At 53.4% G+C, this 109,043-nt stretch overlaps 7 protein-coding genes across 10 annotated transcripts; 3 read left to right on the plus strand and 4 right to left on the minus strand.

Annotated features, from left to right (window-relative positions):
* Positions 1–12,179: 12,179 nt before the first annotated feature.
* On the minus strand, positions 12,180–22,228 carry TTC31 (tetratricopeptide repeat domain 31). Of its 2 annotated transcripts, none has more exons than XM_082236686.1 (11): positions 22,061–22,228; positions 20,550–20,604; positions 20,312–20,402; positions 18,776–18,917; positions 18,578–18,682; positions 16,581–16,650; positions 16,230–16,353; positions 13,481–13,555; positions 13,243–13,345; positions 13,027–13,145; positions 12,180–12,744 (listed from the first exon to the last, which is right to left on the minus strand). In XM_082236686.1, the coding sequence occupies exons 2-11, from the start codon at positions 20,581–20,583 to the stop codon at positions 12,714–12,716; spliced, it is 894 nt and encodes a 297-aa protein (XP_082092812.1). In that variant the 5' UTR covers positions 20,584–20,604; positions 22,061–22,228; the 3' UTR covers positions 12,180–12,713. The 2 variants fall into 2 exon arrangements, with proteins under 2 accessions (XP_082092812.1, XP_082092813.1); XM_082236687.1 differs by having other exon boundaries at positions 13,016–13,145; positions 22,061–22,225.
* Positions 22,229–22,649: 421 nt separating this feature from the next.
* Positions 22,650–51,804, minus strand: LOC309540071 (uncharacterized protein). 3 transcript variants are annotated; one of them, XM_082236722.1, is made up of 7 exons: positions 51,801–51,804; positions 26,961–26,986; positions 26,786–26,864; positions 24,378–24,619; positions 23,807–23,890; positions 23,623–23,691; positions 22,650–23,193 (listed from the first exon to the last, which is right to left on the minus strand). In XM_082236722.1, the coding sequence occupies exons 3-7, from the start codon at positions 26,859–26,861 to the stop codon at positions 22,822–22,824; spliced, it is 843 nt and encodes a 280-aa protein (XP_082092848.1). In that variant the 5' UTR covers positions 26,862–26,864; positions 26,961–26,986; positions 51,801–51,804; the 3' UTR covers positions 22,650–22,821. The 3 variants fall into 3 exon arrangements, with proteins under 3 accessions (XP_082092848.1, XP_082092849.1, XP_082092850.1); XM_082236723.1 differs by having other exon boundaries at positions 26,786–26,867; XM_082236724.1 differs by lacking the exons at positions 26,961–26,986; positions 51,801–51,804 and adding an exon at positions 27,036–27,116 and having other exon boundaries at positions 26,786–26,867.
* CCDC142 (coiled-coil domain containing 142) lies at positions 33,646–45,708 on the plus strand. The gene is made up of 11 exons (XM_082236371.1): positions 33,646–33,730; positions 38,403–38,565; positions 39,070–40,485; positions 41,398–41,484; positions 42,326–42,490; positions 42,578–42,735; positions 42,911–43,051; positions 43,537–43,651; positions 43,774–43,951; positions 44,071–44,279; positions 45,042–45,708. Exons 2-11 carry the CDS (start codon positions 38,451–38,453, stop codon positions 45,302–45,304), a joined length of 2,847 nt encoding a protein of 948 aa, XP_082092497.1. The 5' UTR covers positions 33,646–33,730; positions 38,403–38,450; the 3' UTR covers positions 45,305–45,708.
* LOC309541064 (programmed cell death protein 4-like) lies at positions 48,188–58,592 on the plus strand (the record flags this gene model as incomplete). The annotated part of the gene is made up of 11 exons (XM_082238473.1): positions 48,188–48,740; positions 49,121–49,438; positions 49,576–49,673; positions 50,404–50,517; positions 52,350–52,571; positions 52,675–52,772; positions 54,610–54,724; positions 56,433–56,540; positions 56,700–56,810; positions 57,509–57,648; positions 58,266–58,592. 11 exons carry the CDS (start codon positions 48,188–48,190, stop codon positions 58,315–58,317), a joined length of 1,929 nt encoding a protein of 642 aa, XP_082094599.1. The 3' UTR covers positions 58,318–58,592.
* A 3,055-nt stretch (positions 58,593–61,647) lies between these two features.
* Positions 61,648–70,717, plus strand: MOGS (mannosyl-oligosaccharide glucosidase). The gene is made up of 4 exons (XM_082236396.1): positions 61,648–62,235; positions 63,463–63,683; positions 66,931–67,127; positions 68,836–70,717. Exons 1-4 carry the CDS (start codon positions 61,851–61,853, stop codon positions 70,556–70,558), a joined length of 2,526 nt encoding a protein of 841 aa, XP_082092522.1. The 5' UTR covers positions 61,648–61,850; the 3' UTR covers positions 70,559–70,717.
* A 2,873-nt stretch (positions 70,718–73,590) lies between these two features.
* On the minus strand, positions 73,591–80,450 carry WBP1 (WW domain binding protein 1). Its single transcript, XM_082236628.1, has 4 exons — positions 80,302–80,450; positions 77,975–78,077; positions 76,989–77,150; positions 73,591–75,006 (listed from the first exon to the last, which is right to left on the minus strand). Exons 1-4 carry the CDS (start codon positions 80,374–80,376, stop codon positions 74,360–74,362), a joined length of 987 nt encoding a protein of 328 aa, XP_082092754.1. The 5' UTR covers positions 80,377–80,450; the 3' UTR covers positions 73,591–74,359.
* A 3,731-nt stretch (positions 80,451–84,181) lies between these two features.
* INO80B (INO80 complex subunit B) lies at positions 84,182–91,700 on the minus strand. The gene is made up of 5 exons (XM_082236640.1): positions 91,618–91,700; positions 90,214–90,400; positions 89,022–89,140; positions 87,951–88,096; positions 84,182–85,267 (listed from the first exon to the last, which is right to left on the minus strand). The coding sequence occupies exons 1-5, from the start codon at positions 91,673–91,675 to the stop codon at positions 84,803–84,805; spliced, it is 975 nt and encodes a 324-aa protein (XP_082092766.1). The 5' UTR covers positions 91,676–91,700; the 3' UTR covers positions 84,182–84,802.
* Positions 91,701–109,043: the final 17,343 nt, after the last annotated feature.

Below are 109,043 nucleotides of genomic sequence, written 5' to 3' on the forward strand. Positions count from 1 at the left end.
TCCAATATCATTACTAGACATTCATTTTTCGATTTCCCCCCTCCCTATTGACTTCCCCCAACTTCCATTTCTGCTTTATTGCATCAAATGTTACATTCTGCTGTTTATATATAATAATGTGTTATCACATTGTTATACTTTGTTTTCTGTAAATAAAATTGTAAATGTTTTTTTAAATCCTGCCAGTGAGTCCCTTTTTTTTTTTTGTTTCTGCAAATATATTGTAAAAGGTTCCCATTCTTTTTCAAAATCACTGTTATCCTTTTCACGCAATTTGTCCATTAACTTTGCTAACTCTGCATAGTTCATCACTTTTAGTGACTTTTTTGTGGGCTGATTCATTTTCCACATTAAACCATGTTTTATGACCAACCAATTTGCTAGACAGAGATTTTTTAAAAAACATAAAAAATGAGCCTTTTTAAAGCAGTTTTACAAGCTTCCCGAACATTAATTTGGGCTTGATGTAGTGGATTTCAAATTTTAATTATTTTAAAATATGTTCGCATGTTGTTTTAAGGTCTCCCGTATTAAAGCAAAGGATTAAGGTGTTAGGAGAACCTTAGAATTTGAGGAAAACCAATACCATACAATGTACTGTATCAAACTATTTTACATGACTAATGTGGGTATTCTGAATTTAAAAAGAAATCAACATTGTTAAAAACAAGGTATTACATAATAAGATAATTTGTCTTCAATCTGCAAAAAACAAAACAAAAAAACCCAACAATGTGGTGTTGTATACTTAATAATAATAAGTGTGGATACCTGATTCTCGTCTTCCAAAGCAGCTACTCTATTCCAAACTTTAAAATGGAAAGCGTAATGCTGGTGGTCAACAAAAGAGGTTTAAAGACTCTTTCAAGGCAAATCTAAAAAACACCGACAACTGGGAAACACTGGCCTGCGAGCGCTCCAGTTGGAGAACAGCCTTTACCAAAGGTGTCATGGGCTTTGAAGACACTCAAACTCAGGACGAAAGGGAGAAATGCGCTAAGAGAAAGCCACGTATGGCAAACCCTCACCGTGATCAACTCCCGCCTGGAAACCAATGTCCCCACTGTGGAAGGACTTGTGGATCCAGAATTGGCCTCCACAGTCACTTATGGACTCATTGTTAAGAAGACCATGTTTTTATTTTATTTATTTATTTACGGCTATTAGCCCATAAAATATGTACAAACATAAAAGCACAGAGGCATAAGGACCGATATATTTGACACCAAAGGGTGAACATCACGGTACTAGGGTGGGTCAATGAGCAGAGCCAAATAACAGCTTGGGGCCCAGAGAGCTCCAAGGGATGGATCACAGAAAAAGAAAAACTGAAGACGAGGTCCGACGTGCACTCTCATCGTGACTGTCCGATTAGTTTTGGTGTTGTTGTTGTTTTTTGGTTGTTTTTGTGTGTGAGATAACCGCGTTCAGGAATCTCGCCACCTGCAGAGTTACAGAAGGATCTGTATCCTGCAAAAGTAGTGCGGCGTGTGACTCAACAGGCCAGCCCACCAAGCGCAGTAAAGCAGGACCTAGGAATTTAGTCCTGGCTATGCTATGTAGGGGGCAGTTGAACATTATGTGTGGAAGAGATTCAACAGTTTTCCCGTCACACACGCATAGCGGAGACACCAAACCCTTAGAAAATCTGTGGCTCAGCAGGTTCGATGGAAGGACATTGAACCTTGCACGAATAAATGCAAGTCGGTGTGGTACAGATGAAAGAGACGACATGTATGATGGAAGGCCGAGTGATGGGGTTATTCCATGATACCTGGTGGAGCAAACACCCCCACCCCAGGCGAGGTTGTGTTGATTTTCAATGTCTGCTAATCTTTGCTCTATAAGGCTTTTGGCTGAGCATAAGTTCATCTTTAGGGAGTCCGCTGGGGAAATTCCGATGCTCAGAAGTTTGGCTTGGATTTTTCCTACCCACGGATTGACAAAGTCGTCTCGCCAGAGGCACTGAAAAAGGTAATGGTTGGGAAGCCTATGCCAGCTGGACAGCCAGTAGCCAAAGACTCGCTTCCAGATGACGGTCTCCAATGATGCAATCCTTAACTCCAGACGTATGGCTGCGTTGCTCACACACATGGGGAGTTTCAGGAGGCGACGGAGAAACTGATTCTGCAATGTCCCAAGCGATGTTAAATTGGACCCTGGGGCCCAGAGCGGGGCAGCATAGCAGAGGGTGGAAACCACTTTTGCATGGTATACCTTCAAAGCAGAAGGGATGTGGGAGGCTCCGTCGGCCGCAAAAAATTGGAGCAGAGAATAGAGTATTGTTTTCCCTTTGTTTAGTACGGGGGTCGGCAACCTGCGGCTCCAGAGCCGCATGCGGCTCTTTAAAGCCTTTGCTGCGGCTCCGGGGCAGTGGCGAGGGGAGGAGGCGAGGGGAGGAGGCGAGGGGCGGAGGCGAGGGGCGGAGGTGAGCAGCCTGCCGCCCGGCGGGCGAGGCGCCCTAAAGCAGAGCACCCCCCTCGCCAGGCAGACATCCGCAGCGTCGGGAGCCTTGCCGGACTTCCCGGCAAGGCTCCCGACGCTGCGGATAGCAGCCTGCCGCCCCGCAGGGGGGGCGCCCTGATGCAGAGCGCCCCTCGCACGGGGCAGACATCGGCCAGCCCCACAAGCTCGGGGGACAGCAGGGAGGCGCAGCGCCGCCATCCCACTGTTCCTCGACCTGGTTCGGTTTCCCCGACCTGGTCGCGTGGAATTCCACGTGGAGTTAGTTGCCTGAAGCCCCTTTTTAGTTGCTTGAAGCCCCTTTTTAAACTTAAGCAGGGGAAAGTTTGGTGAAAGTTTGGTGAATTGCTGCCCAGGAGTGTGGTGGAGTCTCCTTCTTTGGAGGTCTTTAAGCAGAGGCTTGACAACCATATCTCAGGAGTGCTCTGATGGTGTTTCCTGCTTGGCAGGGGGTTGGACTCGATGGCCCTTGTGGTCTCTTCCACATATGTATGTGAGCAGGTCTTCTCAAACATGAACTATATTAAAAACAAACACCGATCACGCCTCACAGATGACAGCATGCAAGCCTGTGTGAAAATGAAGGTGACGTCTTACAGCCCTGATGTGCAGACACTGAGCACTGAGGTTCAGGAGCAAAAGTCCCATTAACCTGGTTACCTGGTTGTAAATTAAATATTTTAATTAGCTATTAATTTGTCCTTTTTTCTTGAGATTGACAGCTGACTGCACGATCCTGTATATATAGCATTAAGGCCAGAAACAATATATGCAGTGTTATATTTGTTTTAAATGTTGCAATGTTTTTGCGGCTCCCAGTTGTTGTTGTTTTTTCGGAAACGGGTCCAAGTGGCTCTTTTTGTCTTAAAGGTTGCAGACCCCTGGTTTAGTAGATACTGAATCTGTGGCTTCCAGCTTAGGTTGTAGTGAAAAAAGACGCCTAGGTATTTAAATTTGAAAACCTGTTCTAGTTGGACTCCATCTAACTTCCAGCTGTAAGTTTTCCGGGACCTGGTAAAGACCAGGACTTTAGATTTCCCATGATTAATAGTCAGATGGTTAAGTTTGCAGGAAGCCGCAAAAATCTTTAGAGCTCTGCATAAACCGACTCTAGAGTAGGAAAGGAGCGCTGCATCGTCGGCATATAGAAGCAGAGGGCAGCGAAAATCAGCTAGGCGGGGGGCATGGATGTTGGCTTGAGACTCATTCAGAAAGAGCCTCATATCGCTAATAAACAAGTTAAAGAGGAGTGGGGCCAAAATGCAGCCTTGGCGCACACCTCTATTTATTGGGACCTCGTTGGATAGGTTTCCCGCCGGTGTGAGTCTCACTCTATAACAAGCCATAACAGCCTTCTATCTATGCCCCGTCTCTCTAATTTCTTCCATAGACAGTTTCTTGGGATACTGTCGAAGGCGGCCTTTAGGTCTATGAAAGCGACACCTAGGCGCCCCCGACTCGGGGCAGAATATTTTCTGGCAAGATGATACATAATTGCCATATGGTCAGTGGTCGAATAATTGTTCCTAAAGCCCGCTTGCTCATGGCCAATCAAATTTGAGTCGTTTGCCCAATGGGACAGCTTAGACAGCAAAAATTTTGCATAGATTTTCCCGATGATAGACAAAAGGCTGATGTTCCGGTAGTTCTCCGGGTCAGCAGGGGGACCTTTTTTATGGACTGGCACGATCACAGCCTTCTTCCATGACCTAGGGATAAGCCCCGTAGAATTAATTGCATCAAAGACTTTGGCCAAGATTTCAGCCCACCACCTCGGTTGCGCAACAATAGCCTCAGCAAGGACTAGATCCGGCCCGGGGGCTTTGCCCGTTTTCAGATCTAATATCAAGTTCATTATCAGGTCTGGGTCGGTAGAGGGCCACAAAGGTAGATGGTCGGCTCAGAATTCCGTGGATGAGTTGGATTCCTCTGCCAAGGAGAAATATTTACTCAAGAATTGTTCCCATGTGGGCGCAGGGATAATCGTCAGTGGGTACTTCCTTCCTCTTTTGTTTATCAAGGCCCAAAATTCCTGTGGTCTGCGGGATCTAGAGGCCGCAATCAAGGCTCGCCAGCCAAGGTGTGAATCATCCCTGATAATTTTCCTCACTCTCCTGAGGCAACCTTCTTCCACGGATTCACCCGACAGCCCATAGCGTACCACACCATGAGGCAGTATGAAAGGACACTTTCTACTGTGGACCAGTAGAAGGAGATCATCAAATGTTGATTGACATCATATGCTTGTTACATATGCATATGCTTCCTACAGAAATTACCGGAGGGGGGGGCACATCCTTAAAGTTGTTGCAATGTTACAAATATTATGCCTGAAAGTATCCTTTTGACTTGACAGCTCAGGGAAGATACCTAGCTTTATAAATTCATATAAAATCAATAGTTTGACCAATTCTTTCGTTCCAACGCCATTTTTGCCCTTCAGGAAAGGACTTTCTTCCCTTCTACCTCCCGCCATAATCCCTCAAGCATGAGGAAACACACACACACCACCCAGGGAAGGGCCCAGGGGTGACAATTGCTGAGCAGTTAGTTTCCAAAGGCCCATCACTGGACTTGGCCCAGGCTATGGATGTGCAAAGGGAGCTCTATTGTCCTTTGTTGGTGGGTACTTGGGAGTTGGGATATGGGTGGCGCTGTGGGTTAAACCACAGAGCCTAGGACTTGCCGATCAGAAGGTCAGTGGTTCGAATCCCCGCATTGCTCAGTCCCACCACCTGCCAACCTAGCAGTTCAAAAGCACGTCAAAGTGCAAGTAGATAAATAGGTACCACTCTGGCGGGAAGGTAAATGGCGTTTCCGTGCGCTGCTCTGGTTCGCCAGAAGCGGCTTAGTCCTGCTGGCCACATGACCCGGAAGCTGTATGCCGGCTCCCTCGGCCAGTAAAGCGAGATGAGCGCCGGAACCCCAGAGTCGTCCGCGACTGGACCTAATGGTCAGGGGTCCCTTTACTTTTACCTACTTGGGAGTTGGCCGGACATGTTTTGCCTATGCTAATCTTGTACCAAGGACTTGTCTGGACATGTTTGCCAAGGTTAAACTAGTGTAACCCCTGTCTACCCCTCCCCTTTTGTGACATGTCAGTGATGTAAAGATGAGGTATCAATGATGCTGTATGACGTGTATTCTGGGATGCGGTGGGAAGTTTTAAAAGTCAGCGTTGCCCCATGCTCTGGGTTCTTACTGCTGTTGGAACCTGTTGCACAACAATAAAATATCTAAGTCTACTGACCGCTGTTTTGCTCCAAATTGCTTGGCTGGAATTTCCTTCTTTTACTGACCGCATGGACCCGCGGGGGAATGGTACCCCAACGAGCTGTGCTGTTGAGTAGTCTCTCAACCCAGAATTTTCCTTGACATGCTTAAGACGGCCCTGGGCGAGAGACCCAGGTAATAATAATAATAATAATAATAATAATAATAATAATAATAATTTATTTATACCCCAGCCACTCTGGGCAGCTTCCAACCAGATATTAAAATACAGTAATACATCAAACATTAAAAGCTTTCCTAAACAGGGCTGCCTTCAGGTGTCTTCTAAAAGTCTGGTAGTTGTTGTTCTCTTTGACATCTGGGGGGAGGGTGTTCCACAGGGTGGGTGCCACCACCAAGAAGGCCTTCTGCCCCGTTCCCTGTAATTTGGCTTCTCACAGTGAGGGAACCGCCAAAAGGCCTCAGCACTGGACCTGGTAGAACAGTGGGGATGGAGTCAGGGAGCGTTTCTCCCCGCTCCTTGTCCTGACCCGGCAACACGTGTCCCGCCCCCCTTCCTCCTTCCTAATCAGAGTCAGGCAGAAGCCACCCCCGCAGCCTCACATCTGCCGCCAGGCTCTTGTTTCTGTCCGGCTAATGCAAGGCAACAGCTGGAAGGGGCTGCACGGAGATGGACAGCGCCCCCGCCGAGTCGGATGCCTGGGTCCCTTTCCAGCTCTAGGGAAGGAGGCCTCCCAGGAGATTTGCTCCTCGGTGTAACTCGGCTCTTCCTCCGCTTTCCTCTGATCTTTTCTGCTGCGGCCCCCGGGAGTTCCTAATCGGCCGTTGGAAGGGGGCCAAAGCCCTGGTCACCATCTGGTTGGCAGCCCCAGAGGCAGCACTAGGTGGGCATCGGGCCAGGCGGGCAGGCGGTGGGACCAAAAGTAACAGCGCATCGGTGTGTGTGTTGGTGTGTTTTTCTGTGTGTGGACTCCAGGATCCCTTCCCAAGCACAGCTCTCTCCACTCCTGCACACACACACTCCCAATAACCAGGTCTCGCTGTTGCTGGGCTTTGCCGGGACGCCCCCATGGGGCGAAAAGACAGCTCCTCCAGCGATTTGGGCTTCTGTTGAGACAGCCCCACCTGCAGTCCATAGAATCGTGGAATTGTAGAAGGCGGCCCACCCCCTGGAATGCAGGAATCCTGACCACAGTCATTCTTGGGGAGCCTCAAACCACCAACCCATCTGAATAATAATAATAATAATAATAATAATAATTTATTATTTGTACCCCCGCCCATCTGGCCGGGTTTCCCCAGCCACTCTGGGCGGCTTCCAACAAAGATGAAAAATACATTAAAATGTCACACATTAAAAACTTCCCTGAACAGGGCTGCCTTCAGATGTCTTCTAAATGTCAGATAGTTGTTTATTTCCTTGACATCTGATGGGAGGGCTTTCCACAGGGCGGGTGCCACTGTTGAGAAGGCCCTCTGCCTGGTTTCCTGTAACCTCACTTCTCGCAATGAGGGAACCGCCAGAAGGCCCTCGGTGCTGGACCTCAGTGTCTGGGCAGAATGATGGGGGTATGCATGATACATGTAAGTCAGCCTCACGCGACGTTTAACAGTCCTGACTCCCCCTCCCTCTCCCAAGAATCCTGGGAAATGTAGTTCGCTTGGGGTGCCCTTCCACTCACATACCGTAATTACAATTCCCAGAGTTTCCTGGAAACGGATTGTTTCACTGCTCTGGGAATTGCGGCACTTGGAGAACGGACGACTCTCAGCACCTTGAGAAAACGACACATCACAGGCTCTCTGGGGGGAGTTTCAATACTGTGTTAAATGCGTAGGGCAGGTGGGGCCTTAGGCAGCTAACCATACAGGGAGCCCCGCCTGCCCTCAAAGACCCTTAAGCAGGGTCCATGGCTTAGGATGGGGTGGAGAGGGGGACAGGCTGTTGGCTGCTTCTCCAAAATCAAGGCCATAATCTCCATAGCCTAAAGCAGCTCAGGACCGCAATACCTCAAGGCCTGCCTTTCCCCACGTGAACCTGCCCAGAGATCATCCTCCGAGGCCCTTCTTCGTGTGCCTCTTCCACGAGGTCCAGAGGGTGGCCACACGAGAACAGGGCCTTTTCTGCAATGGCCCCCTGTTTGTGGAATGCTCTCCCCAGGGAGATTTGCCCTGCGCCCTCATTATATATTTTAATATTATATATATTCAACATCCTTTTAAATGTGTCTCTGGGAAGCAGCGTGTGTTCGTGTTTTGATGTTTTGTTTTAGTTGTTTGCTCTGTGCCTTCATAATATATTTTAATATTATATATATATTCTACGAAGGGACGCGGGTGGCGCTGTGGGTTAAACCACAGAGCCTAGGGCTTGCCGATCAGAAGGTCGGGGGTTCGAATCCCCATGGCGGGGTGAGCGCCCGTTGCTCAGTCCCTGCTCCTGCCAACCTAGCAGTTCGAAAGCACCTCAAAGTGCAAGTAGATAAATAGGTACCGCTCCGGCAGGAAGGTAAACGGTGTTTCCATGCACTGCTCTGGTTCGCCAGAAGCGGCTTAGTCATGCTGGCCACATGACCCGGAAGCTGTGCGCCGGCTCCCTCGGCCAGTAAACTGAGATGAGCGCAACAACCCCAAAGTCGGCCACGACTGGACCTAACGGTCAGGGGTCCCTTTACCTTTACCTATATATTCTACATCCTTTTAAATGTGTCTCTGGGAAGAAGCGTGTGCTCGTGTTTTGATGTTTCGTATTAGTTTGCTCTGTGCCCTCATAATATATTTTAATATTATATATATATATTCTACGTCCTTTTAAATGTGTCTATGCGAAGGAGTGGGTCTTTGTGTTTTGCTGTTTCGTTTTTGTTGTTTTCGTGTTTTTATCCTGTATTTTACTTTGTGAACAGCCCTGAGATCTCATGACGAAGGGCGGCATATAAAACTGGCTGGCCCCAGAGCGGAGCCCGTGGATGAGCAGGGGGCCACGCTGCCGCCTCCGTGGGGCAGCTCCTCCTGCTCCCTTCCCCACACCGCTCTCCCCCTTCCCCAAATGCAAGCGCACCTTGTGGAAACCAACCAGCCGCCAGCAGCGCGTGCGATGGCAAGAGTGCCTCTGGGTGTGTGCAGAGAGCCACATCGCCACCAGGCAGGAAGGAGGAACCGCGACCGGGCCGGGATCTCCGGCTTCCTATCCCACCAGGTTGCAGAGGAGGAAGAGGAGGAGAAGCTGGTCAAGGAATCCTAGAACCGCAGAGCTGGAAGGGAGCCCAAAGGTCATCTAGTCGCCTTTGGCGGAGCCCCCCCTCCCCGTGACGGGGATCCCGCGGCGAAGGGCGACCCGCCCCGTCCACGACCCGCCGCCCCCCCCTTCCCTTGTCCAATTTGCCGCTTGATTAGCTCCGCGCCTGTTTCCTGACACTCGCCGCTGTTGGTCTTAATTTCCTTTAAGTAGTGATTAATTACTCTTCCTCTCCCGCGTCCATCTCCTCCCCTCCTGCCACCAAGCATTTGCATATTAATCAAATCTGCCTTTGATGGCCTGACAGGCGAGGAGGAGGGGGTTTAGCGGGAGGCAAAGGCGGCCCCTCCCCGCCCCGTCCAAGCGCCAGTCCCCGGGACCGGGACGGACGACGCCGTCGGGGAGGAACCTGGCGGAGGAAAAAGAAGAACCCCGAGGAGAAGGACGACAGAGAGTTTGGGGCTCCTTCTGTGCTGAGTCCAAAGCTATGGATTTTAGGGACCCCCCCCCGAAACGGAGCCCCTGGAGGAGGGGGACCGAAGAGGCTCCCCTTGCTCTTTGCAGGGCAACTCGACGGGGCGCACGGAGAGCCGGGCCAAATGCTTCTCCCCGGGCGCCTGGCTGCAACCCATGCCGGCAATTTGGTCCTCTCGCCCCGAGACTCCGGGCCGCCCCTTCGGGGGAGCCGCCGTCGGAACCGGGAGCGGGTCCCGAGGGGTGTACGAGGCCGACTTCGACGGGGCGGGGGCCCTTTCTTCGCTTCCCCGCCCGGCGCCTCCAGGGGGAGGAGTGGAGGCGGCAAGGCGCGCATTCCCAGAGGCAGGCGCTGCGGGGCCTCTGAGCGCATGCAGAGTGCGCTGCCCGCGGGAAGAAAGCGCGCTCCGCAGGGCGAACTGGCCCGAGAGGAGCGCGCCCCCGGCTGCCCCAGGGAGGAAGCGCCGCCTTCCCAGCGCACGGAGCCCCGTTGGCCGAGGCTGATGGGAGATGTCGTCTGATTGATTGATTGATGGCATTTGTCGCCCCCCTATTCCTCCGAGGAGCTTAAGGCGGAGGAGGTAGCTCCAAATAGCCGGAAGGCACCGATCTGGGGAAGGCGAGGAGGAAGAGGCAGCTCAGAGGCGCAGCTTCGAGGAATGGAGGGCTGTCCAAATTCTGCCGGCAAAATCAGCTCACCCCGCCCCCCTAGAAGACACCCCCTCGAGCGCTTCCATCAGAGGATCCAGCGCTGTCCCAGGTGACACAGAACAGCTGCTCCAATTTTGCAAGAACCTGCACTTCGGAACTCCCCGCCTCTTGAAACAGGCAGGCGCCTCTTTCCCGCTCCTGCTTCATTCTTCGTGTTCAGACAAGCCTACCCAAGTGTTTGAATGTTTTCAGACTATTTAAACTTTTTGAAAGCTTTAAATGACTTCCTAATTTTTCTTTTTGATAATTTTATCGTTTTTCATAGAATCATAGAGTTGGAATAGACCACAAGGGCCATCGAGTTCAACCCCCTGCCAAGCACTTTTTGTAAAGTGCTTTTTTTAAAAAAAAAAAAAACAACAACAAACCAATTTATGCAATGCATAAATTTCATGGAATAATAATTTTAAAATTTAAGGTGAGCGGCATACGCTCCCCAAGACAGCAGCATGCCTTGGTCTCAGCTGATGGAAGCAGGGAGAAGTCTGTCCCCTGAGAGCACCCAAGAGTTCCTGTGAGCTCCTGCCCTCTTGGGCAGCTCCGTGACTGGTGTGTGAGCCAGGATCCCTGCCCTACCCAGGAGCAAACATGCTCCCCGGCTGCCCCTCTGTTGCCATGCCCCTGGGCACAGGGCACCGCCTCGGGCACCCTCTCCGCCTGCGCCTTGGGGCTAGCCAGGAGGCCGCCCTGCACCACCAGCTGTGCCAGCCTCTCCAAAGCATGCCAGGAATCCAGACGCTCCAAGGGGGGGAAGAGAGCGGCCCGGGGGGCTTCAAAGGGCGCTGGGCTGTTCATGTTTCTGCAGCTGCCGGGGATTCCTGCCCTGGGAACGGAAACCCACAAGCACCTGAAATGGAGCCCCATGAAATTGGGGGTGGGAAAAGCAGGAAGAGGCGGAAGTGGCCGCAGCTGCCGGACTCAAAGAGAGAGAACTCCCAACTGTGGCAGTGCCCAGCCGGGGGGCAGCCAGCGGCTCCCTAAAACGGGGCAGCTGCGTCGGCTGCTCTTTCAGCACAAGGCTGGCAAGACTCACACTTATGGGTCCCAAAGGGGGAGCGGTGTCTGTCGAGCCAGAGGGGTCCAAAGCAAACCAGTGGCAGCAGGACGGGGTGGGGACCCTACAGCCGTGGGCAGTTGCCCCCGAGCAAAATACTTCTAAAGATGACCCACAAGGGAGGGAGAGCAAAGGGGCCCAGCACCCTCCTCAGGACCCAGGTGCGTGGCAGGTGCTGCAGGTGAGCCCAGGAAGGCCTTAGGCCAAGTCTGAGCATCTCACTCGGTCTTGTTTGAGTGGCAGAAGACTTCCAGGGTTTCAGGCAAGGAGTCTCTGCCAAGTCCACCTGGAGATGTCAAGGGATGAACCAGCAACCTATGGTCCTTGCCCTGTGGCACAGGAGTTGGGGCAATGGACGAGGACATGGGAAACATGGGTTCAGTTCCCCCTGCCTTTGGCCTTGAAGCTGCTCACCATGAGCTGCCCTACCTTGCAGGGGGGTTGTGAGAGCAAAATAGGGAGGTCGGGATAGCAGTGGAAAGCAGCAGGGAACGGCGCTGGAATAAGGGAATTTCCCGCAAAGAAAGGGAAGGTTGACAGCTATGGTCTCTCCAGGAGACCATGGAGACGAGGGCGTGAGTGGGCCTCCACTGACGGGGAGCAGCCCAGAGAGAGGAGAAAGGTGTGCCAGGGGGGGGGCAGGGTTGGCCTCACACCCCCAGTCGCTCGTGCTCCCTTTGTGGCAAAGCCCCGAATTCATCGGGCTCAGATTCTGGCAGCATGAGCAGCCCTCTCTCGCAAGTGCGCCTCTTACGAAAGGAACCGGCCGGCTTTTAATGAGTTTATTGTGAACAGTGTAAAAACCACGTGGCAGGCACAAATCCCTGAACACACTGAGCAGAACCAAAAGGGCAGGGGGAGAACGCTCCTGCCTTCTGGGCCCCACAAACGAGGGGGCACCCCAAGGCCACCCACCAGCAACACCAGCCCCACACCCTCAGGCAGGGGGGCCCACACACAGAGAGCTTCCTGCCCTCCCCATTCTCCCCAGGACCGAGTGCACGGCTCAAAGGAACCGTAGCAGAAGAGGACTTGAGCCCCACAGAGGCAGTAGAGTCTGGGGGGGGGGCAAAGAGGCAGCTGCCTGCCCCACTGCAGGTGCATCATTCCACACCCGGTGGGGGCAGATACCTGCTTTGGAGAAGGGAGGGCTCCCAGGAGCAACAGGAGGGCAGAGCCCCCCCCCCCAACCGCCCCAGTCCTCGGCCTCAGTTTCCCTGATCTGCATCCGGTCTCATCAGAAGCCAGAGGGAGAACAAATGGCCAGGGGCAGCCTTGGAGAAGGCAGAGGCCACAGCCCCCCCCCCAGCAGTCCCACATGCCTGGGGGGCTCCCACAGGCAACTGCGCTTGTGTCCTCCACCACCAGTCCCCCCCCCCCCGACCCGCAGGAAGGGTGCAGCCCACAGGCCTGTCCCCACATCTTCCGCCTCTTCAGCCGCGAGGGGCCCAGCCGGGATGTGGGCTTGCAAGCACAGCAACTTCTCCGCCGAGGTGTTTCACTGAGGGAGGTGGCCGAGGCGGCGGAGCCAGGAGGAGCTCAGGAAGGCGGGGGGCCCAGAGGAATCTCCCTGGAGGAAGAGGAGCCGGGAGAGGGGTTGCTGCTTCCTGGAGTGACACTGCTCCCACCGGCACCCCTCTTTGCCCTCGCAAGCCCTATCAGGGGACGGCAGGGCATCTTGCCCATGGTGCCAGCTCCCTTTTTGCACCCCTCCTTCCGCGCCCAAAGCCCCGCAGAGGGAGAGGGGCCCTGGGGGAGAGGCAGCAGGAAGGCCTCAACATCCCTCACGGCAGCCTGAAACGGCCGCCTGCTCTTCATGCCCGCAACAGGCCCATGCCCACCTGCTGCCTACCGCTTCGGAGGCGCCGCCTGCTGCTGCCCGCTGCTTCCGGGTGCCTTGGCGAGGGGAGGAGTGGCATGCACCGGGTGCTTCAGCTGCAGGACGAGGTGGCAGCCTCTGACTTCCACGCCCTGGGAGGGAAACACAGAAGACCCTTTGAGGCCACAGCTGGGGGGGGGCAGGAGAAAGCAATGCTCCCCCCCTTAAGGATGGGGGGAACCTCCTCACCTGCAACGCCACATAGGCTTCCTCGGCCGCTTCCCGGCAGGTGTAGTTGACAAAGGCGCAGAACCTTCGCGGGAGGCAGCGGATGGAGTCAATGGGCCCAAACCTGCGGCCCAAGGAGAGTCGGTGTCAGCCAAGGCGGCCGGACTCCAGGCGATGGAGGATTGGGGGCTCCCTTCCCGGTTTGGGTCAGCTGAGGCTCCGAGGAGCCAGGGGAGGGCGGAAGGAGGGGCATACTCACGGCTGGAAGTAGCACTGCAGGACCTCCTGGGTGATGGCGGGCGTCAGGTTCCCCACCCACACGGGAAACCTCTCCCTGGGAGAAGAGCACATCGTCACCCACAGCCGCCGGGGGGGGGGGGGCAGGGGACGCTCAGCCCCACGGCTCGCCCTGCTCCCTCCGTCCTGACCCACAGCTCGCTTGGACCTCGCAAATTCAAGGCTTCCGCCCCACCCAAGCCCATCGGGGGCAACTCCCTGCGGAGCCCCCAGGCTCCTCCCCACCTGCTCACTGGCCCCTGTGGCAACGGACGTGGCAGCCAGGAGGAGGCAAGCCCAAAGGCCGCCCAGGCAGGAGGCAGCTGGGACCCGGCCCCTGCCCACCTTCTTGGGCAGCCTGAGCCAGCGGCCAAGGCTGAAGCAGGGAGGGAACTCCTTCCAGCTCAGGTCAGGACAGAAAGTACTGGTTTAAAGTGTCAAGGTCTTCTCTATTCTATTTGATTCAAGAAGGTTCTGGAACTTTCTCTGTGTGATACAAGCTGGAAGTTTCCATTCTGCCCGGAAACAAGCAGAAGGTTCCTGATGTTTGGGGTCAGGCCTTCAGAGAAGCTGAGTTAAGCTCATCGCTTTCTCCCAAGGTCCCACTTCCTAGAAGAACAGCCCAGGTTTCACTTTCTCTTTCCTTCCTGCTTCTCTCTCCTTTGTTTCCTCTGTGGTGATCTGTTCGTGATACAGCATGTTTAAGTGCTGTAAGTTTAAGTTAAGGTTTTTGCTGCAACTATCCTAACCCAGAAGAGTAGGATTCGTGAGCTGTTATGCTCATTTGCCTTTAGCAAACAATACTGGATGAAGCTGGCTGAGTCTGCTCTATTTTGGGAACCCAGCATTAATAACAGTAATAATAATAATAATTTATACCCCGCCCATCTGGCTGGGTTTCCCCAGCCACTCTGGGCGGCTCTCAACAGAATTAATGATAATAATAATAATAATAATAATAATAATAATAATAATAATAAAGCGATAAAACATCAGACATTAAAAGCTTCCCTGAACAGGGCTGCCTTCAGATTTCTTCTAAAAGTCAGATAGTGGTTTATTTCCTTGACATCTGATGGGAGGGCGTTCCACAGGGCGGGTGCCACCACCGAGAAGGCCCTCTGCCTGGTTTCCTGCAACCTCACTTCTCGCAGTGAGGGAACCGTCAGAAGGCCCTTGGAGCTGGACCTCAGTGTCCGGGCAGAACGAGGTGGGTGGAGACGCTCCTTCAGGTATATAGGGTCAAAGCTGCATTGAGTTTAAGTTTTGTTTACTCTGCTTACTAAGTGTTGTGACTTGCTCTGGATCATTATGGAGCAAAACCACAACAGGGCCGCACTGCTTTCGAGGCAACCTTCTGAGGGCCACAAGGTGGTTATGGATGGGGCCACAGGCAAAGCTGAGCAGAGTGCCAAAGGATTTTTTGGGGGTAAAGTTCTTTTGATTTCATTTTATAATGCATACAAAAACATCTAGTTTTTAACCTTTGCACACTAGGCTGATTTTGTACGCGCTCAGTTCTTGAAAGGGCCTGGAATGCAGGAGAGGCCTCAAAGGAGCCTGGGCTCACAGTGTCCATGTGGTCAGAGTGCTGGACTGGGAGCAGGGAGAGCGCAGGGTTCAAATCCCACTCAGCCATTGAGCTCCCTGGGGGACCTTGGGGGCCAGACGTTCGCTCTCAGCCTCACCTGCCTCACAGGGCTGTGGGGAGGATAAAATGGGGACGAGAACCAACACCCCCTTGGAGGAAAGAAGGTGGGGTATGTGAGGATATAGTTCCATTACGCCTTAAAAGGGTCAGGCATGGCTGTTGGGTATCACATGCCTGCTTACTTCCAGCACTGTCTGCTGGGAACGTCCGTTCTATGTTGCTTTTGCTATACAGTGGTACCTCAGGTTAAGTACTTAATTCATTCCGGAGGTCTGTTCTTAACCTGAAACTGTTCTTAACCTGAAGCACCACTTTAGCTAATGGGGCCTCCTGCTGCTGCCGGAGCACAATTTCTGTACTCATCCTGAAGCAAAGTTCTTAACCTGAAGCACTATTTCTGGGTTAGCGGAGTCTGTAACCTGAAGCGTATGTAACCTGAGGCACCACTGTATAGTGGTACCTCTACATGCAAACAGGATCCGTTCCGGAGCCCCGTTCACATCTAGAAACAAACGTAACTAGCGATGGCACGTCTGTGCACACACTTGTCGCTTTTCGCTGCTTCTGCACATGGCGTCATTTTGAGCGTCTGCGCATGCACAAGTGGCGAAACCCGGAAGTAACATGTTCCGGGTTGCTGCGGAGCGCGACTCAAACGCGCTCATCCCGAAGCACATTCAACCTGAGGTATGACTGTACTGCTGTTTTGCTGGACACAAAGGCAAGCAGACATGTTTTCCTTTGTTCCTGAGCTATGCTGAATAAAATGCTGTTCATTTTGCTTGCACATCTCTCTGCCCGCCTCTTCTACTGTGAGGTGATTTACACACTCTGCTGACAGGTCTCCAAATGTATCTGAGGCTCGTGTTGCTGACTGACTGATGCCGTTCCACGGGAGACCAGTGATTGTCCAGAGCCAGCTGGGGGCCTGCCTGATGCCCCCGTCTCCCCGGCAGTATCCCAACAGGGTACAAATGTTCTGGGGAACGCAGCGTGCCCTCAGGTTCGGTGAAAGCCCAGCCTCTCCCCACAGCCACAGCCAGGAGACCTCCCCCACCCCACCCCACTCCCGTGGCCTTACCTGACTGGGGCCTGCGCAGCCAATGGCAGCAGCCCTTTGCCCTGAGAGCTGGTGATGGTGAGAGGTGCCAGGTGCCCTCTGGCCTGGGAGATGCTTCTGGCGGGTTGCCCACCTGGCTGCTCACCTTGCCAAGAAGGAAGCGGGAGGAGAGGAGGGGGGAGGAAGAGAGGAGGAGGAGGAGGCAGGAGCAATGAATTAGGACCAGCAGGCTCAACGTCCCACCCCTCACGTGCCGGGGGCTGCCAGCCCATGGGCTGCTTGCAATCCCTGCCACTGGCGGCTCCCCACAATCGCCGCCGGGCTTCTGCCACGTGTGGACTGAAGGAGCTGCCCCACTGAGAGCCCTCTTACCAGCCGGGGGCAAGGAGGATTCTCTGGCACGGACGTTCCACTCGGGAGGGTAGGAGCCAAAACCGTTTTCCTGTCCGAAGAAAAATATCGTTTGCTTTATTTGTAAGCTACAGTGTTTGTATTTAAAATGTATTTTTATTAAGGGTATCTGAGTTTACAAAAATACATGCGTTGTCTCTTTTTTCAAGTTGTCTTTTCTACAGATCATTTGTTGTGAGGCATCAGCGTTACACATGCTACCGTGTTTTGATATTTTGGTGGTTAACAAAATTGTAATTGAAATACTTTATTGTCACTTGTATACAGTTGTCACTTGTATACAGTGAGATTACACAAGCACCCCCACTCAGCTCTCTTAGTCTTAATACCCCTCGTTTACTGACGCACACCCACCAAACCTGAAAGTCCGTTGCCCTGTTGTTATCTTTTCATTTAGCAGCCCAACAGCTCACGGATAGAAGCTGTTCTTTACCCTCTTGGTGTGACTAATCCTGCTTCTATATCTTCTGCCCCAGGGCAGGAGATCAAGAAAGTGCCGGCCAGGGTGTGAATCATCCCTGAGAATTTTCCTCACTCTCCTGAGATAACATTCTTCCGCTATTTCATCCAGCAGATTCACGGGACAGCCCATAGAATCATAGAATCATAGAGTTGGAAGAGACCACAAGGGCCATCGAGTCCAACCCCCTGCCAAGCAGGAAACACCATCAGAGCACTCCTGACATATGGTTGTCAAGCCTCTGCTTAAAGACCTCCAAAGTAGGAGACTCCACCACACTCCTTGGCAGCAAATTCCACTGTCAAACAGCTCTTACTGTAAGGAAGTTCTTCCTAATGTTTAGGTGGAATCTTCTTTCTTGTAGTTTGGATCCATTGCTCCGTGTCCGCTTCTCTGGAGCAGCAGAAAACAACCTTTCTCCCTCCTCTATGTGACATCCTTTTATATATTTGAACATGGCTATCATATCACCCCTTAACCTCCTCTTCTCCAGGCTAAACATGCCCAGCTCCCTTAGCCGTTCCTCATAAGGCATCGTTTCCAGGCCCTTGACCATTTTGGTTGCCCTCCTCTGGACACGTTCCAGTTTGTCAGTGTCCTTCTTGAATTGTGGTGCCCAGAACTGGACACAGTACTCCAGGTGTGGTCTGACCAGAGCAGAATACAGTGGCACTATTACTTCCCTTGATCTAGGAAGTAATATTCACCACCCTCTGTAGGCACTTCCTATCAGTTGATGTCAAACCAGCGTCCCACACCGTGATGCAGTAGGAAAGGACACTTTCTATTGTGGACCGGGAGAAGGAGATCATCAAATGTTGATTGACATCGTTCTTCCGCAATACTCTGAGGAGACGGAGTCTCTGTTGGGCTTTCTTAACCACCTGGGTTGTATTGATTTTCCAAGTAAGGTCTTCACTGAGATACTCCTAGGAATTCAAAGGAAGAGACCCTCTCCACATAGCCCTCCCCGATGTACAGCGGGGCTAGTTCTCCTCTCTTCCTCCTAAAGCCCATCACCATCTCCTTTGTCTTGCTGATATTAAGGTGCAAGTTGTTCCCTAGGCACCATGTAGATAAAATCATAGCATGGCAAAGCTGGAAGGGACCCTGAGTCATCTCGTTCTATCCCCTCCAATGTAGCTGAGATCTCTAGCTGAGATTCCTCCAAGAAAGGGGAGTCCACAACTTCCGAGGGAGACCCTTCCACTGTCAAACAGCTCTTACCCTCAGAAAGTTCTTTCCGGTGCCCAGAAATCTCCAGTGTAGCAATGGGATCCACGCAAGTGGCAGAACGTGCCTAGCGCTGCTCTCCACCCCACTGAGACCCCCTTCTTTCTCAGGTGGCTTCCTTCGCCCAATCCCAACAGATGCCCTGACCCATGCAAACTATCCCTGCCGAGCTGTCCTCCTGGATCCTGGCGGCCCCAAGCCAGGCTGCAGCCCTGTGCGCCCCCTCCTTAAGGGCACGGAGGACTTGGCCTCCAGCTCAGCTCACCAGCAGAAGCTGAACCCGGCACTTCTCCAGCTGGACGGCGGCGTCTCCACGGAAGCCGTCAAAGTGCAGGAGCTCCTCAAAGGTCCTCACGGCCTCTGCGTAACGCTGGGGGGAGGGAAGAAGAACGGTCGCTATCCAGCCTCACTGGGGACGCAGGAGGCCACCCTCCCAGCCTCGCCCCACCCGTTTCGCCCCTACCTTGAGGCCCATGAGGGCCTTGCCCTTGCGGAACAGGCCTTTGGGCCAGCCGGGGTGCAGGCTGAGGGCCACCTGGGCGTCGCGCAGAGCCTCCGCGTAGCACCGCAGCCTCTCGTAGCAGAAGGAGCGATTCCCAAAGAACCTGGCGGAAGGGCGAGGGAGAGGGTGAATTCGTGGGCATCCCAGGAAGCCAAAAGCTGGAGAAAAGGAAGTCTAAGCAGCACAGAAACTACAGAACTGGCTCCTGCAGGAGGCAGGCAAAGCCTCCAACTTGGGTTGCTTTAAGAAGACAAAAGGTTGGAGAAGAGCGACCGAGGGCCAGTGGCAAGGACAGCTAGGCTCCTCATCCGCAGGCAGAGGCTGCAACGCCTCTGAAAATCAGCTGCTGGAAACCGAAGGAAGGAAGAGTTGCTCTTGGGTGCTGTCAGAGTTGCTCCCCGATCCTAGCTCACAGAGGATCACGCTAGCCAGCGATCATTAAGTAAAAGTCTTTATTGAGTTACAGTTTCCATTCTCAAGCTGCTGCGTGCAACTCTACGTCTTATGGTTAGATCGGCGAAGCTCCGTCTGAGTCTCCGCCCCTTGCGCACCAACTTAATATCCTAGCCCTGCTCCACCTTTTCCGCCTGACTGTTCTCCTCTGGGTCCCTCTGCCCCCCGGGGTCTCCTCCCTCCGGGACTCCTCCGACGCCGACCCCCCGGACCCTTCTGTCTCCTTGCGCCGGGCTTTAGGACCTGGCTCCCTTTCCGGGCTGCCTACTGCGCCACCTTCCTGTGCATTTGAACTTGGCGCGCGCGCCCAACCTTCCACTTTCCGTCTGACCGTTTCTTCGCTCCCCGATGAAGGTGTGGCCACTCCTGACTCGTGCCCTCCCTCCTGTTGCGAGCTGCCAGCGCTTGATCCCTGGCGCCCTTCCTCTTCCCTGCTCTCTGGCGGTGACGCTGGTCCCGATTTCCAACTGCTCCCCTCTGAGTCCCCTCTGGCTCTATCTTCCTGGGGTGTCCCCCTAGGCTCCCCCCTTGCCCTGGCCACTGGTGCTCCTTTCTGTGAATCTTCTGATTCACTGGAAAGACTCGGTGATCTTGGGTGCGAATCCTGCTTTCAACAGGCATCTGGATGGCCAGGGGCCAGACGAAACAGCGGCTTGATCCTTATTCAGGGCCTGCTGACTGTTCCATCTGTCTCAATCCACCATAGCTCTCCAGGGATTCAGAGAAGGGCCTCCCGCAAGCCCTGCTTTGAGACGCCGCAGTTTGAACCCGGAAACTTCTGCACACAGAACACCTGTCCTACCACGGAGCTGCAGCCTTACCTGGAGTCAGGTAGTGGGCGGTCCCAGGGCTCAGGGGCAGCTTTCTACTCAGCCAGCTTAATGGTCCTGGGGAGACTCCAGGGAAGTGGTTCTCCTGATCCTGCCAGATCCCCAGAGGCTCCCCCAGACACCCCCCTCCCGCTGTACAGAAGGGCAGGGGACTCTGGCACAGCTCCCCCAGCCATGCTGAAGGGAGGGGACCTTACCCCGCCCCGGGGCTCACCTGTACTCCCGCGGGTTGAGCTTGACGGCTTCTGTGAACAGGAGCACGGCCTCCTGGTAGCCCCCCTGCTTTGCAGTCTCGTTGCCGCAATCTTTTAGGGTCATGCAAGAAGCAAGAAGAAAAGGCCATCAGGACCCGGGTCCAAGGCTTTGCCCCCTGAAGGCTAAGTGCTCCTGCTCAGCACCTCTGAAAAGGGAGGCAGGGGGCAGACTGACAGCATTCCCAGGCAAACACACACCTGCCAGCACCATGCTCTGCTCCACTGGAGTCATCTGGAGCCCAGCCTTCGGAACCTGGAAGAAGCAGCAAGGAACGGGGTCAGGGGCTCCTGTAATTCTGCATGAGAGGAAGACCGTGACCAGTGGCCAAAAAACCAAGGCCACGATTCCCCCACCTGCCCTGTTCTGAATCTTCTACAGAACCAGAATTCTAATCAGAAGTGCCCACGAGTGACGAGGATTCCTAATTTGCACAGCTTAGGGGACAGAGAACAATGGGCCGTGTTCAACTTAAGTTAGAGCAGATCTAATAAATAATAATAATAATAATATTTTTTAATGATACCCCGCCCTTCCCGGTTTAAAAACCTGGCTCAGGGCGGCTAACAACCAATTTAAAACACTTAGTTGTAAAAGCAGCATAAAATACAGTATAAAAACATGAATAACAATAAAATTCAAAGTTCAGAAATCAATTTAGGGGAAATTCATCTAATAAGCATTAGATAATCCCCCCCAGGGCTAGCTGGCTGAACTGGTCCTTCCTGGGCCAGAGAGGAGGCCAGGGAAGAATTGGCTGTGGGGTCTCAGAGCAGGTGATCTTCATAAAAGGGGAGGGAGGGAAGAGAAGGGAAATAAAAGATCAGGCTGAATTCAAATTAAAGGCCAGGCGGAATAGTTCTGTCTTACAGGCCCAGCAGAAGAAGAAGAAGAAGAGTTTGGATTTGATATCCCGCTTTATCACTGCCCTAAGAAGTCTCCAAGCGGCTAACATTCTCCTTTCCCTTCCTCCCCCACAACAAACACTCTGTGAGGTGAGTGGGGCTGAGAGACGTCAGAGAAGTGTGACTGGCCCAAGGTCACCCAGCAGCTGCATGTGGAGGAGCGGGGAATCAAACCCGGTTCCCCAAATTACGAGTCCACCGCTCTTAACCACTACACCACACTGGCTCTCAGCGGAAGGAAGTTAAATCCTGAAGGGCCCTGGTCTCATGGGACAGAGGCATTCCACCAGGTCAGAGCCATCACTAAGAAGGCCCTGGTGGAGGATAGTCTGACTTCCTTAGGGACCTCTAAACTATGGTTATTCATGGACCTTAGGGTCTTCTGCGGAGCAGACCAGAAAAGGAGGTCCCGTAAATACGAGGGCCCTAAGCCACAAAGGGTTTTAAAGGTCAAGACTAGCACCTTGAACCTGACCTCTTCGGGAGCCAGTGCAATTAATCAACCCAAGTAAGTCACGTCCATTAGCTTCAATGGGGCAAGCTTGCTTTCTGCTGCTCCAAGAGGGCAGGACCCAAACCAATGGATTCAAATGACAATAAAGGAGAAATAACTGCATTGCAGGGCTTTGGACTAGATGACCCGCAGAAGGTGGTGGACTCTCGTTTGCTGGAGGTTTTCAAACTGCAGTTAGATGGTCACCTGTCAGGGATTCTGGCCCTGCAGGGGGTTGGGCTAGATGACCCTTGGGGATCCCTTCCAAGTCTATGATTCTACGAAAAACAACCACTCTCAAACCTGTCCTCACCTGCTCCTGCTCTTTCACCTCTGGCTCCTTTCTGTCCGGCTGGGCCGCCTTCTCCTTTCTCGGCAGCGGCAGTGGGGGGGGCTTGGAGCCCACCTTGAGACGAGCTTTCGATACAAAAGTGCTGGTCAGATCAAGCTCCTCCTGCAGGCGAGAGACAGGAAAGAGCAACTCTGGGCCACGTCCTGAATCTCTCAAGCACCTTCCCTATAAAAGAGCACTTCTCCAAAGAGAAGCCAGGTGACAAATGCCTCCTCCCCGCACCAAAGAGGACCCACGTGGAAAGGCTGCTTCCTGTTCCATGGGGCTGGGATGGGCAGAGCCACAAATGAAAGCAGCCTCTCTCTGCCCCCTGGCCCTCCATGCGCAGCCTGCGTCAAGCCAAGGCGCAGAACAGGGAGGTGACAGGGAATCGGGCAGAACGCCTTCCCATCAGGTGTCAAAGAAATACAGAACTCTTTGACTTCTAGAAGAGATCTGAAGGCAGCCCTGTATTTTAACGTTTGGTGTTTTATTGTGTTTTAATTATTTTGTTGGGAGCCACTCAGAGTGGCCGGAGCAACCCACTCAAATAGGCAGCCTATAAATAATAAGATTGTTGTTGTTATGAGAAAACAAGTTCTGCCCGGTTTCTTCTTTCCAAAGAAAGTAGAAAGAAAACAGCTGCTGTTAGAGGTTGGTCCATACTGGGACCACTGCACAAAAGGGAAGAAATATTATTCCACCCCCACCATACACATTTTTTTCTCACAGGGAATTTCCCCCTAAATTGCCTGTCCTGCTGCGCAACTAGAAGCGCAGACAAGCCCCAGCTGTGCTGAAGAGAACTTCAGGGACGGCACCAGGTTGCCTGCCCAACTTGTGGGGCTGGGTTGTTCTCCCTCTTCCCCTCCCCCCCCTTGCTGAGCCTGTCTCCCTCCCAGGCCTCCCAGGGGCCAGAGGAGGGTATGGGTCCCACTTGCCTCCATTTCCTCCTCTGTGCTCCTGCTGGGACTCCGGCCGGGGGAAGCCATGTTCTCACTGAGGTCCTGGGTGGAGCTCTCCTCTGAATCGGGACGGGGCGGTCCCAAGGCCCTCGGAATGGCAGCCAGGCAGGCAGAACCTTGCACACCGCTGCTGCTGTTCAAATACTCGTCCTGCACAAGGAGAGACGCAGCCTGGGAGGGCAGCAAGGAGCCCCCTGCCTCTGGGGCAAACCAAGGGGGTTTCTGCCGCAGGCCCTACCTGCAGGAGAGCTGGGGGCTCAGTACAACCCACCTCTGCCCAGGCCAACCCTCTGGACTTTGGAGCTCTGTGCTAAAGACAAGGCCCTCGCTTGCCAATGAGCTTCGCTAACTGTGGCCCATTTTGCCAGCCTGGAAGCAGCACAAAGGTTCAAGGTGAGGAGAAGGGTTTTTCCTGAGCCCTCATTGCAGTTGGCCTGCAGGGCGGCTGTGTGACGCTGCAAACCCACTTTATCTGAGCAACCTGCACCTGCCGGCAAGCGACACAGCAAGGCTCTGAAAGGGCTGTACATCCCCTGTGTCAGATGGGCAAACGTGCAGACTCCCCCAGTGGCCACTCACTGCCTCAGCTATGCTCTTGGCCATCAGCTCCTGGTCTCGCTTCTCCTGCTTCTTCCGGTCCTTCTGCCTCTGGAAAGAGAAAGCAGCACGCGCAATGGGGCCAAGGGACGGACATCGAGGCGCAAGGACAGCCTCTCCCCCAGCGGAGGCCCCCCCACCACGCGGATCGCCCAGAGGCAAGCACCTTCTTCTTCATCCTCTTCTTCTCAGCCTTCTTCTTGATGCGCTCCTCTTCGGCAAGCAACTCTGCTGCATTCCTCGCCGCTTCCTGAGAAAGATCGGGACAGCGAGACCTTTCAGCATAGTCAAGCAGGTGTGCACAGACGCACATCGCTGTCCTTACCTGTCCCAGCATGCGCTGAGGCAGGGCAGAATTCAAGCACGGGCTTCATGGCAGCAGCCCTCTTTAGGGAAGTTTTTAATGTTTAATACTGTTTTAATATTCGGTTGGGAGCCACCCAGAGTGGCTGAGGAAACCCAGCCAGATGGGAAGGGTATAAATAATAATAATAATAATAATAATAATATTTTCAGAAAGTGCTGTTTGGTCTGGCAGGCAGCAAAGATGGAAAGGACAGAAAAGGAAAGGGGATGGAACGCCCCTGCCCCAATTCCTTTCAGAGAAGTAAGTCGGCAGCTAAGGGGAAATCCAGAGAATGAGGCAAGAGCCATGGGGTTGCAGGAAGTCAAGAAGCAGCTGCCCTGAAGCAGGCAAGGCTGGAGGAGAGTGACCAGGCCCTGGCTGCATGCCTCACCTCAGCTGTGAGCTGCTGCTTCTGGGGCAGAGAAATGCCCAGCAGAGGGCTGTCTTTACTGCTGCTGCTTGCTGGCAGGGCAAAGGCAGGCGGCTTGCAAAGGAAGGATTTCTTAAAGCCACAGAATGTGGCTGGGCTGGCATTCTGGGCCCTCTCTTCCTCCAGTTCCTCCTCGTCGCTCCCCCAATCATCGTCACTGTAGTCATCATTGGCGCAAAACCAGCAAGGCCTGTTGTCCACGTCTGAGGAGAGACCACACAGTGAGCGTGAGCTCTTTTGGGGAGCAGGCAGTGGGGAACAGGAACCCAGCTGACACACCCTGGCTGTGGCCTGGGGGAAATGCCCAGCAGAGAAAGGAAAGGGGCACCGTTGCCGAGAAAGAAGCGGGCAGGGCAGGCACACAAAGACATGCCCTCTTTGCCCTGGCCCAGCCTAGAGCGGCAAGAGCTAGCCCTGACTTGGTCTCTGCTGTTATGGCCAGGTCTGAAGCAAGGACTTCTGAAATAGGCTTCGCCTTGGCCTCTGGTGAGCTTCTGGGACAAAATGTGGCAGCTGTGGGGCAGTCCCCAAGCACCCGTCTCAGCAGAGCAGACCCATCCTGATGCGGAAACCTGTAGCAACAGAAGCGAAGCCTGCGGGGTCAGACCAATGGGCTCTCTAGTCCAGCATCCCGCTCTCAGAGGGGCTAAGCAGGTGCCCCACTGGGGAGCACACCAGCAGGAACCTGAGCGCAACGCTTAAGATTCCCAGAAACTGGTGTTCAGGGGCATGGAGCTTCCATGGGCAAACCCACCCTAGGAGCCGTCAAGAGAGCTCCCATGGTTTGCAAGGGGCGTTTGTCATTTGTTTTGATGTGCTCCCTTGACAATGCCTTCAGGACTCAGAAACTCACACCATCTTCCTCTCCCCCCCCCCCGTTGCAATATCTGTGTGTATATCCTAGAATCCGAGAACTGTAGAGTTGGAAGGGACTTCCAGGGGTCATCTAGCCCAACCCCCTGCAGTGCAGGAACCCCTGTATACACATCTAGGGGTATTGTTTTCAGGGGGCTGGGAGAGGCTGTTGCTGTTATTGTTGCATCTTTGGTTTCGGATCTTATGATCTATGTGTAAATTGTTTCCATATAATAATGTATTTTTTGATGTGTTTTATTTATTGTTTGCGACTTTTGTTACGTTTGTGATTGTGTAAACCTTGTCATGTTGTAAGCCGCTTTGAGCATGGTTTCAACTGGCACGTGCGTCGGCAGGAACCGGCCCAGTAGACCTGAAGGAGCGTCTCCACCCCCATCATTCAGCCCGGACACTGAGGTTCAGTGCTGAGGGCCTTCTGGCGGTTCCCTCACTGTGAGAAGCCAAGTTACAGGGAACCAGGCAGAGGGCCTTCTTGGTGGTGGCGCCCGCCCTGTGGAACACCCTTCCAGCAGATGTCAAGGAAATAAACAACCACCTGACGTTTAGAAGACACCTGAAGGCAGCCCTGTTTAGGGAAGTTTTTAATGACTGGTGTGTTAATGTATTTTTAATCTTTTGTTGGAAGCCGCCCAGAGTGGCTGGGGAAACCCAGGCAGAAAGGCAGGGTGTAAGTAAAGGTAAAGGGACCCCTGACCATTAGGTCCAGCCGTGGCCGACTCTGGGGTTGCGGCGCTCATCTCGCTGTATTGGCCGAGAGAGCTGGCGTACAGCTTCCGGGTCATGTGGCCAGCAGGACTAAGTCGCTTCTGGCGAACCAGAGCAGCGCACGGAAACGCCGTTTACCTTCCCGCCGGAGCAGTACCTATTTATCTACTTGCACTTTTTTTGGCGTGCTTTCAAACTGCTAGGTTGGCAGGAGCTGGGACAGAGCAACGGGAGCTCATCCCGTCGCGGGGATTCGAACTGCCAACCTTGGCAAGCCGAAGAGGCTGAGTGGTTTAGACCACAGCGTATAAGTACTACAGTGGTACCTCGGGTCAAGTAGTATAATTTGTCCCGGAGGTCTGTTCTTAATCTGAAACCACTCTTAACCTGAAGCACCACTTTAGCTAATGGGGCCTCCCACTGCCGACGCTGTTCAATTTCTGTTCTCATCCTGGAGCAAAGTTCTTAACCCGAGTTACTATTTCTGGGTTAGCGGAGTCTGGAACCTGAAGCGTCTGTAACCCGAGGTACCACTGTACTACTAATAATAAGAATTACAGTGGTGCCTCGGGTTACATACGCTCCAGGTTACAGACTCTGCTAACCCAGAAATAGTGCTTAATAATACGAATTCAGTACTTAACCCGAGATACCGCTGTATGCAACTATGGGAAGGCAGCATACAAATGCTGCTGCTGCTGCTGCTGCAACACGTTTGCATGTGCGCGCCCCCCCCCGCCCCCTCCCAGCAGGCCCAGTGCACCTGCACGCCCCCCCCCCCGCCTCACCTGCGCAAAGCAGTCCCGCCTCCGCGTTGGCTTCGTGGAGGAAGAAGGGCATGTGCTCCGCCACCCGCTGCGCCATCACCTGCTGGGGGGAGAAGGGGGGAGTGAGCAGGACGGGGGTCTCCTCCCTCCCTCCCTCCCCCTTGCCCCCCCCGCCCTCCCCTTCCCGGCCCCGCACCTGCCAGTCCTCCTCGAGGGGGTCCCTGCGGGGAAGGGGGAAGTCAGAGCCTGGCCCGCCCTCCCCGCCCCGTACCAGCCTCCCTCGGGCAGCCCGGGCGGGGCGCAGCCTCTTCCGGACGCGCGTGGGGCATCTCGCCGCTCCTCCCGCCCGCCGCCGCCCGCTTCCGCCCGGAAACGGAAGCGCGCCCCTAGGAAGTGACGCCTTTCTTTCGGAAGCGGAGAGGCGGGCGCCATCTTGGTTGAGGGAAAGTCACCCCGGGCGCCATCTTGGCTGAGGGCAAGCTCCCCCGGCTCTTTTCCTTACGCGGAAGCGAGAGTCTCTGGTTAGAGAAATTCCGACGTCTCATATAGATACGGAAATCACGGGAGGGGGCACGTCTTGAAAGTTAAATATTACAAATATTATGCCTGAACGTATCCTTCCAACTTGACAGCTCAGGGAAGTTACCTAGCTTTAAAAAGAATATAAAATCATCTCCTTTCCCAGTTCCCTCCATTCCAAAGCTATTTTCCCCTTGCAAAGGACTCCCGGAAGTTCCCAGAGGTGACAATTGCTGGGCTCCTTGTTGGCCAAAGGAAGCCAAATCTCATCCCCTGACTCGCCTCAGGCTCCAGACATGCAAAGGAACTTCTATTGTACTTTTGGGTGGTGGGCACTTAAGACATATTTCTCTATGCTCATCTTATACCTGAGTCTTGCCCCGCCATGTCTGCTTATGCTAATCTTGTACCAAGGACTTGTCTGGACCGGTTTGCCAAGGTTAAACTAGTGTAAACACTGTCTACCCCTCCCCTTTTGTGACATGTCAGTGATGTAGCAATGATGCTGTATGAACTGTATTCTGGGATATGGTGGGAAAGTTAAAAGTCCTTGCCACCCCATCCTCGGGGTTCAAAATTCTTCTTTGAACTTGTTGCTCACTTTGACATGCTTTCGAACTGCTAGGTTGGCAGGAGCTGGGACCAAGCAACAGGCGCTCACCCCGCTGCGGGGATTCGGCAAGCCCTAGGCTATGTGGTTTAGACCACAGCTCCACCCACGTCCTGTAAAGCCTTAAAGGTAAAGGTAAAGGGACCCCTGGCCATTAGGTCCAGTCGTGACCGACTCTGGGGTTGCGGCGCTCATCTCGCTTTATTGGCCGAGGGAGCCGGCATACAGCTTCCGGGTCATGTGGCCAGCAGGACTAAGCCGCTTCTGGCGAACCAGAGCAGCGCACAGAAACGCCGTTTACCTTCCCGCTGGAGTGGTACATATTTATCACCTTGCACTGATGTGCTTTCGAACTGCTAGGTTGGGAGGAGCAGGGACCGAGCAACAGGAGTTCACCCCGTCGCGGGGATTCGAACTGCCAACCTTCTGATCGGCAAGCCCTAGGCTCTGTGGTTTAACTCACAGCGCTACCCGCGTTGACTGCATTTTCTGGGTAGCCTGGCCATTCCTTGGAGATGGTCAATACTTAGTTCCTGAATCTCTTACGCATAACAAATACCTGCCAGACTGTGTTTGCAGAGAGGTGCAAGCCCCTACAATCCAAAGACAGTTGGAAAGCTTTTCCCATGTCCTTCCTCCTTGCAGAGAAATATTTGAGGTCAATTTGGGAGGGTCAAAATGGCTTCAGGATTGCTCTCCTGTACTGTTTCAGACACTATAATTATGTATGTGTGTTTGCCTTGTATGCATGTGTGTTTGACCTTAGAATTCCTATAACAATCGCCCCTCTGGGGCTATAATTTTAATTCAATTGTTTGCCCCACAGATAATAACCTGGTATGTTGTAAATGGACGCCTTTGTGTAAATTTGAAGAGACTTGCATGTCAGGCCTCTTAAGGCTATTCGCAAGTATAGCTGTGCACATAGCTGGACATAGACTATCACATAAAAATATCACCTGTTGCATTCTCTTACGAAATTACTTGTGGCATTCTAGCACTTTGGGAGAAACATTTTCGCAATAGTGCTCTATGCTTTTCACTCAGCAGGAAGGTCCAAAAATGATTGTAAAAATGCAGTTTGGTTTGTTTGCCTTTTTTGTATTTTCAGCTGTCAACGTTTGCCTCCTGGCCCTTGCAAGTTCAGCAGAATTGAGGGGGGAAACAGTGGTCAAAAAGTTTTGGGAAGTCTAAGGACACACCATGTTAACCAGATCACCTCTATCTTTATGCTTTCTGACACTCTCAACGAAAGGTTCATAAGACAGGACTTGCCTTTGCAGAAGCCATGCTTGCTCTGCTTCACAGTAGGGCTTGTTCTTCTATATGCTTGCTTATTTTATCTTCAACAATACTTTCAGCCTGTTTTTCCAAGACTGAAATTAAGCTAAGCAGCCTGCAATTTCCCAGGTTCCGCCCCCCCCCATCCCATTTTAAAAACTGGTGTTACATTGGCTACTTTCCAGCCCTTTCATTAGATGATCAGCTATTTCACCTTCAAGATGTTTGGGAACTTTACGGTGGATTCCATCCAGACCTGGCGATTTGCCAGTTTTTATTTTGTCTAGGAGACTTTGAGCTTCACCTCTTATCAGTGCTCTCTGCCTCCGTTGTTCAAAGGCGGTTCAGGCACTGGGATCTGCCGCACGATGCCTGTGAACACCAGCTACTGTGGGGAGAGTTGCTGCTGCACCCAGGTCCTGTTTGTGGGCTCCCTTGCGGGGCATCTGTTCTGCCACTTTGAGAAAAGGGTGCTGGACCCTTTGGCTTGATCCAGCAGCAGCCCGGCTCTGAAACCTGCTTTGGGAAGAGCCGAAAAGAAAGCCTTGCAGTTAGCCAGAACAGAAATGCAAAACGAAAACCACGAAAACCGGGGGGGTTGGACTAGATGACCCACTGGGTCCCTTCCAATCCTCCCATTCTGTGGTTCTCAGTGGCATTCCAGGGCGGCTGTCCTGGGAAAGGGCCGGGTGGTGGACCTCCTCTCCCCCCTTCCTCCAGGAGTGGACTGAAATCCCTAAGCCAATGAGTGTTGTCCATCCCGGATTAAGGCCACCACCAGCCGGGAAGTCCATAAGCTCATTTCCTTCTTGTCACACTTGTCCCGGCCACCATGGAGGATGAGGAAGAGGATGCCTTGGCCAGGAGCCGCCAGGAGCCCGTCATGGAGGTAAGGCCTGCAGTGGTCCCTGGGAAGCTGAAGGTGAGGGATGCAGAGTTCAGGGGGAACTCTCTCCCTTCAGGGTGGCGGTCCCAGGTGAGAAAGGTGTGGCTGGCAGACTGGGAGGACAAGTAGGACTCTGCTCTGGCTGCGGGAAGCTGTGATCGCACAGACGGAAGGGAACGTGTTGCAGTAAAGAGAAGGGCGGGATCAGGTCCCAAGTGCGTTTGCGCTCAGAGGCTAGCCTCTGTGCCTAGTGATGGCAATCTGGGCTGCGCATAAACAGAAACCCCGGCAACACATGCAGCTCAGATGTCAAACGGATAAAACAACCGCACAACTTCCCAAAGGCATTTGACGGCAGCCCCGCGTAGGGAAGTTTTTAACGTTTGACGTTTGCTGTGTTTTTACCATGTTGGAAGCTGCACAGAGCGGCTGGGGCACCCCAGTCAGATGGGCAGGGTGTCAATAATAAAATTATTGTTATGATTAGTTATGGTGGGCTGCGGTTCCTGCCTTGCAGGGGGTTGGTCTAGATGACCCTTTGGGTCTCTTCCTGCACTATGGTTCTAAGGACAGAGAGAAAGGCTGGCAGAGGCAGGTGAGCCAGAGAGGCACAGGGCAGGAGGGGGGGGAATCAGGCTCTGCAAGGGGCTCTCTTGTACCTTTAAGCATTATTGAAGGTGGGGTGCTGGTGCTGCTCTTGCTGGGATTTGCACCCCAAGTGCAGAATCACGGACCCCCAGCAAAGCAGAGGGGGTGGCAGAGCCCCTCTGGGCACAAAGGGTGCCAAGGCTGGTTGGAAGGAACTGGCCGGTTTTGGGGGGAACCCTGGGCTTTTCTGTGGGAGCTCACGTCCCCGGGTGGAGCAATGTGCTTCAGTCCCGGCTGGGGCCTGCCTTTCTGGGGATTTGGTGGTTAATGAGGATTATGCAGTTCGTGAAGGAAAGAGGCGTAAAACTAGAGGGTTAGAAGCAGAGACACGCAAGGCGGACAGGGCAGGTCGGGTCCTGACTTAACCCTGTTATAAGATAAAACTGCTCCTTTTCCCTTATGGGGTACCCAAGAGCCCATATAGAGTCCTTTTGCAGGTTCTCCATCGGCAGGAGAAAAGAACAGAGGCCAACCAGAGAATATTGAGAAGCAAAGCAACTCGTAAGCCTGATCTTTATTAAACTGTTGCAACAGGGTCCTCACAGCCACACACAGGAGGGACCCAGAACAATGGTGTGCAAGACCTTATACAGACTTTTTAAATTGCCACCCTGCAGCCCAAGACCCCCCCCCCATACATCATACGTAGATCACAGAAGAGGCAGTCTGCAGCAGAAAACCTGCCTGCCAGGACCTGAGAATGATCACTGATTATTTGGGCAGCCTGGCAATTCCTTTGTGATGGTAAATACTCAGCTCCTGAACCCAGGTCACAGGCTCACACAGACACCCCTTAAGACAGGGGTCAGCAACCTTTTTCAGCCATGGGCCAGTCCACCATCTCTCAGATCATGTGGGGGGCAAGACTATATATTTTTAAAAAATGTCTTTTTATTAAAGATTTTCTTGATTTACAAGGCCAGACTATATTTTGAAGGAAAAAGAAAAAGAAAAAAAGAATGAATTCCTATGCCCCACAAATAACCCAGAGATGCATTTTAAAGAAAAGCACACATTCTACTCATGTAAAAACATGCTGATTTCCAGACCGTCTGCGGGCCGGATTGAGAAGGCAGTCGGCACTATGGCTCTCCATAGTGAGGGTGTCAGGATCAGCGCCCAGGTCCCAAAGCCCTGGCTGTGCCATTCCTGGCCACTCTCCTTGGGCCCAGTCCTGGTCTGCCCTTGCAGCCTGTGGGGGCTTCGAAGCAGCTCAAGGGGGGGCACCTGGTTCATCCCTCTCTTGTGCTCACAACCAGTGCTGGAATTATATATAAGCTAAACAAGCTCTAGCTTAGGGCCCCACTCTCCTGGGGCTCCTGTGATGTGAGTCCTGGGCCCCACCTGCTCGCCTGCTCCCTCAAATATCCCTGGTTTGCTCCTTTCTATATATAGGGTGCCGACATTCTGCATAATGTCCATATAGTTCAAGCTATGGTTTTCCCAGTAGTGATGTATGGAAGTGAGAGCTGGACCATAAAGAAGGCTGGTCGCCGAAGAATGGATGCTTTTGAATTCTGGTGCTGGAGGAGACTCTTGAGAGTCCCATGGACTGCAAGAAGATCCAACCTCTCCATTCTGAAGGAAATCAGCCCTGAGTGCTCACTGGAAGGACAGATCGTGAAGCTGAGGCTCCAAGACTTTGGCCACCTCATGAGAAGAGAAGACTCCCTGGAAAAGACCCTGGTGTTGGGAAAGATGGAGGGCAGAAGGAGAAGGGGGCGACAGAGGACGAGATGGTGGGACAGTGTTCTCCAAGCTACAAACATGAGGGAGGCAGTGGGAGACAGGAGGGCCTGGTGTGCTCTGGTCCAGGGGGTCACGAAGAGGCGGACACGACTAAAAGATAACAACATTCTGCCTGGACTGGTTGCAGGGCAACATGGGCAAATGGCTTGAGATACCTATGAGGTCCATCAATGACCATAGAGCATCTATTCAACACAAAAAACAGCAACAATTTGTTGTTGATGAAAGACAGCTGGACCTAGAAAGGGCCCCGTTACCTTCAGGAGCTGTCCACAGCTGTCAACGTTTCCCTTTTTTAAAGGGAAATTCCTTTACAGTATTCTGAATAGGATTCCTTGCAAGAAAAGGGAAAAGTTGACAGCTATGCCTAAATCCCACCCTGCTCACAACAACCCTGTGAGGGAGGCAAGCCTAAGGGAGGCTCAGGGTTTTTTGAACCCGGGCCTCTTCGCTGCTGCTCCACACTCTGCTGCCTCTACATGCTCCCCCCCCCCCCGGGAAAGCATGGGAAAAAAGAAGCATCTTCTTAGGACCTGCAGCATCCTAGGACCCTACGGGACCGCCTCTCCCGGTCTGCCCCACGGAGGACCTTAAGGTCCATAAATAGCAACACCCTAGTGGTCCGGGCCCTAAGGAAGTTAGATGAGCCACAACCAGAGGCAGGGCCTTCTCAGTGGTGGCTCCAGCCTGGTGGAACGCTCTGCCACAAGAGACCAGGATCTGATTTCTTTCCGCAGGGCCTGTAAGACAGAGTGGTTCCACCTGGCCTTTGGCTTGGAAGCGGTTTGATTCCCTCCCCCTCTTTCCTTTTTCCTTTCTCCTCCTGTGATGAGGCTGCATTTTAATGTTTTAATGTTGTATTTTAATCTGGTTTTTAAATTGTATTCACTCAACTTGGTTTTATCATTGCTTGTTAGCCGCCCTGAGCCCGGCCTTGGCTGGGGAGGGCGGGGTATAAAGAAAAATTATTATAATTGTTATCTTTTTGGCATCCCTCCGCCCCCCCCCGCCTTCCATGGTACAGTCCGTTCCTTCTCGCCCCCCCCCCCCGCCTGCCTGGGTGGACCAGGCCTCCCTTTCGCGCTGCGCCACCTGCAGGCGCCTCGGAGAATGGCAGGGCTCGGGGGCGAACTTTCCCCCTTCCACGTGACTCCTGCGCGCGCTCCCATTGGCCCGCCGCGGGTTCCCTCAGGGGCGCTCGGTTGCCCGGCGCCGAGGCAGCGGCTCCAACGGCGGCGGCGAGCGAGGCGGCTTCTCGGAGGGAGGCAGGCCGGTAGGGAGCGGAGGGGGCCGTGGGGGCGGGCAGGGGGCCGCTCCGGGGCCGCGGCGACGATGAGCTGGCTTGCACGTGTGAACGCACACAAACTTGCGTGTCACGGGTCGCGCGCTCTTCTGGGCCTTCGGGGCCCTGGCGCGGGGCGGAGCCTCCTCTGGAGGAGAGAAAGGGGGGCGGTGGGGGCAGTTAACCTGCGGAACTCCCCACCACAGGAGGCAGCAAGAGCCGCCAAGCGAGATGGCTTGGGAAGAGGGCAGGACAAGGTGTCATTGGCTGTATATATATTGCAGTTAAAGAACCTTTTAATGAGGGTGAAAGAGGAGAGCGCAAAATATGGTCTGAAGCTCAACATCAAAAAAACGAAGATCATGGCCACTGGGCCCATCACCTCCTGGCAAATAGAAGGGAAAGAAATGGAGGCAGGGAGAGATTTGACTTTCTTGGGCTCCATGATCAGTGCAGATGGTGACAGCAGTCACGAAATTAAAAGACGCCTGCTTCTTGGGAGAAAGGCGATGGCAAACCTAGACAGCGTCTTAAAAAGCAGAGACATCACCTTGCCAAGAAAGGTCCGTATAGTAAAAGCCATGGTTTTCCCAGTAGTGATGTATGGAAGTGAGAGCTGGACCATCAAGAAGGCTGATCGCCAAAGAATGGATGCTTTTGAATTATGGTGCTGGAGGAGACTCTTGAGAGTCCCATGGACTGCAAGAAGATCCAACCTCTCCATTCTGAAGGAAATCAGCCCTGAGTGCTCACTGGAAGGACAGATCGTGAAGCTGAGGCTCCAAGACTTTGGCCACCTCAGGAGAAGAGAAGACTCCCTGGAAAAGACCCTGATGTTGGGAAAGATGGAGGGCACAAGGAGAAGGGGAGGAAGGAGGACGAGATGGTGGGACAGTGTTCTTGAAGCTACCAGCATGAGGGAGGCAGCGGAAGACAGGAGTGCCTGGCATGCTCTGGTCCAGGGGGTCACGGAGAGGCGGACACAACTAAACAACTCAACAACGACAACATATTGCAACATATTGACAAAATGTGGATTTAAAAATTAAGGGAAAACAGAAAGAGGACAGGACAAGTACAGTGGAGGCAGCGAGGCTTCTGGATCTCAGTGGCAGGGAGGCGCAGGAGAGGAGAGGGCTGCTCTTTCTTGGGCTCGGATCCTGCGCGCAGGTTTCCCCAAAGGGGCACCTGGAACCCAGAAGAGGAGGCTGGACCCCTTTGGCCTCATCCTGCAGGCTCTGCTGGGGTCCTTCTCTGCTGGGCATGGAGCAGAGGGAAGCCTGGGCAGCCACTTGCGGGGGCCCAAGCAGGCAGTCTTGGGGACAAAGCGGGGATTTCTACCCACCCCCAAGGCCACTATTCCAGGAGACTCAGCGTCAAGGTGTCTTTAAAAAATAGACCTGGTTTTGTCATTTATTTCAAGTTCAAGTAGACTGCTTAAAGAAATGAAAGCGGCGTACAACAAACCAGCAATGTAAACTATCAGTGAAATTGCACGGGCTCTAATGTTTCACTTCTGTTTCCATGTATCTGAAGAAGTGTACATGCGCACGAAATCTTATACCAAGAACAAACTTAGTTGGTCTCTAAGGTGCTACTGGACTATTTATAATCTTTTTATATATATTTCACAGGCAGATTGAGACAGCTACAGTGGTCCCTTGGTCCTCAAACGTCTTGGTTCCCAAACACTGAGAATTGTTCCGGTCTTCGAACGTTTTTCAGAAGCCGAACGTCCAATGTGGCTGTCGGCTCCTGTTTCCGGATGCCTGCACCAATCAGAAGCCGTGCCTTGGTTTCCGAACATTTTGGAAGTCAAATGGACTTTTGGAACGGATTAAGTTTGGGAACCAAGGTACCACTGTATTTGGCGCTTTTGTTTTTGCTATTCATTTTGCGTTTTTGTTTTTGAGGCTTTTTCGGTTAATTTGTTTTTGTGACTATGTGGAACCCAGTTCAGCTACTGATTGATTGATTGATTGATTGATTGATTGTGTGATGGTGGAAATGGATAAAAGCCTCCATCCAAACAATGACTCATCAGTGCAAGTAAGAAAAAAAATAATTTTAATTTTTATCATCTGCAATACTGTCTTATTCTGACAAGACAGAAGTACTGTTTCTGGGGGACAGGAGGCGGGCAGGTGTGGAGGATTCCCTGGTCCTGAATGGGGTAACTGTGCCCCTGAAGGACCAGGTGCGCAGCCTGGGAGTCATTTTGGACTCACAGCTGTCCATGGAGGCACAGGTTAAATCCGTGTCCAGGGCAGCTGTGTACCAGCTCCATCTGGTACGTAGGCTGAGACTCTATCTGCCCATGGACTGCCTCGCCGGAGTGGTGCATGCTCTGGTTATTTCCCGCTTGGACTACTGCAATGCGCTCTAGTGGGGCTACCTTTGAAGGTGACCCGGAAACTACAACTAATCCAGAATGCGGCAGCCAGACTGGTGACTGGGAGCGGCCGCCGAGACCATATAACACCGGTCTTGAAAGACCTACATTGGCTCCCAGTACGTTTCCGAGCACAATTCAAAGTGTTGGTGCTGACCTTTCAAGCCCTAAACGGCCTCGGTCCAGTATACCTGAAGGAGCGTCTCCACCTCCATCGTTCTGCCCGGACACTGAGGTCCAGTACCAAGGGCCTTCTGGCAGTTCCCTCATTGCGAGAAGCCAAGTTACAGGGAACCAGGCAGAGGGCCTTCTCGGTAGTGGCGCCCGCCCTGTGGAACACCCTCCCACCAGATGTCAAAGAGAACAACAACTACCAGACTTTTAGAAGACATCTGAAGGCAGCCCTGTTTAGGGAAGCTTTTAATGTTTGATGTATCACAGTATTTTAATATTCTTTTGGAAGCCGCCCAGATTGGCTGGGGAAACCCAGCCAGATGGGCGGGGTATAAATAATAAATTATTATTATTTATTATTATTATTATTATTATTATTATTATTATTCATTTTATAGTATAGTACATTGATTATTGCCCTCATTTTATGGATCAATGGTCTTGTTAGAGAGTAAAATTCATATTACATTGCTGTTTTAGGGGTTGTTTTTAAAAGTCTGGAACGGAGTAATCCGTTTTGCATTACCTTCTATGGGAAAGTGTGCCTTGGTTTTGAAACGCTTTGGTTTTGGAACAGACCTCTGGAACGGATTAAGTTTGAGAACCAAGGTACCGCTGTGTGGGAAGAGAGCAAATGATAAAATAGCAAGGACTACGGCCAGGTTACTAATCCAGTGAGGCTTTAACATCCCAGTTTGACAGATGTGCTTGTGGGGTCTGAAGTGGGGGTGACTGGCCACGACCTTGAGGTTACAGTGGGCAGCGCAGGGAAGATGGTGAGCCAGCGGGTGGCAACTGTACAAAGGGCAAATTCCATGCTAGGCATCATTAGGAAAGGGATTGCAAATAAAGTTGCCACTACTGTAACGTCATTTATACAAATCAGTTGTGCGACCTGTGGACTGTTCTGGTCGCCAAAAGGCTGTTCTCGAGCTGGGAAAGTTTCAGAAAAGGGCAAATGATCAAGGGGGTGGAGCGATTTCACTGTGAATAAAGGTTGCGGCATTTTGTAAACAAATACGTGATAAAGGTGTATAAAATTATACTAGAAAGAGGGCCAGCCAAAGAAACTGAATGTTGGAAGGTTCAAGACAGGCTTCTCCACACTGTCCAGAGTTAAAACAACAACAACTTCTTCTTCTTCTTCTTCTTCTTCTTCTTCTTCTTCTTCTTCTTCTTCTTCTTTGGTGATCCCTCGCAGCTGAGTAAGATTGTCTTCCATGAACAGGGTCTTAACAGTGAGTCCCTAAGTGACTGTGGCCAATTCTGGATCCATTTCCTTCCACAGTGGGGACATTAGTTTCTGGGCAGGAGTTGATCACAGTGTGGATTTGCCAAGTGTGCCTTCCTCTTAGCTCGTTTCTCCCTTGCGTCCTGCGTTCGAGTGTCTTCAAAGCCCGCGACACCTTTGGTAAAGGCTGTTCTTCAGTTGGAGTGCTTGTAGGCAAGTGACGGTGGCTATCAAGATTATACCTCAACGAAGGCTTCAAGGAAGGAAACCAAGGCGCAAAATGAACACTCGAGCTCTTCAAGATCCCATTAAGCGGAATTGCTTCCAAATGACTCTTAAGGACCATCTGCCTTCAGTTAAAACTATGGAATTTGCAACAGCAAGATTTCGTGCCAGCTACCCATTTTGGTAGCCGAGGATTAAGCTGTCAGGGGCCACCAGCTCTGCCTATGCTGTGGGAGGCAGGATGCCTCTGAACGCCCGTTGCTGGGACTGGCAGGAAGGAGCCTCCGTCTTGCCACTTTGAGAGCAGCTTGCTGCACGAGACGAGCACCCTTTGGCCTGATCCTGTGGCTGAGCTCTTAAGGGCTGCACACACTCTGGAAGATTCCCAGAGCCAAAGTCTGGAAGCAAATGGCAGCCAGTGAAACGCCTCTGTTCTGAAAAGGCCCCTCTAGCTGCTCCTGGCCACTGGTGCACAGACTCACCCAGCGTGGCTGGTCCCGGATTCCGGTCCTAGGAAGCATGCAAGGTTTCCAGAGACATTGCCCAAAGTTGGGGGGGGGGGTCAGGGTGCAGTGAGGCTGCCTCTCTGAAGAGGCTGGGGTGGGTGCAGTTTCAGTGCTGACCCTTCTGTCTTTCCACAGGTGATTGAGGCCGAGGCTGTGGGCTTGAACGCCATCTTCCTGCTCCTCATGTCCCGTGTATCGCAGGCCTCGGGGGGCATCTTGCCACCGCTCAGCTCCCTGGTGGGGCCCAGGAAGGTCTTGCCAGCTGATGGAGGGGAACACCTGGAGGCAGCTGACATAGGTAGGCAGGGGGCTGTGCCAAAACTGGCTTCCATTTGTTTCTTGCTGTGCCCACTGCACATAGCAGAGATGGTCCCCAAAGGAAGCTCTGTTCAGGAGGACTGGAGCGCTCCCAGTCGCGCTTCCACCTTTGCTTGACTGTAAGGAAAGTGACTGGTGGTTTTGCACTGGAATGTCCTTGTCACAGAAGCCCTTCTGGAAAGCGGGGGGTGGGTGGGGTGGGGAGGAACCAGCTGCCCCCCCTCCTGCCTCTGGGAGATCCCTTAATTGCATTTGTCCTTTCTTCCTGCTGCTCGGCTGCTCCAGGCAGGCCAACTTAATCCTGGGAATTAGCAGCCTGCCTCAGGCAGACCAGGTCCCAGCAGGGGCAGCAGAGGTGACTGACCTCCTGGCAGACCTTGGCAGGACGGAGGGGAAGGGCATGGCTGTGGCTGCCCAGGTGATGCCAGCCTGCTGAGGCAGCCCCGCTGCAAAGGTTTGGCATCAGACTCCTGTCTCTTTGCAGGCTCCAGATCGCTGACGCCGCTGGCCAAGTCCTTCCAGAAGGCGGAGGCTCTCCTGCGCCACTGCGTCAACCCCAGCCTGTGGCGCCTGCTGCCCCCGCGCCCCAGCGAGAGCGCTTACGACAGTGAGGAGGAGGACTCTCCCGGAGGCTTGGCCCGCCTGGCCCAGGTGGAGCGCAGTTTCCTGGGGCTCAGCCGCTGCCTGTGCGTGATGGAGAACCCCCGCACGGAGACCTTCCAGGCCCACGTGCGGCCAGCCCTCCCGGACACGGCCCGGGGCGCCTTCACTTACCACGCGGCCCGGAGCAGCGTGGCTCGCCACTGCGCCACTCTCCACGCTCTGCTGCAGCACCGCCACCACCTCCGCCTCTCCCGCCACTTCAGCCGCCGCCTCAAGGCGGCTTCGGCCTTCGTGCAGCACCTGATGGCCGCCGAGCGCTGCCTGCCGCCCCTGGCCGGCCAGCCGGACGCCACCTGGGGCCGCCAGCTGCGGGGGCTGTGCGAGGAGATGCGCACCCACGCCACGCACTGGGAGGGGCTGCAGCGGCGCATCCGCAGCGACCCCTGGCTGCGGCACATGCTGCTGCAGCGCCACGAGGTGGTCCTGCACATGAGGCGGACCCTCTGCTTGCTGGCCCTGCACGCCGCCTGCCTCCTGGAGCGCCACATCGAGGCCTTGCTGCACAGCTTGGCCCACGCCCTTCCCGTGCCCGCTGCCCCGCTGTCCGACTTGTTCCAGGGGCTGGAGATCTACAACCAGGTGGTGAACGACCAGGCGCTGCAGCAGGCCTTCCTGGAGCAGCAGGCGAGGAAGCCAGGCCTGCAGAGAACAGCAAGCAGTTCCCCAGCCTTCCCCCTGGAGAGGGTCTTGGGCATCTTGGCAGCGGAGAGGGGCAAGCGGGCCGCCCAGAGGCTGCACCCGCTGCTCCTCCGAGGGGGGGGTCTGGAGCCTGCGCCTTGGGGTGGGGACGCCAAGCCTGGGCTCCTGGAAGGGCCCCCCCAGGCCTCTCCGGCAGGCGAGGGTCTTCCCAGCCTCTCGGTGGAGCTGCAGGCCTTGTGCCACGAGGAGGAAGAGGGCCTTCTTGTTGTCCTGGGGGAGCTGGTGGCTTCCACGGACAGCCTGTGGCATCACGTCCTGAACCAGCCCAAGCAGGAGAAGCCCCTCGAACGCTTGGAGCCGACTGACCTGCCTCAGGGGCCGGACTCTGGCTCGCTGCCCAGCTGGAAGTCTGTGCGTTGGCTGGACACCTCCTTCACAGAGGCGTCTGCAGCGCTCTATGCCCAGTACTGCCCGCTGATGTGGAGAGCGGCTGCCTCTTCCTTGGCCCACCAGCTGGAGCTCCACCCGCCCCTGGCGCACTTCCAGCCGGGGGCAGCGGCTGCTTTGGCCCGGCGGCTGAGCCGTGGTCTGGCACAGGGTAAGTCAAACTGCGGAACTCCCTGCCACAGCAGGCAGGGCGGGCCGCTGACTTGGATGTCTTTAGAAGGAGGAGAGGGCTCTCAATGGCTACTTGCCAAGATGGTTATGTTGTGCCTCACAGTCGGAGGCAGCAGCGTTCTGAATACCAGTTTCTGAAAACCACAGGAGGGGAGAGGACTCTTGCCACTCAGCTCCTGTTGTGGGTATCTGGCTGGCCACTGGGGGGGGGCAGGATACTGGGCTAGATAGGCCCCCCTTGGCCACATCCAGAAGGCTTTTCTGAGGTTCTTAAGTGCAGGTTCTTGGCTGACGGTGGGGTTGAGACAATGCCAAGGGGACCTGCCGGGATGGCATTCCAGCCCCCTGCCTCCCTTCTGGCCTCCGAGGGGTCTTTGTCTTCTGTACAACAACCCGTTTCCCATCACTTTCCCCAGGCCTTGATGGTGCCCCTCGCGGACTGCTTGAGTCTTGCCCGTGTGTGGTCTGACTTGCCAGCAATTTCCCTGCCCCACAAAAAGGGCTGCCCTGCCAGTTTAGCTGGGGAGGCAGAGGACCGGGCGGGGCTCCTGCACTTCTGCTTCCGGGGTGCTGGTGCCCTCTGAGTCCCGAAAGGACAGGCAAGGCCCACACCCACCTGGGGCTGCAGTTTTGGAGGTCAAAGGAGAAATGGGCACCTGCAGCCCAAGGGGAAATTTCCCTGACCAGTTCCTTCCTGTGTCTGGCAGAATATGCCCTGTGAGGGGCCACTTGGATTTTCTTTTCTCGGCCCCTAAACACCTTAGTATGGCCTCTGGGAGACCCCCATTCCATCTCAGGATCCACAGCCCCCTGGAATTGGGCTAGGGGTCCCTGCCTGCCACTCTGGTCCCCGTGGGGCTCATGCTCTCTCGCGCCCTCTGTGTCTCTGCAGCCTGTGTGCCTCAGGAGAGTGCAGAGGAACTGAAGGCCTTGGCGCTCCACCTGCTTACGTGGGATGTCCTCCAATACTGGGACCAAGGTAGGGCAGTCACTCTTGGCAGGGGGAGGGGCTGTGCGGCAAGTGCTGAGTGAAGGGCCGGCCTTGGGGCAGGAGATAGAGTTAGGAGGGGCTCCCGAGGGCCATTTAGTCCAGCCCTCTGCAATGTAGGAATCTGAACTAAAGCATTTGTGACTGGTGGCCACCCAACCTCTGTATGAAAGCCCACCGGGAAGGAGAGCCCGCCCCCTTCTGAGGGAGTCTGTTTCATCGTAGAAGAGATGGGGGGTTTTGTTTTTAAATACATACATTAAAAAAATGCAACAAAAATTAATAAATTATAAAATGTCAAATAAAATGAAATAAGAGTAGAGTAGAAGGGGGATATCTAGAGCCAAACAGATAGCAACCGATTTCCGTAACAAAGTGGAACATCATAATATCACAAAGTTTCAAGTAACAGAAATGAGTTTACATTCTCCTGTACCTTATTCCTCCCGTATGTTATGAAAAGGCTCCGTCTCTCAATGAAGACATTGGGTTGCCTGCCCCCCTCTCTGATTCTCACTGTCTTTGTGAGCTCCATCACACGTACCGTGTCCAGATTTTAGTTTTCCATTCTCTCTTGGGTGGTGCTCTCATCTGCGCTCCCTTCAATTCTGATAACTCTGTCAGTACTTAAGAGAGGTTGCATTGATTCCAGATCAACTGTTAGTACAATTTCTGTAACCTACCAAATAGTAGAGTTAGGGGATCCACGGGTGAAGTCTAGCCAGTTATTACTTCAGTTTCCGTTGTGATGGGTGCAGGGGAAACGGCAGTCCTGTCCCTGTGGAGTGCCTGCTCAGTGACCCCATCCGACCTTGTTCCCTTTCCGTCCCAGGTTTCTGCCAGGCTCTGGGCTCCAGCCTCACCGACAAATGCTTGGCCAAGCCTGCCCAGAGCACGGAGGTGACCTGCAGCCAGACGGCTCAGCTCTTGCAAAGCCTCTACCTGCCCTTGGCCTTCAGCCTGCAGTGCCTGGACTCCCAGCCCACGGAGAGCACAGGTGAGTGGGGGCTGCACTCTGTGGGGCAGGTGGAGGGGCAGCTGGGCCCCGACTCCCTCCTCCACTGACGCCCTTTCCCCCTTGCAGCCGGCAGCCTTGTCCCATCCGGCCTCCACCTGCGGCTGCTCTCCCTCTCGCTGGCCACCGCTCACTCCTCCTGCTACTGGGTCATGAGCAAGGCCTACCAGTACTTGGCTTCCTGGTCCCTCAACCAGTTCCTCCTTGTGACCCAGGGGGACTTGCAGGCAAGTAGGACCATGAGGGGTGGGCGGCGGGGAGGGGGTTCCTTCCTGAGGTCAGCCAGGCGCTGCAGGAGAGCAAATAGCCAAGGATCCATCCCCAGGGAGAAGTCCTGGCCAGTGCAGAGAGAGGATTGCGCCAGAACGAGCTCCTCTAAGGCCGCCTGACTCCTTCCTGCAGCTGCTGAAGGCAGAGGCCAACAGGCTGTCCGCCCTGGTGAGCACGGCTTTTCCTGAGGGCAGGAAGCAGCAGAGCCCCCGCCTCTCTGGCCAGGAGCAGGAGCTGAGCCAGCAGATCCACTCCACAGCTTCCAGTCTCCAAGTAAGTGCCGGGGGTCCCAGCCTGCCTTGCCCCACTCTCCTCCCAGCAGCCTCCAGGATCCTGGCTGACCTTGACGCTGGCTGGGCCCCAGCTTCGTAGAGAGGCCCTCTGCTTGCCCCCTGGCAGCCCTCCAACCTCCTCAGTGGGGCTTGCGCACGAGAAATTGCCAGGGGCAATTGGGTGGTTTCTTTCCCACGCGCCCCATGGCCCCTTTCCTGTGAGCCAGTGTGGTGTAGTGGTTAAGAGCAGTGGACTCGTAATCTGGGAAACCGGGTTCACGTCTCCGCTCCTCCACCTGCAGCTGCTGGGTGACCTTGGGCCAGTCACACTTCTCTGAAGTCTCTCAGCCCCACTCACCTCACAGAGTGTTTGTTGTGGGGGAGGAAGGGAAAGGAGAATGTTAGCCGCTTTGAGACTCCTGAAGGGGAGTGAAAGGCGGGATATCAAATCCAAACTCCTCCTCCTCCTCCTCCTCTGTTGCACAGCTGTTTGCGAACCAGGTGCTGACACTGTTTTCCTTGGACTGCAAGCGCATGTCGGCGGAGATCTTTAGCCAAACCATGCCCCTGGGCAAGCACTGGCGCCTCACCCTCCGAACAGGTAGGCCTGCCGGGCACAGGGCAGCGTGTGGGGCCCACGAGCGCCTGGCCTAGTCAGCAGGCCTTGCTTGGGTCTGATCCTGCCGGGCTTCCCCCCCTTACGTTCTCCCATTGCCCTCGCAGAGCTGCCGCCCTCCCCCAGCGAATACGCCTCGGCTGCTGCCCAGAGCGTCCTGGGCCAGGTCTTGCTGGGCATCCAGCTCCTGCCTCAAGATGCCCAGGGACCGGCACTCAGCCAGGTGACGACGGCCTTCTTGGAAGCCTGGATGGACCACATCCTGGCCCAGAAGATCAAGTTCAGGTGAGCCTTCGTCCGGGAGGGAGAGGGGTCTGGCCTTCTGCCCCAGGAGGGGGGCAGGCTGGGCTGGGCACTCTTTCTCCCCTCTGACAGCCAGCCTTGCCTTCTGCCCCCCCCCCCAGTCTCCAGGGCGCCCTCCAGCTGAAGCAGGACTTTGACCTGGTGCGTGAGCTGCTGCAGTCGGAGGATTATGGTCTGTCTCCAGAGATCAAGCGGCTGGTGCTGTCTCTCCGCGTCTTCCAGCAAGTGGACAACGCCATCGCCTGCCTCCTGCAGCAGCCCCCCAAGACCTCCTTGCCCTCACACACCTGGGATGCCTTCCACAAGTGCTGTGAGTGGGCCTGCGGGGGGTCTGGGTGGGGGCGCCCTGGAGGGTCCCTTCCATCGACCCAGAGGAAGGTGCATCCCTCTCCCATCCACGGCTGGGGGAAACCTCTGCCCCTCAAGGCCAGGGTCATGAAAGCTGGAAATGGAGCCTCTGCGCTCAGTGGCAGTCTACCTCTGAGCCGCCAGCAGAACTGGTGCGTCTGTAGAGTCCGAGGGAGACCCAGGAGGCCAAATGGCGCCTTCGCTGCCCCCACAGGAGACTGGCTTGTTTGAGAGGGTTGTTTGGAAGTTGTGGGGAACGCAAGCGAGGCGCCTTTGAGCGCTCTGAAAGGGCGACATCAGTGCTGCCGCAGAAGCCACTGTTGCCACCTCTGTGCCCTGCGCCAACTGGGGCCTCACGATGGCTGCTGTCGCTAGTGGACTCCGCTCACTCTGATCCCACCAGGCCTTCGCAGAGTGGCTCTCTGACCAGATCTCCTCCATAGAGGACTGGCGGACTTGGGAAGAGATCTGGGTGCGAAGGGGGTTCTGTCCTAAACCGCTGCAGAGACTCAGTCCTGGAGCATGTGGAGAGGTTCCGAAGGAAAGAGTGCCTCTGAGCCTGCCAGCAGAGGGGCCTTTTCCTTGCCACTGGGCAGCCGCGGATTGGGACCTTTCAGTAGAGAAGGGCCATATCTCAGTGGTACGGGAGGGAGGGTCTCCAGGTGGAGTTGCCGCTGGCAGGCCCCGTCTCCTTCCTCAGCTGCTCTTCTTCCTCCCCCCCCAGGCTCCCACGACGGGATTCGCACGCAGGACGGCGGCCCGGGCAGCCTGAACAGCCTGGAGAGCCTGGAAGGGCTGCCCACGCAGGCGAGGGCCGTGCTGGAGAGCCAGGCGGGCGACCTGCTGAGCCGCATGCAAGGGGGCGGCTGCAGCCCCGAGACCTACCTCAGCCCCATGCAGCAGGAGTGGCTGGCGCTGCGGCTGCATGGGGGCCGCCGCTGGAAAGTCCCCGCCCTGCCCTGCATGAACAGGACCTCTGAGCCTTGACTGGGCAGGACGAGCCGCCACTCACGCCACGGACTCCTCGGGGCTCCCTCCGCCTGCCACATGTGCCTCATGCCCCCTGGGCCCTGCACAGTGGCAGCCGTGCTGTGACACTCTCCCCAGGGGGGCTGGTGCACGAGGGAGCTCCCCGGAGGGGGGGGGAGCCTCGATTGCCTCCTGCCAGGCCTTGCCTGCTTCCCTGCAGGAACTCTCTGGCCCTAGACATTTTGGCTCCTGCTGGAGGAAGAGAAAGCACCTTTTTGGGCGGCAGGGTCTGAAATCCCAAAAGGCGCTCCAGCGCTCCCAGGCCGCCTCGTTGTGCTCAGGGTCACAAGGAAGCTGGAGAAGCACACGCAATATCTCAGATCACCTGTTTTCCACATTAAAGACTCCTGACGTTGCAGCCACTCAGCGCTTCTGTTGATTCAGGAATAAATCCCTAAGAATCTGCGTGACCCACTTTCCTCTGCTTCCATGCGCCTCCCCCTGGGGGGGGGAAGGGCTAGGCTCTAGCCGGCCCCAGGCTCAGCCCCCAACGGCATCTGCACGGGGGGGGGGACTCAGAAAGACCCCCTGCCTGAATCCCTGGGCAGCCGCTGCCAGTCAGTGCAGGCAGAGCTGAGCTCAGATGGACCAGCGGTCGACCCGGCAGCTTCTTGGCTTTCTTGGCATCCTGATGTTTGGCCGCAAAGTCCCTCGCTTTGCAGAAGTCGGGCTGAGGAGCGAGTGGGAGAACCCCGGGGTCCCTGGGAGTAAAATCCTGTCCCAGAGAGCAGCTTGCCTGCATTGTGAGAGCGAATCCTGACAAGTCACAACATCCGTGCATTCTGACAAGACCCGCAGGGCAACGAAAGCTGAGCGCAGCCAGGCCCCACCCCTCCCTTCCCTGCCAAGTTGAAAGCGGCCCAGGGGCAGCGCGGCTCCCTCCCTCTAGCCAGGCCTTAGCTGGAGTAGGGGGCCCAGTGTGGAAAGAGGTCACAGGAGGATAATGAAGGGGGCCAGGAGTACTGGAAAGGAGAAGGGGGGCATGTTTAGCTGGGGAAGGCCTATGCAGCAGGGCATTTCAGAAGACAAATGGGCCCTTGGGACAGACTTCACGCAGCAGCACGTAGTTAAACTATGGAACTCCCTGCCACAGCATGCCGGGATGGCCACCAACTGGCTGGCATCTATTTCTGGAGGAGGTGAAGCCCAATGCTAGGAAGGTTGCAGTGCCTGCTGTGGCTGTAGAGACCGATAGGGGAGAGACAAGTTTCGTTGCAGCCGGGGCAGAGGAAGGTTGTCCCCAGAGGATCAGGCACATCCAAGGGGGACACGGCTGCCGACAGCTACAGCCAGGAGGGCTGCCCCTGAATGCCTGTTGTGGAGCCGCACTGGGGACAGGCTTCTGGTTGGACGGGGGGGGGGGGACTGGGATGCTGGGCGAGGGGGGCCAAGGCATTTGCAAGGAAACCTGAAAGGTGCATGCACTGCTGCTCTCGAGACAACTGGAAAGACAAGGAAGAAAGCAGGGAAGAGCTGGCTGCAGGATGAGGCCCCCTGTGCAATCCAGCAGGGAGGCAGTTTTAGGATAGCATGACGGCACTGGCACTGCTGGAATTGGAAAGCCCAAAGTGCCACCAGCATCCTGCCCCCTGTTAGTGGCTGTGCAGCTGCCTCTGGAGTGACCCCAAATGGGATCGGGGCCAGTTTTGGGGTGACAGGAGGCAGGTGGGTGTGGGCGACTCCCTGGTCCTGAATGGGGTCACTGTGCCCCTGAAGGACCAGGTGCGCAGCGTGGGAGTCATTTTGGACTCACAGCTGTCCATGGAGGCACAGGTTAACTCTGTGTCCAGGGCAGCTGTCTCCCAGCTCCATCTGGTACGCAGGATGAGACCCTCCCTGCCCGCAGACTGTCTGGCCAGAGTGGTGCATTCTCTGGTTATCTCTTGCCTGGACTACTGCAATACGCTCTCTGTGGGGCTACCTTTGAAGGTGACTCGGAAACTGCAATTAATCCAGAATGCGGCAGCTAGACTGGTGACTGGGAGCGGCCGCCGAGGGCACGTAACACCGGTCTTGAAAGACCTACACTGGCTCCCAGTACGTTTCCGAGCACAATTCAAAGTGTTGTTGCTGACCTTGAAAGCCCTAAACGGCCTCGGTCCTGTATACCTGAAGGAGCATCTCCACCCCTATCGTTCAGCCTGGACACTGAGGTCCAGCTCCAAGGGCCTCCTGGCGGTTCCCTCATTGTGAGAAGCAAAGCTACAGGGAACCAGGCAGAGGGCCTTCTCGGTGTTGGCGCCCTCCTTGTGGAACGCCCTCCCATGGAAATAAGCAACTATCCTACTTTTAGAAGACATCTGAAGGCAGCCCTGTATAGGGAAGCTTTTAATGTTTGGTGCATTACTGTATTTTAATATTTTGTTGGAAGCCGCCCTGAGTGGGTGGGGTATAAATAAATAAAAATTATTATTATTATTATTATTATTATTATTATTATTATTATTATTATTATTATTTTATTATTATTATTATTATTATTAATTATGGCAGCCTTTTCCTGCTGCCCCTGACATTGAAAGGTGCGCTGCCTCTAAGCCCGGAGGCTCCATTTTGCGCCCCATTGAGAGCTCGCCGCCTCGGTCCTCGGCGCCCCTGCCGTCCAGCCCGGCTCCCTCTCCCCGCCTTCGCGCCGCCTCTGCCGGCCCGGCCTCCGGGGCGGAGCGAGCGGGGACTACGAGTCCCATCAGGCCCGGCCCCGTCCGCCCGCTCACTTCCTCCGCAGCCGCCGCGCCGAGGCCAGCCAGCCAGGAGCCCCGCGCAACGCCACGCCGCGCCGACGGGCTGCTCGACGGGGCCGCCGCCTCCTGCCTCCGCCGCCGCCGCGCCTCGCTCGCCCCCATGTCGGCCGTCGCGGCAGAGCTCCTGCGGGGCGACCGCGCCCCCTCCCTGATGGCAAGTAGCGCGCCCCCCGACGCCGCTCCGGAGGGTCCCTGCGCCGGGGGTGGGGGGCGGGACACGCGTCGGGGGGCGAACCCCCCTGCGAGTCCAAAAGACCCCAGGCGCCCCCCCGACGCCGCTCCGGAGGGTCCCTGCGCCGGGGGTGGGGGGCGGGACGCGTGTCGGGGGGACGGGCGGGCGACGGGGCGCCCCCTCCTGCGACCCCAAAGGACCCCCGGTGCCCAGACGCCCCCCACCCTGGCGGCGGGGGGCTCCGTCATCTTGGTCAGCCGTCGGGGGCCAGGCTGGCCTCTCCGCTGCCCGTCGGGGGCCGCGCGCCACGGTGCCAGCTGCCCCGCCCCTGGCGGCCTCGGGAGGCTTCTCTGCCCGGGCTCGCCCTGGCGCACTTCCCCGGGCCGAGGGGGCGAGACCCGCGTCTGCCGTCGGGGCCCGGGGAGGGGGATCCCGCTGCCGCCGCCTCGGGTCTGGCTCGCGGCGAGGGCGCCTGGGGAAAGTGCGGAAAGGCGGGCTCGGAGCTGGAAAGAGCTGGGTTCCAATTCCTCCCCGAGCCATGAAACTCGCTGGGTGCCAGCCTGGATGTGGGGGGCCCAGGACCCCTGGAAACCAGGCTCTGCCCCAGGAACATATTTGTAATGCCAGCGACTATCTCTGGGGCAGGTGGGGTTGTAACTGCCGACGTGGCTTTGAGCAGTGGCTGCAGGAGCGCCTGGACTTGGGGGGCAGCGTGGGTCAGGGGAGCAGCTTTTGGCACAGACCCAAATCCCCTTTGGGCATTCTTGGGGGGGGGCTCCTTGCCTCTAGGGCACCTGGCCGGGTACCAGGAGGCTGGGCCCCCTTGGGCCTGATCCTGCAAGGCTCCCCTGTGGTTCTCAGCCTGCCTTCTCCACCCCCCCGCCCCGCCCCGCCTGCAGGGGGCAGACCAGGCGGACTATGAGGACGAGGAGCTGGCGGGGGAGCTGATGGACGGGGGCGAGGAGGAGCCCCGGGCGTGGACCCTGCAGGAGAAGGCTCTGCACGAGGCGCGGCTGAAGGCCAAGGCCAAGCGCCGCCTGCGCCGGACGTCCTCCCGCGACTCCAACCGCGAGTCCCTCTCCGAAGGCGGGGAGCCCCTCCCCGACCCCAGCAGCCCCAAGGGGAAGAGCCACGACCGCAAATCCCGCATGGGCAAAGGCCGGGGGCTGCCCAAGAAAGGTAGCGATGCCCGCCCCCTACCCCCGGCCTCCTTGTGCCCGCTGCAGGCTCTGCCAACGGCCAGAGCGGCTGCAGCCGTCTTGGGGGGTGGTGTTTGGGTGACAGGGCTCAGCCCACCTCTCTCTCTCTCTGTCTAGGTGGCGCAGGGGGCAAGGGCGTGTGGGGGGCCCCCGGGGTGGTCTACAGCTACCAGGAGCCGGACGCCCGAGACCCCAACTACGACGAAGTGGCACAGGTACCCTGGGCCAGAGGAGGGGGGCCTGGGGGTGGTCTTCCCAGGCAGATGTCCTTTCTCCCCACTCCGAGACCTTGTCCCTCCTGCCCCACAGCCTGCAAGGGGGCATAGAGACCCCTTGGCGGCATAGAACTTGAATTGTCGAACGCAGGATGAAGGACCCCATGGCCAGGCACTGGGCACGGAGACGGCCTTCGTATGCCAGGTGCAGCTGTTGCAGTGGGTCTGGGAAGGGGGTGCCGATTGGCAAGGGATATTCTGGCTGCTGCAGGCAAGGTGGCAGCCCCCGGGCCTGGGTGGGGGCACAGGCGCCCTCCCTTCAGTGCAGGCCTGGGACCCGAGCTGGGGGGAGGCGGAGAGGGCAAGCCAGCCGCCCATTTCCTCCAGCCTCTTGAGCCCCTGGCGCTGCCCACCTGGCCCAAGGAAAAGCTGAAACGAGGGTCCTTTAACTGGAGGGGCCCCCTGCCCCTTGGGGGGTGTCTCCCGCCACGATTCCCATAGCAATGGGGCAGCCCACACCTTCTGGGGACTATGCCCCGTGGGGTTCATGGGCCGCCGGTTCCAGAAGGCTTGATGTTGCTCCGGCTTGGCTCTCTGCCCCCTTTCCAGGGGTCTTCTCTGGGTGCCCAGCAGGACTCTGCTGGAGAAAGGGGCAGGGTCCTCCAGGACGAGGGGTTGTGGGGCTTGGCAAGCCTGACCCCTCCCTCTGTGCCGCCTGGCCTCTCCCCAGGGGGACACGGTCTACGCCACGGTGGTGCCCGAGCTGGAAGAGGAGGAGCTGGAGAAGGCCGTTCAGCCCATGATGAAGGAATACTTTGAGCACGGAGACACTCTGGAGGTGGTGGTGCGTATTCCCAGGCCGGACGCTGGATTCTGGGGGGGCAGCCCAGGCCGGGAGTGGGGGGCCCCTCAGGGAATCCTGTTTCAAGCCAGAGGGGGCTCTCTGGGGGGAAGGGAGGGATGTCATGGAAGAGGAACCCCAGAATTGTAGAGTTGGGCAGGGACCCCCAGGACTCATCCAGCCCCACCCCTTGCAGTGCAGGCGTCGCAGCTAAAGAATCCCAGGCTGGCAGCCCTCCGACCTCTGCTTAAAAACCTCCTGCAAAGGAGAGGCCATTCCCTCCGAGGCGAAAGAACAGATCCAGGGACAGGGTCACTTCCTCCTCGTTCAGAATCGGGCGCTGGATCTGAGCTCTGGGGAGGGAGGGGGGCATTTGTGAGGCCAAGGGGGCCTTTTATCGGCTACTTTAAAATGAGGCTGCATTTTAAATTGCATTATATTTTTTTACTGTGATTTTATTGGTGTTAGCTGCCCTGAGCCCAGCTCTGGCTGGGAAGGGCAAGGTAAAAACAAAAATTATTATTATTATTATTATTATTATTATTATTATTATTAACAGCAGTTGGGGAAGTTGGCCAGGGCGGGGGCTCTTGAAATAAACAGAGTGCTGAGACCCTCCCGAGTGGGCAGGTGGCCTTGAGGAATCCGCCGGCAGTAAGGAGAATGGCAATATCGAAGGTCAGCGAATCCCAGCTCCCCTTTGGTCCTTAAGAGGCAGGGCTCCCCCTTCCGCCTCACCCTGAAGCTCAGGTGCCAGCAAATTTCAGAGAGGATGAAAGTTGTCCCTTCCAAGCCAACAATTCTGTGATTTCTTAAACAGGTTGCCTGGGGTGATTCCTGCACCGCCGGGGGTTGGACTAGATGGCCCTATGGGGTCCCTTCCAGCTACAGTTCTGGGATTCTGTGGGGGTGAGAAGAGCAGGTGGACAAGTCTTCCTGTCTATGCTGGGCAGAAGGGAGTCCCATTTGCAAAGGAGGCCACCAGCCCCCCTTCTATCCTGCCCACCCAAATGCCCCACTGAACAATAGAATAATAATTTATTATTATTTCTACCCTGCCCATCTGGTTGGGTTTCCCCAGCCACTCTGGGCGGCTTCCAACAGAATATTAAAATACAATAGTCTATTAAACATTAAAAGCTTCCCTAAAGAGGGCTGCCTTCAGATGCCTTCTGAATGTCAGGTGGTAGTTCTGGTGGGAGGGCGTTCCACAGGGCGGGCGCCACCACCGAGAAGGCCCTCTGCCTGCTTCCCTGTGACTTGGCTTCTTGCAGGAAGGGCAGCAGGGGCGTCTCCGTGGGGCCTCCACCATGGACTAGCAAGGACTAGCAAGTAGTGCTGGTTCTTAGCCAAGATGGCTCTGCTCTGGAAGGAGGCAGTCGTGTTTCCGAATATCGCTTGTTGGAGACAGCAGGAGGGGAGAGGTTGCTGCTTGTGGGGTTCCCATAATGGGCATCTGGTTGGCTACTCGGAGAGAAGGATGCCAGGCTGGGGGGGGGGGCATTGGCCTGATCCAGCAGGCTCTCCTAATAATAATAATAATAATTTTTGTTTATTCCCTGGCCAGAGCTGGGCTCAGGGCAGCTAACACCAATAAAATCACAGTAAAAACATAATAGGGGGGAAAGAGAGAGGGAGGGAAGAAAAGAAAAAATCCAATTTAAAATACAGGTTAAAATGCAATTTTAAATGCAGCCTGATGTCCTGCCCCCAGGGCAGTGTGGCTGTGGACAGATCCAGCCTCCTCAAAACGTCCTTGCCCGTCTTGCTCACCCAGTGAGATGGGTGGGGTGCAAATAATAAAATGACTGTTCTTCTTCTTCTTCTTATTGCAGGAGCTGCTCCGCGAGCTGAACCTGGGTGGGCACAAGGCGTCTGTGCCCTCCCTGGCCGTGGCGCTGTCTCTGGAAGGCAAGGCCAGCCACCGGGAGCTGACCTCCCGCCTGCTCTCCGACCTGGTGGGGAAGGTGATGAGCCCCGAGGACATCGCGGCCGCCTTTGACCGGACGCTGAGCGACCTCCCTGACCTCATCCTGGACACCCCCGAGGCCCCGCAGGTGGGGGGGGGGCAGGCCTAGCACTGCGAGGGGAGGCTGGGTTGGGGGCAACGGGGGGCAGGCGGACGTGTGACCCCTCCGCCCCCTGTGTCCGTCTTTGCAGATGCTGGGCCAGTTCATCGCGCGGGCCGTGGCGGACCATGCGCTGCCCCTGGACTTCCTGGAGCGCTACAAGGGGCGCGTGGACTGCGAGCACGCTCGGTGAGGGGGCCGGGCTCACGGGGGGAGGTGTGACCCACTCAGGGCTGGCATGCACCCAAGGACACGGGGGCAGTTGGCAGGCTGGTGTGCCGGGCAAACTCCGGTCCTTGGCGCAGCATAAATCAGCAACCCAGGCTTTAGAAGACGGAGCGCGCTATTCAGCAGAGAAAACTGCGCAGGCAGAGGCTGTGAGCATATTTACAAGCACCTTCTGTTCAGCGTAGATCAGGACAAAAGGAAACACGTCTGATCTCCTTCGTGTCCAAAGCAAAACAGAAAGCTGTACACAAACGGAAGTTCCCCGCATGCAATGCTGCTGTGTGTTGCAGACGTGCGACACGCAACTCTCCCGTGTCTGTTCCTTAAGGTGGAACGGAATTCTCAACACTCAGGGCCGCCTTAAGCATATCCGGTGCTGTGGTTACAGATAGGTAGCCGTGTTGGTCTGCCATAGTCAAAATAAAAAAAATCCTTCCAGTAGCACCTTAAAGACCAACTAACTAACGGTGCTGTGGTGCAAAGCTCCCTCCGCCACACACACACACACACACGTTTTTCAGGGAGGACAGCGCTGCCAGTGGGGCTGGAGGAGGCGGGCAGCGGCTGGAGGGCGGCTCCTCCGGCGGGGAAGAGGCGGAGGCTGGACGTGGCGCGGCAGACGGAGGCTCTGGGTGCGGTGCTGCTTTCGCTCTGCATGGCGGAGGTGGGCGAGGGTGGCAAGCTGATGCCAGGAGGTGCCGCATCCAGCCTCCACCTCTTCCCTGGTGAGGCATTCCCAAAGCAAAGGAATGATTGAACTCTGATTAATAAGAATACACAGAGAGGCTGGACCAGCAAGACTCTGGGAGGAGTGCGTATAATAAGAATTCCTCCACCCTGCAGCCCAGGTCGTTTTAGTCACAAAAGAACTTTTAACACAGTGTACACAAGAACCAATCAGATTTCCTCTGAGCATTTCAAAACCCCAGCATGGGACAAAGTTAAAAGTTAAAACTACAAAGAGCTAATTTCCTACTTGAGCATGCATATGTAATTCAGAGTACAGGCATACCTCGGGTTGAATGCGCTTCAGGTTGAGCGTGTTTGACTTGCGCTCCGCAGCAACCTGAAAGTAACGGAGTGCAATACTTCCGGGTCTCGCCGCTTGCACATGCGCAGACATGCCGTCACTGATTACGTTTGCTTCTAGATGCGAAAGGGGCTCCGGAACAGATCCCGTTTGTATCTAGAGGTACTGTAAATAAAAGAGGAGGCGAAGAGGAAAGCTTTTAGGAAACTCTGGAGGTCATAAACAGGAGAGGCAGGATTTACCATCTCCTTATGAACTCTCTCCCTGGCCCTTAAGATTAACAAAACTAACCACAGCTACATCAAAGCTAACTATCATCTTTCTGACCCAGGATGCCTGATGCAGCAACTGGCCTGTGTTTAGAATGCTGATATGTGCCTGTCAGGCGTAGAAAATGAACAGTAGAGAAAATGGCCAGAAATGCAGAGGCTTGTGGGATCAGAAATTATTGTCACTGAATCAAGCCCATCCAACGCCATGCTTTCATAGCGGACACAATGGCTTGATGCCTATTTTATAATTCCTCATAGTAATCCCACCTGACCCCACACTCTGGATATTTGCACTCCTTCACCTGGCACCCTCCTGAACATGGCGCCCTGGCACCATGCGCCACTATCCTCCATGGGTGAGACGCCCTTGGACCCCCTCGCCCTCCCCGCTGCCCCCTCTTCCCTGATGTGGGGCTGCCGCCTTCTCTGCAGCGCATGGGGCCAGGTTACTCCCGGGTGTCCCTCCCAACCCCGCAAAACCGTTCTCCGTTTCCAGGGCTGCTCTGGACCGCGCGGCCATCCTCTTGCGCATCAAGCGAGACGTCAACCGCCTGGACAACGTCTGGGGCGTGGGGGGCGGACAGAGGCCTGTCAAGCATCTCATCAAGGAGGTGAGGCGGAGAAATGGTTTGCAGTGAGCTTGAGAAAAATGCTCAAATGCACCGTATTTGGTGGGGGTGTAAAAACATAAAACAGCTTTGGAACAATATATGCGAAAAATTAAAGAAGATACTGAAAACATCAGTTAAGAAGAAACCAGAAGCATATCTTCTGGGTTTGATAACAGAAGACCACCCCCAAGAATAGGATAAATATATTCTTATAGGCAATGGCAGCTGCCAGGATATTGATTGCAAATAATTGGAAAGGGGGAATATGTACCCTCAAATTTTGTGAATTCCAAAATATGGCAAAATTAACTGCAATAAGAGGGAAATCAAACCAAAAAAACAAAGAGAGAATGGAGTTGTTTAAGAGAATATATAAAGAAACATTGTTTCAGAATAGAAATATCAATATGCAGAATAAGAACGACGCAGGGATAAGAGAAAGGGTAACAATAAGCAAAACATACAAAAGCTTATACCAGAACAAACTTAGTTGGTCTATAACGGGCATAGGCAACCTTCGGCCCTCCAGATGTTTTGGCCTACAACTCCCAGGATCCCTAGCTAACGGGACCAGTGGTCAGGGGTGATGGGAGTTGTAGTCCAAAACATCTGGAGGGCTGAGGGTGGGGGGTGCCTGGTTTACAACCATAATCCGTTCTGGGGGTCCGTTTGTAAACCAAAACAGGTTGTGACCCAAGGTGCACTTTCGCCAATGGGGCCTCCAAAAAACAATTTGTTCGTAATCCCCCCCCCCAAAAAAATGGGTTGTCATCCCATAAAAGGTTGCAAACCGGGACACGCATTTCTGGGTTTGACGTTTTTGTAATCCAAGGCGCATGCAAACCAAGGTACCACTGTGCACGTCTTCCAGGGGCTCGAAGGTGGAGCAGCCTTGGGGTCAGAAGCCTCCATTTCTGGGCAGGATGCATCCCCTCTGAGCACCCCAGTTGCGGAGCCCAGTCTCTCCTTCCGCAGGCCCCCCTTTGCATGGCCGCCCTTTCCAGGACTGGCCCCACGGAGCAGCGATGCTTGCAAAGGAAGCTTGCATCTCCTGGCCTTGAACTCTCCCCAGTTCTGCCAGTCGCTGTCTGGGAAGACACAGCAGCTGCTGTTTTGCACGGCTGGGGGGGGGTGGCAGATAAGGGGTTGGAATTTTGCCTTGGTGGGGATCTGGAGAGGTGCTGCGTCCTGCCTGGACCCAAATTAAAACACCAAGGCGTTTCCTTCTTGGGGGGTGGCAGAATTCCTTGCAAAACTTGGGGGGTGTCAATGCCCCACAATAGCAGCTTGCCTTTCTAGGCTTGGCTGGGGGGGGGGAGCTGTCCTGAGCTGTTGTGGGGCTCAGTGCTCCCTGCTCTTCTATTATTATTAATTATTATTTTCCAACAAATTTTAACAAATTCCAAAATTCAAATTACATTTTACAATTTCAGTTAACCCCCAGCTTCCGTTTCTGGTTTGTAACATACTTGTTTGTTCTGCTTATAATTTTATATCCCTTATATGCTAAAATTAACATGGTCTTCTTAATCTCTTCTTAAATTTTTGTCCATTGCAAGTGTATGACTCAGATCCTGCCAGTGAGTTCATTTCAGTGCATTGCTTCTGTATATACATCCTAAAAGGTTCCCAATCTTTTCTAAAAGTCTTCATGTGTGTTTGCAATGCTTCTTTCGCTGGTCTCTCACCGCCCTCTCCGCTCTTCCAGATGAACCTCTTGCTCCGCGAATACCTGCTTTCGGGCGAAGTCTCTGAGGCAGAGCACTGCCTTCGCCAGCTGGAGGTGCCTCACTTCCACCACGAGCTCGTCTACGAGGTAGCGCAGGGCATGCTTTGGGGCCCTTGGGTGCTGCTTGGGGACGGGCAGTGCCCGCCTCCGGGGGCTTGGCAGCTCTTGGCCTCTGGGCACGGCAGCCAGCCGGAGCTGGGCCTCGCCCGGTCCCCTCTGAGCCCCTTCCCGGCCTTCTTCCCCCAGGCGGTGGTGATGGTGCTGGAGTCCACGGGCGACACGGCCGTGGCCATGATGGTGCGGCTGCTGAAGGTGCTGTGGGAGACGGGCCTGGTGACGCTGGACCAGATGAACCGGGTGAGGGCCGCCCCCTGGGAGGGGCGCAGCGTGGCTGCCGCCCAGAGTTCTGCAAGGCAGGCCCAGAGGGCACAGAGAATGGGGGTTTTATGTTGTGCAGCGCCTGGAGATCTGTGGGTATTGGGGGCTGTACCAATTGGGAAAAAATAATAAAGCGGTACCTCTGGTTGCGAACGGGATCCGTTCTGGAGGCCCGTTCGCAACATGAGCAGAACGCAATCCGCATCTCGGTGTGTGCGCAGGTCACGCTTCTGCGCATGCGCGTGACATCATTTTGCCGAAACGGCGAAACCCGGAAGTAACCCTTTCTGGTACTTCCGGGTCGCTGCGGGACGCAACCTGAAACCTCGCAACCTGAAGCAAACGTAACCTGAGGTATGACTGTAATAATAATAAGAAGGAATTCTAAGTAGAAATTGAGTAAAGATTGGCTAATGTTCAAAGAATATCTTTAAATGTACGGTAAGAACACAAAACTCCCGACAGATTTGGATTGAATCTTGAAGTTTAAGGAAATGAGAAAGTCAAAATTTCTCCTGATAATTGACCAAAAAGAAGAATAAAAATGGAAGTGCGTATAGACTGGTAAGGTGCAATGCTAATGCAATCCAGCAGGGAGGCAGCCGTGCTGCTCTGGGGGGGGGTCCACCCTCAGCCCCCCCCTGCGCTGACCCCTCCTGCTTCCTCCCCCCCCCCAGGGCTTCCAGCGGGTGTATGATGAGCTGGGAGACATCAGCCTGGACGTCCCGTTGGCGCACAGCATCCTGGAGCGGCTGGTGGACCTCTGCTTTGAGGAGGGTGTCATCACCAAGCAGCTGAGAGACGCCTGCCCTGCAAGGTAGGCCAGGATCCGCCCCTCTTGCCCTCGGGGGGCTCAGGCGGGGAGAGAGCAGAGGTCCAGAGCGCCACACTTGCTGGTCTGGCGGCCTCTCGCTCAGAACAGCCTTCAGGGGCTCGGACCCTGCGGGCCGCTTTCCCGCAGGCAAACGTGCGCCAGTGGGAGGGGGGGCCTGGGCTGGTGAGCCGCTGGCCTGATCCGTCCAGCTTTCCTGATGCGCTCCTTGCGTCTGACGGGGGCTGGAGCCCCCTCCGCTCCGCCCCAATTTCTGGGAGGGTCCTTTGTTTGTCTGAACCGGAGACGGAGCAGTTTGCTAGGTCTCTCCAGTCCCAAAGCCCGCCCATCTCAGAAGAAGAGAATCGTGGCGTTGGGGGGGACCCCCAAAGGTCCTCTAGTCCAACCCCTTGCAGCTAGCTAGTTTCTCTCTCTCTCTCTCTGTGGCAGGATGGCTGCGGCCATTACAGGTCTGCAGGTCTTTGCAGCCTGGAACGGGAGTAGGTTCTGGGGTGGGGGGCCTGGGAATGGGGCAGCGAAGAGCCCAAAGGCTTTGTCTGTGTTGTGTGTGGGTTGTGTTGTCACTTCCCCCCCCCCCACTCACTCTCTCCTTCTTTCCTCAGGGGCCGGAAGCGCTTTGTCAGCGAGGGGGACGGCGGCCAAATCAAGCCCTAGCTTGACGCTTCCAGCCCTGGCCTCTGCCCCCAGCCCAGCAGGGCCTGCCAGCTTCAAGGGAGAGGCCAGGAGGCTGCGCCAGACACCCCCCTCGCCCCCCCCCACCAGAAGCAACCTGGAAAGGAAAGGGAGCTTCAGCCGCCACATCTGGGTCAGCCTGGGGAGGGGGTCAAAAGAGGGAGCTTGCCCTCTCGCAGGGCACCCCATCCGGGTCTTGCCCCCCTCCTCCAGCCCCCCAAACGCATCTCAGAAAGCTGAGGGGAGCCTGGGGCCCTGGTCCTTGGCGTTCCTGGCCCTATGGGGCTCCCTAGGGACCCAGGCTTCCTCCAACAGGTCTAGCCCCTTGCTGCGTCGCAAAAGGGCACAAATACCTCCCCCAAAGCCCCCTCCGCAGTCCCCTAATTTCTGTGGGGGGGGAGCCCTATCTTTGCTCCTTAAGGCGGGGGGGGGGAGATCTCAAGGTCTGGGGAAGCAGCTCTCGGGTATCGGGGAGGGCAGAGCGGCGTCTCGTGAGCACGGCTGGAAGATAAGGTGGGGGGCGGAGATGGGGAGGGGCCAGGTGTCCTTGCAGCGGTGGGGGGAACGGGTGGCACGTGGAAAAGCTAAAAATAAAAACGTATCCAAAGGAGCTGGCTGTGCCCGTCTCTTCCTGCGACTGGTTGGGGGCAGGGACAAAAGGCTCACGGGGGCGAAATGGCCCTGGCAGGGGCATGGGCATCACCCTCAAGCAAGTTGCAAAAGGTTTGACCGGACACATAAAAGCAAATAATAATAATAATAATAATAATAATAATAATAATAATAATAATAATAGATTATTTTCAGGCAGGTAGCTGTGTTGGTCTGACGCAATCTGAAGAAGTGTGCATGAACATGAAAGCTTATACCTAGAACAAACTTGGTCTATAAGGTCCTACTGGACAATTTATTATTATTAATTTATTATTTCTACCCCAGCCACTCTGGGCGGCTTCCAACAAAAGATTAAAATACAATAGTCCATCAAACATTAAAAGCTTCCCTAAAGAGGGCTGCCTTCAGATGTCTTCTAACAGTCAGGTGGTTGTTTATTGCCTTGACACCTGGTGGGTGGGCGTTCCATAGGGCAGGCACCACCACCGAGAAGGCCCTCTGCCTGGTTTCCTGTAACTTGGCTTCTTGCAATGAGGGAACCGCCAGAAGGCCCTCGGAGCTGGACCTCAGTGTCTGGGCAGAACGATGGAGGTGGTATACTGGGCTGAGGCCATTTAGGGCTTTCAAGGTCAGCACCAACACTTTGAATTGTGCTCGGAAACTTACTGGGAGCCAATGTAGGTCTCTCAGGACCGGTGTTATGCGGTCTCGGCGGCTGTTCCCAGTCACCAGTCTAGCTGCTGTGTTCTGGATTAATTGCAGTTTCTGGGTCAATTTCAAAGGTAGCCCCACATAGAGCGCATGGCAGTAGTCCAAGCGGGAGATAACCAGAGCATGCGCCACTCTGGCCAGACAGTCGACGGGCAGGTAGGGTCTCAGCCCCATGGAGAGTTGTGTTTCAGCATCTTCAGAGACCCAAGAAGGGCGACATGCTTCTCGCGTGGTCCTGCGTCAGGTGGCAAAAGGGTCAGAGAAGCGCAGGGACCCATTCCTCACAGCGGCTGGAGAATTCCCTTTCTGTTGCATTATCTCCCCCCTTTTGTTTTCCCTCCAGGGAGCTGAGGGTGGGGCATGTGGGTCTTCTCCTTTAATCGGCACAACCACCCTGTGAGGCCGGCAAGGCTGAAAGGCTTCATGGGAGGCAGTGGGGTGTAGTGCTCAGAGCATGGGTGGGCAAACTACGGCCCGGGGGCCGGATCCAGCCCAATTGCCTTCTAAATCCGGTCCCCAGATGGTCTGGGAATCAGCGTGTTTTTACATGAGTAAAATGTGTCCTTTTATTAAAAATGCATCTCTGGGTTATTTGTGGGGCATAGGAATTCATTCAATTTTTTCTTCATAATATAGTCCGGCCCCCCACAAGGTTTGAGGGACGGTGGACTGGCCCCCTGCTGAAAAAGTTTGCTGCCCCCTTGGTCAGAGGGTCGGCCTGGGCCTGAGGGAGACACGGGTTCAAATGCCCAGCAGCCACAAAGCTCCCCGTGAAACCCTTGCGCCAGTCGCTCACGCTCAGCCCGGCCTCCCTCACAGGGTCCGTGGGACAAAAAAATGGGGAGAACTGTTTGCCACTTGGGGGGAAAGGTGAGATATAAATGCAATAAATATAATAATACAGCCTAACTGGGATTTGAACCCTGCTGTCTCTCAGGTTGACACTACCCACTGGGCAACCCTGGCTTTTTAATGATGCCTGTGGACTTTGGGAGGCATGGAGGGGCTGCCCCACACCTTTGCGGGGGCTGACCAGGGCTGAGGGACCCCTTTTGCCAGCCTTGAAACCCCTGTGGCGGCTCCCAGCCTTTTCCAGGTCCCACTTCTGACCGGGGGGGGGGGGGAGTATTTGAGGGACCCAGAAGAGGGACCCCCGTCTCTTGGGGGGCAGTATTTGAGGGGCCCGCCCCATGTGATGGGCTCCGCTCTCTTGGCTCTGCTAGGGTGGCTGTTTCCTTGGTGTCCTGCTGCAGCTGGATCAGGTCCGAGGAGGGAGCCTTCCAGGCCCCAGGGACAGTGTGGTGCAGTGGTTAGTGTCCAGCTGACCACAGGGTGTGTCCTCCAAGCGACCAGCAGGAGTCTGACCAAACTGCGGGAGGCAGAGGAAGAGAGGAAGGCCTGGCCTGCTCTGGTCCAGGGTCCCTGTTTGATGTGTTGAACAGATGCTCGATGGTCATTGATGGACCTCATAGGGATCGCAAGCCATTTGCACATAACCAAAATATGTATTTTATCCAAGTCATTGTTGAACTGAAATACAATGAAAAAGTACAATATTAGTATATTAATAGTGAAATTGTTAAGCTCTAACTGTATGTAGGTTTTATTTTAGCTGTTTTTTATCATATATTTTGGAAATGTACATCCAGTGGTTTTTCCTCTGATTTTTTTTGGGGGGCCCCACAAATAAAGGGGGCCCTAAACTGGAGCTTGTTGCGCTTATGCGTCAATCCGGCGCTGGATGGAGGCGGCGCCCCATTGCAGACGCCCCCTCCCTGCCGCGGAGGCGCATGCGCGGGATGCCAACCTCTCGCCGGGCGCCACGGCACCCTTTGCCAGCCCCGACGGGGGGGGCGGGCGGACCCCGAGCACTTCCGGGGTGCCAAGCGCGGTGGAAGGCGGAGAAGGGGGCAGGGACTACATCTCCCAGAGTGCAGCGGGCTTGGGGCGCCGCGGGGCCTGCCGGGAAAGGTAGTTCTGCCCGCGTCGGGGAGCCGCGTGGACTCGATCCGGAAGGGTGAGCGAGGCGGCGCGGCCGCCCCCCGACGGCGCTTTTGGGGAGGGGGGTCCCGGGCAGGATCCCGCCCGTCGGGGGCCGGAGGAGTCCCCGATCGGCCCCCGAGCGACCCAACCAACCCAGCGCCTCTTTCCCCTCTCCCGCCCCGTCGGGGCTGCAGGTGCGGCGGAGGATGGCCCGCGAGCGGCGGCGACCGGGACCCGAGGCGGGGCGGCGCCCGGCGGAGAAGGGACCCCCGAGGGCGTCGGGGGCGGCGATGGGGGCGAGGAAGGGGCGCGGCGCCGTCGGGGCTCCGGGGGGGCAGGCGGGGGGCGCCGGCTCCCGGCTGGTGGCTGCGCTGGCGCTGGGCTCGCTGGCGCTGGGCTTGGCGGCCGTGGGCTACGGCGTCGGGGCGCGGCGCTGGCGGGCGGCCCGCGTCCTCTCCCTGCACCCGGCGCCGCGCATCCTCGACGCCAACAGCAGCGGCCCCGAGGCCCAGCCCGCCCGCTTCTGGGGCTCCTACCGGCCGCAGGTCTACTTCGGCATGAAGGCGCGCAGCCCCCGCTCGCCCGTCGCAGGTGAGAAGGAGCGCCGCGCAGGGTCGGGCTGGATGACCCCCGGGGGCCCCGTCCAGCTTGGGGTGCCCAGGGGGCATCGCTGTCAACGTTTCCCTTTTTTAAAAGGGAAATCCCCTTATTCCGAATAGGATTCCTCGCAAGAAAAGGGGAAAGTTGACAGCTAGGCAAGAGGGCAGGGCCTTGCCCATGCACCCAGCGCCACTGGCACCCTTGGCCCAGGTCTACGTGGCAGGTGGCACAGAGTCTGGAGCCTCCAGGAAGCTCCTCTTGGCATCCATTTATCTCAAAAGAGCAGCGTTGGGGTAAAGTCTGATTTGGACAGGTGTCACACTTTCAGCCTATGGCCCACGTCCAGCGCAAAGCAGACCCCAGGTAGCTGCTGCTGGAAAGATACTGCCCCCTTTGCCCCCCACTCACCCAGCAAAGGAGAGAGCGCTGGCATGATGCGACTCGTGAGGAGCTGGCACGTGTCCCAGGCTACTAGGACAGGGAGGTTCTTTGTCCCAACAGCTGTTCCTTGACAGCTGTTTTGGACATAGCTGTCAACGTTTCCCTTTTTTTAAGGGAAATTCCCTCATTCCGAATAGGATTCCTCGCAAGAAAAGGGAAAAGTTGACAGCTATGGTTTTGGAATCTGTGGCCCAATCCTTCTGATCTTCGTGTAAGGGTTCCTCCCAGCTCTACGATTGCCCAGTCCTCTCCCAAAATCTGGGCGTCATCCGTGCTCCAAGAGGAAAGAAGGGAGCCAGTGAGTTCTGCAAGTCAGGCACAGATTTATTTATTTTTAAATAATTTTTAATTAAATTTTCCATTTTAACAATCCAATCAAATCACATTAAATATTCCAAATTATACAAATAGATATCATATAGTCCAAATATTCTGCCAAATTATACTGTAAATTTTTATTGGGACTTCCCATGCTTCAGGTTTGGGGCTGGGGCTCTGATCATCTCATCTCTCTGCTGCCTTGAGTTTCCAACAGCTCCTTTAAGTCTCCCTGTTGTGAACCTTCCTTCTCAAGTCAGGCACCGATTGGGCTTGCGAGGCTGCCGTCCCGGCCTCTGTCCTCGTGGAGCGTGGCCCAGAGACGAGGAGGCAACGGGCTCTGTGCCCTTGCTGTCCCCGGCAGAGTGGCTCTGTGCCCTCGCTCTCCGCATGGCGGGGGGTTGGACTAGATGACTCTGGAGGGCCCTTCCAACTGCCATTCTGCGGCTCTTCCTGCAGGCCTCATGTGGATGCACCAGCTGGAGGGGGACGTCCGGCTGCGCCACACCTGCGAGCAAAGCGACGGCCTCCCGCGCTACGGCTGGCTGCTCCACGACGGCGTCAATTTTGGGGTCCAGGAGATCCAGGACGTTGGCGTCAGCCTGCAGACGGAGTTTGTGAAACGACCTGGGGGTCAGCACGGGGGAGACTGGAGCTGGAGGGTCACGGTGCGGCCTGAGGTGAGGGGGGAAGAGCCAGCAGGAGAGACGGGCATCTCTTAAGGAATAATAATAATAATATAATAATAAATTTTGTTTATACCCCAGCCAGAGCTGGGCTCACGGCAGCTAACACCAGTAAAAGTACAATAAAAACATAATAGGGGGAAAAACTCCAATTTAAAATACAGGTTAAAAAGGTAAAGGGACCCCTGACCATTAGGTCCAGTCGTGACCGACTCTGGGGTTGCGGCACTCATCTCGCTTTACTGGCTGAGGGAGCCTGCGTACAGCTTCCGGGTCATGTGGCCAGCAGGACTAAGCCGCTTCTGGCGAACCAGAGCAGCGCATGGAAACGCCGTTTACCTTCCCACCAGAGCAATACCTATTTATCTACTTGCATTTTGACATGCTTTCGAACTGCTAGGTTGGCAGGAGCAGGGACTGAGCAATGCGGGGATTCGAACCGGCAACCTTTTGATCGGCAAGTCCTAGGCTCTGTTGTTTGACCCACAGCACCACCCACATGCCTAAAAAAATACAGGTTAAAATGCAATTTAAAATGCAGCCTCATTTTAAAAGTAGCCCATAGATCAAAAGCATAAGGAGAGGGAAACACAAGGGTCAGACTGAGTCCAAGCCAAAGGCCTGGCGGAACAGCTCTGTCTTGCAGGCCCTGCGGAAAGATGTCAAGTCCTGCAGGGCCCTGGTCTCTTGGGACAAAGCATCCCTCCAAGTCGGGGCCAGTACTGAAAAGGCCCTAGTTGAGACCCATCTAGCCACCTTGCGAAGTGGGACCTCCAAAGTGTTATCATTTGTGGACCTTAAAGTCCTCCGCGGGGCAGACCAGGAGAGGCGGTCCTGTAGGTATGCACCCATGGCCCTTTGTGGAGCTGGAGGGGGGTGCAGGGGGGCTCCTGCCGAGCTGTTACCAGGCCCAGGCGTGCTTGCACCTAAGAGCAGCCTGCAGGATCAGGCCCGTGGCCTGTGGGAAACTCGCAAGCAGGATCTGAGCCGAAGAGGTGAGCTTTGCTGCCTCCGACCATGGAAGCAGAAGGCAGCCGTTGTGGCTCATAGCCCCTGCTAGCCCTCTGCTCCGTGGCTTGGGCTGCTGCTGGCTCCTTCGCAGGCCTTCAGGCGGCAGCCCTGGCACCCACTTGGCGGCAGACGCAGCGTAACTTAATTTTAAGCACAACGAAGCCTCTGGTTTCCTTGCCTTGTTCGTTCCAAAACACGCACAGCCCTTGAGGACATGAAGATAACCCACTGCATCGCTCTCCTTCTGCCTCTTATCTTATCCCGTGACCTCGAGACGGCGGCCGAGGCCCCAAACTCTGTCCGAGGGGCGGAAGGGAGCCAAGTTTCTCCCAAGTTTAGAATGCACGGGGCTATGAAGATGGTGGACTTTTGGGAGCTAGCCGACCTGACTGGAAGAGTCCGCCACCAGAAGGAGGAGGAGTACCAGGAGGAATGGATGAAATTCAAAGACTATTTAGTTTAAAATGTTAAGATAACTTAATTGGAAAAATTTGCGAACATCAGATAGGCTTAGGATTTAAATATGTGATGTTAGAGAATAACATGTTTAAAGTGTAATGAAAAGAAAGAACGATGTTAAGTAATTAATTTTAGGAGAAATTTGGTTTTGAAAAACTGTTACAAAGATACCGTACTTTTTGCTCTATAAGACTCACTTTTCCCCTCCTAAAAAGTAAGGGGAAATGTGTGTGCGTCTTATGGAGCGAATGCAGGCTGCGCAGCTATCCCAGAAGCAGAACAGCAAGAGGGATTGCTGCTTTCACTGCGCAGCGATCCCTCTTGCTGTTCTGGCTTCTGAGATTCAGAATATTTTTTTTCTTGTTTTCCTCCTCCAAAAACAAGGTGAGTCTTGTGGTCTGGTGTGTCTTACAGAGTGAAATATATGGTATATACTGAAACTCAGCCAGAGGAATTAGAGGAAGTCACCTAACAATGTTATAAAGATTGGATTAAGTACAGTTAAGATGCTCAGCCAGGAGGCCAAGGCCTGTCTCAGATCAGGTTCCCGAGGCTTCGAGCCACAAGTCTCACCCAGAGCGGGGCTCTCAGACTTGGAAGCAGACAGAATCCTAGAATGGTAGACTTGGAAGGGATGCCAAGGTCCCCTAGTCCAACCCCCTGCAGTGAATCCACGACAGAGCTCACCCTCCCACTCAAGAATAAACAATAAAAACCTGGCTCAGGGCGGCTAACAACCAATTTAAAATACTTAGTTGTAAAAGCAGCATAAAATACAGCATAAAAACACGAATAACAATAAAATTCAAAGTTCAGGAATCAATTTAGGGGAAATCCATCTAATAAGCATTAGATAGTCACCAGGGCTAGCTGGCTGAATTGGTCCTTCCTGGGCCAGCGAGGAGGCCAGGGAAGAATTGGCTGTGGGGTCTCAGAGCAGGTGATCTTCATAAAAGGGGAGGGAGGGAAGAGAAGGGAAATAAAAGATCAGGCTGAATTCAAATTAAAGGCCAGGCGGAATAGCTCTGTCTTACAGGTCCTGCGGAAGGAAGTTAAATCCTGAAGTAGCAGTAGTAATAGTAATAGTAATAATAATAATAATAATAATAATAATAATAATAATAATAATAATTTATTTATACCCCACCCATCTGGCTGAGTTTCCCCAGCCACTCTGGGCGGCTTCCAACAAAACTCTAAAATACAATAACCTATTAAACATTAAAAACTTCCCTAAGCAGAGCTGCCTTCAGATGTCTTCTAAAAGCCTGGTAGTTGTTTTTCTCTTTGACATCTGGTGGGAGGGCGTTCCACAGGGCGGGTGCCACTACCGAGAAGGCCCTCTGCCTGGTTCCCTGTCACCTCGCTTCTCGCAATGAGGGAACCGCCAGAAGGCCCTCAGAGCTGGACCTCAGTGTCCGGGCTGGATGATGGGGGTGGAGACCCTCCTTCAGGGATACTGGGCCGTTTAGGGCTTTCAGGGTCAGCATGAACGCTTTGAATTGTGCTCGGAAATGTACTGGGAGCCAGTGTAGGGCCCTGGTCTCCTGGGACAGAGCATTCCACCAGGTCGGAGCCATCACTGGGAAGGCCCTGGTGGAGGATAGTCTGACTTCCTTAGGGCCCGGGACCTCTAAACTGTGGTTATTCATGGACCTCAAGGTCCTCTGCAGGGCAGACCAGGAGAGGCGGTCCGTAAATACGAGGGCTCTAAGCCCCAAGGCAGGGAGAGGAGTCTTACAGCTTCCTGACGGTGCTTTCCTCTCCTCAGAGAACTGGGCCCCCAGCCCCCTTCATCTCCCTGCTCTTCTACGTGGCGACGGACGGGCAGGGGTCTCTGCAGCCTGTGGTGGAGCAGAAGACCGGCCGCTTGGCATCCCTGACGGGCACCACAGCGGAGCTGGGCCACTTCACCATCACCTTCCAGCAGCCCACCAACGAGGCTGGCACAGCCCCTCTCTACGCCAGGTACCCTGCAGGGCAGAAGTGCCACAATTTCCAGTCCTGGAGGGTGGGGTGGGGATGGGATTGGGTCTCCCTTAAGTAAGAACACAAGCCAAGGCGGATGGATCCGGCCCATGGCCCAGTATCCTGCTCTCAGAGTGGGCAGCCAGATACCCATTACAGGAAACACACAGGCAGGATCTGGGCACAGAATCAACTCTGCCCTCCTGCGGTTTCCGGCAGCTGGCATTCAGAAGCATTGCTCTGGACAAGAGGTCCCGAGGGTGGCAACACGAGAACGGGGCCTTTTCTGCAGCGGCTCCCCTTTGTGGGATGCTGTCTCCAGGGAGGCTCACCTGGGGACTTCACTATACATCTTGATTGATTATCTGATTTATAGATCACCCGTCAGCAAGAGATCTCAGGGCAGTTCACAGGACATTGGGTACGGGTATTGCATACATTCCAGATGGCCAATTTAACTTGTATACTGTTCAGTCATTACGGTACCAAATTATGATCAATGCAGTTCTAAAATTAATATTAAAATATGAATCATATTCTACAGCCTTTTAGCTCTGTTTGTGGGAAGGAGGGTTATGTTTAGTTTCGCTTTTGCTTTAATTACCGCATTTTTCCGTGTATAAGACTAGGTTTTTCCCCTAAAAAATAATGTAAAAAATCAGGGGGGCGTCTTATACGCGGGGCCATCGCTCCCTGTTTTCTTAAACTGGAGTCCCCAAAAATAGGGGGCGTCTTACACATGGGGGTGTCTTATAGACAGAAAAATACGGTATATATTTTGTGCTACTATCCTTTGTTTTTATCTTGTCAACCACCCTGAAATCTGCGGGTGAAGGGGCACGAGATAAATGAAATAGATAGATAGATAGATAGATAGATAGATAGATAGATAGATAGATAGATGATGGATAGATAGATGATGGATGGATGGATGGATGCAGGGGCGCGGACTTATAAAAAATATTGGGGGGGGCCGGGAAAGCTCATGAATAATAAATAAGCTCATGAATATGCAGATAAAGTGGCGCCGCCTCCTCGTGAGCGAATAGGGGAGAGCGTGCTGCGCCTATTAATCAGCTCCGAAGGAAATTGGGTGGAGCTTTTGCTCGGGAGGGAGGGCAGGAGGCATGCAGCCCGACCCTGTGCATTTTGGGCTGGGGGAGGGGCGGCGGTGGCGCTCTGCTGGAGGGGCGCCGGAGATTATTGGGGGGGCAGAGCCCCCCCAAACGAATTTTTGAGGGGGCTTGGGCCCCCTCAGGCCCCATGGAGTCGGCGCCTATGGATGGATGGATAGATAGATAGATGATGAATGGATAGATAGATAGATAGATAGATAGATAGATAGATAGATAGATGATGGTTGATAGATAGATAGATGATAGATAGATGATAGATATATAGATGATGGATAGATAGCTAGATAGATAGAAAGAAACATACATAGACAGACAGACAGATAGACGATGGATGGATGGATGGATGGATGGATGGATAGATAGATAGATAGATAGATAGACAGATGATAGCTAGATAGACAGATAGATGATGGATGGATGGATGGATAGATAGATAGATAGATAGATAGATAGATAGATAGACAGATGATAGATAGATGATGGATGGATAGATAGATAGATATCTGCCTCTGGCCGTGGAGGACGAGCCGTAGTCCTTGGCGCTGATTCTCGCTCCCTTTCTCCCTCTCCAGTTACAACCACCTGCAGGCGAAGGCCGAGGGGCTGGACCGCCTGAGCGACGTGGTGAAAGCCAGCCTGACCCCCCGCTTCACCTTCGCCCCCCCAGGAGCCCCCAAGCGCCGCTACTTTGGGGTGGATGCCTCTCACTCCCCGGCCGGGGAGCGGGCGCCCCCTCACAGCCAGCTGTTGGTGCACCAGGTGACGGTGTCCCTGCCCTGCCGCCTGGAGGTGCTCTTTGAGTCGGGCAGTGCGGGCGACCGTGCCGGGCGTCTGGCGGGTGAGGCTCTGTCGCAGGAGCTGGGCCGGCACACGGCGGCCTTTGAGCGGCGCTTCGAGGAGGCCTTTGGCTTGGCACACAAGGGCTTCTCCACGCCGGAGCAGAGCTTTGCGCGGGCCGCCCTCAGCAACATGCTGGGCGGCATGGGCTACTTCCACGGGCGCTCGCTGGTGCAGTCGCCCCACGCCGAGCTCCCCCAGCCCTACCCGGAGGCGCCGCTCTTCACAGCCGTGCCCTCGCGCTCCTTCTTCCCGCGGGGCTTCCTGTGGGACGAGGGCTTCCACCAGCTGCTATTGGCCCGCTGGGATGTGGCGCTCAGCCGAGATGTGCTGGCGCACTGGCTGGACCTCATGAACGCCGAAGGCTGGATCCCGCGGGAGCAGATCCTGGGTGCCGAGGCCCGCGCCAAGGTGCCCGCGGAGTTCGTTGTGCAGCACAGCAGTGCCGGAAACCCCCCGACGCTTTTCCTGGTGCTGCGGCAGCTGCTGGCGCAGGAAGCTCTGGAGACGGACTACCTGCGGCGCCTCTACCCGCGGCTGCAGAGCTGGTACGACTGGTACAACAGCACGCAGGCCGGGCCTCTGCCCTTCACCTTCCGCTGGCGCGGGCGCGACCAGGACACCCAGGCGTTCCTGAACCCCAAGACGCTCACCTCCGGCCTGGACGACTACCCGAGGGCCTCGCACCCCTCGGAGGACGAGCGCCACCTGGACCTGCGCTGCTGGATGGCCGTGGCCTCGGGCGTCATGGCGGAGGTGGCCACGCGGCTGGGGGAGCCGGCCGAGGAGTACCGGCACATGGCGGAGGCGCTGTCGGACGGGCAGCTGCTGGACCAGCACCACTGGGCCGAGGCGCTGGGCACCTTTGCAGACTACGGCAACCACACGCAGGCGGCGTCCCTGGAGCGTGAGAAGCTGCGCCCCCCTCCTCCGGGGCAGCCCCTGCCCACGCCGCGCCTGCTGCGGGTGGTGCGCAAGCCGCCCCGGCTGCAGTTTGTGGGGGGCGCTTTTGGCTACGTGAGCCTCTTCCCGCTGCTGCTGCAGCTGCTGCGCCCCGACTCGCCGCGCCTGGGCAGCCTGCTGACCGACCTGCGCAGCGAGAGGAAGCTGTGGACGCCCTTTGGGCTGCGCTCGCTGTCGCGCTCCAGTCCCTTCTACCTCAAGCACAACACGGAGCACGACCCCCCCTACTGGAGGGGCCCGGTGTGGGTCAACATCAACTTCCTGGCCGTGCGGGCTCTGCAACACTACGGCCGGCTGGAAGGGCCCTTCCGGGAGCAGGCGGCCGCCCTGTACCGGGAGCTGCGCGCCAACGTCGTGGGCAACGTCTACCGGCAGTACCTGGAGAGCGGCTACGTGTGGGAGCAGTATCACGACGGCACGGGCAAGGGCCAAGGGTGCTACCCCTTCACGGGCTGGTCGGCCCTGGTGGTGCTCATGATGGCCGAGGAGTACTGAGCTCCCGAAAGTGCCAGGCTGCCTCTGCCATGCTCTTGGCGGGTACGGTGCCCACTTCCTCTCCCTCAGGTGTTTTGACTCCTGTGCAGCTGCCCTCCACTGCTCTCCCTCCAGGATCCGACTTCTAATTTTCTAGCGAAATAAAGCTGTGAAGCTGGACGTGCCGGTGGCCTCTTGCGGGAAAGGAGCTGGGCTGGGGAAAGAAGCCTCTTTGGGCTGCTTTGGCATTCCCATGCGCTGCCGCCTCTGGAGTTCGGGGCGGGGAGATGGTCTTGGAGTCAGAAGCGAAGGCAACATGAAAGGAGTTTGTGCGCTCAGCGCGGCTCCCTGGGGCTGCTGGTGAATCTGCACTTGGGATTTTATTGTTATTTTGCAAAATTTATATGCCACTTTATTGTTTTGAAAAACCCTCAAAGGCTTTACATGTTTTTAGCTGCTGGGAGGAAGGGTTTTGACTGGTCCCCTGCTGCTTATGATTTGGGGAGTGCAGCTACAAATGTGCTGCCAGTTAACAACTTTTTGAAGCCTTGGGGATTAATGGGTTTATGGTGCTATAAGCTGGTGTGAACTGGGATCAGCTGCTTCAGGGCCACAGCATGTTTCTCCACACTCAAAGAATAATAAGAGTTGTAGAAGGGACCTTGAGGATCATCTAGCCCAACCCCTCTGCAACGCAGGAATACGCAGCTGTCCCAACTGGGGCAACCTGCAACCTTGGCGTTATCAGCACCAGACTCTAAGCAACTGAGCTGTTGCAGCCAGGCAAACATAATAGATATGTGCATGCCTGGGAATGTAGCCCCACGGGCCATCAGCCTTGCCTGAATTCCATCCCAGTGCCAGTACTTAGGTGGGCAAAATGGCACCATCTGCCCACAGGAGGGAGGGAACCCCCCAGCCCAGCCTTCAAATCCCAGCCCCAGAGGACAGAGTGAGCTGAGCCCCAAAGGATCTTGCCTGACTGGTTGCTGGGAGATATGGAAAACTCCAGAGGCAGAAACCCCCCCTCCCTGCCCCCAATCATCTGCTGCCAGTTTTTCCCGTGGAGCTGCCCAGAGCTTGAACGTCCTGCCCCCAGGGAGGCTGCTCTCCCCCTGGACCACAGCATCTCTCGCCAGGCCATCTCCAGGCACCCAAAATACTTAAGGGCTTCACCATGCCGTCTCCTTTCCTGGGCTGCAGGCCCTTCGGCAGCGACAGCTGGAGGGGAGAGGGCTCTTGTTCTTGGATCCTCCTTGCTGGTTCCCCCCGGCTGGCCACTGCAAGAACAGGAGGCTGGTCTAGATGGGCTGGGGCAGCGATTCAGCTGTACTCCTTCCCTCCTTAGTGCTGCCCTCCGGGAGCAGTTGCGTGGAAATCTGGGTTGCCCCTTGCAAGGAAACTGTTTTGGCACAGGGTGCTACAGCCAACCATTCCCCGTCCCAGCCAGATTCCCAAAGAGTCGTCCCCCCCCCCCACTCACCGGAGACAAGTGTGGCCCCGCTGCAAGTGTGGCCCCGGTGTTCAGGCAGATTCCTCAGCTCCTGGACCTCTGGGCTTCGAGTCCACAGTCTGCCATATGAGGTGGGCCTCCCTGTTTGGCCCCATGGATTTGTGGGCAAACTGGTATCGTAAAAGTTTGCCCCGTCTCCAGTGTCACCCCCCACCCAATGAGGGGCCCCTGCCATAGTTAGGGAGCAATACATAAATGCACCCCACCGTTCACTTTAATGTCTGCTGATTCCCTAGCCACATTTGCCTCCTTATAGAGACTGGCTCACTTGCTTCACTATGCAGCCTGGATATTGCATGACTTCCTCACTGGGCAAGAAATCATGCTGAGGATTCCCATTGCTTTCCGGAACGAGTCATTTGCACACTTGTACTGCTCTCACTATTTATTTTATTTTTTTTGCAACCCTCAAGCCCAGGGCTGAAGTCCAGCTGCAGACTCTGCCCCCAAACGCACAAGATTTGGATTTTCAAAATAAAAAATCAGCTCTAGCTCAAAAGGAGTTTTGCAAGAGTAACAACTTGTAGATTCTCAGTCACACTCTCTGTGAATTCCTTAGCTGAAAGACAGGCTACACAAATGAATGATTTAAAAGTTTGGGATGATGGGAGCTGAGGGCCAGCAAAATATGGAGGGCAACAGACAGAAGAAAACTACTTCATAGAAGCAGGAGAGTTGGAAGAGACCCTGAGGCTCATCTAGTGCAACCCCTGCAAGGCGGGACTATGCAGCTGCCCCGTATGAAGATCGAACCTGCAACCTTGGCGTTAGCAGAACCATGCTCTAGTCAGCTGAGCTATCCAACCTTAAGGAGTTGCTGCAAGAGGCCTGCCTGATCTTTTGAGCACGCTAGTGTGATTCTTGCTGAAGAAATGGAGGTATAAGCTAAGCATGTGCGCTTCAGGGGGAGAAATCAAGTACAGTGCTACAGCTCTAAAGAGCAAGCAGTTAAGTTTGCTTCTAAGACATGCTCAGATCTCAGCTGGGAGTGACAGGTCCAGTCCTGGGCACTGAAGCTCAGACAGGTGGATAAGTCAGGACACAGGAATGCTGCAAATCTTAAGGGGGCTGTGTTTAGATTAGACAAAAAGGGGGGGAGCAGACCCTGTGGCATTTGTGCTGGCTGCTCTCATCCAAATAGGATGATGGCAGTTAAAAAACGGGAGCCACTACAGCACTCCTCCTAAGAGCAAAACCCCAAATAATTTATCAACTGCCAGGGAGGTAAATTCAGAAAGAATGTGTGCCTTCATCAGAGACTAAAAGAAGAGAAAGCTACTGGATTCAGGTTACAGGGCACCTTTGCTGAGACAGGAGGAAGGGCCACAATGAGCCAAGACCCCCTTCCCTGCCCCAGTTACGCATCTCCTGACCTATGGAGAGAGGGGGGGAATTGCTTATCCCAGCCCACACTTGTAACTCTAGAAGGGGGCTGAACTTGCAAGATGGAGCTGCCTCTGCACGCAGGTTTCCACAAGAGAGAGCTGCCACACCGACAGCCCTGCAACACACACTCCAAACAAGAGCCTCTGAGCCAGGGTTGTCCACATCTCTTTAATAATAAGCACGCACTGCTGCCCCCCCCCCCAGCACACGGGGAGAAGCGCCTCCACTCCCAAGGCTGCCAGGCACTGGTATGGTAAGGACCCAAGAAGCTGCTTCGAGCAGCCTGCCCAGGGAAGGCCAGCTCCCCACTCCCAGCCCCGCTCAGTTGGAGCAAGGAGCAGGGGTCGGCCAGAACCGTTTCATCCATGCAACCAGCAAACCCCAAACCCAGTGCAAACCCCCAGGGGGAGGGAAGGAAGGAGGCAGCCCCCACCCAGAGGAAGAGCTGCACCTTCTCACCAAAGGTTACGGAGCGCAGCGGGAGACACACACACGCGCGCACACACACACACACAACTGCTACGGTAGTCAGGGTCCGGCAGGTAGTCCAGGCCCCCCCCCACCCCCCAAGAGACAGGGCACGGTACAAGTCCACAGAAGGCTCCTACGGAAGCACCCAGCCCAGAGGGCAAGAGGGGGGGCAGACCTTTGGTCACAAAGCTGGAAGAGAGCTTGAGGGGCGCACGACGGACTGCCTAGGCAGGGAAACAAGAAACAGAGCGTGAGATCTGGCTATGGGCAGAGGGCAGTGTTGGTGCTAAGGCGGTAATTCTCCACAGTGAACTGCAGGGCGCAGAAGCCCTTCCTGCCCGCCTCCTGCTGCCTGACGCCAGGAGGGCGGCAGCGGCGGAGTCCCGGGGTTCAGGAAAGGGCCGTCCCCGTAAAGCAGGGAGGGGAAGTCAGCCAAGCAGGGCGGGCGCCCTTCAGACAGGCAAGGTGGGTGAGGAGGCAGCCAGTTCTTCGGGGTCGCCTTCCGCCTGCCCTGCACACAGGCTCTGGGCCTCGCTGCCCGGGGGAGAGCAGGGGACCCCTTTGGCCAGCAGGTGGGCTGCCTCCTCCTCGCTGTCCTCGCCAGCGGCCTCTTCCTCGTCCTGCCCGCGCCCCACCTCGATCCCCGAGTCGCCCGTCAACCGGCGGTGGCGGAAGTGCTCGCCCTCGTCGTCAGGCCCTTCGTCGCTGTCCGAGACTCGCCGGGAGTCGCCTTCAAAGAGCTCCACGCTGGAGGAGAAGAGGGCGTGCTTGGGGGGCGCGGGACAGGGTGCCAGCTTGCCCGCCAGCTCCCAGCTGCCCCCCGGGCTGCTGCTGCCCCCGCCGGCCCCTTCGGCATCCGCCTCGCCCTCGCTGGGGGTGCTGGCCTCTGTGGCCGACAGAGAGGTGCTGCTGGGCGACGTCAGGCAGCTGGACTCACAAGAGCAGCTGGTATAGTTCTCCGAGCTGCCCGTCAGAGTCAGCGTGCTGGAGCCCAGGCGGCTGGCCGAGCCTCCCAGGATGGCACTGTAGGGGGGTGGCGGGGTGGTCGGGCGATGGGCCACCTCTTCGTAGGCAGGCAGCTTGAAGGAAGCCAGCATCCCTGCAGAAGGAGAAGGCGGGGAGGAGGGCAGAGAGACTGGCTCAGCGCCACCCAGGACCGCAGAAAGGGGTGAAGCAGCCTGGGAGTCATTTTGGACTCACAGGTGCCCATGGAGGCGCAGGTCAGTTTTGTGTCCAGGGCAGCTGTCTACCAGCTCCATCTGATAAGCAGGCTGAGGCCCTACCTGCCCACAAACTGTCTGGCCAGAGTGGTGCATGCTCTGGTTATCTCCCGCTTGGATTACTGCAATGCGCTCTACGTGGGGCTCCCTTTGAAGGTGACCCGGAAAGTGCAACTAATCCAGAATGTGGCAGCTAGACTGGCGACTGGGGGCGGCCGCCAAGACCATATAACAACGGTCTTGAAAGACCAGTACATTTCTGAGCATAATTCAAAGTGTTGGTATTGACCTTTAAAGCCCTAAATGGCCTCGGTCCAACTCCGAGGGCCTTCTGGCGGTTCCCTCACTGTAAGAAGCCAAGTTACAGGGAACCAGGCAGAGGGCCTTCTTGGTAGTGGTGCCCTCCCTGTGGAACGCCCTCTTATCAGATGTCAAAGAGATAAACAACTACCTGACATTTAGAAGACATCTGAAGGCAGCCCTTTTTAGGGATGTTTTTAATGTTCTATGTTTTATTCTGTTGGGAGTCGCCCAGAGTGGCTGGGGAAAGCCAGCCAGATGGGCGGGATACAAATAATAAATTATTATTAAGTGGCAAAGCAAACTGCTCTGCGAGCCACAGCTTCTGGGCTCGAGGGCTGGCACCGCTGAGTTGTAGAAGACCTGGAGAGGCCCTGCCAGCGAGCGTAGATTAGGGATCGCTGGCCTGTAGGCCGCTGAATGTTGCTGGCCTCCAACCCCCATCAGCCCCAGCCAGCATGGTCAATAGGGATGATGGGAATTGTAGTTCAGTAAAAGTTGTGCAGTCTAAGGGGTGTGTGCCAAGTTCTGAAACTGACAAAAAAGTTGCCGCCTTCACATCAACGGAGGGGCACTGACATGAGGCTCAACTGCTGGCTCTGGAGGTTTCCTCCCTCAACGCTTCTCCTTAAAACAGCATCGGCTGGATATGGTTTAAGCCAAAAACACCCAGAACTAGATGTTCTGGCCTAGTTGACCTAATCTCTTCCAGTCCCCTAGTTCACAAGCCTTAAGCTGCTGGCTTTAAATGTCTGAGGCCACAACAGAACGGGAAGGGCCAGAACCGGTTCCAAAATGGTGGCAGGTGAGGCAGCATTTGGCACCATCAGTGGCCAATTCCTGACCCTCCTTTCTATCAATACCTAATCCATCTTTGGAGATGGAAGAATTCTTTGCCATGTGTTTTCCTTGTAGCAAGGAAGTCTACAGTTCACATTTCCTCAAGCTAAGGGCCTTTTCCCTGGAGTTTTAATGACAGCCTCCACAATGTGTTGATCCAAGTGGAGAAGCCATCTTCTTGTATATTTTTCCTTTCCTACCCCACATGCCTCACAAAGTATTTTCTGTAATTTATTCTCCACTTCTCCTTCTGCATTCAACTTGCACCTCTGCCCCTCACAAATCCCTGTTAGTTTCTTTCGCCCTTTGTCCTTTGATCCCGTATTTGTTTTTTTGCTCCTGTAACAACCTTCCTCTCTTATCCCATTCCTGTCTATTCCCTATTTATCACTCTTAATATTTATTATTGCTACTGGTTATCCTTAAACCCCTTTTTCCTCAGAGAGGGGGCCTTCCTTCGCCTGAACTCCTCTGTCTCCCAACGACCTTTCATCAGCAGGCAAAGGGGTGGCCCAGAGGCCTGCCAGCCGGTCCCAGAGTCTCGTTTGAGAAACAGGCTCTGGCTGCAGGACCTGAGATCTCTGGGGATATTGGCTCAAGGTGCCAATGGCCCCTGCTGCCCTCACTTTTTGCTCCCCTCCCTCCCAGCCCCGTGGCACTGCCTTACCCGCTGCCCCCGCAGGGGCCGGGCGAGGCAGAGCCCAAGAGAAAAGGCACTCACTGAGATCCATCATGGACGGGGGGTAGTTGCAGGCACCGTGGTAGGCAATGAGGTTGATCTCCCGCTGCCGCTGCTGTTGCTGGAGGCGCAGTTTGGCCCGGCGGTGCCTGTAGGCGCAGCAGCAGCTGAAGAGGATCAGGACAGTCCACAGGAGCCAGAACCCTGCCAGGGAAGGGGCGAAAAGGAGGAAGGTCAGCTGTGGAGGAAACAGGCCACTCTGGCCCTCCTCTCCTAGGTCGTTCGGGGAGAGACAGCTGCTGCTGCTGCTGCTGCTGCTGCCTGCCAGTGTGTAGACAATTCTGAGCTAGACGGACCAAGGCTCGCTCTCTCAGGAGAAGGCAGCTGTTCAATACAGCCTATTCAGAATCATGGGGACTAGAATCCTGCATTATTTTAAGGTTACGAGGCACAGCTGCCAGTCAGCATAGACAACATAGAAAGCTGTTGATGTGCTGAGTTTTGATTCTTGTTTCCTCCCTGTATCCTTTCCTGTGTGTCTGTTTATTTAAAAGAAAGACAGTAAGCCTGTGGGAGTAGAGGCTGCCTTGTTCGGATTGTATGTAGGCCCCTTGGGGAGCTTGTTTGCCTGAAGAGAACCTTGGGGAGGCCGACAGGGACGTCAGGGCAGAGGCGCTAAAGAAATAACACACAAGCAATACTGAGCTGCGCAACAGGTCTCCCTTGGCATAAGGCACTTTCCAAGGTTTCTGTTAAATACAGCCTTTTATATGGAATCATGAGAACTAGAATTTTCTTTGAGGAAAACCAGAGTTCAGTGGCTGAGCCTCTGGTTTTCCAAGCAAGAGGACCCCCTGCTGAATCCTCAATGTCAGACTGGGACAGCCTCCCAGCCTGAAATCTTGGGCGTTGCTGCCAATCAGTGTTGGATTTCCTGAGCCAAATGGGTCACTGGATCCGGCTCAGCGTAAGGCAGCTTCCCACGCTGCTGTGAGACAGAGGCCTCTTCCTCCTTTCCTGCTACTCACACCAGAGCTCGTAGTAGTAGATGCAGCAGCCGGTCTCCCCGCAGCAGTGACCCGTCTCGCACACGTACGGCTGGTCGTTCACCCCAGGGCAGAACTCACGCGCCTGGACCAGAGAGAAGAAGGGGACAAAGCTGGGAAAGGTTCAGGAAAAGGGCACCAAAAACGCCCAAGGGCAGAAGAGGCAAGAGGTGACATGACAGAACTGTATAAAATGATGCATGGGGAAGGCGGAGACAGAAAAGTATTTCTCCCTGTCTCATCATCATCATAATTTATTATTTCTACTCCGCCCATCTGGCTGCGTTTCCCCAGCCACTCTGGGCAGCTTCCAACCGAATATTAAAAACACAATACAGCATTAAGCATTAAAAACTGCTTTCAGGTGTCTTTTAAAAGTCAGAGAGTTGCTTATTTCTTTGACATCTGATGGGAGGGCGTTCCACCGGGCAGGTGCCACCACCAAGAAGGCCCTCTGCCTGCTTCCCTGTAACTTGGCTTCTCGCAGGGAGGGAACCGCCAGAAGGCCCTCGCCTCAGCGCTGGATCTCAGTGTCTGGGCAGAATGATGGGGGTGGAGATGCTCCTTCAGGTATACTGGGCCAAGGCCATTTAGGGCTTTCAAGGTCATCACCAACACTTTGAATTGTGCCCGGAAACGTACTGGGAGCCAATGCAGGTCTTTCAGGACCGGTGCTATGTGGTCTCAGCGGCTGCTCCCAGTCACCAGTCTGGCTGCCGCATTCTGGATTAATTGCAGTTAACACGAGAACCTTTATGCCAGTAAGTTTCTGGGCTGGTTTTAACCTGTAACGCCTTAAATGGCTCAGCACCACCAAACCCCATGGTCTGCCTCTCCCCACCTGAACAACTGACCTGGACCCTGCAAATGTCATCTGAGGTCCTTCTTTGTGTGCCTCCTCCATGAGAGATCTAGAGAGGGGCAACACAAGAACAGGCCTTTTCTGCAGTGGCTCCCCACTTGTGGAATGCTCTCCCTAGGGAAGCCTGCCTGGCGCCTTCGTTACATATCTTTAGGCCCCAGTCGAAAACATTCCTCCTCTCTCAGGCCTTTGGCTAACTAAACAAAGTATGGTCTTTTAAAGCGTGGGGGGGTATTGGTTTTTGTTTGTTACTATGGTATGTATTTTTGTGCTTTTATATTGTAAACAGCCCTGTGATCTTCGGATGAAGGGTGGCATAGGCGTTTAATTAATGAAATAATAATATTGATAATGGAACTCCAATTGACATCCTATGAAGCTGTTGCTGCTCCCCCAAAGTTGCATGCTGCCCTATATCTGTAGATTTGGTCCTCCTTCATGCACCACATATCGTCTATGGAACTCGCTGCCACAGGAGGCAGCGACAGCCATTGACCTGGCTCCAAATGGCGGCTAGGCAAATTCCGGAAGGAGGAGAGGTCTGTCCACGAATCCAAGAGCCACAATGCCTCTGCTCTGCATCCCACAGCTGGAGTCAGCCAGGCTTCTGCATCCCAGCTTCTGGAAATCTCAGGAGGGCGCTGCTCCCGGATTCCCTGTAAGGGGCACCTGCTGCTTGACAGAGAGGGCTCCTTTTTAAATATGGTTTTTATTTTCTAATGGATGTCATTTTAAATTGCGATTGATATTAATACTGTAATTTTAGTTTTAGATTTTATGATTGATGCGGAAACTGGTTTTCCATTTGGTTGCGCCCCTTTTGATGTGCCCTATTTGTTGCTTATGACTTTTGTTACGTTGGTATACATCTTGTCATGTGGTGAGCCGCCTCCAGCACTGTTTTAACTATGGAAAGGCAGCCTACAAATAAAAGGATGAAGATGATTGTTACAGAAATTACGGGGGGGGGCACTGAAGATGATGAGGAATATGATGACCTGGGAAGAGGCTGCTTTGCCCAATGTCCCTTGTGCCCTGCCTACAGATCCCTCCATAGCTGTCAACTTACAGGTTTGAAAATAAGGGACCAGCAGCCTCGAAAATAAGGGACCAGCAGACAAAATAAGGGATCAACAATGACTTTGATGAAATACATATTTTGTTGCGTGCAAATGGCTTGAGGTCCCTCTGAGGTCCATCAATTGCCAGAGAGCACAAAAAGCAGCGACAGTTCGTTGTGGACCAAGGGCAGCTGGACGTAGACAGGGCCCCGTTCCCTTCAGGAGCTTATTTCGGGACATCCTCGAGAAGGGGCAGCAGCGGGACGGGGCGCTGGGAGGGGGGCCTGTCCCGCCAAACAAGGGACGCTTGACGGCTATGGATCCCTCCCGGCGGAGCCTCCCGGGCCAGAGGCAGTCTACCCCCCCCCCCGCCCGCGGCCCCCTACCTGCCGCTCCCGGCCGAGCAAGGCGGCCCAGCCGGCCTGGGCTTCCCTCCCGGGCGGAGGCCTCCTCCGCTCCATGACGCCGCCTCAGCCGCCTACAGCCTTCGCGGGCGCCCAGACGCCGCCCCGGCCTCCTGGGGCCCGGCCGCCGCCTCCGCCCGCTGCCCCGCGGCGCCTCCGGCCCTCATTGCCGCCAAGGCCGCCCGGGGCTCCGGCTCCGCCGCCTCAGCCCAGGCCGCCGGCCCCGCCGCCGACGCCGCCATCACTCGGGGCCGCGGCTCCCGCCCCGCCGCGCCCGGCCCTCCAATCGGCGCCCTCCGAGGGGCCGGCGGCCAACCGGCGCCCGCAACTCCGTCCGGCGGGGACCAATCGGCGGCCGGCTTCTCCCATAACAACAGCAGACAAAGAGGCCAGGGGCCCGCCCTCCGCGGCGACGGAAAGGGGCCTCCAGCCAACGAGCGGAGACCGCCTTTGTAACTGGCAGCGACGCTGGCCAAAAGCAGCGCGAGGGGCCGGCCCAAGAGCCGATGGACAGCAGGGCCGTCCAAGGGGCGGCGGAGCTTTGCGGAAACAACCCCTCGCCGGGCCCTCCCCGGGGCGCTCTCGGCCAATGCAATGCGGAGGGGGAGGCGCGTGTTGAGGGAGCCGGCCAATGGCAAGCGGCGACTCTCGCCTCCTCGGGGGAGCGCGTGAAGCTGCGAAAGGAGCGTTTCAGCGCCTGCGCAGAGAGAGAGAGGGGCAGCTGTGCTCTCGTCTGAGAAGTCGCGCGAGAGGATGAGCTGGGCCTGGAGCCGGAAGTGGAGCCTCCCTCGAGTAGAAGGAATGGTCGCGGGGAAGTGCGCCTGAGCCGGGGGGCTGAGAGGGAGCCGGAGGCGGGCGGAGTGGGGGGCAGAGCCGGGAAGCGGGGCTCGGCTGGGGTGGAGCTTCCTGTGGAGGCTGAAGGGGGAACTGGGCCTTCCGGGCCTCCAAGGAGGAAGGGAACCGGGCGAGGCCTGTCAGGCAGCCGCTCCGAGGCTCCTCCCTGGATAAGGAGCAGACCAGGCCTGAGGGTCCGGCGCAGCCCTAGCCTGATGAAGATAATTATCAATATTATTAATAATATTTAAAAGAAAATTATTGGTTTTCACAACATTATAAAACACACAAACACATAAGACAAACAAACATAAATCATAACTTTATTGACAGTTACTCTTATTAAGATTGTTAAGTGACGTCCTCGCTTCCCCTTGGTTGAATTTCATTGCATATCCTTTTAATGGTTTTCCAAATCGCAGTTCTTATAAAATTTAACTTAAACATTAACATCCTTAGATCTTCACATTATGAAATTAAACATAGTAATTCATCACTTAACATAAATAAAATCCTAAGCCAATTAAGTATCTGCAAGCAGTTTTCAGTTAATTTAACTAAGTATTCATTAAATTTAATCCACTCTTCCTGATACTCCTCCTCCTTCTGGTCACGGACTCTTCCAGTTAGATCAGCCAGCTCCAAAAAATCCATCTTCATCTGCCATTCTTCCACCGTTTATTATTAATATTATTATTTCCCCAGCCACTCTGGGTGAAGCAAAATATTAAAAATACAATAATTCATCAAATATTAAAAGCTTCCCAGCTCCCTGGGAGAAAAGGCAAGAGGTGACATGACAGAACTGTATAAAATGATGCATGGAGAAAAGGCAGAGAGAGAAAAGTATTTCTCCCTGTCTCATTATCATCATCATAATTTATTATTTCTACCCCGCCCATCTGGCTGGGTTTCCCCAGCCACTCTGGGCAGCTTCCAACCAAATATTAAAAACACAATACAGCATTAAACATTAAAAACTGCTTTCAGATGTCTTCTAAAAAAAGTCAGAGTTTATTTCTTTGACATCTGGTGGGAGGGTGTTCTACAGGGCAGGCGCCACCACTGAGAAGGCCCTCTGCCTGATTTCCTTCTGCCAGCCCATGTCGGGGGTCTGAGCAGGGCCAGGTTTAGGTTTGATGAGGCCCTCAGCTCCTGAAGGCAATGGGGCCCTTTATATGTCCAGCTGTCCTTTGTCCAAAACAAATTGTCACTATTATTTGTGTTGAATAGATGCCATATAGTAATTTATGAACCTCATACGGATCTAAAGCCATTTGCACATCACAAAATATGTATTTTATCAAAGTAATTGTTGAGTTGTAATACAATTACATATATTAATAGTGAAATACAATTAAGAATTTTTTGGGGGACCCCAAGAGAGAGGTGCCCTAAGCTATAGGTTGTTTAGCTTATACGTAAATCTGTCACTGGGTCTGAGCACCACAAGGGGGGGGGGCTGAGCTGCTCCTGTGCCCAAAACCGCCTGGGGCTCCATCACAGCAGCGTGGCATTTCCACAGAACTGCCCCGAAAGAGGGCAGAGCATGTTGGCTCCTTTGCAGAGGCTGCCAGTCATGTCAAAGGAAATTATTGAGGTTGATGATACAGGAAGTCTGCATCATTTTAAATTCTCTGCCTCCTACCCAGGACCTCCTCGTCCTCTCTAGGGATGCGACGCCTCAGGCAGGTCAGAAAGCGTCTCAGCAGGAATACAGCTGGCAAGGAGGCAGCCTGTGCGGTTTGGAAGCGTTTTCCTTGTGGATCTTCAAAGCATATCTGCAGAAATTGCCCTGCCAACTTAGACAGTGACGACAAACAGTGTCAGCAATCCAAGAAACAAAAGCAGTGGTCTCATTTTGTTCGGCCTTCAAGCGCCACTCGGGGTGACATCATTCTGTGTAATTCCTCTGACTGCCAAAGCACTTTCAAATTCAGCTTTTCTTGGCAAAGAGCATGGGTCACCATGCCATGGAAGTGTAAACATGGCCTTGGGTTTATCAAGAACATTTTGTATAGGCCACCTTTTGAAGCATAGCTTGGTCATTACACAGCGGAAAATACAATGCAAAAACAGTAACATCAGTATTAACAATCACTGTAATACTGGTCTGCCTTGCAAGGGCTATCGCAAGGATTACTGAAATGTGTGTGCTTTGAAGCCTTGAAGTATATGTTAAGGATAGACAACAATAAAGAGCAGTGTGTCTTGAAAACTGAAGGACAGAATCATTTATTTTGCAAACACAAAATTAAACATATTAAGAATTTCTATTAAAATGTGATATTACCCAATTCATGAGACGTGGTTATTAGTTCATGCTGCCAGGCAGACTGGTTAGTTTATTGTGGTTTACGGAGTGCATTTTAAAGTATTATCTACTTCAGTCTCTCACAGTGGTGCTTAAAATCTAAGCAAATTTTGGAGTGGGGTCATTGAGGGACACTGTGTGAACTGCACACTCAAGGTGGGTGTCTCTGCCATCAGTTGTGTAGGTCTGTAACGTGTGTTAGTTGTTGTGCTGGAAAAATACAGGTGAGCCCATCCCAAGACTGGTAGTTAGAAATTTGGTTGGCTTCTAACACAGTAGCTCCCACACCTCTTTTCATTTTGTCCCGCTGCTGCTGCGGATATTATTATTATTATTGTTGTTGTTGTTGTTAAATGTATACACAGTCCTTTGGAATATAAGAACCTTGCAGCTGGATCAGGCCAAGGGCTTGTTGAATACAGTATTTTCTTCTCACAGTAGCCAACCAGATTCCTGAGAGACACGGATTTCTCTGCTTCTTCCCAGATTTGCTGCCTGGACCTCCATGCTTGGCTCTAAATAGACTGTGCACTTAGTTACCTGACCTAACATGGGAAGGGGAGGCAAGAGACATGGCATCCCTGCAGCAGTCCTTTCTAAAATGGTTTGTGTCTCTCCCCCCCCCCCGGTCTGGCCACCCCCACCACTAGCACCTGTAGAGCTCACTGTCAAAGGAAGGGATGAAAAAAGAAGCAAATGATGAGACCAGCCATATGCACTTCTGGGTATCTTTTATCTTTGCTGTGTCTTTTATTACAATAAATAAATAAATCACCAGTGGAACCATGTTTCTCTAGGGCAAAGTAGATCTGGGCAAGGAACCCAAGATCAAACACCTGGTTCCTTCCTGTCTTACACAGGTGTGAAAAGAAAGGAGAGGCCCCGTTTTACAACTGGGAAGGGTTTTTTCTCCTTCCCCAAAGATCCAGGGCAAGACTCCTGAGGTCGCCTCCTGCCCATGTCAACTTCCTGTGCCACCACAGTAGCTGCAGCAGGAGTGGTGCTACGTCTTCTCTGTCAAGAGCAGCTGCCAGGAGTGCAGTCTCCGCTGGGTCCCACATGAGAGAGGCACTTGTCTCTTGGTGCCACAGGGCCAGTTGCCTTGCCACCCTCGGTCACTTTGCCAGTCCAGTCAGCAAAGGCCGCGAGACCCATGTCTGACCACTACAGAGAGACAAGCATGTTCAGGACCATCAAAACAGCCTGCCCAAGGCCATCTCCACATCGGGGCTGGGGGTGAAGGTCTTCCGCATCCTCCTTTAGATCACAGAGGTGGCATTCCTAGAGGAGTTCCAGGCGCACAAGGTGGTCCTCCTCTGGCAAGGATGGTGGCGCTTAGGCTGCCACCTGCTGGAGCAGCAAGTTCTTCTTGTAGCAGGCCAGGCTGCAGAGCGGCACCCCAGTGAGGGAGCAGGAGTACCGCTTGAGGTTGGGACACCCCCCGACTCCGCAGGGGGTGGGCAGAGGCACGGCAGGGGGCAGGGAGGGCAGCAGAGGTGCGGAGACCCCCAGAGGGAAGGAGACTGTGATCCCGTCGGCAGCGTTGCGGTAGGAGACCATCGGGGCGGCGGCTGCTTTGGCCTTGCGCTCCCGCAGAGTCTTCACCTTGGCCTTGCTGGTCTTGGTGAGGCGCTCGATGGTCTGGTTCTTGTTCTCCTCCGCCTTCTTGGCCGCCTGGAGGCGCCGCTTCCGAGCGCGCTCCTCTCGCTTCACCAGCATCTCCTCCGTCAGCTCCTTGGCCTTGTAGCCCATCGGAAGCTCCAGCAGCGGCTGGCTCTGTTGCTTGTGCAGGAGGGCTTTCTGGAGGGCAGGGAAAGAAAGAAAGAAAGAAAAAAGGGAGCGTGCAGGACCAGTGAAGAGGCAGGCAGCCAGCAAGGCCCAGCGGCAGCTATCGGGGGTCACGGAGATACAACTCTGAGGGCAGATTTTATTGCATCAATGGATGAGTTGAATCCTGACAGGGTAGAAGTACTGTTCTTGGGAGACGGGGTGGGCTGGTGTGGAGGACTCCCTGGTCCTGAATGGGGTCACTGTGCCCCCAAAGGACCAGGTGTGCAGCCTGGGAGTCATTTTGGACTCACAGCTGTCCATGGAGGCGCAGGTCAATTCTGTGTCCAGGGCAGCTGTCTACCATCTCCATCTGGTATGCAGGATGAGGCCCTCCCTGCCCACAGACTGTCTGGCCAGAGTGGCGCATGCTCTGGTTATCTCCTGCTTGGACTACTGCAATGTGCTCTATGTGGGGCTACCTTGGAAGGTGACCCGGAAACTGCAATTAATCCAGAACACGGCAGCTAGACTGGTGACTGGGAGCGGCTGCCGAGACCACATAACACTGGTCTTGAAAGACCTACATTGGCTCCCAGTAATAATAATAATAATAATAATAATAATAATAATAATAATAATAATAATAATAATAATAATAATTTATTTATACCCCGCCCATCTGGCTGGGTTTCCCCAGCCACTCTGGGCGGCTTCCAAAAGAATATTAAAATACTATGATACATCAACCATTAAAAGCTTCCCTAAACAGGGCTGCCTTCAGATGTCTTCTAAAACTCTGGTAGTTGTACGTTTCTGAGCACAATTCAAATGTTGGTGTTGACCTTTTAAGCCCTAAATGTCCTTGGTCCAGTAGACCTGAAGGAGTGTCTCCACCCCCGTCGTTCTGCCCGGACACTGAGATCCAGCTCCGAGGGCCTTCTGGCAGTTCCCTCCCTGCGAGAAGTGAGGTTACAGGGAACCAGGCAGAGGGCCTTCTCGGTAGTGGCGCCCGCCCTGTGGAACACCCTCCCACCAGATGTCAAAGAGAAGAACAACTACCTGACATTTAGAAGACATCTGAAGGCAGCCCTGTTCAGGCAAGTTTTTAATGTGTGACATTTTAATATATTTTTCATCTTTGTTGGAAGCCGCCCAGAGTGGCTGGGGAAACCCAGCCAGATGGGCGGGGTTGAAATAATAATAATAATAATAATAATAATAATAATAATAATAACAACAACAACAACAACAACTACTACTAATAATTACAAATCATAGAGCGTGCTGGATCAGGCCAGTGGGGACCCATCTTCTCCATCATCATCATTATGGATGAAGGGTTTCTTGTGGGACACCAGCAAGCAGGCCCTGAGCCCAAGAGCATCTCTCCCCTCCTCAGAAAGTCTTCCTGCCTCCCACCAGGGAAGCAGAGCATCACCGTCGTGAAAACAGGATGCTGGACTAGACGGGCTCTGGCCTGACCCTGCAGGCTTCTCTTAGGTGCTTACGGGACCGCCTCTCCTGGTCTGCCCCACAGAGGACCTTAAGGTCCATAAATACGAACACCCTAGATGTCCCGGGCCCTAAGGAAGACAGATGAGCCTCAACCAGAGGCAGGGCCTTTTCAACACTGGCCCCAACTTGGTGGAATGCTCTGCCTCATGAGACCAGGGCCCTGCAGGATCCGATTTCTTTCTGCAGGGCCTAGAAGACAGAGTTGTTCTGCCTGGCCTTTGGCTTGGAATCAACTTGATCCCCTCTTTCCTTTTTCCTTTCATGATAGATCTCCTAATTGGGGACTTCCCTGGCTTTTTTCCGGCCCACGTAGGACCAGTCTGGATAGTTGGCCTCGGTGAAGATTTGACGTTTTCACCCCCCAAAAGTTTTTGATTTGAGTTTCTACTGAAATGAGGCTGCATTTTAATGTTGTACTTAATCTTGTTTGTTTTTAAGTTGGACTTTGATCAATTGTTTTTACCTGGTGTTATCCGCCCTGAGCCCGGTATTGGCTGGGGAGGGCGGGGTATAAATAAAATTTCTTTTATTATTATATTATTAGACACTAGTGCTGGGATGGGGCTACCTGTAAGGAGGGAGAGCAAAAACAAATTCCTGCTCCCACCCCCTGCAGAAGCATCAGTCCCTGACAGACTGAAATTAGAAGCCCCATCTCCCAGGCAGGCAGGGAGCCACAGTGGAAGCAGACCTGTTTTGGAGGCTGAACACTCACACTCCTAAAGGAAATACCGTAACAACTCTCACTTTCAAGACAGATCAAGGTCCTGCATACTGCCCTTTGGTCTGGCCCTGTTTTCCTTCTGGATCAAACTACAAGAAAGAAGATTCCACCTAAACATTAGGAAGAACTTCCTGACAGTAAGAGCTGTTTGACAGTGGAATTTGCTGCCAAGGAGTGTGGTGGAGTCTCCTACTTTGGAGGTCTTTAAGCAGAGGCTTGACAACCATATGTCAGGAGTGCTCTGATGGTGTTTCCTGCTTGGCAGGGGGTTGGACTCGATGGCCCTGGTGGTCTCTTCCAACTCTAGGATTCTATGATTCTATGAAGTATTCCATCAGTTTAAGCTGCCCCAGAGTCCTTCGGGGCTCCCAGGCACCACGGAGCAGAGCACCAAAGGCTTCCTCCGCTTCCCCAGCGCGGAGCCCCGTCCGTGCTCCCCAGCGAGGGCTGCCGTAACAGCTTCCTCCTCCTTACCTGCCGGGCTGTGAGCAGGGATTCGTCCACCTCCTTCTTGAGCTCCCCGTTGTCATCCAGCTCCCCGCGCTCCAGGGCATCCAGCCAGCGCTGCTCCTCAGTATCGAGTTCCGGCAGGGGAGACGGCTCCAGATTACTGTCCTCATCTGCGTTTGGGCGCAAGAAAAGGTTGCCTTAACTTTGAGTTGCAACATTGGAGAGCTGGGGGGGGGGAGGCATCTTATATCACTGCTCCACCTGCCCCTCCCGTATCTACTGCCAGGGCTGGGAGGGACATCAGTAGCAGCCGCCAAGGAAGGACAGCCCGGCCTTTGTGCGACTGACAGCCAGCTGCTTCAACAGCCAGGGGATTCAGCGAAGAATGATATTTGCTGCAACACCAGAGAACGTTGGGATGGGAGATTTTTATGCACCTTTGCCCCGTTTTAGTGACTATTGTGTCACTGCCTGTTTTCTTTTGTTATAAAAGTTTAAGCCACCTTGGGAAATTTGGTTAGTAAGCAGGGTATAAATACTCCTAAAGAATGAAGCTACTGTTAATGAGAGTAGAACATTTTCTGCAGTCTTATAGGCAATCACAAGATGACGTTTCAGTTCATTTTGGAAGCAAGTGACAAACACACTGGGGCCATAAAGTAACAGAAGGAAACTTGGGAGCCGCCCAGAGTGGCTGGGGAAACTCAGCCAGATGGGTGGGGTATAAATACTAAATTATTATTATTATTATTATTATTATTATTATTATTATTATTATTATTATTATTTACCATGAGTGAGTGGACAATTGCTTTGCTGTTTTGCAAGTTTAAAGTGGTTTCATACTCTAACTGTGTTTATGGCCATGACCCATCTGTCATAATCAGGCAGCTAATCTTCCTGTCCTCTTTTGGGGACCACATTGCGGCACAGCTTTGTCACCTTACTAAATAAGCGGCCCTGCAGCTGAACTAGCTAATGTAGAGAAAGAAACCACACTTCTATACACCAGCAAATCTAGAAGAACTCCAGGAGCTCCCTCCTGCTGTGGCCTCTGCTACTCCAAAGCGTTTCCCCAGGAAAAGCATCACTCACCCAGCCATGCCCTATATTGCTCAATGGGCACCCCTTCCATCGGCTCATCCTCATCATCCACAACCATCAGTGGGGAGGGAGAGCGCGGCCTCTCGGGAATGACGGTGAAGGTTGGCACACTGGGAGGACAAGAGGAAGCCAATGAATTCATCCCAATAAACTGGAGGACCCAAAGATTAGCTAACCCCAGCTCTGATGGGGGAATGGGTGGTAGGGAGGGGGTCTCCAGGCAAAGCAGTTACGGATCAGAAAAACCTGGAGGGCACAACTGAGCTAAGTCCCTTCTCCCTCTGAGAGGTTTGAGCATTTCCTAGAACCAGGGCAAAATTCTCTCTTCTAGGCTGTGTGGCAAAGGTGGTTTCAACATCGCTTGGAGTCATACGTCTTATCTGAATGGCTTAGATTTTACATATATGTTAGATATGACATGCACCATATGCCAGTGGTTTGCCTACAACTCCAAGAAATAAATCCAAAGGTTTCAGAGGAAATTAGAATTGAGAAGGGAACCAGGCAAGGGTGCCCTCTTTCCCCTCTGCTGTTTATTTCAGTCCTGGAGGTCTTGCTAAGTATGATTAGAAAGGATGAACAAGTCAAAGGTATTAAAGTAGGTTCGAAACAATATAAATTAAAAGCCTTTGCTGATGATCTAGTTCTGACATTACAAGATCCAGACTCCAGTGCAGTCAAAGCACTGGAGCTGATACAAGAGTTTGGTCAGGTAGCAGGATTCAAATTAAACATGAGCAAAACCAAAGTACAGTGGTGCCTCGCAAGACGAAAAGAATCCGTTCTGTGATTCTCTTCGTCCAGCGGTTTTTTCGTCTTGCGAAGCAAGCTCATTGACGGATTAGCGCTATTAGCGGCTTTTAGCGGCTTATCTGCTGATCGGATCAGATGATAAGCGGCTTAGCGGCTTAGAAAGAGGGGGGGAAAGGGGGAAAAACCCCAGCAGGAACTCGCAAGACATTGTCGTCTTGCGAAGCAAGCCCATAGGAGATTCGTTTTACGAAGCACCTCCAAAATGGAAAACCCTTTCGTCTAGCGAGTTTTCCGTCTTGCGAGGCATTCGTCTTGCGGGGCACCACTGTAATTGAGAAAAATCTGGATAATGAAGAAAGAAAACTATTACAAGAAATAACGGGCCTAGATTTTGTGAAAAAAGTTAAATTCTGGAGATCCTGCTACATGCCTCTTAGTGCCCAAGATCTGTCCTCCCAGCTTGATCTTGAGCTTCAGCTGAGGCTTTGGCAGGGCGGCCAGAGGCTCCACGGGCGGCAGGCCCCCCTCCTCGCGGTGATGCCTCTTCTTGTGCTTCTTCTTGTGCTTCTTGTGCTTCTTCTTGTGGGATCCATGGTTGCTGGACTCATCCTCATCCCCTGCGAGGGGCGGGGGCAGAGAAAGAAAGCAGAACACCACAGCAGTCAGCTCAGCAGCTTCACAGGGCAACAACCTCCCTTTTCTACCAAGCCTTTGGCTTTGAATTCTCCGCAGCCTTTTAGAGCGGTTGAAATGTGTTCCCCCCTCTTTCTTGGTTTTCATGTCTGCATGCATTATGATATATGTGGAAATTGTTTTCCATTTGGCTGTGTACTTTTTGAGGTGTTTTATTGATTGTTTATGATTTTTGTTACGTTGGTAATTATGTAAATCTTGTCATGCTGTAAACCGCCTTGAGCATTGTTTTAACTATGGAAAGGCGGCATCCAAAGAAAATGTTGCTGATGATTTTGGATAAATACAGGGTAAAGAACAGCTTCTATCCGGGGGCTGTTAGGCTGCTGAATGGAAAGATAACAATAGGGCAACTGACTTTCGGGTTTGGTGGGTGTGCGTCAGTAAAGGAGGGGAATTAAGACTAAGAGAGCTGAGTGGGGGGTGCTGCTCCTGTAATCTCACTCTATACAAGTTGTACAAGTGACAATAAAGTATTTCAGTACACAGTGGTACCTCGCGTTAAGAACTTAATTTGTTCTGGAGGTCCGTTCTTAACCTGAAGCACCACTTTAGCTAATGGGGCCTCCCGCTGCCGCCGGAGCACGATTTCTGTTCTCATCCTGAAGCAAAGTTCTTAACCCAAGGTACTATTTCTGGGTTAGCGGAGTCTGTAACCTGAAGCGTATGTAACCTGAAGCGTATGTAACCCGAGGTACCACTGTATACAAGTTGTACCAGTGACAATAAAGTATTTCAATTCAGTTCATGATGACAATGCACGCTTGTTTGTTTGTCAAATCATTTTGCAAGTTGCTCTGAGTTCCCGTCGCGAAAAAGTGACTTATACATTTAATAAACGACAACAACGGCCTAGGCCAGGCCGAGGCAAACGCCGGCCCTCCAGATGTTCGGGACTACGATTCCCATCATCCCTGTCCACTGGTCCTGTGAGCTAGGGATGATGGGAATTGTAGTCCCGAACCTCCGGAGTTGGCCTCTGCCTGGCCTAGGAGCTGGGAGAGACCGGGGTTCCAATGACGCGGGCTCGCCCTGCCTCGCCGGGCTGTGGTGAGGACGAGAGCCAGGCCCGCGCTTGGGGCTCCCGGGAGGAAAGGGGACCAGGCCCAGGCAGACCCGGAGGCCTCGCTCGGCTACTCACCCCGCGCGGCGCCTTCCATCCGGGCTCCGGCCTCCGCCCTCCGCCACGACTGACTCATCCAGCCGGCTTCCCGGGCGGGGGGACGCAATTGCGGGAGGACAAGGCCCGAGCGCGCGCAGCTGACGTACTTCCGTTTCACAGCTGGCGCGGCCGGAGTGACGTCACGCGTTAGACAGACTCAGTCACAGACTTAGTAATGTAGATTCGCGCAGGGTCGCTAACTTCCGGGTTCGTTTGATGCTTAAAATCATATAGACTCAAAAACTGCAGAGCGGGAAAGGGAGCCAAGGGTCATCTAGTCCAACCCCGTGCCATTATGAATTTGCTATTAATTTATTAAATTTATGTACCGCACATCCTATGCCCTTTTAAAAGATGACTCTTTTTTCATTAGTGGGACTGAAATAAATAACGGTATTTTTTTTCAAAATAATTCTAGACCAAAGAGACAGAGTTGACTATAAGGACATAAAGGTCAGAAGTTGAAGATTTAAAGTGCAATAGAAAGACTTGAAAACCTGTCGAAAGGATGGAGGGAAGTCACAAGCTCGGCAGAGCAAAGTGTATATTTGTTAGTTATTGTACTGATGGAAATACTGTCTTATAAAAAAGAAATTAATAAAAATTATTTTAAAAAATAAAATATGGCTCTTTTGGGCGCAGCTGAAGAAGCCATGACAGACAGCCCAGAAACCTCTGCTGAAAAAACCCCAATGAATGGGAGAGTTGGAAGGGACGCGATGATCATCTAGTCTGACCCCCTGCAATGCAGAAATCTCAACTAAATCATATATGGCAGGTTGCCATCCAGCCTGTGCTGAGAAACCTCCAAGGAAGCAGAGCCTCCCACCTCCTGAGAAGTTCTGGTTTTTATTTATATATTGAATTTCCCTTCGTGCAAGAATCACAGGGCAGTTTACAGTAGAAAAACATAGACAGATACATTATAAACTGTAATAAACAAAATCTGCTCTCATTCCCTTATAGGGGACACAAGAGCCCTTATAGAGTCCTTTGTAGGTTCTCCATCAGTAGGAGAAAAGAACAGAGGCCAGCCAGAGAATACTGAGAAGCAAAGCAGCTTGTAAGCCTGATCTTTATTGATCTGTTGCAACAGGGTCCTCACTCCCCACACACAGGAAAGGAGGAGGACCCAGAACAAAGGTGTGCCAGCCCTTATATAGACATTTAAATTTCTTGCCCTGGAGCTCAAGACCACCCCTCCATACATCATACATACATCACAGAAGAGGTGGTCTACAACAGAAATTTGAATGCTGTTGTTTTTCCTGTCTGCCAGTTTCTCTGATAATGCCTTTTCTGATTGCCTTTCCTGGTAGTCTGGCCATTCCTTTGAGATGGTGATTTCCCAATTCCTCACCCCCTCCCTCCTTGCAGAGAAAACATTTGGTCAGTTGGGGAGTCAAAATGGTTTCAGGACTGTCTTCCTGTGCTGCTCTAGACATGTGGTACACATATCTATGTACATGCTTTGTTGGTACATTTATGAACATTTATTTTATATATATATATATATATATATATATATATATATATATATATATATATGCAGGTTTTGGTGTCTTCGGGTGTCTTCCCGTGTAAGAGTCGGGGTGTCTGTGCGACGTTTCGACGAGGTCTCACTCGTCATCTTCAGGCTGGTGCTTTCGGCTTCTTGTTACTGGAACAGAGCAGAATCTGGTGTTTGAGTTCCTATAAATACTGTTGAGGGGTGTGGTGTATAGCCTCCAACGTTCTGGGCAGAGAGGAAGTTCCTAGATTAGTGTGCCTTTTCTTCTTTTGTTCCTTAATTACTTGAGGGATATCTTGAGTGATTTCATGAGTGATATTCTGAATACCACTGGGTGGGTCATTAAGTGTAGATTAGTTGCTAAAGCTTTCGTGTCTTGACCTCTTGAGCTTGTGAAGAGTTTTTCTGAGAAGATGGCTGTGCTGCATTTAGTTGTGCTCTGGCTTGGCTTCGTGTATAGGGGCGAGCTGTGATTTTGTGCCTTGTGCCAGCCAGATCTGTGTAGGGATTGCAGGGGGGTGCAGCATCCGGAGGTGCCACTATAGTTTGGCTACTGGATGGAGTCTGTAATATGTCTGTGGAGAGGGTCTGGGTTTGGGTCTGGTGTGGTTGATTGGTGACGGCGTTCTGTGTGCCTCTGGTTCTGGTGTCGGTTTTTGTGGGGAGGGCTAATTTCCAGATGTCTGGCAGGCGGGACGTGTCGTCACGCTTGTTCATGTTGTGAGGGTGTTTCTCTATCTCGATGGCTTCCATGATTATTCTCTTGTGGTGATGTTCCATGTTAAAGAGCAATTTGGAATCTGCAAAATTAATTTCGTGTCCTGTTTCTTTCATGTGTTGGAAAAGAGAGGAAGTTTTTTCTTCTTTTTTGACGGCATTCTTGTGTTCTGCGATACGTGCATTTATTCGTCTGTTTGTTTGTCCAATGTACGTGGCTGGGCAGACTTTGCAGGGTATTTCATAGACCCCTTGGTTTTCCAGCTGGATTTTGTCTTTTGGGTTTCTGAGGATATTGGCTATTTTTTGGTTGGTGCAGAAGGCTGTTTTGATATTGTGTTTATGGAGGATTTTGCTAATTTTGTCTGTAGTGCCCTTGATATAAGGAAGGAGGGCCATGCCATTGTTTTCTTCTGTGTCTTGGTTTTTGGGGGGTGTTTCTTTTTGGATTAGCTTCGTAACCCTGTTTTTCTGGTATCCATTGGCGATTAACACATTTGAGAGATTCTGTAACTCAGTTGTCAAGTGGTCTTTGTCAGCCAGGCGTTTGGTTCTGGAGATGAGAGTCTTGGCTACGGAGTTTATTTGTGCAGGGTGGTGGTGTGATTGTGCATGTAAGTAGCGGTTGGTGTGTGTTTTTTTCCGTTAGATAGTGTGTCCTAGGGAGCCATCAGGTTTTTTGTAGATTAGGACGTCAAGAAAGGGGAGTTGGTTGTTGTCTTCTATTTCCATAGTGAATTGTATTTTGGGGTGTAGGCTGTTGAGATGTGTGAGGAAGCTATCTAGTTTTTCTTTCCCGTGTGGTCAAATTACAAAGGTGTCGTCAACATATCTGAGCCAAAGTTTGGGTTTGTGTTCTGACTTGTCTAAAGCATTGGTTTCAAAGTGTTCCATGTACAAATTTGCGATGACCGGTGAGAGGGGTGATCCCATAGGTGCTCCTTCTATCTGTTTGTATCTTTGTCCATTGTGGATGAAGTACGTGTTGGTTAGGCAGTGGTTGGTCAGGTCCAGGATGTATTTGGGGGGATTGTATTTGTTTTGGATGGCTGTCAAGGCTTCATTAATGGGTACTTGAGTGAAGAGAGATACAACATCGAAGCTCACAAGAAGGTCATCGGGATGTAGGTATTGCTTCTTTATTGTTTCTATGAACTGGAAGGAGTTAGTAACGTGTGAAGCGATGGATTCTGCATAGGGCTGAAGTTGCTTAGCGAGAAATTTAGCGAGATTTTGTAGAGGTGAGCCTATGGAGCTGACTATTGGTCTGAGTGGTGTTCCTTCTTTGTGTATCTTGGGGAGACCGTAGAGTTTGGGGCATCTGGATGATTTTTCTCTGGGGATGATTCTTAGCTGGATTTCTTCACTGATAGGAGAGGCTTTTATTTTGGATTTGGTGGTTTTTTCCAGATAGGTGGTGGGATCTGTTTTTATAGGTTGGTAGGTAGGGTCTTGGAGTAGATTTGATAGTTTTGCTTGGTAGTCCGATGTGTTCATCACAACAGTGGCGTTGCCTTTGTCTGCTGGGAGAATGATTATGTTGTTGTCTTTCCTCAGGTTGGTGAGTGCTTTCTGTTCTTCTTTGTGTAAATTGCTTCTGGGTGGTTTGCTGGAGCAGAGGATGTTGGTGACTTCAAGTCTGATTTTATTGGCTTCATCTGGGTCGATTTTGGTCAGGCTAGCTTCGACTCCGCATATGATGTTTTCCGTGGGGATGCGTCTCGGGGCGACTGCAAAGTTGAAACCTTTGGAGAGTACTTTGGTTTCAGTTGGGGTGAGGATCCTGTCTGATATGTTATGTACTGTTTGTTTCATGGGTTGTTGTGGAGGGTGGCTGGGCTTCTGGTGTTTTTCTAGTTTGTAGAGTTTGTTGGTGTGTCTGTCTGTCTTATGTGAGGTCTCAGTTTCAGCTCTCCAGACGGCTAGTTGTTTGCATTTGTCCCAGAGTGCAGGGTGGATTTTGTTACATAGTTTGAGGTGAAGAGTGAGCAGATCTTTGTTGGTTTGGTTTAGTAGGTATCTTTTCTTATGTATTTCGTTTCTGATTAGGGATAGTTCAGTTCGTTTCAGGATCCTTTCGGTAGCTGGGGTTTTAGAGTGGAATTTAAGTTGGAAGCATGTGGGAGTTAAGTTGTTGTCTCGGCAGTTGCGTAGGAACAGGAGATCACATAAGATGGTGGCTCTTCGGATTTCTAGTTTCTCGTAGGTTCTTGTCAGCTGGAAGGTTTCCTCCCCGTAGAGGTGAGATATTTGCTTTCGTAGATTTTCACGGGTACAGGAATGCAGGTTTTGGTGTCTTCGGGTGTCTTCCCGTGTAAGAGTCGGGGTGTCTGGGCGACGTTTCGACGAGGTCTCACTCGTCATCTTCAAAGGTGTTGACGACACCTTTGTAATTTGGCCACACGGGAAAGAAAAACTAGATAGCTTCCTCACACATCTCAACAGCCTACACCCCAAAATACAATTCACTATGGAAATAGAAGACAACAACCAACTCCCCTTTCTTGACGTCCTAATCTACAAAAAACCTGATGGCTCCCTAGGACACACTATCTACCGGAAAAAAACACACATCAACCGCTACTTACATGCACAATCACACCACCACCCTGCACAAATAAACTCCGTAGCCAAGACTCTCATCTCCAGAACCAAACGCCTGGCTGACAAAGACCACTTGACAACTGAGTTACAGAATCTCTCAAATGTGTTAATCGCCAATGGATACCAGAAAAACAGGGTTACGAAGCTAATCCAAAAAGAAACACCCCCCAAAAACCAAGACACAGAAGAAAACAATGGCATGGCCCTCCTTCCTTATATCAAGGGCACTACAGACAAAATTAGCAAAATCCTCCATAAACACAATATCAAAACAGCCTTCTGCACCAACCAAAAAATAGCCAATATCCTCAGAAACCCAAAAGACAAAATCCAGCTGGAAAACCAAGGGGTCTATGAAATACCCTGCAAAGTCTGCCCAGCCACGTACATTGGACAAACAAACAGACGAATAAATGCACGTATCGCAGAACACAAGAATGCCGTCAAAAAAGAAGAAAAAACTTCCTCTCTTTTCCAACACATGAAAGAAACAGGACACGAAATTAATTTTGCAGATTCCAAATTGCTCTTTAACATGGAACATCACCACAAGAGAATAATCATGGAAGCCATCGAGATAGAGAAACACCGCCACAACATGAACAAGCGTGACGACACGTCCCGCCTGCCAGACATCTGGAAATTAGCCCTCCCCACAAAAACCGACACCAGAACCAGAGGCACACAGAACGCCGTCACCAATCAACCACACCAGACCCAAACCCAGGCCCTCTCCACAGACATATTACAGACTCCATCCAGTAGCCAAACTATAGTGGCACCTCCAGATGCTGCACCCCCCTGCAATCCCTACACAGATCTGGCTGGCACAAGGCACAAAATCACAGCTCGCCCCTATACACGAAGCCAAGCCAGAGCACAACTAAATGCAGCACAGCCATCTTCTCAGAAAAACTCTTCACAAGCTCAAGAGGTCAAGACACGAAAGCTTTAGCAACTAATCTACACTTAATGACCCACCCAGTGGTATTCAGAATATCACTCATGAAATCACTCAAGATATCCCTCAAGTAATTAAGGAACAAAAGAAGAAAAGGCACACTAATCTAGGAACTTCCTCTCTGCCCAGAACGTTGGAGGCTATACACCACACCCCTCAACAGTATTTATAGGAACTCAAACACCAGATTCTGCTCTGTTCCAGTAACAAGAAGCCGAAAGCACCAGCCTGAAGATGACGAGTGAGACCTCGTCGAAACGTCGCCCAGACACCCCGACTCTTACACGGGAAGACACCCGAAGACACCAAAACCTGCATTCCTGTACCCGTGAAAATCTACGAAAGCATATATATATATATATATATATATATATATATATATATATATGACCTTAATTTTTTTATTTCAAGGGAAAGTGGCCCTCAGGCTGACAGAGGTTTCCCACTCCTGCAAGGAAAAGGCAGATTGGCCGCTGCTTCAGAAGATCCTGTTAGCAATCAGAAACATTAGCACAGACTCTTTTCCGTTGCTGCTTTGCCATCGCCCACCTGCCTGAGACTCGGGGGGGGGGGGCTTGGTCCCTTCTTCACAGCATCCTTGAGGGGTGTGGCGTTTGACGGAGTTTCATCAAAGCAAACCAAAACCATTCCCTGTCCCCCATGAGGCAGGGAGTCCCACAGGCAGAAAATCCCCCTGTGCAGGCATCAGCTTCAAAAGAGGAGGAGCAGAGGGCTGTCAGTGGCTCCTCGCCAGGACACCTCAGCCTCCACAGTTGGAATCTGCAACACTCCTGAATCCCAGTGGCTGGAAAAGTCGGGGGGGGGGGGTATTCTTGAGCTCCAATCCTGCTTTGGGAGTCTGGCCTGATCCAGCCCAGGGGCTCCTCTGAGTCTCCCTTTCCTGCTGGGCCCAGGCAGGAAGTCCCACTTCTTTGCCAAAGGAGCATTCTGCTGCACCAAACCGGATGAGCAAATGGAGGCAAACCCCAAAGGGCACCAGACCCCCCCCCCCAAACAAACTCCCGCCTGTGGAGCGAGGTTGGACTCTGGCCCAAGCCCAACAACAGCCTGGCCAGGCGGACTCCCAGCAGAAGCCCTGGAAAACAGAGAAGCATGGAGACGCCACAAGGCACACCTGTCTCCCAGGACGTTTCTGAGCACAATTCAAAGTGTTGGTGCTGACCTTGAAAGCCCTAAACGGCCTCATCCCAGTATATCTGAAGGAGCGTCTCCACCCCCATTGCTCAGCCTGGACACTGAGGTCCAGCTCCGAGGGCCTTCTGGCAGTTCCCTCACTGCGAGAAGCAAAGCTACAGGGAACCAGGCAGAGGGCCTTCTCGGTGGTGGCACCCGCCCTGTGTAACACCCTCCCATCAGATGTCAGGGAAATAAACAACTATCTGACTTTTAGAAGACATCTGAAGGCAGCCCTGTTCAGGGAAGCTTTTAATGTCTGATGTTTTAATGTATTTTTTGTTATGTACTGAAGTTCTCCCCCTGGGCCAGCAGGGGGATACTGTAGATAGTTATGCAAATGAAAGATCGAAAAATGACGTTCAGTGATTGGATAGTTTTGCATGCAAATGAAGGATCGAAAAGTGACGTTCAGTGATTGGATAGTTTTGGATGCAAATGAAGGATCTAAAAGTGCCGTTCAGTGATTGGATAGTTTTAGTATGTTGCAACAGTTGCAATTGTTCTGTAGCTCTATATAAGCAGGCTGACTGAGCTCCTCATTTTAGTTCTGTTCCAGCTAACAAAATAGAGAGCTGCTTTGGAGGAATTGCTGTGTCGTCTGCTATGTCAACCCACAACTTAACATTTTTTATCTTTTGTTGGAAGCGGCCCAGAGTGGCTGGGGAAACCCAACCAGATGAGCGGGGGAGAACTAATAAATTACTGCTACTACTACTACTACTGTCTGGAAGCCAAGCAGAGGGAGACTGGGGGGGGGGCCTCCCACAGGCACTGGGAAGCTCCTGCCCCCCAGGACTGACGCAGCCCCCGGAGGCTCCTTGGAAAGGGGCCCAGGAAGCAGCAGGTGGTCTCAGAGCGGCAACCTCAAAACTTGGCAGCGTCTCACTCTTGCCCCCCAAATGCGACACGGCAACCATCAGGATGGTCCCAGGATCCCTTCCAAGGATGCTGCGGATGCGCCCTGCTCAGACCACCCATGTCTTGGCCTGATCCTGCATCCTCTACAAAGAAGGAAACATCCCTTGGGGCTCCTTTCTTGCCTTGCGTGGAGGAGCTGCTTGTGGAACGAGAAAATGTTTCAGGCTGGCTCTGAAACTGCAGGTGTTGCAGATGTTGTCCCCGAGGGAGAGGCATTCTTCCCGAATCTGCTTCTTGATCCAGAGCCCCTGGAAGGAACCCAAAGGGCAATGAAGACCACCCCACACAAGCCCCCCTGCCCCAGAACATAAGAATCATAGAACTGTATTGTTTTTATATTTATTTATATCCCACCTTCCCCCTAGTCTGGGACACAAGGCAGCTTACACAGATAAAATAAAACAAGCCAAAAATATTTAAAATATCATCATTAACTTGTGAAGAAACACTAACAGAATTAAAATTATATAATAAGATTCATTTAAAACACAGGCAGGAATGATGAAAACATCACAGCACCAGCCCTTTCCCCAAAAAGAGTTGGAATGGAAAGGTCTTCACTGGCCGGCAGAAGGACAGCAAGGAGGGAGCCAGTCTGACATCTCTAGGCAGGAAGTTCCAAAGTTGCCTGCGAGAAGCCACCACCAAGAAGGCCCTGTCCCATGTCCTGTGAGGGTGGTGGGATTTCAGAGGCTGAGCAGGTTCCTATAAGGACAGGTGGTCTTTCAGATAGCCTGGACCCCAGGCTTAAGGATTGTCGATTTGGGTGGGACCCAAAGATTCATCTAGTCCAGCCCCCTCGAGCTCTTTTGTGGAAGTGAGCCCTGGACCATAAAGAAGGCTGATCGCCAAAGAATGGATGCTTTTGAATTCTGGTGCTGGAGGAGACTCTGGAGAGTCCCATGGACTGCAAGAAGATCCAACCTCTCCATTCTGAAGGAAATCAGCCCTGAGTGCTCCCTGGAAGGACAGATCCTGAAGCTGAGGCTCCAAGACTTTGGCCACCTCAGGAGAAGAGAAGACTCCCTGGAAAAGACCCTGATGCTGGGAAAGATGGAGGGCGCAAGGAGAAGGGGACGACAGAGGACGAGATGGTGGGACACTGTTCTCAAAGCTGCCAGCATGAGTTTGACCAAACTGCGGGAGGCAGTGGAAGACAGGAGGGCCTGGCATGCTCTGGTCCAGGGGGTCACAAAGAGGCGGACACAACTAAACAACAACAACAACAACAACAAGAGCTCTTTTGTGCTGGATACATCTGATGCCTGGCTCAATGATTCCAGCATGTTTTCTACCTGGAAGCACAGCTATGGGAATTCCCATCCCAGGTCTATTTCCTCTGCATTTGGAGAATGCATTCAGCTGTCAGCCCCCTCTGATTCTTCCAGGAAGGGATCCCTTTCATCCCTTCTGGGCCATCCTGAGAACCTTCCTCTCTCAATCCGGCTGCCTCACAGCCTGGTCTGATGCCAAGTTCGGCACACCTTCTTAACCCCTTCATTTAAATGGGCTCAGGTGCGGCAGACGAGGGTTCGGCTGGTGAGGAGGCAAAGAGGTGCCTCTAGAAGAAGGAGACGTTTACAAGACTCAGGTAGGCAGCCGTGTTGGTTTGACGCAGTCGATATATATATATATATATATATATGTGTGTGTGTGTGTGTGTGTGTGTATGTATGTATGTGTATAGATATAGATATAGATATAGATATAGATATAGATATAGATATAGATATATTGTCCAGTCCCTTCCAAGTCCCTTAAAAGGTTGCTCCTCGCATGGTTACAAAAATGACTGGAAAATATTTGACCGTAAAGTACTGTAGAGTTCTTTTCGCAAGAGATATTCAAAACCGAGCTCTGATTCCTTCCTGGTGGCGCAGTGGACTACATAACCTGTAAGATTCCCTTCCAACTCTAACATGTTATGATTTTATAAGGTTGAGGCAACCTCTGCTTCAGGGTATCTGACGTAGTGTGTATTACACACGAAAGCTCGTACCTTGAAAGCTTATATTAGCTGTATGCTTGCCCCCTCGGCCAATAAAGTGAAATGAGCACCGCAACCCCAGAGTTGTCCACAACTGGACATAATGGTCAGACGACCCTTTACCTTTACTAAAGGTGCCACTGGAATTATTAAAAAAAGATTTTTCATCTTTCATCTTGTTATCTATTATTTTATGATTCTGTGACTGGAGGGAGAGGAAAGAAGACTTTGGGCTGTTTTTGGTAGGACTGAGAAGCAGGGTGGGGGGCAGAGATATAAATGCCTCAGCCAGTTCACTGGCCGGACACCAGACAGACAGACAGACAGACAGTCAGAAGCAGACCAAGTGTCTCCAAAGCAAAGCAGACAGTGGACACCAGGTGACTAAGCCAAGTCACACTACAAAGGGAGGTCAGCACCTCCATCAGCTAATCTGATTTCGAAGGGGAAATTCTCTCAAGGGTCAGCTAAATGCTGATGCAAAGCCCATCCCTCAAACCTCCACAAAATTAATCTTCATGGAACCTTCATTCCAGTCATTTCGGACAACGACTAAGAGACAAAGAGCTTTCATTTCCAAGGGGAAATTCTGGGTCGTAATGTTAACCTACAGAGGAGGTTTGCATCACCCAGGGACTGGTGAGACTGGGTTGTCACTTGGTTCAGAATTCAAAACCCAGAGCGGAGAGATTCAGTCCAGGGGCGCCTTTTTCTTTCTGTCATCAGAGTTCAGAGGAATACATCACAGCTCATTTAAAGACGTAGTAAGACCAGTAAGGGATGCGGGTGGCACTGTGGTCTAAACCACTGAGCCTGGGACTTGCCGATCCGAAGGTTGGCGGTTCGAATCCCCGCGACGGGGTGAGCTCCCGTTGTTTGGTCCCTGCTCCTGCCAACCTAGCAATTCGAAAGCATGTCAAAGTGCAAGTAGATAAATAGGTACCGCTCTGGCGGGAAGGGAAACAGCGTTTCCATGCGCTGCTCTGGTTTCGCCAGAAGCTGCTTAGTCCTGCTGGCCACATGACCCAGAAAAACTGTCTGCGGACAAACGCCAGCTCCCTCGGCCAGTAAAGTGAGATGAGCGCCACAACCCCAAAGTCGTCTGCGACTGGACCTAACGGTCAGGAGTCCCTTTACCTTTAAGACCAGTAAAAAAGGGACATGTATTCTAAACATTGTAGGCATTTGATAGTCCATGGTGTTACCAAGTTTATCTCTTAAAGCAGCCCTGGTGTTGAAAACCACTGCCCAGAGAGTTGGAATCTTGTGGAGAAGGGAGACACACAGAGTTCCTTTTGCTTTATCTTTATTAACATCAAAAGGAGAACAGCAGGTTTTTCTGCCATCAGTTACACTTCATGCACCTTCACACAAGCATACAGCCGGGGTGTGTGTGTGTGTGTGGCAACCAGGGTGCAGTGATCTGGAGCAAAATTCTGGTACCTGGAAAAAACAGGACCATTTCTCTCTGTCCTGAAAGCAGGAACTCGATAGTTTGGCCCCACAATCATCCCCACTGAGGTGTAGACATGCCATTAGGGCCAGGCATCCTTCTCAACTGCACCGGGCATGCAGGTTTCACGAGAAATTTCAGAATTAACTAGTTTTGTGTGGCAAAGGGCTGTGAAAGGGAGGGCCAGTTTGGCAATCCGCTCTTATTCCCCCCAGATTTGTTTATTTGCAACACAGTCATGACGGAAAAGGGAAAAGCTCCGGCAGGAATTTCAGGGCCCAAAAGCAGGCAAGCGGGAAAACATGCTCAGACACGACGCTGGTAGGTTGAACGTTAACTCGCGCCAAGAGCTCCCGAGGCACTTTGGAAAAGTGCCCATTTCCCAGGTGGGCAAAGCTACAGGGGAGGCCAGGGCTTGAACTCAGCAGAGAAGCTCACCTGGGAGCTGGTTCTCAGCACTGTGGAAAACATGAAGCACTAAAGTGCTCGCAAATAAAAAGGCGTGGAAATAAAAAATGGAGCCTGAAGGCCTGGAACTGAAAGGAAGCGGAGCCGGCGGGGTTCTTTCCCTCTTTCTTTCTTTTTAAAATAATTTTTATTGAATGATTTTATGTTACAAAAAAAAAAAAAAACATTCAACCATACCACCACAAAATATAATTGAGAAATAAAAATTACATACGTCAATATTTAGTTTATTTGTTATTTGCCGTCTTATTTCCTCCCAAACATTTCATACAAAACACACAAAAAAGGGGGGAAATGATAATAATGAAAGTAAATATTTTTTCCTCTTTTATCTTACAAAATCTTTTCTTCCACTTTGACTTCCTGTCAAGTCCCTTCACATACATTTTAACTTACAATCAAATGTACACAAAACAATAGACCTTTCTATATAACTTTTCCAATACATTCAGAAAACAGAATAGATCCTTAATTCTTGTCCACCTCCTTTTACTTCCTTTCTCACTCGAATGCTAGCACGGAGTCAAAACTATTCTTGTATTTTTGAACATAGCTATAACCACCCCATTTTCCCGCAAATTTTTGCTTGGAGATTCCTCTGAGTTTGCTAGACAATTGAGCCATCTTCACCGATTCCTGTAATTTGATCGGCTGGGTTCTTTCTTATAAGAGAAGCAGGGGAGGCAACTGTCATAATCTGGAGGCTTCCCCCCTCTCTTGACACATCTCAAACGTTGGAGACACATGGCTTGCCAGTGGTACATGTGTAAAGGATCTGGGTGTCTTAGTGGACCACAGGCTGAACACGAACCCACAGTGTGATGCTGCAGCAAAAAGAGCAAATGCAACTCTAGGCTGCACCAACCGAAGTCTAGTGTTCAGATCAAGGGAAGTCCAGAGTCCCTCCCTATTCTGCCTCGGTCAGGCCATGCCTGGGATCCTGTGTCCGGTTCTGGGCACCACAATTTAAGAAGGAAGTTGACAAGCTGAGACGTGTCCAGAGGAGGGAGACCAAGAGGATCAAAGGTCTGGAAAACAAGCCTTAGGATGAAGGGGTGAAGAAACTGGGTGTGTTTGGCCTAGAGACAAGGAGACTGAGAGCAGATATATCTGGAGGGCAGGCTCATGAAGAGGAAACAAGCTTGTTTTCTCCTGCTCCAGGGGGCAGGATCCAAACCAAGGGCTTCAAGTTACAAGAAAGGAGATTCAGACTAAACAGCAGGAAGAACTTTCTGGCACCAAGAGCTGAATGGTTTCCCTCTGGAGGTTGTGGCCTCTCCTTGAAGCAGCGCATGGGTGGCCGTCTGTCAGGGATGCTGGAGCTGAGATCCCGGCATTGCAGCGGCTTGGACCAGTTTCCCAAAGCTGGGTCTCCAGCTGGTTTTGGACTACAACTCCCATCACCCCTAGCTAGCAGGACCAGTGGTCAGGGATGACGGGCACTGTAGTCCAAAAACAGCTGGAGACCCAAGTTTGGGAAACACTGGACTAGATGATCCTTGGAGTCCCTTCCCACTCTACAATTTTGACCCTTTGTTGCTGTTGTTTAGTTGTGTCCGCCTCTTGGTGACCCCCTGGACCAGAGCATGCCAGGCCCTCCTGTCTTCCACTGCCTCCCCCAGTTTGGTCAAACTCATGTTTGTAGCTTTGAGAACACTGTCCCACCATCTCGTCCTCCATCGTCCCCTTCTCCTTGTGCCCTCCATCTTTCCCAACATCAGGGTCTTTTCCAGGGAGTCTTCTCTTCTCATGAGGTGGCCAAAGTCTTGGAGCCTCAGCTTCACGATCTGTCCTTCCAGTGAGCACTCAGGGCTGATTTCCTTCAGAATGGAGAGGTTGGATCTTCTTGCAGTCCATGGGACTCTCAAGAGTCTCCTCCAGCACCAGAATTCAAAAGCATCCATTCTTCAGCAATCAGCCTTCTTGATGGTCCAGCTCTCACTTCCATACATCCAGCGGGGCTTACTCGTGAGTAAGTGGCCGCGCTGATACCGGCGTCTCTTTCCACCCTGCGGGGCGGAAGACTAGGCTCGCTCCTTCGGATCCGGCCCCGACGGCTTTCTCTCCAGCTGGCTCCGACGGGGCGCCCGCGGGCGGAGCGCTGCGTAAGGTTGCGCAAGCCGCGGGAGCTGTTGCGCAGCCTGGGAGCGGCTCTGTCACCCCCGCCGCCCCGACGGGGTTTTCCCGGCCCGCCTTCTGCGTGTCTGGCTTTTCTGGGCGGGCCGGACGGGAGGGGGCTCCCCTTGCGCTCAGAAGGGAGGCGCGCCCGCGTGCCCGCGGCAGGGAGCGGCGCGCAAGGCTCCCTGCTGGAACTCGGCCTTAAGGCGTTACGGATTTATCTTCCCAGTCGGATGTACATGACATCTCCATAGACAAGGGTGTCCCAGAGCACAAGCAGAGTGCATTGCAGGGGGTTGGACTAGATGACCCTTGGGATCCCTTCCAATGCTACGATTCACTCCCTGAAGAAGCCTATGTGGCTGGACTGTGGCACTTTGGGGCTGGCTAAGATGGAGCAAAAAGAAGACTTTAGATGCAGAGATACCAAAGGAGCAGAAAAAAGGCTAGAGGGCAGGTGGTCCCCATCCACACTCCAAACTGATCTGGAAGGAGCAGACTGTGCTCTCTCTCTCTTTATTTATTTCATTCTTCAAAATTATACAATGCTTGATGATGATGATGATGATTATTATTATTATTAAAAACCCACAACCATCAAAGTGGTCTATGAAAAGATCAAACAATCAATAAAATATTACAAGAACAGTCTAAGCATACAAAAAGTTAAAATATTAAAACAGGCTAAAATTCGCATGAAGCTTCTAAGTGTCTGAGGAGGCTTGTCTAAACAAGAAATGTATTTAGCAGGTGCCCAAAAGAATACAGGAAAGGCGCCTGCTGGATATCAATAGGCAGGGAGTTCCAGAGGGTAGGTGGCTCCGCACTAAATGATCTGCCTCCCATCACCTTCAGCCCTTATCTGGACAGGGACAGCCGAACTACTGTTGTCTATGCTCTGGGAACCTCAGGGTTAGATTACTGCAGGGGCCAGCAAACTTTTTCAGCAGGGGGCCGGTCCACGGTCCCTCAGACCTTGGGGGGGGGGGGCAGGACTATATTCTGAAGGAAAAAAATGAACGAATTCCTATGCCCCACAAATAACCCAAAGATGCATTTTAAATAAAAGGACACATTCTACACATGTAAAAACACGCTGATTCTGGGACCCTCTGCGGGCCAGATTTAGAAGGCGATTGGGCCAGATCCTGCCCCTGGACCTTAGTTTGCCTACCCGTGGATTACTACAATGCTGCCTCTGAAGATGGTTTGGAAACTTCAGCTGGTGCAGAATTCAACAGCCAGGATTGATCACATTACACTGATCCTGGTCCGACTGCACTGGCTACCAGTCAGTTTCCGGGCCCAATTCCAAGCGCTGGTTTTGACCTCTGAAGCCTTAAACGTCTCAGGACTGCAATACCTCAAGGACCGCCTCTCTCCATATGAACCTCCCCAGACCCTGAGATCATCTTCTGAGGCCCTTCTTCATGTGCCTTCTCCTCAAGAGGTCCAGAGAGTGGCAACACGAGAACAGGGCCTTCTCTGCAGTGGCTCCCTGTCTATAGAATGCTCCCCCCAGGGACATTTGGCAAACTTTGGCTGGTGCCTTCATTATATGTCTTTAAGAGCCAGACAAAAATGTTCATCTTCTCCCAGGCCTTTCACTAATTAACTTTAATTTAATTTAAATTAGGTGAATCAAACAATCCTTGCCCTTTTAGACGGTGTGCGTGTGCCTGTGTGTGGTGGGTTCTTGTTTTCGTTTGCTGTTATGGTATGTGGTTTTGCATTTCTATCTTGTGATTCTTGAATGAAATCTAAAAAATATATGGTGTTGGGAGGCGATTCCCAATGGTCATGCAATCCAACCCCCCCCCCAATGTGCTGAGATTCCTGCATGTCGGGGGGCTGGACTAGATGACCCTTGGGGTCCCTTCCAATTCAACCATTCTGTAATTCCAACTAAAGCATCCCTGACAGACGGCCACCCAACCTCCACTTCAAAACCTCCAAGGGGGGGGGGAGAGTTGCAGGGCCCCCTCCTTTCTACAACCCCCACCCCAAGAGGCCCAAACCACGCCTCGTCTTGCTTGCTTTTGGCTCTGATCCCAAACACAGAAGCGCTGGCACATGCCTGAAGGCCACCCCCCCCCATGTGTGTTGCCTCGGTGCCAGTCTCTGCCCAGAGGCTCCTGGCATCTGTCTGCCCCCCCTTCCCGCCAGCTGCAGTCTTGAGCCACAGAGACTCCTCCTCAGCCCTTTTGGCAGGCAGCCCTGGCAGGACCTCCGCCCCACAGCTTCGAGGACCTTGAATGCTTCTGTGTAAGGAAGGCATTGGCACTCCCGGGACTTCGAATAGAGAAGCGTCCCTAGGAGGCCCCCCACATCCTGCCTCCCTGGGGAAAAATTAAACTGCCCCCCTAAAAATAAAGGGGGAGCAAGAACCCCGAGGGAATCTCAGGCACACCACATGAATGTAGTCCCTCAGATGCTTCAATCTGCAGAACCGGCCGTGTGACAGGGGCCACACAATAGCCTTTTCCGCGTTTGTAAGAAATAAATATTTCCATTTATTACAACACTTTGTAACTCCCTCCCTGTTGACATTAGGCAAGAGCCTGCACTGCGCTCTTTTCGACGCCTGCTTAAAATGTCTCTAGTTACAGGTAGGAAGCTGTGTTGGTCTGCCATAGTCGAAACAAAATAGAAACATTCCTTCCAGTAGCACCTTAGAGAGCAACTAAGTTTGTTCTTGGTATGAGCTTTCGTGTGCATGCACACTTCTTCAGATACACTTTGCATGCACACGAAAGCTCATACCAATAACTTAAAAGGGACCCCTGACCATTAGGTCCAGTCACAGGAGACTCTGGGGTTGTGGCGCTCATCTCGCTTTATTGGCCGAGGGAGTCGGCATACAACTTCCGGGTCATGTGGCCAGCATGACTAAGCCGCTTCTGGCGAACCAGAGCAGCGCACGGAAACACCGTTTACCTTCCCGCCGGAGTGGTACCTATTTATCTACTTGCACTTTGACGTGCTTACAAACTGCTAGGTTGGCAGGAGCTGGGACCGAGAAACGGGAGCTCACCCCGTCGCGGGGATTCAAACCGCCGACCTTCTGAAGTGTGCATGCACACGAAAGCTCATACCAAGAACAAACTTAGTTAGTGCTACTGGAAGGAATTTTTTTATTTAAAATGTCTCTGTTTGGGCAAGCCTATCCAGACACACAATTGTTGGGGTCCATAGAATCATAGAATCATAGAATCCTAGAGTTGGAAGAGACCACAAGGGCCATCGAGTCCAACCCCCTGCCAAGCAGGAAACACCATCAGAGCACAGAGTTGGAAGGGACCCCGTGGGATCATCTATCCCAACCCCCTGAATTCAGGAACTGTGGCTAAAGAATTCCTGGCGGGCGGCCCCCCAACTTCTGCTGAAACACCTCCACCTTCCGAGGGAGACTGCTGCCCTGTCGAACAACTCTTGCCATCAGAAAAGCTCTTTTCCTCTGAACTTTAATTAT

This window comes from Podarcis vaucheri (assembly GCF_965113315.1).
Source record: "Podarcis vaucheri genome assembly, chromosome: 9".
In the NCBI taxonomy this organism is placed as follows: domain Eukaryota; kingdom Metazoa; phylum Chordata; class Lepidosauria; order Squamata; family Lacertidae; genus Podarcis; species Podarcis vaucheri.

Excerpts from the sequence above, each read along its gene's own strand:
- WBP1 (XM_082236628.1), bottom strand. The coding sequence starts at position 80,376 with ATGGAGCGGAGGAGGCCTCCGCCCGGGAGGGAAGCCCAGGCCGGCTGG. Across the intron at positions 78,078-80,301 it reads TGCTCGGCCGGGAGCGGCAG|GCGCGTGAGTTCTGCCCTGG; the intron begins GTAGGGGGCCGC and ends TCTCTGGTCCAG. Across the intron at positions 75,007-76,988 it reads CCCGTCCATGATGGATCTCA|GGATGCTGGCTTCCTTCAAG; the intron begins GTGAGTGCCTTT and ends CTCCTTCTGCAG.
- MOGS (XM_082236396.1), top strand. The coding sequence starts at position 61,851 with ATGGCCCGCGAGCGGCGGCGACCGGGACCCGAGGCGGGGCGGCGCCCG. Across the intron at positions 62,236-63,462 it reads CCCCCGCTCGCCCGTCGCAG|GCCTCATGTGGATGCACCAG; the intron begins GTGAGAAGGAGC and ends CTCTTCCTGCAG. Across the intron at positions 67,128-68,835 it reads ACAGCCCCTCTCTACGCCAG|TTACAACCACCTGCAGGCGA; the intron begins GTACCCTGCAGG and ends CTCCCTCTCCAG.
- TTC31 (XM_082236686.1), bottom strand. The coding sequence starts at position 20,583 with ATGACTCCAGTGGAGCAGAGCATGGTGCTGGCAG. Across the intron at positions 18,918-20,311 it reads CTCAACCCGCGGGAGTACAG|GTTCTTTGGGAATCGCTCCT; the intron begins GTGAGCCCCGGG and ends CCCTTCCGCCAG. Across the intron at positions 16,354-16,580 it reads ATCCTCCTTGCCCCCGGCTG|GTGAGCAGCCAGGTGGGCAA; the intron begins GTAAGAGGGCTC and ends CTTCTTGGCAAG.
- LOC309540071 (XM_082236722.1), bottom strand. The coding sequence starts at position 26,861 with ATGGCGCAGCGGGTGGCGGAGCACATGCCCTTCTTCCTCCACGAAGCC. Across the intron at positions 24,620-26,785 it reads GGCGGGACTGCTTTGCGCAG|ACGTGGACAACAGGCCTTGC; the intron begins GTGAGGCGGGGG and ends GTCTCTCCTCAG. Across the intron at positions 23,692-23,806 it reads AGAAGAGGATGAAGAAGAAG|AGGCAGAAGGACCGGAAGAA; the intron begins GTGCTTGCCTCT and ends TTCTCTTTCCAG.
- INO80B (XM_082236640.1), bottom strand. The coding sequence starts at position 91,675 with ATGAGTCAGTCGTGGCGGAGGGCGGAGGCCGGAGCCCGGATGGAAGGC. Across the intron at positions 90,401-91,617 it reads GATGGAAGGCGCCGCGCGGG|GGGATGAGGATGAGTCCAGC; the intron begins GTGAGTAGCCGA and ends CGCCCCTCGCAG. Across the intron at positions 89,141-90,213 it reads CAGATCTTGGGCACTAAGAG|TGTGCCAACCTTCACCGTCA; the intron begins GCATGTAGCAGG and ends TTGTCCTCCCAG.
- CCDC142 (XM_082236371.1), top strand. The coding sequence starts at position 38,451 with ATGTCCCGTGTATCGCAGGCCTCGGGGGGCATCTTGCCACCGCTCAGC. Across the intron at positions 42,736-42,910 it reads TGACCCAGGGGGACTTGCAG|CTGCTGAAGGCAGAGGCCAA; the intron begins GCAAGTAGGACC and ends TCCTTCCTGCAG. Across the intron at positions 43,652-43,773 it reads GCGCCTCACCCTCCGAACAG|AGCTGCCGCCCTCCCCCAGC; the intron begins GTAGGCCTGCCG and ends TTGCCCTCGCAG.